At 39.0% G+C, this 144,179-nt stretch overlaps 3 protein-coding genes across 15 annotated transcripts in view; 1 reads left to right on the plus strand and 2 right to left on the minus strand.

Annotated features, from left to right (window-relative positions):
* Positions 1–22,605, minus strand: part of SLC38A9 (solute carrier family 38 member 9) — a 49,901-nt gene extending 27,296 nt beyond the window's left edge. Inside the window, exons 1-10 of one of the 6 annotated variants that reach the window (XM_017811311.1) lie at positions 22,286–22,306; positions 21,145–21,254; positions 15,733–15,884; positions 7,699–7,831; positions 6,902–7,023; positions 6,690–6,753; positions 6,488–6,581; positions 5,452–5,622; positions 2,851–2,910; positions 508–705 (exon numbers count right to left, since the gene is read on the minus strand). In XM_017811311.1, coding sequence (XP_017666800.1) covers positions 508–705; positions 2,851–2,910; positions 5,452–5,622; positions 6,488–6,581; positions 6,690–6,753; positions 6,902–7,023; positions 7,699–7,831; positions 15,733–15,836 — 946 coding nt within the window. In that variant the 5' untranslated portion in view covers positions 15,837–15,884; positions 21,145–21,254; positions 22,286–22,306. Of the gene's footprint in view, positions 1–507; positions 706–2,850; positions 2,911–5,451; positions 5,623–6,487; positions 6,582–6,689; positions 6,754–6,901; positions 7,024–7,698; positions 7,832–15,732; positions 15,885–20,246; positions 20,373–21,144; positions 21,255–22,167; positions 22,376–22,555 lie in introns of those variants that run through there. The other 5 variants (XM_017811313.1, XM_017811316.1, XM_017811314.1 and 2 more) reach the window with 5 other exon arrangements.
* Positions 22,606–27,030: 4,425 nt separating this feature from the next.
* DDX4 (DEAD-box helicase 4) lies at positions 27,031–95,475 on the plus strand. 7 transcript variants are annotated; one of them, XM_017811298.1, is made up of 33 exons: positions 27,031–27,131; positions 27,391–27,470; positions 28,917–28,980; positions 29,279–29,353; positions 32,133–32,210; positions 32,344–32,505; positions 32,845–32,916; positions 33,925–34,005; positions 34,309–34,389; positions 35,962–36,104; positions 37,203–37,355; positions 38,656–38,810; positions 42,626–42,755; positions 43,807–43,973; positions 44,726–44,871; positions 46,032–46,131; positions 47,900–48,170; positions 48,321–48,401; positions 72,235–72,316; positions 73,673–73,969; positions 75,311–75,431; positions 76,853–77,022; positions 78,160–78,311; positions 81,150–81,315; positions 81,930–82,012; positions 82,568–82,784; positions 84,036–84,218; positions 85,583–85,684; positions 87,017–87,163; positions 90,299–90,439; positions 91,773–91,866; positions 93,508–93,586; positions 94,407–95,475. In XM_017811298.1, exons 2-33 carry the CDS (start codon positions 27,435–27,437, stop codon positions 94,965–94,967), a joined length of 4,590 nt encoding a protein of 1,529 aa, XP_017666787.1. In that variant the 5' UTR covers positions 27,031–27,131; positions 27,391–27,434; the 3' UTR covers positions 94,968–95,475. The 7 variants fall into 7 exon arrangements, with proteins under 7 accessions (XP_017666787.1, XP_017666788.1, XP_017666789.1 ...); XM_017811299.1 differs by having other exon boundaries at positions 27,088–27,131; positions 27,335–27,470; positions 32,413–32,505; XM_017811300.1 differs by lacking the exon at positions 34,309–34,389 and having other exon boundaries at positions 27,088–27,131; positions 27,335–27,470.
* Positions 95,476–103,794: 8,319 nt separating this feature from the next.
* Positions 103,795–135,361, minus strand: IL6ST (interleukin 6 signal transducer). Of its 2 annotated transcripts, none has more exons than XM_017811258.1 (16): positions 135,284–135,361; positions 128,337–128,417; positions 127,467–127,778; positions 125,852–125,984; positions 124,403–124,563; positions 123,915–124,066; positions 121,325–121,484; positions 116,732–116,814; positions 115,265–115,484; positions 113,420–113,596; positions 112,620–112,718; positions 111,924–112,070; positions 110,825–110,965; positions 109,692–109,788; positions 108,264–108,345; positions 103,795–107,465 (listed from the first exon to the last, which is right to left on the minus strand). In XM_017811258.1, the coding sequence occupies exons 2-16, from the start codon at positions 128,401–128,403 to the stop codon at positions 106,740–106,742; spliced, it is 2,757 nt and encodes a 918-aa protein (XP_017666747.1). In that variant the 5' UTR covers positions 128,404–128,417; positions 135,284–135,361; the 3' UTR covers positions 103,795–106,739. The 2 variants fall into 2 exon arrangements, with proteins under 2 accessions (XP_017666747.1, XP_017666748.1); XM_017811259.1 differs by lacking the exon at positions 135,284–135,361 and adding an exon at positions 134,683–134,806.
* Positions 135,362–144,179: the final 8,818 nt, after the last annotated feature.

Consider the following 144,179-nt stretch of genomic DNA (forward strand, 5'->3'; position numbering starts at 1 on the left):
ACAAAGCTGGTGAAGGGTCTGAAGCACAAGTCCTATGAGGAGTGGCTGAAGGAGCTGGGGTTGTTTAGCCTGGAGGCTCAGGGGAGACCTCATCCCTCTATAAACTTCCTGAAAGGAGGTTGTAGTCAAGTGGGGGTCTGTTTCTCCTCCCAAGAAACAAGCAATAGGACAAGAGGAAATGGCTTCAAGCTGTGCCAGGGGAGGTTTAGACTGGATATTAGGAAAACTTTCTTCTCAGAAAGCGTTGTCAAGCATTGAAACAGGCTGGCCAGGGAAGTAGCTGAGTCACCATCCTTGGAAGTATTTAAAAGATGTGTAGACGTGGCACTTAAGAGATATGATTTAATGGTGGACTTGGCAGTGCTGGGTTAATGGTTGAACTCGATGACCTTAGAGGTCTTTTCTAGCCTAAAAGAAACTACAATTCTACTTAATGGAGTAGCTTTCACTGTCTTCTATACATTTTAGTTACAATGAACTAATGCTTTCATAGTATTTCTTACCTACCTAGGACATTAAACTTTGCAAAGAAGGATGGAGACTTCAGATTTAGCATGGGTAGAAGAACAGCAATCAGGTAAAATGGTACTGTTTGTGATTTGTTCCACCACTTCTCAAACAGTGTAAAACCTGTAATGTTGTCAGCAGAGAACACCACACTCCTGTTCCATGGCAGGTGACTGCTAGCAGCACTTGGACAAATGACTGGAAGAAAGGAAAGAAAAATATTCTCACATTAAAAGAGTTTTACTTGCACAGAATATTCACAGCCAAGACCTGTGATTTCTGATGTGTTTTACCTATTGTGCACTGCTCAAAAGTAATGTTCGACATCTCAGTTCCTCACTTCTATTTGGTTTTTTTAATCAGGAGTTCATTGCTAAAATTCCACTGCTAGGCACCTTGCACACTAATCTGACAGTGCTACAGTTCTTCCAGCTGAGCACAACAAAGACGATAATCTGTCTGAAGCCCAAGCTGTGGGACAGGATCAGCTTTCAAGGTCACATACTTATAACTAGGTGTGTTCAGTGCCCATGTGCACCTGTTGGATCAAATCCTAGCAATGCACTTCTGCATCTGGCTGCAAATTTAGCATCCTACTCTGTCCCTGAACACTTCAGTAAGATCATAGGAACCAAGATGCAAGTACTTTTGTGTACAGAAGATCTTGAATTACTGCGCATTGCTCTAGAAACATAGAAACTAAGGATGGCAACAAAGCAACTGGCACATCTAAAACTCACATATTAAACCAAAAAGCTCTTGACATCTTGGTGCTGGGCCAGGGCCAAGCACATCACTTGTACATAAAAGGAGAAATTTAAGACATGCTCCCGTAACACTGCTAAAAGGCAACATCACACTCTGGTTACATGGTGGTTGATCAATGGCAGCACCTGAACGAGTGACTGCAACAAAACCAACAAAACAAAAAGATTCTTTGATAAAAACATGTTCATTTGATTTTTCTAACACACGACTATGAAGCTATGTGTTGAAACATAAACCTGTCATATTGTTCTCATAACGTCTTATTTTAAATCTTGGCATCCCGCAATACTCAATAGCCACCCTCCTACATTGGCTGCACTCCTGTTAAAAAGGCAAAGGTGTAAAAAGTGTTCTGGCAAATTTCATGCTTAACAGAGGATTGTCTTTCAGACCTTGAAAAATGCTTTTGTTCTTATTGATCTCCTTGGTAGCCCTGAATGTCCTGTCAAGAGCCACTTGAACATCTGGCAGCCCTTAATTTTGTGAAGCAGATGCTTCAGATCTTTTATTTGGTGGAGGACAGTGTGGAATATTGTTGTCTACTCTGCCTCCAAGTTATACTCCCCTGCTGCACAAGAACAGGAGAGAACAGCAGAAGTAGGAGGGAGCACAAGAGAAAAAGCACTGCAGCAGGTACTGGTAAGGACTGTTGGAGAAGCAAGATTCAACACTAGTGCAAACGCAAATCAACCGTTTTTCAGAATTATTTCTCAATTCCTTTGCCTGACTCTATCATCTGCTCTCTAGAAACCCATCTGCAGCTTTTGTGACACACAGCTGCCCAGCTGGTTAGGATATGTTTCCTCATTTCTTATGCACCCAGGAGAAACCTTTCTGCTTCCTAACAAAGCACTACAAATTCAGTCACTACCCACAGGCAAAAAATCACGGGTTAACAATGCCTGCCTTGCTCTTGCCTTCATTCTACATTGTTCTGCCTACTTAAGAACTCTCAACAGACCTATTTTCATACCTGACTCCATTTTCTTCTCTTAGTTGTGCGAATGTGAATGTTGGGCGAATGTGAATGTCAGACTCTCCAAAAAACACAAGCAGAAGCTCAAGTAGCCTGACATATGTTTCTTTTTTTGCACTCAGCATCATAAAAGCTGTTCTTACATAAGTTTTTAAAAAAAGAGTCTTGGTGCAGAACTGGTGAGTAGCAAAGCTGCCCCATAGAAGATTTTAAACAGTAAACAGTTGAGGCGCCTCAACTTCAGGGTGTGAAAGTTAAAATTCCTTAAGGTAATTCCTCATTGCGCAACTACTGTTAAAAAGTCTAACATTCATGGTTTGAGGAGCATGTATCTGGCATACACAAACTTGTCATTGGCTTTTTAATACTTATTCTCACACCCACTTTCTTGTCTTTTTTTTTTCCTCTCCAATTATTAAGCTTTCTAACTGTGTGGTTATTTATGAAAGTACAAAGGCCAGATAGAAAATTACAGTTTTTTTAAAAACATAGTTAGAACTTACGATATATACTTTAGAACTGGAATGTGGTTAGGCATGGAAACACGATGATTTGCCCACCCCAAACCAGGAAACACAATACTATTAAGTGCTTCTTACCTTTGTTACTTCCATTGGTGCCAGGAACAATATCTGTTACATTAATGTCATGAACATAGTCTGAAAAGAAAAATATCTTGTTATCAATGTCCCAAACCTACTGTTAGGTTTTTATCTGTTGACTTGATAAAAATTAAGTAAGAAAATATTTCTTTTTAAATTTCATCAGAAATACAGCAGCTTGCACCCCCTCCAGCCCCAAGAGGATATTTTAAAACAATTTTAGAATTGTTCTAAAGTAGCTCCACACTGTACTACTTTCTTCTCAGCAGCCCTGTCCATTTATAGAGTTCCCAAGATTCCATGCTCTCAGCTGATGATTCCTGTTCCACTAGCACACCTCTGTTTGTCCCAGCTCCTCCGTCTGCAGGGTTGGACAGTAGGTCAGTGAGGAGACGCATCTTAAATCCAGCCTCTTTTGGGACAGAAAAAAAGGGCATGCAAACATTCCCTTAGTCCAGATGGTATTATACAGAAAAAGCTTCCCCTACTAATTTTTTTTTTTTCCAGAAAAGGCTCTGTGAGATGCTTTTTCCATATTGTATTTTAAAGATGGGAAACTCTGGAAAAAAGGTTTAAGTCTTACTGTCTGCAGGTATCTCTAGTAGTATTTTATTTGCTGTACACTTCTGTGATACTTTACTGCTCTACCACACCAGTTGTTTCCCAGTTTCTGCAGCTTCACCTGTATGAGGGTACTGGATATCAATTTTGTTCTATTTATGTATACATACACACAGAAAATGCTCCATCAGCTTGGAAACTGAATTATTGTGTCACTGATTAAATTTTGCTTCTGCTGCATGTGGTTGTATTACACACACTGAAGATCAGCAGGGCCAGTTGGCCTCAGATTTTTTAAACGCAATTTACAGCAGCTTGTTTCTCATAAAGAAGGCAAAAGGTCTTGTGGGAAGAAAACCGGTTTTCTTTCTTCATTTTGATTTATGACACCGTGAATCACAAACATACTTACTTCTTTTGGTTCAGTGTACACAACAATCAGAAGATTTAACTAAAATCACTGATCACCTCCTCACTTCACCACCGTTTTGGGATGCTAGTTAAAAAAGAAGTACCTAGTGCAAAGCCATCAGAAGAATTAATAGCTCTTACAGAACTAAAGCACTTTAAGATTAGTTGTAGATGGCTGGCCAACTAACATTTCTTCTATACTTAAAAAGTGGTTTAGGACCAGCAATTGCATTTGTGGATTAATTTTTGCTTCGTAAAACAAAAAGAGAACAAAAGCATGGGACATCATGTAAAAAAAAATTAAGACATGACATTACATTGGCTCACAATTCTTGCATTCTTTGTGTACTACTGACTTCTAGACCATCCTCCCACATGAAATCAATTTGCTCCCACCTAAAGTGTATATGCAAATCTTTTAAAAAGTCATCTGAATGTATTAGAACTAAATATAGTAGCCTACTTAGAATACTTAGAAATACCTGCCTGGAAGGTGCCATTGTGTAAAACCTACATCCTATTACCCATTTTATAACCTAGTAATTAACTATGAAAGTTAGGACAAGAATCCAATGATTGTTATCTCAGAGCAAACAACTTAAGTAAGAATTCTGCACAAATACAGATAAGTGATAAAATAACATGCCAACCCCAGGGAAAAGCCAGTGTTTCGATCATATTGAATTGTGCTTATTAGAATTGGAGTTATCTGGTTTAGAATAATTTAGGATTCAAGAGTTAAACTTATTAAAAATAACCCCAAGGTTAAAATGAAATGGCCATAACAACATATAAATTAGGTCAGCTGTAAAATACATCAATCATTAACCAATAAAGCATGTCCTTCAGGAATGGTGGGAATTCTAATTAAACACTGTTTAAGAGGTCTAAGTATCTGTGCTGTTATTTGCCGCAGAGATTTGCTAACTCCTTCAAAACAGAAATTCTTAAATCTTAGTTGAGCTACTCAACACTATGAGTCAGATTGTCAAAGCTCTCAATTCCATCATCCATTCCCACAACTCTACCTAACTGATTGTACCCACAAATGCTTCTATGTCTGTGCACATACAAGGGTGTAAATAATCGTCCTGTTTTGTAGCAATACCACACGCCGCATTGTTCTTTCACTGTGCTACAGTTCATTGTTTTTTCACAAACACTTGCAAAACCTTTCTATATAGCAACACTCTAAGTGTGTTTGTTGAAATCTAGAATGAAACTAGATTTTTTCATTTCATTAACCTGGATCATTTCAACAGTCTAGCCTATTATATGGCTGTTCAAATAGTTACAACCATGCAAACAAAGAGGGAGTGAAAAGACAAAGTGAAAACAAGCAACCAGGTTTAGGTTGTTTGAATTACACCAAGAAGCCTCATTACTGACATGCAAACGAGATGAATGGTACTTTGTCTTTCATTAAAACTGCACTTTGAGAGAGAGACTGAGAAAGTGGCTTTGAAAACACACATAACTGTGCCCACAACACCACATGCAGACTTGATTTTGCATGCAAAGTAGCAGGAAAATCATGATTACATAAAACAGACCTTTTCAGTGTAAAGCAAAGTCTTGATCTTTCCACAAGATTGCTGTAAAAGTTAACAATAAATGTATACTTACTGTATATAAACTTCCCTGTGTTGAACAGAAAGTTGGACATAAGCACCCAATAAACAACCATGGCTCCAACAAGTGATATCATAGAAAACAAGAGGCTTGACCACTGACCAAAGGATCCAAAGTAATACTTGCAAACATCTGGGAATTCCCAGTTTGAGGTATCTATTAAAGCTGAAAAAGATACAAAAACCAGAAACATATTTTAACAAAATCTTATATTAGAGTCAGTAGAACTATTAATGAAAGATTGTGTTCTTTTTTTAGAATACTCTGACACACAGTCACAGTGCTTTCAAGGACTAAGAAAACTGCTGGTAACTTTGAAATATAATATTCATTAAATGTTCAACCAAAGAAGCCTGAAATAGAGACTGTTATCGTGGCCATCCTACTACTTTGACCAAGAACTGTTCCTCAACAATTCCCTTGAAATGCACTGCCACAAACTGGAGGTCTTAATGGCCTTTATTTGAGCAAGTGAGAGGTTAGTTCATGCACAAAAGCACCAAATACAAGAGCTGCAAGATGTTTGTAAAATAAAACTACATTCTAATTAGAGCAGCTGGCAGTTGGGTGACTGTCCATAAATTGTTTTCAACGCAGAATACACACAAATATTAGGGTAATACAGATATACAGAACAAGGGGATGCAGCTACAGCCCATGCTGTTCCACTGTGTAATTTGGTCAGAAATATATGTAGAGAACCAGACAGTGCTTATGGAGAAGTGAAGCCTCTTCCTAAGTCCAAACACTTAGTAAGTCAACATCTGAAATCCTGCTTTTTAAGAATTTGGGTTTGGCTATATCACCTAGGTCCCAAGCAACTGAAGGATCATCTAATAACGAAGACGATCATTTAGCTTACAGAGCTTAGATGCACACTAAAAAAATAGAGAGACATTGAAAGGCACAGCTTTTATTTGCAGGTCAGGTCTAACACATAGTAAAGACGTAGATAAACTGAGAATCTATTATATATCTGTATTTCACGCTTAAAGGAAATATTTGCATTATAAAGCTTTGGATTTCTTACGTATTATTTGCCGTGATTTCACAACTCTGTAGCAGCAATAAAGAGTCAAAATGCCCATGAGTAAAATGAGAATAATTCCAGAAGTGAAGCCTGCCTGTTAAGAGCGAGAAATACAGCTTATTTATCAATATACTACAGAAAAATGAAGAGCAAGCCATGATACCAAAAATGTTTTCATACACATACATTTTTCATAGTTTACCTGTTTTATTCCCCATGGGATACTTAATATGGATGTACCCATCATTGTATTCCATATCATAAATCTAGGAAGAAAAGAAAAAACTCAGTGAATAATTTAAGAATCCTTCTTATTTCATATTCCCCTCTTAGTTACAATAGTTATGCATGCAATATAGAACATTCAATAATAATGCATTTTCTGGCTAATATATGGCAAGGTGCTTAACATACATTGTCACTAGACTGGAGTTTTTACCGTAGCCATCTGTGCAAGTGTCAACTTTAAAAGCAGTTCCTAATGGACTGTAGACATAGATTTCATCAGGAGCTGGGAGTACATGATCAGGAGCAATCTAACAAATGGATAAAAAGTAAGACCTATTAGTAACACCACAGTAACTATTGTACCAAATACAGCAAGTCAACCATTGTAAATCACAAAATGTTTCCAGGACACTACATTATTAAAAAGAAAAACCAACAAAAAACCCAAACCCAAACAAGAAAAAAAAAAAAAACCAAACCAAAACCGAACAAAGTCAAAACAAATCAAACAGAAAACCAGATAAAATGTTGTACTATGTTTATTTTCTCCCCAGGGGAAAAAAAAACAACAGTTGATAGGATTTTTAGCTAGACAGCAGAAATACGCATTTTTCTTCTGCAAAATGTCTGTAAAGACACTATGCATGGATCATGCTAGTTCAATAGTTCAATCACTGCAGCTGACCACTGCTTAAATCTTATAGATGGAAGAAATGAGGTCATACATCTGGGCAGCCTGGATCATGTTATAAAATTCAAGTTGTTTGTATGTTTTCTTTTAATGGTGAAGGCATTGCACAAGAAGTAAATCACAGCTTGTGATAAAACAAGACCTATTTAAGGCACTCAGCTATCGGTTATTTAGTTCCAAGCAAGCTGCAGAGCGATTCTTCCCCACCTTTTATTTCTGCTGCTGATACAAATCTAGGTTGTGGAAGACCCAACATGCCAGAGACCACCCAGTTCATGTGGCCCTGCCTTACCAATGCCCTGTCTGCAGGGGAGGTGAGCCTGCTATAGTAATGAATCCGCTTATTCATTGCCGAAGCTTCCTCAGTAACTCTTTGCACATCATTGTTCACACTGACTATGTTTGTAGGCTCCACATGAAATGGTCTAAAGGAGAGGAAAAAAAGAAAAAAAAAACCCTTAAAACCCTAGAATACAAGAGCTAACACACAACTAACAGAATAGCTCATCAACACCCAGGATGATTCTCTTATTCACTGACATAAAGCAAATGCAAAAAAATATCAATGCCATGAAGGAAGCTGCCATCCATGAAAGAACCATGAGTTTATATCATCCATATTAAAATGGCCTCCTGCTCAGATTCTGCAGGGCAGCCCAACATCAAAATTCAGACCTAATATACAGTCTGTTAGTTCTCAACAATGAATCACACCAGAAATACATGTTAATAACCTTGGGCAAGCTTATTAGAGCTTATAATCAGTGTTCCCAGAAATAGTGATGAGGAACAGAAAGCATGAGAATGCAGAAGCAGAAAGCAAAGAGAGGAACAAGCAGTGGTAATGAGGACCACCTATAAAAAAGGTTAGGAAATACTAATTTAGGCAAAAAACACTGTATGGAATTGTGTTTAATGGGGAAAGAACCAAGCCCAAATAAGTCCATGTGCCCATACTTTTTTTAAGCCAATGCAATGGAGAATGGAATTTATCTCCCTTCCTCTTCCCCACCTGAGTTAGACTGCAGGCATGGTCACAGACACTGAAGGAGAAAGCAGGCACATCACATGCCCCTTTTTTTCTCTGCTCTCACAGAGGTAGAGCAAGCAAAGTGAAAGTTACAATACAATATAAATCCAGCTTCATCCAAGGGGCACTACTAGATAAATGTGACCAAATCAAGATATTGCAAAGATTTTTTTTTTTTAATCAAGTATAATTTACTTCCATATAGGTATACTATGCTCTAGCATACTTTCACTTCTAGCACTGACAAGCTAATTTCTCAAACAAGAGAGAGGACAATGGTGGCCTTTAAGCCCTGGTAAGTTGGGGTTTTTTTCCTTTTACCAGGTTTTTTAATTTTTAAAACTATCTCAACAGTTTTATGATCTTCTTCCAGGTTGATGTTTACATCACTTAGAACAAGAGCCACTCCAAAACCAGGACCCACAAGTTTCTGACTACCAAGGACAGAAATTAGGTCAGAAATAAATCAATGCCATTTCTCCTGTAATATAAGCAAAATCTATTTGAACTGACTGATTGTCAATACCCATTTCTGTTCCAGACTACAAAGGAACTTGGTCAATCCCTCATGCCCCAGCTCTCAACACCAATAAGCATTTGTACTATGACATCACCTTTCATCTGGAAGGAATACAAGGAATACAGTTTTCCTCTGTCTTTGGACAGTAATCTCTGTCTTTGGAAGAGATTAAAGTAGGTCCCTATTCCTGTGTACTTGAGGGGACATAGTAGGTAGGATTATTTATGAGACTAAGAAAACCTGACTTACAAAAGTAGAAAATAGAGAACACAAACTTCCCTTTCCACAAATTCATTCTTTTCTTCATCTTAAACTTAATTAATTCTTACATCTTGCTTCATCAAGTAAAAAATGGCTTTGATTTGCTAAGTTGTTTCCCACTTACTGAAATGCAAATGAACACTGAATTTTTAAAACACTCTCAATTGCCTCTTTTTTCCTATGATTATGAGGGGGGAAATCTCTGGTTTGTGTTTGATTTTCTATGGTGTTCTTATAAACAATTTAGAGAGATATCTCAACTGAACAGGAATAAATTTTAAGCAATAAGCTTTATTACTCAAGTCCTAGGCACATGGGGCTAACTAATTCCACGTATAGGTAATGTGCAAAAATACTCGTGGATTGTCAGCTCTAAAGGACTTCACCTGCTTTAGCTTAAAATTTATGAGTCTGATCCAATCACTGGACACAGCTAAAACTATTTCATTAGAAGACCTGCAAAATAAAGACTGTAGCTATGAAAACAGGAAAAGTAATATGCTTAAATGCAGCCCCACCTCCAGTCATCTCTCTGCTGATTTCTTTTTGAATCAGTGACACACACTGTACTTAGGACACTTAAAGGTATGTGTTTTGCTAGTTTTACAGCAACTGCATAGTGTGAAGACCTTCATGAAGATTTCCTTGAAAATGGTGTTCAACAATTGCTGATGTGGACGTCAAAGAAAATTCTTCCAGAGTGGAACACAGCAGGAGATTATTTTTAAAGTAATTTAAGTAGAAGCAACAGATGATTTTAAAACTGAAATAATAGAAAACATGAATACAGCATCCTATTCTATGGGGAAAGCAGTGTTGTTAGTCAACAACCAAATATAAAGAAAAAAAATCACATGCAGCAAAAACCTATCTGTAGGTAAGAAATTCTTTAAAGACAATTAATTTTCTTCAGTACTATCAACAGGGTCTGGATTAAACAAGGAATTTTTGGTATAGCACAAAACAGAAGCGTATGATCCAGAATCTAATCTATGGGTAAGGAAAATAAAATTTAAAAAGTCCTAAGAAATTCTACATATCTATTACTTCTGCCTCCTGACTGAAGGAGTACACACGTTTATTGCTGCCAATACTTGAGCTACTTCCCCTCCTGATCCCTTCTACTGTACATCTGTTGAAAATGAAAATTATGTTAAGCAGCAGTTCATTTTGTTTCTTCTGGGGTACCACTGCACTAGGCCTACTGAGAAAGTGACTGCTAAAATAGACTGACCAGACTGACCACCAGCTTTACGTTTCTTGCAGATCTCTTTGAAATCAGTCTGACTTGGATGCTGACTCTGTCAGTCTGACTCTGCCTCCCAAGAGGGAGGCTGGGAGGGAACCTTCTTCACTGATCAGCACTAGAAAAGGGTAGCATTCTGTCTAGGATCAAGGTCATTTCCCTGCTCCTAGCAACACCCAGATCAAAGACTGATTGTAGGGCATATGCAGACAGGAGCCTAAGAAGCTCTCTCAAAGACTCAAAGAAATTCTCGAAGACTGAGATTTTCAAAGCCCAAAGCAGGTAGGATATAATCTTGGATATATTTTGAAAAACTCTGTTTAGGAACCATAAGTCTAGTGGGCAAGCACTCCTGTACATGCAAGCATAAGCAGCTGCAACAGATTTCTATTAAAATACACTGATTTATAAAGGTAATTACATTATATGTCTCACATGGCAAAATTATTACGAAAAGGATGGTGGACCACGTGATCTGGGGGAAGGGGAGAGGTTACATGACTGGAGGGTGTGACTGTGGATGTGAAACAGTGCAGACAATTTCCATGCACTGAGATAAACTACAGTGTCCATTAAACTTTATCCATACTGAAAAACACAATTACAATTAATATTTCATTAAATAGCCTGAAAAATAATGCTCTTTCGGCAGGGCATCTTTTACCACATCAGTAAAACAGAGCTGTTTTCCACAGCACCATGAACATGGACAACTGCAGGAGCTCATGCAGGAGGTCCACACCTTCCACACGCTACACTCCACACGTGTACTTCAGAAACCATTCTCAGAAAACCTGCAGCTAAACTCAGCTTTTCTCACGCACACAAAGGGACAGAGAATAAGAATTCTCTAGATCTGGAAAAGAGAAGAGAGGGCTTCTGTCCAAACTTCTTATATTTTGAAGTTCAGTAGCAATATTTGCAAGCAAAGAAAATGAAGGGACGCTCTTGATAAAGGTTGTTTCCAAATATTGTGGTAGGCAAAGTTCAAGTGTTGGATTGGAGTGTTAGAGGGAACAGCACAATAGGAACACTGGCAAACTACATACAATTTTGCAAATGCATAAGGGTGCTACACCTTTCTTCTGGATATTTGCAGCAATATACTACAACTTTTAGAGCAATGAAGGAGTAGGACTAACATCTATTTCAAGAAGTTTTAAACTCAATAATATTGTTTTTCAAGTACCTCTGCTGAAGTATTTTTAAACATCAAACAACTGATTCTGGAGTTCTGATCAAAAATGTGCTAAGTATTGAGCTGTTACAATGGAATAGAATTTTTTGTGCCACTGTGTCTTTTGGCTCTACATGACAGTATTAATGACTTCACATAACACAAACTTTTAATTTTTAAACAAATATGAAAAAGAAAAACTTCTTTACAGGTTGCTTTAGAATTTCTTTCTTTTTCTCCAAAAAGATCATGAGGAGCCATTTCTCTGACACTTCACTAATTTACTTTTCAGCAATATAATAGGATTGTTACACAGAAATAAATTAGTAAATTCCTATAGCTTTATTGTTTTATTGAGTTAATAAATTATTACAGGCTGTAGCAAATGTGGATAGAGCCTTCCCAAATCTTCGTTCGCGAAGCCTCGCCATGATGATGATGAAATTATTACAGGAATGCTGTATATGGCACAGGAGAAACTGAGGAGTAAAACTGATTTATTATATGGGACACTAAAGTAAGGAAAAGAAGTCATAATAAGACTATACTCATAAGATGCTATTTCATAATTGGGAACTGCCTATCTGGATAAGAACACCAGCCACTGGAACAGACTCCCCAGGGAAACGGTCATGGCACCAAGCCTGAGAGAGTTCAAGACGCCTTTGGACAACATTCTCAGGCACATTGTGTGATTTTTGTGGTTGTCCTGTGCTGGGCCAGGAGCTGGACTTGAGAATCCTTGTGGATCCCTTCCAACTCAGGATCTTCTATGATTACAGATGTCAGTGTGCTTCTCTTAAGGAAACCTGTGCCAAAGAATTCCATGACTGACTTTCTAAGCTATCTAAATTTACTGAAGCGTTGTAAACACTGTGCTTACAGTTATCCTGTAAGATCTTCATTCTCTTGGCAACGCCTTTTACTTAAAATTTTTCTGCTTTCATATCACCATTACAGTTATTACAGCACGAGCACACAAGTATCTTAAAATGCTGGATGCAAAACCAAAATAACCTTTCAAAGCACAAAATTTTAACAAGTTAAGAATCATAAGCTTTACCTCACCACATTTCAGTCACTGTTCACTCTTCTGTGTCAAAGGCAGAAATATTCTACTCTTTGCTTACAAAGAACTATGAAGGTTCTTAATTAAGGAGTTTCCAATTCTTTCCAGCTAAAAAGAGTAATATTAGGAATTTGTAAAAATATTAGCAACAGAGAAAAATGGAAAACGCAATTAAGTAAAATGACCACATGGGTGTGGAGTGGTAAAGGCATAATGGATGCAAGAAAGATAGTTTTGCACAGGTTGCCAACCACTGTCTGCGTTTTTGTAAGTTAAAAGAACTTTGAAAATAAAGGGAATCAACCTCTTTTGCATGTAAAAGGCTTCTCTGACTGCCATCTACAGACACTGTTTAATTTACAACTTTAATTTCACCTGCTGATGTCTCCTGCATTGTGAGAAAGATGTGACTTCAAAAAGAATAGAAAAATGCTTAGAAGCCTTGATCTCCCTTTAGCAGGAGGCACTGTCAAGGTTTTTCATATGCAAAATAAAGAACACGAAACACCAACTGCTTCTTTGAAGGTTCAAGTATTCCTGCAGACAACTGCAGTATCTGTTGACATTAAAAAGATTTAAAGAACAACCAAAAGAAAACATGAAACTCCCTCTCTTGCATACAATAATCATCAATAAGCCACTGCAGCAATGACATTCTAGTTTTTAAAGGGACCTACAAAATGGGCAAAACATATTAAATACGGTGTAAGTAATTCGGGGCATTGCGAAGAACAATAACATTCTATTTAAAAGGATTAAAAGTGGGTTTATATTTCCCCAAATTAGCAAAACAATACTAAACAAAGTAATTTACAACTCTAACAAACAATTAGCTTATTGTTTGTGTGTAAACACTGAAAAGCATGCCTTTCAAAAATCCCAAATCCTCCAAGCTATTAAGAAAACCAAATAACTATGCAAATGCCATCAAATCTCAAGCAACTCAAACAAAAGAACAGAACAGCACAAAGACAAACAGTAATTACAAGCAAATCAAACAAAACCCTTGAAGAGCTATCTCAACCAAAGGAAAATGACCAACCACCAATGTCGAGTCAGGTTTCTGAACAGCGAGTCAAAAAAAGGAGCAAAGTATCATACTTTGCACTGTACTACTGCACTTGCACTGTTTGATACTTTTATGCATAATAAACCTTCCCGTGAGCTGCTATTCCCTAAAGGTCTAATGAAGAAGCCCTTCATACTGCCCACTGCTCTGACTACAAGTGACAGAGACCTTGATGGTCTGTTCTAAAGCCTGCAGCTGCCTCTTCTAATACATAGATGGAGTTCAAACTAGTTCGGCCCCACTATGATTTCCAGGCCTCTCTGATATCCCAGAGCTCATGCCCTTCATCTTTGTCCCTCTGCATGCTTAGAAGGCAAAAAACTAGATTGTAGAAAATGGGGGAATGAACTCAAGAGAGGAGCATTACGGACTATTTAAACATATCTGCACAGCTGGAGGCTGTGGAGGTGGGAACACAATCCAAGTACATTTGCTTTCAGGGAGGGAACCAAATGGCAGGCTATGGCGTTTTACGAAGTTGAGTCTCCAAACTTGGGAAATCACAAAGAAAAAAGCCAACAACACAATAAGAAAACAATACCTAACCTCACTTAAAAAAAGTGAGTCTTGGCGTTTTGATATATTAAAAAGATGTAAACCTCTCTCATTGCCACTGCATCACCATGCCACCTGAAACCCACTGCTCCTCTTTAAATAAAACACGTATTTCCTTCAGAACAAGGAGCTTCCAAAAGCCATATAAACTAGCAGTCTTCTTATGCCAGGAGGGGCTCAGACACTCCCCAAAAAGAAGTTAGAGCAAGATTTCGTTTAGCACAATTGCCTTTTCCCACATGAAGGTACTCTAGCGTTTCCTAAACTTTATATACAGGACTCCATATGCTCCTGCACCTGTGCTCAGTTTGTTCCCCTGGGCTCACTCAGTCCCTTATCCTTCTTCCTTTGCTGGCAGACAAAAGAGAGACTGTTTAGCCCCTGGCTCGCATATAAGTAGGCTCTGATGGCTTTCCAAAGCGGCAGGCTGAGACAGCAGCAAAGCACTATCATAAAAAACTTTCTTTGGCTGAAGTGAATCTCAACAACAGTATTTTGTATACAACAGTGCCATCTTCAGTTTCTTCAGGAAAACTGCTTTACTGAAATACGATGTTGGATGTGGAGGGGAAAAAAACATAAACAGGGTCCAAGAGGTGGTACGGGGCTAATCCTTCATATAAAATTGCAGAGCTGGTGCCTCCAGGTAGTATCAGAAGGGTAGTTCCCACTCCAATCTCAGTTTTGGTTCCAGGACCAGCCCACAGAAATCTTAACTGCAGCAGAGGAAGTCTCCCACTCCAACCTACTTTAGGAAACAGAGCTGTTAAACTCTCAAGAAAAATGCAAAATAACCATTTAGCTAGATAGGTATTGTTTTTGAAGGCACAGCAGTAAGGTTGGACTGCTGAATTTTTCATATTTGTTCAATCTCAAAAAGCACTACATATTTTTAACTTGAAAGGCAGTAAAGGTCACTCAGTTCCCTTAGTACTAACAAAAAATGTATTTTTCCAGCATCACCTGCAGAATGCACACAGCATCATCTACACATACTGACAGCCATTTACCTACACCATCTGGCAAGCTTTCTTGCATGATCTCTACATTTCAGTTGGTTGTGCTAAATAAAAAAAATCACGCACCAGTATACACACATGATATTCCATGTTTGAAGAGCACTTTAAAAGCCACATGCCAAGTTCTTATTGCAGAACTCTCTCTGTAGTGGTGGCAATAGAAAAGTCTTACCCTTACAAACAAAACACAGTAATACCACTTGTTCACCTAGTGCCTGGAAATAGAATAGTATCATATACAGACAAAGTAGGAACTGTTTGTATTCAGATCCTGGTTTCCAAATGTTAGTCTTTTGTCTTTGTAGGATTCTGTTGTTAAAAGCAAAGATTAAACTACTCCTTGCTATATAATAATTCTGTAGGTTGAGCCTTCCTCATACCTTTTGCATTTATAGTCTTCTGGATTAAACTGTATATTCATGATTCCATAATTGCTTTCATCGCCTCCCACAGGAACCAAGATAGGTTTGGTATCCTCTTCCATATTTGGTGAATGCGTCTCCTTCTTTTAGATTCTGTCAGTTATTCAAGCCTAAAAAAAATGAGACAACTGCAGTTAAGTAAAACTGTGTCCCTGCTACAAATTTAACACTGGCAGAGTCCCACAGCTTCAGAAGCTCCTGGGGTGCAAAGCACCTTCACCTTGCCACTTGAGAATTCTCATTCCATAATGCAAACATCACAAGGCAGGTATGGTGGGAACAGTACTTTTTTAAAACACACTATCCATTTAAGTAAACTGGCCAATGTACAACTGTGCTCTAAATCTCTTTTAGTGCTGCAACAGGCAATATGAATTAAACTTAAATCTCTAAAGGAGCTGTGTAACAGTACAGCTGAGAATAATTTATCAGTTATTAGAGACTACTGTTTCACTAAAGTACTTCAAACTTTGCAGCAGACACATACATATGCAGTTTATTCCAATTCCACAACAAGGATCAGATTATTGCAGTCTACCGTGTCCAAGCTTTTTGAATTAAAGGCAATAAATGGTTTAATAATGCATTAATAACAACTATTACATGCATTCAGACCACTCTGGGCCAAATAGTGGGGAGCAGACCACTTTCAAGCTAATGGATTTCGACTTAGATTGAATTACAGTCCTCATGGGGGATTTCCTGTGGTCTTGTGCAGCTAAACAAATGTAATGGCTTTACCAGCTCTCATCCCTGCTACCTCCTAAAGAATTCCTCATCCAGGACTCCTTCAAACAAAAATGGCAGAAGCCAGGATGCCTCCAAACAAAAACAGTAGAAGCCAGGATGCCTCCAAACAAAAATGGTAGAAGGATGTGCTCTTTCATAATGTTTCAGAATGCTTTAGAATGTTAGGCTGTGGAAAGAGATGACAATCAGAGCTGGGACAAGGCAAGGAAGGATGTTTGAAACCTGGGGTAGTGATGGAAGAAAACAAGATGGAAAGAATAAGGTATGCATCATCCTTCTGCATCCTCATGGAAATACACTGTGAGGGCCCAATCCCAGAAATCACACCAACCCTAGGTAAGCAGTGACACAGTTCTACCCCTTCCTAGCTACATGTTGTCAAACCTCTTCCATTAGCTTATCCTGTTAATACCTCTGGAAAAAAAACAACCAAATAATCTGAAGGAGACAACAAAAAAGGAAGGAAAGTTCCACTCTCTGGGGTTGAAAAAAATTGCTAAAGGAGGCATAAGTAAACACTGAAGGAGCATATGACAGAGACTGCAGAAGCACTAAGGCTGGCTCAAGCTGCTTAGAAAGTGCTTTGTAGAAGACAGACACAGGTAACGGCTCTCTGTTTGTAAGGGGAAAAAATCATTGGAGGGCCCAGTTCATGGAAACAGTACTGAAAGAACTAGTCCTGCCTTTGACAGCTCAGTGGCATTTGTGTGATCCCACACTGAACTGGATGGGGGAGATGAAAATTAACCTTCCTTTCTTTTGCTTTAAATCCAAATCAGTGTTGAGCTTGGGGCTTGCTATCTGTCTGGCAGACACACAGGCACACTTGCATGCCAGTCCAAGGAAGGGGATAGAGCATGGATTAAGCCATTTCATCTTGCAGTGCTGATGGTTTCCTCCTAGTTTCAACACCCATGGCAAGAGATTTGAGCAAAGTTGCTGAGTTTAAAGGTATGATTTTAGCTCGTTCATTTTCTCTCTTTGAGCAGGCATAAGTGATCAGTGGCAATAACTGAGGCAATCTTAAGACCCTTATTTGCACTTGCTGATAGCTTTTCTTTCTCTTGAACTTCATTTTTGCTGTTACACTCTCTAAAGCTTTTTCCTGTACCCTTTTCTAGAGCCTTTCCAAGACAGGAATTCTCTTACTCACACCAACTTACTGCTTCCTCACTTTTGCCACTCTAGACCTTCTATAAACCACCAGTTTTGATTCTTTACCCTGAAGTCCTTCTCTCCCACAATATTGCTGCTTGTTCTTCGGCCTCAACTGAATGTCTTACTTTCTCTCATCCTTCTCAGCTCCTCTGGCGACGCTTTAGCGAGTGGATTCCTGCTCCTCATTTCCTATTTTCTGTCTCTCCTACACACTGCCAAAATCGCTTTCCCAACCTGCCTTTACTTAGCACTGCCTATAAAGAGATATCTTAGTTCACACCAATATTTTTACTTCCTTTCATGTGACACTGTTCCGTTCCAAACTCCCATTTTTGTTCACTTCTGTTGGTTCCCCTTATTTTTCTACAGCAACTATATTACCTCCTTTCTCCTTACTGATATCCTGCACTCTTACGGTTAAAACTCACCCCAGTGCACATCAGCTTCCTGCAGCAACTAAATACTTCTGAAACAAAACCACAGGCCCCAAAGATTTCACACACTGCTACAGCTACACCTCTGCCATTCCCATTAAAACATGAGATTATCTTCTTTTATTCTATTATCTTTCTTACCTGAACATCTTTCATGACTTTATGAACAGACACACCTAGGTCTCAAACACAGACCCCTCATTTTTTCTGCATTTTGCATCTCTCTTAAGAGTTAAAATCACACTTCAGGTCTAGACATAAAAATGAAGATGAAAATTTAAAGTCCTAATGCCTGAATTGAAAACTGAAATAAATTCAAATCCCAAATACTTGGAAGTGTTTTTAGACAGAAGTTTTTGTAAGACTACAGTTCTGAGATCCCTTCCTTCCACAGGCCATGGTTTATGACACAGATTAAGCAGACATCAAATGCATATCCCTTCCTTAAAACCAATAATTTACTTGTGCTTTACAAATCAATCTGACGGATGTTGACAACACTGATTACCAGTTTGATTTTCTCCACACTGTGGCTATAAATTAAGAACCCAGAAGATTTTATAGTATTCCATGAAGAAAAATAATCCTTCTTAAACATATCACACACTAAGTTTGGCTTGCCAGCATGATTTAGGGCTTGTGGAGCTGCTGTTTATTGACTCTTCAGAGTCACTTAAAAGCTGGATTTGCGAAGACAGTTTATTTTTTAAGTGCTTATTGTTGATAACAATGAAGCTTATGACCAGCTCTACAAACAGAGGCAGCTATCACACATGTAAAGGCTGCAGCTGAAGTCAGGACAGTTTAAAGGACAATTTTAAGCAGAAGAGCAAAATGAAGAACAATGAACCTGATTAGCCTCTCTTTTATCTACAATCTATGCTTTTTGACTGGACTGCACTCTCAATAAACATTTTTAATACATGGAATGGAGCAGTTGGAGACATAAACTCATGGTACTTTGTCTTCAGCAGTGCTGTGAGTTAAAAGCAATGCTGTTCCCTGCTGCTCATGCTGTCTTTCCTCCCCCTGTCTCTGGTGGCACAGCTATTTGTCTTCTTTTCTGTCTTGGTGGAATAAGTAGGACTGTGGAATAGATCTATCTAAAAAAATAAATCTAAAGAGGGATACAGTTGTTCTGGTGCTGGCTTGGGGTTGTCTACGTTATAGTTTCGTAGAACCAGCAGTTTCACTGTCCAGTTGAAAAGACTATAAGTATGGTCTGGAGAAGAAGGCAACACTAATAGAAGTGTAATTAAAGCCACAGCTTGGGGATCATACATCTTTTACATTATGTTACCCCTTTTCTTCCCCTGCTCCTTAAAGTCTGCTTCATGTAACACTGGACAGCAAAGGAGCGTATGTGTTATGCACCACTGAATGATGTTAAATATAAATATATTTAAATATATTATGTTAAATATATTATATATTTATATGTTATATATAAATATATATATTTATATATATTTATATACGTTAAATATAAATATAAATCAAGTTGTTCTCAAACTGAGCTTTCAAAATTTGTGGATTTTTTCCTGTGTTTTAATACCTATCTTTAGAATAAGGAGAATGCCAATACTTCCTATAGCTCATGGGCATGTTGAGAAATTAACTTTTACACAAAACTTAGTGATACATAGTAAACATTGCAAATATCATCCAAGAACAGTTATGATTTGTTGAGCAGCAAGTAAGGCAGATCAGCCTCACACTGAAGTGAAGATTAAAGTGAGTGCTAAGTACCTTTTACTAATTAACTGCAACTATAATCTTATTGATAAGGCAGGAACAAAGGAAGAAATTTTATGTTCTCCCCTGAAGCACTGTTGTATTGCTGCAGAGGAAAAAGAGACTCTAAGAATATTTCTCTGTATCTATAGTGCTTTTCCTTTCCAATCCAGCTTTGGCAAGGAAAGTGTTTGATTTTGCTTGTGAAACTCCTATCATGTAACTTAGTTCTCCAAGCATTTGACTCCAGAAGGAAATACTCTGGCTTTGCTACCCCCAGGAAAGTCAATGTTAAGTGCTGTTGAAACACCTCCCTAAGCTGTGCTTAGGACAGTTAAGATAAAAAGGTAGCTCTTCCACAACAGCTATTAAAAAGAAAATACATCTTTGACATACCTTTGTAGTATCAAACCCCTCACAAACGTGGAGCAACATTGACACTAGCATCTTTTAAGAACTGCTGTACTCTGCCTTAAAGCATGCTCAGCTGTCCTTCTTCCACTTATGATGGAATGGCTACATCTAGAAAGAAAATTTGAAATACTTTTCCGGATATAAAAAATCCATCCAAACTGCTAGCACATCACAATATGTTTGGGATCCTCTTCCATGTAAGGGTTTACAACAGCAATCACTTTTTCCTATCATATGCTATCAACACAGTCCTCACCATCATTACTATCTAATCAATTACATCTTCAAACACCATTAATGTCAATGTATCCTCCAATGCGCAGAAGTATGCACATACTTGGAATCCTGTTGTCCCTTTTCAGGATATAATTTCACTGGGTGCCAGCGGTGAAGCTTAGTATGACCTGTTGCCCTATCTATAATTGTCCTAGAAACACCCAAAGCACTACATCAGAAGGGCAGCAAAAGGGAACAAGTGGATCAGAATTTACTAATCCAGTTTTTGTTGCTGGTCATAAACTGTGAAGCAATACCTAAGGGTATGCAAGTTATTATTCCCCAGTTTCATTCCAGGAAAGACTCCACATGGCTTTCAGATGGTAATCTTAACAGGACTAGATCTTCATTAATCCTCACTCACTTGCCACTATGAGTTTCTGCTTTTGCTGCCTTCAGGTTCTCTCTCCTGGTTTCAAAATCTAAAAAGCATCAAGGAGCAAAGACAAGCCCTCATTGTAGCCACAGAATATTGGCTGTTCTGTGATCTAGTCCTCTTTGTACTGTATGGCAAAACACTTTTAGTTTGCTTGGACAGTGAATTTAACAATGCCAGTTTATGTCTCAGCTACTGACGTGTGTGCTGATGCTTTAAGACACCCACCTTGACAGATCATTCAGAGTGACAGGCCAGGCCATGCAAGAGGGTTACCAATCACGTTTACTCCACAGCAGGAACAAACTGTGTTCAGTCAGTCAGTCATCCCAGCCATCCTGTGAACACAGACTGTGCTTAGCTGCTTTGTAGGACAGGTATTTACCAGAGAACCTCCCATAGTGGGCAGGAGGAGGAAGGCAGAGAGGATCACTACCCCCACAGCCTCTGTCATGCCATCATGGTGCTAGAAAAACAGCAGCTGGAGCACTGAGAGCTATTTATGCTTCAAATCTTATTTAAAGTCAGTGGTCCTAAAAACTCACCTCATACTCTTGGTTTAAATACCAGAATTGGCTAATCAAAGTATTTCGTTCAAATAAGGAAGATTATTGTTAGAAGTGCCAATTAGTGTAACCTGTTCTCCTCTTAGATTCTGAGCAGGTGAGTGGATGAATAAAGCTCAAGGCACAAATCTCAAGTAAGCTGCAGGCTGAGCATACATAAAGTATGAGAAATAAGTCTACACTGAAAGACAAGAACTTGAGCCCAAGACAGCAGAGTTCCTCAGTTCCTCTTTTGGGGCAGCGAATCCTCCATCAGAAGGCACTGAAGGATTCCATACTGGTCCTGAAAGTAGCAGCATACATTAAGAGCTCCTTAAAACGGGTAAAGTACACCATCTCTCATGGCACCTTATGGACACCTTAGTTTGTTCACACTCTCCTGCAACTGAATTGGTCAAAGGTGAGTAAAACTGTATAAGCAATGGAAGTTAGCAACTTTTTGAGAAAAAAAGACTCTTGAATGTACAAGCTGAACTACTGCTGAGCTTTTGTGTAACTCTGAACCAAGGAGTACATGGTCACTGCCATATGATAAATTTAAGTAAAATTAAGAAGAAACCGAATTTGTTTTGTCTTCAACACGTAAAGCTTGTATTATTTGTGTATGTGTATACATATATATTTGTGGGGACTGTAAATTAATACTTACAAGAACATAAAACTATCACCTTAGGAGCTAACTTACATTTTAAACACCATTTTTGCTTTTAGCTTAACGGGATCTCCCTCAGGCCCGTGAAAACTGATGCAAGCATTTCGCTGCTTCACGGACCGCCCGAGAAGCTTCCATGCCGTTCCTGTACCTCCGACACTGCTCTGACGATCTGCCCACGTTCCCGCGAACCAAATACGGCGTGGCCGCTCAGTTCCCGCCGCCAGAGCGGCTCCCGCCCGGCCCCTCCGCCCCTCGGGGCGCCCCGGGCTGAGCCCGGCGGGGGCTGCGGGGGCGCGGGGGAGGCGGCGGCACGGCCGCACCGTGCTCTGGAGCCGCTCCACACCCTGAGACCCCCACGGCGGCTCCCGCCGAGCCGCTCTGCCCTGCCTTGCCCTCGCCGCTGCCCCGGCTCCTGTACCTGCTCCGCTCCGGCGGCCCCGCGGCGGCGACAGGAAGGAACGCGCAACGGGCAGGACAGCCCAGGGCGTGCCGGGCCGCGTAGTTCCCGCGGCGGCTCCGACGAGGAAGCCGCCCGGCCGCTGCGCAGCGCAAGGACTACGGCTCCCAGGGAGCCGCGGGGCGGGAGCCGGCCGGCAGTGTGTGTCAGCCCAGGCTCCCCTGTGAGGTCGTGGAACGGGTGAGCATGAACTGAGTGTTGAGAGGAAAAGGTTCTCACTTGCTGGTGATGGCTGATGAGAGGCCGCTAGTGAGAAACAAAACAAAACAAAAAACGCCAAACAAACCAACAAAAAAAAGAAGCTCACCCGTTTGCTTCCATACTTTTGCAGCCCAACGTGGTGACAAAATGTATGCATAACCCTTGCCCAAAACAAACCATGCTGGTCTTCACGTGACTGGCTACGCGCCTTCTGTGGGGAATGATGTAAAGTGGGCCTCCTGACCTGCTGAGAGAGATATGAAATACTTGCTGAGCAAGGGACACCGAGCAGAATAAACCACGCGGACAATCTCCCATACAATACATTTAAAAAATTCTCTACTTTTAATCCTAGGTTGATTTTGTTTGTTTGTTTGTTTGCTTGTTTGTTTTATGGGTTTCATCTGGATTTTTTCTTTAAGTTTTTTTTTGTTTTGGTTTGGTTTTTGGGGTATTTTTGTTTAGTTTTGATTTGTTAGTTTGTTTTGTTTTGTTTGTTTGTTTTTCTTTTTAAAATTTGATTCTACTTAAATCAAGCTGGGACCATCCTTTTCATAGTTGAAACACTGGTTAACATCAAACTCCACGGATATTTATAGCTCATGCTTGGAAAAACTGCTGAATTGCAAGGAAAACAGCAGAGATAGCTTCCCCATGTGAGAACAGTACAAAACAAGCTACATATAAATCCCACCCTGTACTTCCTGTTCAAGTGGAGCCTAAGCCAGATTGTGTGGCTAGCAGCAGGACTGCCCAACTGTTCTGCAAGAAAACTGCTGTGTAATTGAATTTCAGACTGTGGATGGAAAAAAGGCAGCAGAGACTTAACATCCTGAAATGCAGCTGAACAGAAAGTTGGTTGGATCAAAACTCTTGTTTCTGTGTATCCCAGCAAATTCACCATCAACTTTCGCCTCTGAGCCACTCCTAGAATCCAAGTGTATGTTGTGGTTCTTGGCCATTAGAAGATTTTAGTTGATGAGTCAAGAAGTCTATCTAACTGCTCTCACGGGAATTTGAAATTTGGTGCTATGAAAGTGAATTAAACTGAAAGCCATAAAAGCAGAGTTGTGTGAAGAACTGTTTTTTTCAGCATGCAAGCATCTAGTCTTACTCTTGCAAGCTGTCTTCTGTGCCCTGTGCTATGAAAGATGTCCATAGTTACTACTATAGCAGATAGATTATTTCATTGCATTTCTGTATTTAATTGCATTCTTGGTCACCTGCTACAATCCTCAGGTTATGCCTAGGAAAAATATTTTATTGTAAGAACTGTAAGCGAGACAAGCAGAAGTGTAGAGATTCCTCCTGCTCCCTCATTAAACTGCTGCCACTGCTGACTTCACAAAAGGATGTTCAGTCTCTGTCCTGCAGTGTTTGTGTTGTGGCTTTCTATTCCAATGACACATTATCTTTTGGTCAAAGAGCGGCTCTTCCTACATGCTTGGACAGTGTCTAAAAAAACAGGACCCAAAATTAGTTTTTAAGTTCTTGGTAAATCTGTAAGACAAAGGGAAAAATCTGTAAGACAAATCCAGCTCTTTAAGAAATTTCCACCTCACACTACACTGAATCTTCTTTTTATTGCCTTAAGGCGTACTTCAGTCTGTACTTGCATGTCTGAAAGAATCATAACATGCACAATTTCATAAAATTGAGGCATTATAGAACATTATACTACATGAATCAATAACCTTCCCCATTGTTGCAAACACGGGCATGGCTAACAAACTTGGTGGGTTTTGCATTTTGTTAGATATAACTCCAGATGCCTTTCTGAAAGATACTGATAGTACATCAGGATAGAGTTTAAGATGTAGAAACTGCATTACACTTAAAATCTTGTTTGTAGGCAAAGAGAAACACACCTTATATGAAACTAAATCCAAGAATTTGTTGAAAATGTAACTGAAATCCCAAGTGTCTAATTGTTTTTAGTTCAGCACTAACTGTTACACAAAAAAAAAAAAAAAAAGGATAAGGGGGTTTATGTACATGGTTACTTTCTACCTCTTTTCCTGCGGCTGTGCTCACCCTCACTCTTCTGCAGCCACTCTGGGTTCTGAGGTTGGTGGTTTCATTCTTGGGTGGTAGTAACAGGAGGGGACATTACAGCAGGTTGTCAGCATCTGGAGCCCACCTCTGGGAGGAATATGATGTTTAGATTGCTGGTTTCTTCTTCTTCACTTTGAGGGTCTGCATTCACACTTGGGATTAATTCTTATAATGTGTTTTTCTGGTTGTCTGAGGCTCCATATTACATTTGAATGTACTATATATGATACTGTTTAAATATCTTGGATACTTTGTTCTGCTTTCCCTCTAGGTGGCTCTAAGTGGCGCTGGTTGGGTAAAATGACCTGAAGGGTAGTCCCTAATGACTTGTGCCGTTAGCAGCCTTAGGGAGGCAAAGAAAAGTTTTAATTCCCCAGAGAATCCTCTAAGGATTGGACATTGATTTCTTCAGCTAATTGAACAATTTCATTACAATTATCATGTAAATTCTTGCCATTCACAAAAATTTCATCATTTGCCTCTCCTGGTGTGGTGGAAAGTAATTTGGAGGGAGTACATAGTGTCCTACAATGAGCAGAATCAAAGGAATAAGGAAAGAAAATAACTCTCCAACTCCATCTACTGTCACATGACATCTGATTGTAGCTAAAATGAACTGAGATCACCTGCTATTGATTACATATCTTCTATCTGACTGCATTCTAGTTGCTGCCCCTGTCTACCATTAAAGTTATTAACCTAAAATGTATCTCCTTGAGTGAAAAAGGGAGTGCAGAACATGAAGTTACTAGAAAAGCTGAGGGAACGGTAACCTGTTGATGGAAAGGAGAATGAACAATCTGAAAGATTTCGCTTTGGCTTAGCTGTTCCAGAGTAGCACATCTGCCATCAACCATAAATTTCTCGGGAGAACAGACACACTTCTCTTTTTTCCTTAAGGTGATCCAAAATAGAGCTTCAGTGCAATGAAAACAGTAGCCATTTTGTCTCACGAAGCAGCCTACTCTCTTTCCTTGTTTAGACAAAAAGATGGTGTGTTAAGGAGTTCGCACAGTGGGTGAAATTTAACTCATGAGCCTGCTAGTTTCAGGTGCTGCTTCAGGAATTTATGAATAGTTTTGTACACTTTCCACAGAGATACTCCCACTGCAAGTTCTTCATCCTTGAACATTGTGTGTTTTGCTGACTACTTATTGAAAGCTAATAACTGCCAGCAGCCATATTTGCTACTTGCACGAAGCACAGCATAATATATATCACCTAGTGGTGCAGTTTTAACCTCACTATGAGACAGAGAAGCTGTTTAAGTTTCTTAACTGCCTTATCCTATCTTGATGCTCCTGAAAAAGGAGCAGCTGGAAAGGACAGGGCTTAACTGACAATGGTTAAGGGGAAAATAATGAAAGCATTAGTTCAGAGACCACTTTCCAAAATTCTCCAGCTGCTGCAGGAATTTTACTTGGTGCCCAAAGCCCCTACTAGATGTTCAGAATTCCACATCTGCTGTGACTTCTCTGCAACAGAAGACAGAAGTTCTCAAAGAAGTTTTTCAATTGGTTTTTCTGATGAGGAAAATCTATTTCACATGGTGGAGCAGGCTAATGAGTATTATCAAGTTTATGAAATATACTTCCTGTATGTTTTTCTGAACAAGCATTGCTGGATTATTCCACAGCATGAAGAGAGATACAGAGAATACACACACTGCACTAGCAGCTCAGAAACACAAGCAGAAGTGTCAGAGTACTTGCCACCATTTTAATAGATGTATTGAACTGATGCGAGTCCTATAGATGTTCTCCTGCACTCCAGCAACACCTCCTAAGCCAGGAATTTTGCTCTCTTTCTTTTCTCTAGCAAGTCTGGTATTACAAAAAACGGTGGGAAAGGGGTGTTGTGCTTAAGTTTGGGGTTTTATTTTCTTTTCTTTGTTTTGTTTTTCTAAATATATAACCTCTTTAACCTAATTTAATTTATTTTAAAACAAAACTTCAGCAAAGTGCTGTTAGTTATCATGCTAACGCTTGAAAAACTGTTTGTAAACAGTAAAATTATTAATGTTTTATTTGGGGTTCCGCCAGTCTGTGGATTTCACTTTTATCAGACGTTTGCCAAGCAAATCCCGGTGAAACAGTTCTACATAAGGGAATTCAGGAACGCTGAGGGAGCCGAGAGGGGCCGCGGGCACGCCCGCGCGCCCTGACGCCGAGCCGCAGGCCCATTGGATGGCCGCGGGTCACGTGACCAGCCGGTTGCACGTGCACGGTGTCCTTAAGAGGGTGTCGGTGCCCGGCGCCATTTTAGTTCCTTGCAGAGCGAGGTAAGGGGCTGGGCTTCGGGCGCCGCTCTTATGGAAGCGGGAGGCTTTTCCCCGGCAGGATCTCCTTCCCGTCGTCCCCCCACCCCCACCCCCATCCCCACCAGCGCAGAGGCCGGGCCGGGCCGGGCCGTACTGTACTCACTCCCCCCCGCAGGCAGGGTCGGTGAGCCTTGGTGCAGGGTGCCATTTTCTCTCCTTGTTAGACCTTCCGGAGCTGAGCAGGAGGCGGCTGCTGATGTGTTCTGTCTCCTGCAAGCAGGTCTGGCAGGGCACAGCTTGATTGAAGAGGACTGGAATCCGGAGATGGGGGACGAGGCGTTGCTCCCATCCCTTGAGAAGGTATGGGGGGGAGGGGGGCGGCAATTGTTAGGCTGTAATGTGTTTGCTTCTTTTACCTTTCCTTCTTCCAACCCCTGTCCGCACAGCCTGGGTGGCTGGTGGGCTGTGGTGTCCCCTGTTCCTGTGATTCCGGAAGCACCTGGAGGAACTTGACCTTAACTTGGTGCTGAAAAGACAGTGTTTTCTTAACGAGGTGCAGCAGTTTCAGTCTCTGAAAATGTTGAGGTGCCTTGCCTCCCTGGAAGCTCCTGGGACGTGATTGGTATGGGTGATTATTGTTACTCTTTCAGGTGCTCGATGCTGCCCCTTTGCACTGGATTATGAAAGGGTGCGTACTTTTTGGAAATAAAATGCACGCATAAAAGCGGCACATATGAGTAACTCATTAACTACGGTGTGTGAGCTAGGAACTGAGTACCTATGTGGATAGGCTAGTGGATCAGCATAGGCTGGAAAAGAAGTAGAGCTAACTTAGGCAGGGTAGAAACTTAAAACTGCAGATCGGTGGTGATAAGGAGTATTCCAGTGCAGTTTTGTAACTCCTGAAGGAAGTTGGTGGTTCACGTTGCGTGTCCTTTTTGTTTTCTGATGTATTCCTCTTTTGTATCTGCAAGGTATAGTGTTTTTCATGTTGTAACATAAACTGAGAACAGATGCTGGATTTTGGGTATTAGTAGGCCACAATTTCTTGCACAAATCAAATTGGTTTGATGATTGTTGTTGCTGGCTATTGAACAGTGAAAGCGCAGTGGTGGAACGGCATTTTTGGAGACTTGCAGAACCACATCTGTTGGTGAAGGTGTGGATTAGAGGTGAGCTGTGACTTCTGTCTCGAAGCCATCCTTTTAGCTGTTCTGTTTGCTGTCTCTTACTTCTGGTAGTCACAGAATTGCTATTTCATTTTACCACAGCAATGAATAGAACATAGGTGACTGTCTCAGCTGTTATGTGTTGTTCAGTTAATACAGTGCCTCATGTTGTCCCCAAACTTCATGGTCTTAAATGCAGAGCTGCTGCAGAAAGAGTGAGAAGTTTTCCTGTGTAAGGACTGTAGGTAGGACTTTGAATATACTTTACAGTATATTTTTGCAAATACGGTAGGTAGCCATAGGAGTTAGCTGCAACTAAAGAGGTTTTCTCTGTGTCAGCAGTTTGCTTGCTGCTGTTTTGTTCTTGTAGTCTAGTGCTTGTTCTATACTTTGTGAGCTTCACATCTTAGCTGTGTGTAATGTGATTTTTGGTAACATTCATATGCAAACAGTATACAGTTTAGAATACTGAAATGTATTAAGCTGAAGTGAACAGAGGAGTGTGAGAGTCTGCATTTCAGAAGGTGCAGAAGGCAACTTTTCAAGTGGAAGACATAGCAACTGCATCTGTGTTTACGTACTTTGCTTGGCCTGAAGTTATCATGATGTTGTGCCTTTTTTTTTTTTTTTTTTGTAGGTTAGCTTGTTTGAAAGACCAAATGACCTCTCATCTGGCTTCAGTCCGAGTGTAAGCTCATTCGGTATGTGAAAGGCACTTCTGACTGGCATTTGGGGGAGTTGATCACTTGAGCAGTTTACAAGGTTAAAGGAAAACACAATATTATCATTGTGATATTTTAATGTCTCTCCTATGGAGTAGCAGCATCAAATTATAGAGAGAACATAATGAATATACTTTTTTTGACCTTCAACCTTTATTTATTTATTTATTTACTTTTTTTTTTACTACTTCATTTATTTGTTTATAATACAATACATAACTTATACTAAGTCAAAGATAGTTTTGAACGTTAACTCAGTTATTTTTTCTAATTCTAGGTACTGATGAATTTTTGAACAGACAGTGTCAACCAATGAGTAGTTTCGGTAGAGGAAGGAATTTTGCAGCCAAAGGTAACTTCCTCTAGTGGCTGTAATTCTAATGGCTAGTCCTATATTATATATTAAATTTTGCTTATTAAGGTGCTCAGTTTTGTTGTATCAGAGCCAAATGAGTATTTGTGACTTGGAGAGTAATTCAGGTCCTTATTTCTGTATAATGTAGGCACTCAGTATCACCCCTTGGTTTTGACTGCACAACACAAAATACCCCACCGCATTTCCCAGAAGGCAGGACTCGACATCTAAAATTGATGTTTTGTTTACCTCTTGCTTTGATTCTGTTCTGCCTGCAGAGGGGCATTGTTCTGATAGTTTTGTTGTCATGTAGTATAAAAGTCAAGCTGAGTATTAGTATTCGTATGTATGCTGTGTGAGGGACTATATCAGTTCTCTTCTGTACAAGACCTGAAAGCTTGCTTTCTTTGGTATCCATAAAGCAATATTCAGTCCCTGTCCTCCTACTGCTTACAGTGGTGAGTGCCACACTTGTATGCAGTGCACATTGAGGAGGCAGCTTGGCAGTACTGCTTCATGTGCTTCCAGCTGGTATGTACAATATACAGGGGCAGTGGGAGCTGCTTGCTAATTCTGTGTCAGTGGGACTGGTTATGAAACAAGGAAGATTGAAACTCTAGTCCTGGTCTAGGCTGGTTTATCAAAAGGTCTGGCCTGCAGAACAGCTGTGGAGCCACTCAGTGTTATGTTTATTGCTTAACCCCAGCTGGCATCTAAGCCCCACGCAGCTGCTTGCTCACTCTTACTGGTGGGATGGGGATGAGAATTGAAGGAGTGAAAGTGAGACAACCCATGGATTGAGATAAAAGCAGTTTAATAGGTAACACAGGAGCTGCACATGCAAGCAAAACGAGGAATTCATTCACCACGTCCCACTGGCAGGCAGGTTCAGCCTTTCCCACAAAAGCCGAGCTCTGTCGCGCACAGCTGTGGCTGAGAAGACATCTGAGCATCCCCTCTTTCCTTCTTTATCTGCTGAGTGTGATGTGATGCCATATGGGATGGATTGTCCCTGCAGTCACTTGGGGTCAGCTGCTCTGGCTGTGTCCCCTCCCAGCTCTTTGTGCCCTCCAGCCTTCTCGTGGGTGGGGTGAGGAGCAGAAAAGGCCTTGGCCCTGTGTGAGCAATGCTCAGTGATAGCTAAAACATCCCTGTGTTATCAATACGGTTTCCAGCACAAATCCAAAACACAGCCCCATATCAGCTGCTGTGAAGAAAATTAACTTGACCCCAGTTAAACCTAGCACGGTTTATTCTTTCAGAAAATTCTCAACCATTTCTGCATCTTTTGGATCGATACCCACTGTGGTAGGGAAATGCTAGGTTTGTTTGACTATGCAGATGGCAGCGCTTTGTGCAGAGAAATGATGATGAGAAATTCTGCTGTAGACTCTCCAACAATTGTGAAGTAACTCACAAGCTGTATGTAGGGTGTGTAGTATTTACGGATACTTACCTCTAGACTGTTTTTGCAGTGAGCCTTTAAGATGTGATTTTGGTTTTTATTTCTTTATGTAATTGATTTGGAAAAACTCAAAGGATGAACAAATTGGTATTCACCAAGCCTTGGTGGAGAAGGAACTACAGATGCTGTGGTAGGAGAACTTCTTGATGTCATGTAACAGCAGATTTTCTTTGTCATTATGGTATGATAGAACAGATGTTCAGTTGAAGAATAAGGACTTAGGAGAAAATTCCAGTCTAAGCTGACTGCTTGGATCTTGAACAACACCTAAAACTGTCCAGTGTAAAATGAGAAATACCTTATTTGTGCATATGACTCTTTACTTCCTCTCCTTCCCCATCAGGAGAGTGACTAAGGAAAGGGATTAGAAATAAAAATACACTAAATACTTGTCACTGCTGATGGAATAAGCAATTCTGAGTAATAAAAAAAAAAAAGTAGAAGTTGGTAGATCTGAAAGGCAAATTTTCAAATCCTAACTCTGCAGGTACTGGTTATAAAAACTGATAAGGTACAAATGCTGTCAGTTGCTTATGACTGAACCAGAGTTCTGAATGACAGAATCACAGAATCAGCTAGGTTGGAAAAGACCTCTGAGACGTTGGAGTCCTGCCTTTGACCCAACACCACCTCGTCTACTAGACTATGGCACTAAGTGCCACATCCAGTCTTTCCTTAAACACCTCCAGGGACAGTGACTCTAGCATCTCCCTGGGCAGCCCATTCCAACGCCCAGTCACTCTCTCTGTAAAGAACTTCTTCCTAGTGTCTAACCCAAACCTCTCCTGGCTCAGCTTAAGGCTGTGCCCTCTTTTCCTATTGCTGGTTGCCTGGGAGAAGAGACCGATGCCCACCTGCCTACAATCTCCTTTCAGGTAATTGTAGAGAGTGATGAGGTCTCCCCTGAGCCTCCTCTTCTCCAGGCTAAACAACCCTGGCTCCCTCAGCTACTCCTCAAAGGACTTGTGCTCCAGACCCTTCACCAGTCTTGTTGCCCATCTTTGATTTGCATCTGGATCAAAACTGAAGAGTTGAATGTTTGTGCAATATACGCATGTAGAGTGAGATACTTAGACCTAACGTTTGATTTATGTCTTGAAATCATACAGGAGAGCAGTACTCTTCTTGTCAGACTTTTTGGCAAAAAGTACTTTTTTTCTTCATTGTTTCATATGTTTAGGCAAATCACTTAGTTATATTATACTTTTTTTGTGGATTTATAAAACAAGGAATGGGAAGAATTAAAAGATGCTTGACCTGCACATGTGATATTAGGCAAATTAAGTTATTGTGTTGTATGCTGCACTGCAGGTTTTCAAGAAAGAAACATAGAAGATGCTAGTATGCAAAATAGAGGGTCTAAAGGATTCTCTGGTGGCTTTGGACAAGGTAAGAGTAAGTTTTTTGTATTGACTAGTTTGTATGGGAGCACTATACATATTGCCATTCTTTCTGGGTTTGCTTGCTCCCTGAGAACTGTACAAGGATGAGTGCTGTGAAATGGCTTCTGTTCTTCATCCAGGTAAAAGGCTCTTGATCTGCACATGCAGAATTGTCAAACTAAGTTGTTGTTTGCTGTGCTGTACTCCAGGTTTTCAAGGAAGAAATGCTGCAGAAGGTTCTAGTATGCATACAAAAAATAAAGGGTTTAAAGGATTTCATGGTGACTTTGGACAATGTGAGAGTAAGTGTTTGAGGTGTTTTTTATATTAACTGGTTTGTATGGGAACAGCATACAATTGGCCATTCTTTCTGGGTTTGCTTGCTCTGTGAGAACTACCAGTACAAGGGTGAAAGCTACAAAATGGCTTCTGTTCTTCAACTGTGTTTGTGGCTATGTTGTGGAAGAGGAACGGGATCTTTAGGAAAATGGTATCACTGAGTATAATACATTATAGGTTGGAGTTAACAAAGAATCTGTTGGGAGTGTTGCACTGCAGATTTCTTGGAGTAAATATTCCTAGCTTTAATTGTAGTATTTCCTTATACTAATTTTATACTCTATATCTACTACACTGTCTAGATAGGCAGAGGAACATGTCTCAGTCTGGAATTCTTGACTCTACAGGAAAAGGAACATTTACAGATGGTGCAGGTAAGACTTTCTAATATGTAGGGGTGAACCCTTCAGACATGTTCAGTGGTGATTTGTGGCAATGCTGTTCCTTGTTAGCTTGAATGGGTCTTTGAGCAACCTGATCTAGTGGATGGCACCCTTGCCCATGGCAGGGGGATTGTAACTAGGTGATCTTTAAGGTCCCTTCCAACGCAAACCATTCAATGATTAGAATGCATTTTCAGCAGTGCTCCTTAATATTTGAAGAATAATTGATTTGCCCCTATGTGAGTTAGTTCAAGCTAAGTTTTTCAGATTTTTAGTTCAAATAATGATTTTTAGGAAGTGTTTACAGAGGCAGTGTGCTAATTCCTCTAGTGGATGTAACTGCATCCTTAACAATGCATCCTTTAAAAAAACAAGTTACTGCTTTACAAAACCAGCACGGTTTATTCTTTCAGAAAATTCTCAACCATTTCTGCATCTTTTGGATCGATGCCCACTGTGGTAGGGAAATGCTAGGTTTGTTTGACTATGCAGATGGCAGCGCTTTGTGCAGAGAAATGATGATGAGAAATTCTGCTGTAGACTCTCCAACAATTGTGAAGTAACTCACAAGCTGTATGTAGGGTGTGTAGTATTTATGGATACTTACCTCTAGACTGTTTTTGCAGTGAGCCTTTAAGATGTGATTTTGGTTTTTATTTCTTTATGTAATTGATTTGGAAAAACTCAAAGGATGAACAAATTGGTATTCACCAAGCCTTGGTGGAGAAGGAACTACAGATGCTGTGGTAGGAGAACTTCTTGATGTCATGTAACAGCAGATTCTCTTTGTTATTACGATATAATAGACCATCTGAAAACTTTCTGGCAAAAAAGTATTTATTGTCTTTGTTTTTTTCATATGTTTAGGTAAATCAGTTATATTGTAGTTTTTATGTGAATTAATAAGGAATGAGGAGAATAATTTCCAGATAAAAGATACTTGATCTGCACATGCGAAATTAGGCAAACTAAGTTATTATGTTCTGTGCTGCACTGCAGGTTTTCAAGAAAGAAACGTTGTAAAAGGTTTTAGTACACGAAATAGAGGGTCCAAAGGATTTCATGATAGCTTTGGACAAGGTGAGAGTAAGTTTTTTGTATTGACTGGTTTGTATGGGAACAACATACATTGGCCATTCTTACTGGGTTTGCTTGCTCCCTGAGAACTGCCAGTACAAAGGTGAAAGCTATGAAATGTTTTCTGTTCTTTGACTGTATTGTGGAACATAGGTGATGTCTTTACAAAATAACATTACTGGAAATAATACGTCATAGATTGGAGTTAACAAAGGATCTGTTGCACTGCAGATTTCTTGGAGTAAATAGTACTGGTGTCAGTCATATTTCATTATACAAATTTTATACCCTGTCCATTACTTACAGGTATTAATAATGGGCGAAGGGTCATACCTCAGTCTGGAACTCTTGGCTCTAGAGAAAAAGGGACATTTACAGAGGGTGCAGGTGAGACTTTTAGTATGGGTGGTGAACCTTTCAGATTTGTCATTGGTGGTTTGTGGCAATGCAGTTCCTTCCTAGCTACTGTCGTTGTGATTGTTCTCCCTGTTAAGAACCTTTTGCAAATGTTAGAGATCTTGTTTGTATGCCTGCAAAAGACATGCTTGTAATTTCTGTGAATTTTAGTGATTGGATTTTCAAAGCTATTGTCGTCCATAATTTTTTTTCTTGGTCTTTCTCCTACTGGTTGAGTTAATGTACAGTGAAGCAGAGGTGCTAGCCCCCAAATTGGAAGTAAGCCTTAAGAACTTGCTCAGTTTTGAAACAGTCACTCTAGACTCTTTTTTTTTTTTTTTTTTTACCCTTCCTATAAGTGGAAGTATTTTAAGTTTGTCCTGACTGACAAGTAAGGTGTGTAGCTCAGAGAGGACAGCTATTCCTGATTAAATTTTATATTGATTTTGGTTTTTTTGTTTGTTTGTTTTCTGCAAGGGATTTTTCCCTCACAGTCCTGTATTCTGTTGCCACTGATGCTGCTGTACCTTTTAATCTGTATGTTGTGTTATCTTAGAGCATAGTAATCTTTCATTCACGGAAATACCATAATTCTAATTAGAAATGCCATTAAGCCAGTGTAATGGGTAGTGGATGGCTGATATTCTCCATGAAAAAACGTTTTGTGTGATAGTGGTGAAAGAATTTTTTATAGTAAAAAGGATGGATAAATGATTCTTTACTCAGAGGGTAGTGAAGCGCTGGGACAAATTACCCAGAGAAGTTGTGGATACCCTATCCCTGGAAGTATTAAAGGCCAGGCTGGGTGAGGCTTTGAGCAACCTGATCTAATGGGTGGTATCCCTGCCTATGGCAGAGAGGTTGGAACTAGATGATCTTTAAGGTCCCTTCCAACCCCAAACATTCTGTGATTCAGCGATTAGTATATGTTTTCAGAAGTGCTCCTTAATATCCAAAGAACAATTGATTTGCCTCTATTTGACTTAGTTCAAGCTACGTTTTTCAGATTTTTAGTTCAGATAATGATTTTTAGGAACTGAAATGTTTACAGAAGCAACATGGTAATGCTCCCAGTGGACATAATGCATCCTTAATACAGGATCGTAATTCCTTTTTCATGACCACAGGGTAAACTGTTAGCATGTGAAGACTGTTTTGGTTATTGGTACGCAACAGTTGCACCTGTCTGTATAGAAGTTCATGTGGAAAGATAGTTCTTCATAAGGAGTAGTTTGTTGCCTGGGAAGTATGTCCCTGGATCCTAAGAGCCTGTGTCTGGATGATAAAGGATTTTTGTGACCAGCTCTTGAAAGTAAGGTCCTTAAACAAATGTGAGACATGAATGCTTTACAGAAGTCTGACTTCATTTGTGAGTGTTAGGTCTAGTAGTATAAAACTAAGTTCTGATAGAGTCAATTTATGGAATTTTGTACCTTCCTGGAAAGTGGAGGGAAATCCAAATGACACCTCACTGAACTTAACTTCAGTAGCTCCATACTTAAAATAGTTTTAGTTTAGCTTTTCTTGATACTGTTCATGAACTTAAGTAGTTCTGTTCTTAAGGTCCGAAGGTGACATATGTGCCCCCTCCTCCACCTGATGATGAACAAGCCATCTTTGCACGTTATGAGACAGGAATGAATTTTGACAAGTATGATGAAAATATCGTTGAAGTGTCAGGACTGGACCCTCCAGCAGCATTAATGGTTAGTGGACTGATTTATTGCAGAGTTTGCTGAGCATGATTTTGCAAGGGTGTTTAATTTACTGAGTTTTAATATTGGCTGCTAATGAAAATACTAATTAAAAATTTGGATTATTGCAGACAGTATGATGTTGGAAGGAGGTGCTGCCCATTTGAAAGATACAAATTTGAATTCACAGTAATATTGACAGACTACATAAATGTTCCAGAGAAAATAATACTGCATATATAGGAAAAATAGTAATTAAATTGCAGAGGAATACCAATTTAGATATTGAAAGAAAGAGGTCTTTGGCAGCAGTTGCTGGGAAGGCTGGTAGAGTTATCTTACTGACATTTGTTACTGGGGGATCTTTAATAATGTAAATGAATGTGTGTTGGAGAAGTATTGATTTGGACAGAGAAGTGTTTGAAAGTATTTCTATCCCTGTTCTCTGTGGCTGTAGTTTATTGTTTAACATACAACTTTGCTGCTTCTCCATATGGGTGGCTAGTATTTAAAAAAAAAAAGAAAAAAAGCCCTTTCTAGGGAAAAGAAAGAGGAAAGAAGTGCCAAGGGGTTAGTAGCACCTCTGTTGAAAGGGAGGATACAGAGGTTTTTTCACCATCCGTCTTCTGAACGGTTTTTTTCACCATCCGTCTTCTGAACGGTTTTTGCACTGAAGTTAAAGTGATTTTTGTCATATATGATGCTTTTTGGTCCTGGGTAGAAATGTTGCTTTAGCTCCCCTTACACACAGTTTCTGTGCTAAAAACAGTATCTCCTACATGAAATGAAACCGAACAGTTTAAGTTTGTTTTCATGGCGTGCTATGATGTGAGTTTACCTGCTTGAATCCAGACGTATGGCTTCTGAGCAGTTTTCTCTCACAGCTGATACACCAGCTGAAAGTATTCTGTCCTACAAAGTTACTTGAATGGCATGAGCAGATTTAAGAGACCTTTGGAACTTTTACCTGTAGGAGCCTTGGCAATCTAGATGACTGGTGAGACTCTTTGAAGTTAACACTTTAATTTTTGGATGTCTGTGTCCTGTGGTAAGTTTCTCTGGGTTTCTAACTTCTGTGATTGTGTAATAACCTGATTTTTTCTGTTACAGAGCTTTGCAGATGCTAACATATCCCATACTTTAACTGTGAACATTGCTAAAGCTGGATACTCTAAACCTACTCCGGTGCAGAAGTACAGCATTCCTATTGTACTGGCAGGACGGGATTTAATGGCATGTGCCCAGACAGGATCAGGAAAAACTGTAAGCATTATGTATACTGCTGTGACTGTGAACTTTCAGGTGGATGATTTCAGTCTTCCGTGTGCCAGATGCTTCACAGCTTGTTATCTAGTAATTTAACACTTGGATAGCAATGCCAGGTGTACTATTAAGCACAGATACAAATGATGTCACGTTTTGGGTTGGATTTCCTTTTAGTTTCAGTGAACTACTGTCTTGATACAGTGGGCCACCCTTCAGGGCTGCAGATACAGATTCAGAAATATAAGCAGGCATTCCTAGACACTGCTTATGTGAAAACTCAGCAGTTGAAAGTATGGAGTTCTTTCAGTGTTGTGTGGAGTTTTGTCGAGTGTTTTTTGGTGGTGGTTGGTGTTTTTTTTTTGTTGGTTGGTTTGTGTGTGTGTGAGTTTTGTTTTCTATGTTTTTGTGGGTGTTTTGGGGGGTGTTTGAGAACTTAGCCAGATTGTAACAGGGTGTTGTGCTAGTTTGTGACACTTGATTTGGTCAAGTCTGATCTGCACTGAACTTGGTTTTAGGTAATTCAGTATTAATCATGGAACAGCGTTAAGAGTTGATACTAAGTTGAAAGTTGTCTCAACTTATTACACTGCATAACCTACCCAAATCTAACCACGGACAGCTGATGTATGAGAATGTTTGGCTATGAAGTGTAGCTTTTTGCTGTTCAGTGTAATTGTAGAATCTTGGTTTTGATGTAGCACAGCTTACTGCTTATTTCTTCTGGTAAACCTCTTCTGTTTGTAGAAAGGGAAATGTCCAATGCTTATGCTTTAAATATTCTGAATGCTTTTGGGACTGCTGTACAGATGCAGTCTCGGGGTTAACTAGTCTTATATGGCAGTACATGTGCTGGTGTAGTGCAGCTGTGTTGCAAAGTGATCTGCCATTCTAGTAGTCTGCAGAATGTTGATACATAGTTACTTTACAGACTTACTGATAATAATGTAGTTTGTAAGTACATGTTAAGGACCTGTTTTGATCCTGGGTACAGAATTATCAGTGTATGTCATCAATGTATGGAACTGCCTGAAGAACTCAGAAGTTAGCCACTGCATGCCTGTGTTGCTGTGTTACTAAACTCTTAAGATCTAGAGAAATACTTTCATACTGCTTAAATGAGGAGAAATAAGTTTCCATGTCCTGTAGTGCATTCAGGTCAGTCCTTTTGCAGTCTCATTTCCTTGATTGTGTGCACTATCATTCAAGCTTTAAGATTGATATACAGCTTTTAGCATGACTGATGAAAGCTAAACAGCATAAATACTGCTGTTTTGTTGGTTTTTGTTTTTTTTCCTAGGCAGCTTTTCTTGTACCAATTGTGGCCCAAATGATGAGAGATGGTGTAACTGCCAGTAGCTTTAAACAGCAGCAAGAACCAGAATGTATCATTACTGGCCCAACTAGAGAACTAGTAAATCAGATCTTCCTAGAAGCAAGGAAATTTGTGTATGGGTAAGCTTTTGCACTGTTGCCTGGTATTAATTATTACTTTGCCTAAATCAACAGTGATTGTTTTTTTTTTCATAAATACTTGCAAAATTTTTGTTGTGCCAATCAAATTATTGAAAACATTGAGTTCAGATTATAATGAGTTCAAATTTTAATACTAGCCAGCAGGTTTCTTACTATATGGCTAGGGATTTAAATTCCTAATCTTCCTGGTATTGGGGTGGGTGGGTGAATGGGAGGTCTAGTTCAGCTCGAAGAGGAGATAAGTACTAAACTTCTGTCACTTACTGATGGGAAAAATGAAACTTCTTTCATGAAGTGTTAAGAAAACTTTCTTTTCTGACCATCCGGGAGCCACTCCGGCAGTCACAGTCACACCCACCAGGGATTTTACTGCTGTCACCAAAGCCCCTTTGCAGTGGGTGGCTCCAGTGACCCCATGGGTACCTCACTTGACTCCCAACACATACCACTCAGTCAGACAAGGTTTCCGCACTAACTTGACCCCAGGTTTCCCATGGCAGAGTCTCAGATCTCTGGTTTCTTTAAGTAATTTAACTTGTGCAGCAACATGCAACAGCTCAAGCTGGATGTCTCCACAAAGGGACCCCTAAACAAGGGAATCCCTGGGCTTTTATACACTCACAGTGTATGTACATGATATTCTGGAATCTTTTTACTGAGTTGTTGGCTCCTGCTGAGTCTCTGTGTCAGGTCACCTGGCTAATGGTGCAGGTCCCTGTGCCCTTTGTGAAGCAAAGAGTTTGGTGCCCAGTTCATGGCCTTTTGCTTGGGCTCCAGCCATTTCCAGCCACTCAGAGCTCAATCTGCAGCTCACACTGCAACGGCACACTGAGCTGCCTGCACTAGATTTATTCTTCAATATGAAGAAACTGATTAGCTTACCCTATATAATTTATACTTGCTTTATTTTCATCTTCATAAAAACAGAGGTGTGTTAGGGGTTTTAGTTAACTTTCAGTGATGGTTTCTAGTAACTCTTACTTCCCTGTGTTTCTGGTATTGGACAGACATTTCACAGCTCAAGGAAACTCTTCTAGCTTTCAAAACAGAACAAAAGATCTAAACCTGTCATTGAACCTTTGGATGTTGTATGAGAATACATTTGTACTAGTTTTGTCATTAATCTTTCCGCTCCTAAGTAATAGGTTTCACCAGTGCACAGAATAGAATTAAATCTATTGTCTGTAACAGTTTGTTGCTGTTTGGAGGTATAATGCAGAACATCATCAGTGCAAAATCTGGTGAGGTAAATCAATACTTGGCTTTGTTCAAGCAAACTTAGGCTTGGAGGCTGTCTGCCTTTGAAAAGTAGGATCATGTTTTGCCTATGTACTTACTAAGCATATTATTAAGAACAGCTTCTTAATCTGAAACTCTTCTAACGTTGTAGCTAAACAAAGTTTAGCTGTTCATCATCATTGTAGCTAATTCTGTTCAACTAGATACAGATGATTTCACAATAAAATAGCTTTTGAATCTAGAAAGCTTCTGCTGCAGCTGGCCTCCAGTAAAAACAAGATAACCTCTGTTTGGGGGGCAGTCAAGCAGTATCAGGATGTGAATCCGTTGTCTCTAAAGAATTGCATGCATATTGCTCAGTTCAGATTTATGATGGTCTTAAGCTCTTTAGTTTAATTCACAAATAGGAATATGAAATATATGTATTAAAAGTGGATAAATATTGGAATTGTAGAAGTCCCCAAAGCATTGCTATTCTTGACTAAAACTTTCTGAAGAGTTTTTATTAACTCTGGTAAAAATTGTTTATGTGTTTATGTGTTCACTGTTGCTGCATATGAAGCTGAGTTAGTATCTTCAAGAAAAGACAGTTTGAATTTGAGTATAAAAATACTTGTTGCATGCATGTAAAAACTCATTGCGTGCATATAAAGACCTTAGCAAAAGGTTATAAAGGAGAGCTTGTAGACTTGTTTCACAGCTGTATAAGATAGTTCCTGCTTGAAGAGGTGGTTTTCTACAGAAGAGTATCTGGTGTTGCTGTACTTGGTGGATCTACCCAGAAAGCTTAGCGAGAACACTGAGTAGTGTAGTCTTCAAGTGGATTTGCAGTCTAATCCTTGTGTCACACACAGCGTGATTGGTTGCTTTACAAAGATTCTGTCTGTGTATTTTAAGGTCTGCAGAGATTACTTTTGAAGCTTGTCATGGTTTGAGATAGCCTCAAAATCCAATCCCCTAGTCTAAGCCCCCTCCCACATCTCAACCTAATGTGAGATGGGTTTTTCCAGACAAAACACACCAGACTCCAAATGGGGGAAAGGGAATATATTACAATGACTGTACAGATAAATACCATATCACGTTATACACACGATCACAATATCTCTACCATGACTTATAGTATTTACAATGGATCAGATCTCCTCTCCCCTCCAAATAAAAGTCCAGGAGGGAAAGAAGGACAGATCCCTTCCAGTCTTTAAGCAGCATCTTCCAAGGCAGCAGGTTTCTTCTTCTCATGCATGCAGCAGCTGTGGCTGGCTTTCTGCCAGCACTCAACGAGGGAGGTATCCAAGCCTCTCTCGGCCCCCTTGACGCAGGCAAAGGGGTCTTCCGTGGGCTTCGTCACCCCAGACAAGGTCGTTTCACCACGGTCATATCACGAAGACACAGGGGGGTCTTCGTGACGGTCTGGTATCTCCAGGAGACTCAAGCTCCTGCAGGGCCTCTGTGCCCTGTTCTCAGGCTGCCACCGTGGCAGCAGTGGCAAGGGGGGAGCCAAGGTCACCCCCCTCTGCATTCCTCTGGTCGTCCCGGTCCAGCTCCGGGACCTCTTTGAGCTTCTTAGCTCCTCAAACTCTCTCTGGTGCTGCATGTCTCAAACTCTCTCTCCAAAATAGGAGTCCATGTCCCTCTTCTCTAAGAGGGGTCTCAAGGGAGTTTTGGGGTCTGGTATTCAGTCTTACCCCAAACTCTGTAGCTCTGCTGCTGGCTCTCTCTTTCTCCTTCCAGGAGTCCTTTCTGCGATGCTGCATGTCTCTGTTGCTTCTCCGGTTCAGGTCTTATCTGTCCTGGCTCTGTGCCACTGTTTCTCTGGTCAGTGCCGGCTGCTGCTCTGCGCCCATGGAGAAAACATCTCCTGGCATAACTACAGACACTTAGTCCAGTCTAGCACTGTTCCAGGTCTTTGCAGTCCCCTCCCAGCCAGGGGCTGGGAGGCCCCAGAGGGCCCAAGGGGCTCCGAGCCCCTTCCTCGTGGCTCACAACATGGCCACCACTCCTCCAACAACCAAAACTACAACTCATCTCTTCTGGTGAGCTTGTGATATGTTTACATTATTTGCAGGAGCGCCCATTGGGCAAAACTTCAAAACATCCAGGGGTTTCCACCCCTTGGGGTCTACCACTTTTCAGCCTCTGGGGGAAAAACCAAGGTCCAAACCACCACAAAGCTCTAGAGGCATATAGAGAGGTGGTTCTGCTTTTCCTAAGTGTGCTGTATAAAAGGGAACAAACAAAGCCTAACACCATTTTGACTGTGTTAGTGTTAGTAGCTCTCAGCTTAAGCGAGAGGGAAGAATGTAGGTGAAATCAAGAGTTCATTCCAAGCAGGCCATCTTGGCAGCCTCTGTTACACAGTGAGAATGGGAACTTCAAGCTTACAGTGAGCAAATTCCTGTTTTTTTGAGTCCTTCTGGAGCAAGCTGTATGGAAAAGGAATTAAACCACTCTAAGCTTGTTTGTGGTAGATCTGATTATTTTTTACAATTTTTCCTGAAACAATACTGTTTGCATACTTACATAATTAATCCGAACTTTTTTCTATGTAACAGAACTTGTATAAGGCCTGTTGTGGTCTATGGAGGTACACAAATAGGCCATTCAGTTCATCAGGTTATGCAAGGCTGTAATATACTATGTGCCACTCCAGGAAGGCTTCTAGACATCATTGGAAGAGGAAAGGTAAGATCTTAAAATTTAATGTGAATTCCCTAAGCACTCTTACCTTTTTTATCTACTGGTTTTTGTTCTTCAAATTTGATAGAAGCAGAGGTAGATATTCTAAGACAAGGTCACTTGTATTTCAGTGCCTGTACAAAGGCAGCATACTGATTGGTTTTCAATGGCTCTAAGTTCCTTGAGGTTTTTGAAAGAATAGCCTGAGTGTAGATCTCTTCAGTTCCTTTCAGAGCCAATTGGAAAATATCAGTCTAAATCAAAGTGGCTGCAGTGTTCGTGACAATAAGATTTCATGGTTTAAATACATGGAATAGCTTTGCCTAGTTCTTTTGGAAAATTCTGTAGCAGATTTTCACTTACTGTCTTGGTTTTTTTTGCTACGATGGCTTTTATCTAACTATATTTTTTCATACCAATTTTATTAAAAATACAAAAAATTCCAGTGTAATACTGTATTTGAATTTCTATTTTTCCAGCCATTGTAAATTCAAATCCAAATTGTTACACATTATATTGGTAACTCAATGATGTTGCACTGGACAAATGAAGTTTGGAAAAACATTTCCTGGTAATAAACTGGAGATTAGTTTTCTGCTGTTGTCAGGCTTTTAATCAAAGTGATTGGTCTTGGTCAGGACCAGCGAAGTTGAACTGTCCTTAATAATACTTTCTGACATAATTTATTTTTTCAGAACAAAAGGTTTTCTTGAGAATGTGTGAGGGTTGTATGAGAGAACCTTTCTAAAACTCAAAGCAGAATTCCAAAATAGATGTGCTTGACTAATAGTTGATCTTCAGGTTCTATCTCAGTTTATATTGCTGAAGCAAGTTCTGAAGCACTTCATTGTGTGCATAGTATTAGAATTAGGGCAAATTAAAAAGTTGAGGTTGAGATGCAAATAAATATTTTGATTTGTGAATAATTAACTTTCATTTTTTAGTAACTTCTACTTGAAAGAAATAAGTAAAAGCTGGATTTTACCAGTTAGGAAATCTTGTAAGTATGTACTGTCAGTGAACGAATACTGTTTTTCTTTGACTGAAATACTTGCAGATTAGTTTGCATAATGTGAAATATTTGGTGCTAGATGAAGCAGACCGCATGCTTGATATGGGTTTTGGCTCAGAGATGAAGAAGCTGATTTCTTTCCCAGACATGCCACAAAAAGACAAACGCCAGACACTAATGTTTAGTGCCACATTCCCTGAAGAAGTTCAGAGGTGAGTAAAGTAAAAATAGAAACATATGTGAAGATGTACAGAATTAAATAACTGAAGAGTTAAGAATACTCTTTATATTTCTGGGCTTCAACAAGTGCACATTGCTGGGTCATATCCAGCTTCTCATCCACCAGCAAATGGAAAGACTTAGGGTCTTTCTCCTTAGGGCTAGTCTTGATCCATTTTTCTGTCCAGCCTGTACCTCATCCTGTCCTATTGAATCATGTAAAAGGTTTCTCTTCCTCTCTTTTATGAGGCCCCTTTAGGTACTGGAAGGCTGCAGTAAGGTCTCCCCAGAGCCTTCTCTTCTGAGAGGCCTGACCAACCCCAGCTCTTCAGCTCTCTCAAGCTTGCTTCACAGGAGAGGTGCTCCAGTTCTGTGGTCATCTTTGTGGCCTCCTCTGGACCTGCTCTAACAGGTCCATGTCTGTCTTGTGCTGAAGACCCCAGAGCTGTACACAGCACTCTAGGTGGGATCTCATGAAGACAGTGTCAGAATCACCTCCCTCAACCTGCTGGTCATATTTCTTTTCATGCAGCCCAGGATGTGGTTGGAATTCTGAACCCAAACACTGCAGACATTTTTAGCTTTTTGAAAAATGCACATATGAGTGCTTGTGTTATTCCTGACTAGACAGAGAATAAAAATATTTGTTGTAAGGGTTGCTTATTGTAAATGAAAATACTTGATCTTAAAGCAAAAATAATATACATAATAGACTTCATGTTGCTCAATTTTGTCTCTTTTTAAGGCTGGCTGGTGAATTTTTGAAAACTGATTTTTTATTTGTTGTTGTTGGACATGTGGGTGGAGCATGCAGCGATGTTCAGCAAAATATTCTTCAGGTTTCTCAGTATCTCAAGAGAGATAAACTGATGGAAATTCTACGCAGCACAGGTAATTTTCCTTGTTGTTAATATTTTACCAGGAAAGGAAAATTGCTTGGTTTTAAACTTTGTTTAAAAGGTCATGATTCTGTGATTTTATTGTGACATGCTTTACAAGACTACTGATGAAGCTTGAAGTGGAACTTCAGAATTTCCAAGTTTTTAGGCATATTGTGTTACAGATACTTCATAAATTCACACATTACTTCTGATTGGAAGGGACCTCTGCAGGTCACTGAATCTAATCAAATACCCAGTATTCGTCAGTGTCTCATCTCTATTGAGTACCAGCAGATAAGCTTCCTAGATGGTTTTCTTCTTTATATGGTCAGTTACAATTCTTTAGAGGACCCCTGGTGGTCTAGTGGTTAGGTTGCAGCACTCTCACCGCCACGGCCCGGGTTCGATTCCCGGTCAGGGAACTCCTCCGGGCAGATGGAGCTCGTCAGCCCTGTAAGGCCATCCATCTAAGAGGAGGTCACTCTAAACAAACCTACGTCCTGAGGACCTCACTGCCACTGTCCAAGCTTGCTCGGCCCCGGCAGATGAACCTCAGGATTAAAGGGTGGGCTCAGTTCAGTGCACACTGTGTCTCACCTAAAAAAATCCACTGCGCAGGCTCGAAGGGTTAATGACCTTTCCCAAATCTGCGTTCACGAAGACTGGCCATGAGTGAGTGAGTGTGACAATTCTTTAGTATCTGGAGGTGTTATCTCAAGATTATAGCTGTATTAAAATTCTTACCTGAATGTTTGGGCCTGTATTTTGTAAGTGACTGGGATTCTTTCATTTTTGTTCTGAATTTATCTTACGTTTTAATGCTGAAAACTGGAACTGAGTTTGGAATTAAAATGTAGTTTATCTGCCTTGCTGTTCAGTGCTCAGGATGGCGTGCTGCTCTTAGCTTCATACTGTAGAAAGGGAGTGCTTGCTTCTCAGAGAGCAACATTAATTTCTTCCTTTTATTGAGGAGAAAAACAGAAGGCACATGTCTTCACAGGTTTCTGTATTGATCTAGAAATCGATCAATTGAGTTTAATTAGTTCAACACAATCAAGAAATTACAATATGTGCATATATATTAGGTGTTTATATAAGTAAATGCAACTCTAAATAGTGAAGTGCATCATGTTTTGAACTGCAGTGGCTCTGAACTTCTGTTCAACATAGGTAATGAGCGAACCATGGTGTTTGTGGACACAAAGAAAAAAGCAGACTTCATTGCATGCTTTCTTTGTCAAGAAAATATACCAGCCACTAGCATCCATGGGTAAGTATTTTTAAAGTGAAAGTCACCTAATACTATTGTGAGAAGCTTTTATTGAGAACACAGGTTTTGCCACATCTGTGGTTTAGCTTGCAGTGTTTCACATAGTCCTGTAATTCTCAGTAGCTCTGCCCAATAGAGAATGTAAAGCTTCTGAATGCTGGTTCTCACAGCATTTGCTGAGTATACATCTTTTTGGTTGACCAAATGCTGTGTTTGAACTGGAGAATCTTTTATGCCTACTGCTTAGAAAATTAGTATAATAAATTCTTAGAATCATCTGTTCTTCATGTGTAGTTTTTGCCATAATTTCCGTGACCAAAACCAGAACTTTTGCTGTTACTGGTGAGATGATGTTTGTAAATGCGAGTGGCAGTTGTGGACCTTTCACTCTGTCTTGGAGCTTCCTCAAAATGATAAGTCACATGCCATACAGATTTCTGATGCTGTCATTTCTGCCTCTATGATGTGTTCATGGACTTAGCATTTTTATGGAGATAGATCTAAAGAAAAGATGCTTCTAACTTGTGTTAATAGTCCACTTATTAGTGTTGCATACCTGAACAGATTCTGAGAAACAAAAGTGAAGTAGGTTCTGATTCCAGGTAAAAACACATCTAAGATGATGTGTCTTTCACATCATGAGCTGGAATGAAGTTTTCTTTTTTTTTTTTTTTTTTTTTTTTTATCCTAGTGGCCTGTAGCACATTGAAAATGTAATTTTGTAGTGTTTTTTGTATTAGGAGGAAGGGACTTGAATTTTTGCCAATAAAATTATGTTATGGGCAGTGTTCTGACAGATGTCAGAACATCAAGGTTGTAGAGGGGTTAAAATGATCTTATTACACAGATACGAGATGTTTATGTGTACCCTGTGGCCTGTCAGATGTATAGGTGTGTGAAAGTCATATTGAGAAGGTCTGGCCTTCTGTTCTTGGCTAGTCTGAATTGCTGTCCCACAAGTTCCTTGTGTGAGAGGAGGTTCTTAACACATTTCTGTAGAAACACTGCGCTGTGAGTTAAAGACACTTGAATAACTGGTTCAGTGGAAGCATCATGAATGTTAGTGGTTTCTGATTCACTTTACCCTTTTGAGTTGAAGTTAGGATGGTTACTCTTCTCTGGAATAGTGGTCATACCAGACTTCACTAAATATCCCGTGTTAAGGTCCCAAAGAGTACTGTTTAGGTTTCTAATTTGTTTTCTCATTTGGACAACAAAGAGTGTGAGTGAAACTCTGATCCACAGTAGTTAAGTACTGGATGATCTGTAAATACTCTTTAAACATGCAAACCCCAGAGCAAATATGGTTTTCTTGGCATGATGATAAACAGAAGACAAGTTCTTTATTGTTGGCTGGCCACATTTTTTAGTATATCTGAAAAACGTGGGAGTCTAGGTAGACTTTAATCTTTGTTACTCTGACTCCCTGCTACAAAGCTGTAGGAGAAGGACTTCTAACTGTGGCATGAAGAATCAACCAATTAAACAAGTGAATCTTCTTAGGGAGGCAGTTTGATGCATAATTATGTCTGATACTTTAAAAAACCTCAATGTATCTAGAGACTTAGGGTAAAGCAGTTGCTAATCAGTTAAAAATTCAGAAAACCTGAGTTGGTAGTATATGTGGGTTGTTCGGGTTTTTTTTTTTTTGTGTCTGTTGCCCCCCACAAGGACTACATCTATCCATGAATCATGACATTTAAAGTGTATCTTAAATAATATCGTAGATCTTTTGAGACATGTGTTCTAACCATTGCTTTCTTTGTAGAGATAGAGAGCAGAGAGAGAGAGAAATAGCCCTTCAGGATTTTCGTTCTGGAAAATGTCCAGTTCTCGTGGCAACCTCAGTGGCAGCAAGAGGTCTGGACATCGAAAGCGTTCAGAATGTTATTAATTTTGATCTTCCTTCCACCATTGAGGAGTATGTACACAGAATTGGACGAACTGGCCGTTGTGGAAATACAGGGAAAGCAGTTTGCTTCTTTGATAATGATTCGGATGGCCATCTTGCACAGTCTCTAATTAAAGTGCTTTCAGACGTAAGTTTCAAATCTTACTGCTTAACTTTCTCTGCTCTTTGAGATTTTGCTTTAATGTACTGAGCAACTGTTAGGTCTTTGGAACAGCTAGGGAACTCCTGAATTGGTAAAGCAGTCAAAGTCTCTAAATTGTCATTCTTAATTATGTAGGCCCAGCAGGAAGTTCCTCTTTGGTTGACAGAAGTTGCTTTTGAGTCTGAAAGAGGAAGACTCTCAGTTAATGTCCGAAAGGTAGGTCTAGAAATGAACTGAAAGTCTTGACTTTTAGAACTTTGTCTTAGTGAAAAAGTGTACTTAGCCGTATATATCGTGAGTAATGCCACTGAAACTGTTTTGACTGTAACTGCATCCCTTTTCTTAGTTGTGCATCTTCAAAGAATTCCAAAGAATTACTGAAACTAATTTCAGACGGCTTGCTTGACTTGGACTCTTAACGGTGTGGCCTGTTACTAACTGCCTTACTCTTGATCTGTAGTGTCAAGAATTAGTCTGTGGAAGACAGGTTTGTGCAAACATATGCCAAGGCTGTAGTTCCAGAAATTTCTCTACTGCACATGTAAAATGGGAGCATATAGTTGCTGATCATACAGTTACTGCTTGCTGTAAATCATTCAGTCAGGTAACTTGTTGACTAAAATCTCAGTTAATCATAGTTAGATAAATGCCCCAGTCTGGTCCATGCCAAAATTGTTCTTAATATCTGTGATGAGGAGAAGCCTTCTAGTCTAATAGTGTTTTAAAATACAGCTTGAATAAGGGAGAAAGCCTCTATGGCATAGCTCTCAAATCACTCTGCAGTTAATATTTTAGGATTTAAATTCTGTGCTTACTCCTATTTTGAATGAAATTCAAATTTTCAACTGATGTTTGTTACTTAATTGCCTTTATCTAATTGGATTTTAACTAAAAGCCTTTCCTTCATCTGCTACTTCCAGTAAGAACTTCATCACATCTCAGCTGTGTTCCAAATGTTGATACTTTCTTAGAGACCATGGTAGAAGTAATTGCTCTCACTTCTTAGATGGTGTCTGAAGCTTGAATTCAAGCTCAGACTCTTCCTTTCATTAATTATCTTTTTCCATACTGTAATTATTGAAAGTACTGAGAAGTTTGGGTGTTTGAGCTACCAAATCTGACTGTTGCCCAAGGATATGTGTGAATACAATATTTTCAGATGAAATCTCTCTGCCTGAATTGGGAATACTGTCCTTGATATCACATATATACAGTGCACCAGCTCTTGAGTTGGAGATCATGAGGTTCTAATTCTTTTGAGACCATCTGATGTCAGTCTGACAGAAACTGTGCATTTGTAACCAGTCCTATTTTTTTTCTTTCAAATGAACTATTAAAGCTGGGTTTTGCTGCTTTACTTTTATTGAAAGAAAGTCTTATCTAATGTTCAGTAAGGATCCTCATGCCCTTTCTCTTGGAGAAGAAAGGTAATATTTATGTTTTTATAATATTCACTTTCAAAGGGAATGCATAGATGGGCCATTCGATAATCAAATGGTGAATTTGAAAGCGGAATCTGTTGGAAGATCTTATCTGATTATTTTAGGATGATCTTATAGATGACTGGACTTCGGTGTTTTGGTTTTTTTAAAAGGCATTTACTGAGAAAGTAATTCAGTCACTTTTATGTAAGAAATTGAGAAGGAAGTTTTTTCCCACAGTTGTATGAACTGATTTGTTTTGGGTAAGAAAAGATGTTGGGATGTGAACTTCAGTAAGTGTTACTACCACACCTGATGAAATCTGAGGTTGATTAAACTGCATTAATTTCACACTGGGGTCCAAAAACCTTGTATATAGAAGGTTCATGATAAAAACTATATTTAGAAGTGGTGTTCAGATACATTGAGACATGCACGCAGAAAGCTGAAATTGTTTTGCAGTGACTTTTACCATTAAATAATTGAAAGTGGTTGGAATGATTCTAAATTAGGACCTGTTCTGTTTCCTAGAATAACAGAGGTAGAGGCAACATGAACCCAGGAGAAATGAAGATGAAGTATTCTGCAAGTGAAGTTGAGTCATGGGATTAAAACTATTTTATCCCAAACTGGTTTATATTCTGTTGCGCTGTAAATGAAATGTTGCATGGGAAGATAGTCTTGTGGAGACCTAGTTTGGGAAAGTATTTTATATAAGGGTTCACTTAAACTTTGTCCTTTTTTTGTAACATGTCAGTTAAAAAGTTTGAATCTTGTGTTGTGATGACTAAAAGATCTGTTGAACACCTCTTAATTGATTACTTAATAGAAATTTGAGGAGTTCTCTTTGAATGTAGCCTCTGTATCAGATATTACAAAAAACCACATATTGCGCTTTCATGAACTGGTATTATTTTGACATGCATGGAACATTTGCATCTCCATATGGAACTAAAGATCAGTTGCTACACCCACAGCTTAGTGGAAATACACGTTTTTACAGAGCTGTCATCAGAGAATGATGGAGCCCTGTTTGTTTCTAGTAGAATGATTTTACCTTTGACAGACATACGCTTCTGCTGTCTCTTGTGGAAAAGTTTGCTTTAGAACAAGCCTGGTGACTTAGGTCCAAGAAGTTTCCCTGGCTTGTAGAACCTATAGAGGGTAAGCGGTCATTAACAGTTTAAGGAGATTTCTTTAAAGTTGCTTTTTCTTTGAATTTTTTTCTCTTTATCAATGCAGTATGCTACAAAGATTGCATATCATTGTGTTCCAAAGGAAAATGGCAAAGTAATTATATTTCATAGTATCTTGCACAGCTGAACAAGTTTACGAGCTTCTCAAATTCTTTGGTATTTGACACACAGTGCTGAGTGCTATTTCTTGTACAGTCTTCCTACTTAATCCAGGGAAATAATAATTTTAAGCTCTGCTTACAGGACTGAAGGTTTAATGCCCAAGTTTGTAGGAATCAGAACTGACTGGGCAGTACTAGGGAATCTGTCATTGTGGAAAAGCATGCTGTCACTGTCACCAAAACTATTTACTTAAGTATCCATTTAGAAAAATAGTGTTATTTTTGTAGACTGTAGTTTTACTGCTATATAATGTGGGAAAAAGTGTTAATTGTGTACTTAGAAATGAGCTGAAAGGATAATATACTTAAATTGCAACTCACATGCAGTGGATGTATTTAGGCCTGAAGTCTGTAATTCAGAGTAAATACCCTGGGCAGCATGACTCCTCTTCCTGAGAAGTCTCCTTGAAGATTTTCGCATCCATTCTGAATTTCAGGTGAGAAACTGAGGGTTCTTTTGGTTGCTGAGTGCAGTAAAAGTGAGTGAACTGTAATTGTTGGAGGAAGCTGTGACCTGATAAAGCCTTCCATTTCGGTGAAAAGAAGCCAGAGGACAGAGTCATGGACCAAAACCTAGAATAAACCTGTGAAGAGAACATGGTTTAGCATTTTTTTAAAGGATCGCTGCGTGTTTTTTGCTTTATCTCCCATTTTATGACTTGTTGAGTTGGGGTTGGGCAACAGAGGGAATTCTGCAGTTGTCTCTTTTTCTGTAAAAGAACTATTCTAGCCCTATTGTTCCTAAGCACTTACAGAAAAAAGGAAAATGAAAACCTCGAAGAGTTGAAGTACTTGAAGAAAAATACAGTTGCTTTTTGAACATTCAGTTTTAGTTTTAGCCTTGTGATTCTTTAAATACATATTTAATCTGCAGGAAGGTATTTCAATGTGATTCTCAGCTGGAGGAAAATGCTGACAAGGGAAGTTGAGGTGGGGAATGAACTGTGCTGTCAGCTGCCTGTTATTTTTATTCTTGCACTCAAGTAATCTTATATGGAGAACATGCTGAAAAATTTACTGTAAAATACTATATTAATACCGTCTTCACTCAAGAGAGTCCTGTTGTCCCTCTGGCAGCAGCCAGGGTGAATGTCCTTAAAAGGTTTTGCTGAACTGATTGAAACCTGATAGCAGTGTACCACATACCTGTAATTTCGGTTAGATGTTTCTACTGCCTATAGTTGTGCTAAACTCAGGTCCTTGGATGCTTTTCTGATCTTTACCTCCATGTTTGTATAAAAATTGCTGTCTGTATTGCAACTTAGTTCAAGATTAAAGTGAAGATTCTTGACAAGCTAGTGTTGAGAAATTCCTTCAAACCTTCTTTCATTGAACAATATTTAAAATCCTGCCTTTTCTCTTTTTGTCACATTGCAGTAGTGATGTACTTCATGCAGTGCCTGCACTTTTCCTTACAAGTTGAGTTTCTCATCGTGGTCTGAGAGGAGTGCAGTCAGGGTGTCTGTTGGGTCTGGATGAGATGGAGTTCATTTTCCCCTTAGCTTTGTGTGCCCCTTCACAGTGCTGTGCTTTGTATTGGTTATTAGAAAGGTGTTGGCAACACAGCTGTGTTTTGGCAGCTACTGAGCAGTGCTCACACAGAAAAGAAGGAAGGAGAGTATTTGCTACTGAGAACAATTGCCTTCCAGAGCAATCAGTACATGTGCTTGAAGCCCTGCTTCCCTGGAAGGTGTCTGGACATGGCTTGCTGATAGGAAGTACATAGTAGAATCTTAAGAGTTTTTTTCCCTTTCCTTGTGTGCATGCAGCCTTTCACTTTTGCCTTAGTAAACTGCCTTACCTCAATCTACGAATTGTTTTCCATTTTATTTTCTCTCCCCCTTCCTGATGAGATACAGGAAGATGAGATACAATGGCTTGGTGCATACTCGACATCCAGCTAAAGTCAACCCACCACAAGGTGAAAAGAAAGGACAGTCTGTAGGGGTGACTTGTGACACTGTTTTGACTGTAGATCCTGATCAGAACACCAGTTTTAGTAATCTGGATGCAGATTTACGAAGTCAGTCAGGTATGGTATCTTAGAAGAAAATGGGCACAATCTCTTTGGAAGTAATGATCATGGTTCAAAATATTCTTACAGGTAAGTTACTAATGTATTAGTACAGAGGAAGTCAAGAAATTGCACAAAGAACTGAACACTGATCATGAGTAAAAATGAAAAGGAAATTAAAGTTTTTTAATTTTCAGGCTTATAGCAGTTGGGCAAGATGACCTCCAGAGTTCCCGTTCAATCTCAACCATTCTATGATTCTTATTCTGTGATATCAGACAAAAATTGAGAAGCTGAGAAGATGGGAGTTACAGCATGTCACAGAATGACTGAACTGCTACTTTTAGCAGCTAGGAAAAAAACACCCCAATGTGGATCAGGATTAGAAAGGAAGCAAGGAGGCACTTGCTTCTGAAGGTGGCAGGTAAGAAATACTGTGCTGGGGGACAACCAGCGGAAGCATTCAAGAACAGGACTCCCATCCAGAGTGACCTGGGCAGGCATGAAAAACAGGTCTTGTGCAAGGCAGTGTGGACAAATGATGAGCTCCTAATGGAATTTAAAATAATAACCTAGAGAAGAGCCTGGAGAGCCTTTCCTACTAAGATCATAATGGACCAGCACTTCAGTGCCAGACACCATCCTTCATAGTTTTCCAGACCAGACAGGATAAAGCCTTGAGCCACATGTCCCAGTCTCCTCACTGATGCTTTGAGCAAGAGGTTGGACAGAGGACCTCCTATGATCACTGCTATTTAAAGTGATAAGAGTGAAGGCAGCTGGGGAAGAGTCTTCTGAATTGAGGGTTTGATCATAAATCGTTAGGCTTCAAGATGAATTGAGGTAGTAGTGCATCCAGCAAATGATTTATAAGGCAGAGCAGATAACAGTAGTGGGAATTTTTTTAAGTTAAATTTGATATTTATGAGACATAAAAAGCCTATTTGAGTATAAATTGCGTCCAATTCTTGTCACTAAAGGAAAACATAAATTAATGGTTTACAGCCCTTGATCTGGAGCTGTTTGTGGGCTGTGAATTAGCTCTAATGAATCTGCAGGTGGTGGCTGAGTAAAGTGTCAAAATTCGGACTGCATACTTAAATTTGATGATTAAGGGCTGCATCTCTCAACTCAATAATTATGGCCATAGGAGTTGAAGGATGTAAACAAGAGTCATGAACAACAGAGAGATCAAATAGAATGCCCACAAACACCAGTTTGATTAAAGTCCTTCACCTTTGGCAGGTAGGAAAGCAGAAGATGTAACAATCTATCCTGAAAACGTCTTTTTCATTGTTGATAATACTTGTTGGAATTTGCATTCTCCTACAAATTAGCTTTAAAAATGCTGAAGAGAATGGACCTGTTTCTCCTCACTGACCTCAGTTTAGGGCTGGGAGCAGAAAGCAAGCTTGCTGAATATTGTTGGTGTATCAGCTGGCTGTATGCATTATCAGCTGGCTGTATGCAGAGTCTGTATGCTTCTTTGATTTAAGATAAACTGTAAAACTTCTGAAGTACAGAAAAACTGTACTCCGTTGTCAGGTCGTAATAAGTGGGGTTTTTCCTGTGTTAGCCGGTTGAGTAATTTGAGCATGTTGTTTAGCAGTTCTAGGGAGTTCCCTGGTGACACAGGAAGGGGATATTGTGGCATCTGTCACAACTTTGTCCTCAATAACATGATAAATGGATGGGTCTTGGTCAGGTGTGGGTGTCTGTACATTGTCCTGTACTTCAGGAATTGTCAAGGATGAAAATACCATTTAGTTTTGTCATTGCAGATTTTACTTTTTTGTGACTATTACTGTCTGTGTGTTTAGTTTCAGTCTTTGACAGTGACATTTCTTATAAACCCTCTGTTATTTGAGGGTTTTATGGTACGATTGTTTCCATCTCTTAGCTGCAGTAGCCAATAAGCAACAGGAGAAGAAATCATATGGCTATGGAGTGTGGACCAAGGACATGGGAGTCTTACATTCAAGCACATTCTTTTCAAATTTATCTGATTTTTGTATTTTTTTTCTAGATAGCTTAAGGCAAATTACGAAATCAAGTGGGACTTAATTCTGGACAATAGTTCAGTAATGCTTGAAATATAAATATTAAGTGTTTTTCATTTTACACTGTTTATTTCCTTCCAACTAGCTACAATACAGTATTTGACACTTCTAAGTGTAATGAGTGTGGCTTTTATTTCTTTTTATTAAGCAGAAAAAATGTTCTGGTGAGAAAGGACACTTCAGAAGAGCTACTTTGTGTTCAAGGCTAGAGAGTCAGCTCTTTGATCAAAGTTGACTGGAGCCAAACTACTGAAAATGTGTCTTCCTCCTTATGCTTCTACATAGTTGTAGAAACCTAGCTTATCTTTCAGAGCCTGATATCCATATATAAGCTAAGAACAATATATTCTTCAGAACTCACTGTAAATGTGTGTGTTCCCTGCTGATACTGTCTGAGAAAACTATGGACAGTGGCTGAAATCAGTTGACTTTAGTGTTGTATTAGCATGTCATTCTTACTGCAGTGGAAATACTATCAAGCAGGATTTCATCGCTCTGTTGTCTTCCTCTTCTTTAACTGAGTCAGCTAAAATAGTTTTCAATATCTAATCTTTACTTGAATATCTCTGAACTTTAAAGAATGTTGTGTTTTGCTCTTCCTCCACTATTCAAAGTGACATATGGACAGTCATAGGGGATGATATGATTGTTTACAGACTTTTTTTCCTGGAAAGGTGAATGAGGTTTGAACTGAAAGAAGTTGACTTAATTTTGGCCTCCCTGTGCACTTCTCTTTATCACTGGTAGCAGAGAGGGGAAAACGGGGAGATGATTTACCAATAATTCTTTGTCTTCATCAACTCAGCCCCACCGCTCCCCCTGCTTAAAAATGCTGAGTTTCTCCCTTTAGGACCATTTTCATATATCACTTGAAACTATGAAACTATCCCTACAGCAATATTTCATGGGCTTCTCAGTCTAAACATACCAGTCATATAATAAAGTCAATTATATTGAAGACTTGTGTTTCCTTAGGAGATTCTGTGTTTTAAGGTCATATTCAACATGCTCAAATATACTAAATAAAAGGTAAAATTCTTCTCCAGAATGAGTGAATAGCTGAACTTCCACTGTAAGCTTTTTTGTAGTACTTTGGCAGCTCAGAGATCACTTCTAGAACGGAACACACTTGTTTTATTCATATTTATTGTCTAGATTGGTGAATATGTAACCCACCCTCACCAAACCACTTTGGGAAATCTTGTACAAGACTGCAAATACCATTATATACAACTTAAGTGTAGAAAGCAATGATTTATTGGAAGGTATAGGTAACGGGGTAGCATGTTAGTCCTAGCTAAATGCTAATGTACCCCTTATAAGACACCTGGTAAATCATGAGAAAGAACCTGACATCAGACCACAGCAACAAAAATGTTCAGTCTCACCAAATGAAGACTTGGTGTCCTGACTCCTCAGAAGGTACTGCTTAGCAACAACTGAGACATCAATCAGTGTGTTACCAACATTGTTCTCCTAAATCAAAACCACAGCACTTTACCACCTACTAGGAAGAAGATTAACCCTATCCCAGCTGAAACAAGGATGGGAACCAAAAAGACAAACAAAGGGAAAACACTCATCTTCCATTTCCCAGCTCACTCCGGGACTTCTCCATGCCTTATTGCCCCAGGTTATACTTTCTACCCTTAAGAGTGGCAACAAAGGGTGCGGGAAGGAGGCAAGAGTGGAGTTCTGGCCAATATGTAAGGATTTCACTCTTCTCTGCTGACCAGTGGGGGATACAGGAGGACCACATTCCAGTAACAGAACCAGGGACTGGGGAGAAGCAGATGAGCCAGCTTATCATGCTTGTGCAGAGGTGGAGTCTGCGATCCAGGAGGGGAGACAATATGACTCCAAGTGGGGGGGCCATGCAGACTGGGGAAAATACATAACTCAGGGGAAAAACCATACAATAAAAACGCAAGTACTTGTTGTTTTTCTGCTGCGCTCGATCCCAGAGAGCTGCTGCTGTGATGGACCTATTTCTAAAGCCGTTCTTTCCAGGATTCATGATCTTGGTGTTCTACCACAAGTATACTGAGGGAGCTGGCAGAAGTTCTCACTGAGCCACATTCCTCCATCTTTACCAGCAGTCTTGGCTAACCTGAGAGGGTCCCTGGTGACTGGAGGTTGGGCAATGTGATGTCCATCCACAAGAAGGGCTGGAAGGAGGATCCAAGAAACTACAGGCATGTCAGCCTGACGTCAGTATTGGGGAAGGTTAGGGAACCATCTTGAGTGCAATCATGCAGCACACACAGGGCAGCTAGAGGATCAGGCCCAGCCAGCATGAGTTTAAGAAAGGCAGGTCCTAGTGGATGAGGGGGAGGATGTGGATGTTGTCTACTTGGGCTCAGTAAAGCCTTTGACAATGTTTCGCACAGACTGCTCCTGGAAAAGCTGACAGCCTGTGATTTGGACAGGTGCATTCTTCATTGATTTAAGAACTGTTTGGATGGCCAGGCTCAGAGAGTGGTGGTAAATGGGGTTACATCCAGCTGGTTGCTAGTGGTGTTCTCCAGGGCTCAGTATTCGATCTAGTCCTGTTCAATATCTTTATTGATGATCTGGTAAATTTGCAGATGTCACCAAGTTGGATAGGAGTGTTGATCTGTTGGAGGGTAGGAAGGTTTTGCAGAGGGATCTGGATTGGCTGGATTGGTGGCCTGAGGCCAGTGGTGTGAAGTTCCACAAGGCCAAGTCCCAGGTCCTACACTTATGTCACAACAACCCCAGGCAGCGTTACAGACTGGGGGCAGAGTGACTGGAAAGCTGCCTGATGGAAAAGGACCTGGGAGTGCTGGTCAACATCAGCTGAACATGAGCCAGCAATGTGCCCAGGTGGCCAAGAAGGCCAATGGCATCCTAGCTTGCATCAGCAATACTGTGGCCAGCAGGACCTGGTCAGACCTCTGTACTCGGCACTGGTGAGGGCACACCTCAAATCCTGTGCCCTGTTCTGGGCCCCTCACTCCGAGAAAGACATTTAGGTGCTGGAATGAGTCCAGAGAAGGGCAATGGAGGTGGTGAAGGATCTGGAGCACAAGTCCTGTGAGGAGCAGCTGAGGGAGCTGGGGGTGTTTAACCTGAAGAAAAGGAGGCTCAGCAGTGACCTGAAAGAGCTTGTAGCAAGGTGAGAGTCTGCCTTTTCTCCCAGGCAACTAGCAACAGGACAAGAGGAAATGGCCTCAAGCTGTGCTGGGGAGGTTCAGGTTGGACATCAGGATGAATTTCTTCACAGAAAGCATGGTTAAGCATTGTAGTGGGCTGTCCAGTGGGGTGGTGGAGTCACTGTCCCTGGGATTGCTCAAAAAATGGGTCGACATGGCACTTGGTTATGTGGTAGGTGTTTGGTCAATGGTTAGACTTGATGATCTTGAAGGTCCTTTCCAGCCATAATGATTTTGTGATTGTATGATCTATGTGATGATGTGCTTCCTACCCTTTATTTTGGAGATATACCATGCTGTTGGACATATCAACTTTGAAAGATGCTGGCTCCAGAAATTATATGAATAATTTTAAAGCAGAATGTGGTGTGTGTGGGAAGAGTATATGTATGATAACCTGTTCTCACCTACATAGCCTTTTCCTTTTTTGGGGGTCTTTGTTAAAGTGTATGTTTGTAAAAAACTTGCTTCATTGCAAGTCACTACGAACTGCTGCAGTTCTCCCTGTGTAGTGGTTGTCTGTCTGGAGTAAATAATGCTGGTATTTGTCATAGAGAGTCTGCTCACTGTGGTTTTGGAGTGGAAAATTCCAAGAAATGGCACCTTGTAGTCCTGCTATTAAAGCCACTCAGAATTTTCAGTAATTCCTTTAGCCTGTTTGTACAAATGGGTTTAATTATGTTTCTCTGCTTTTGCAATTGTATTAAAAGGCTTGGGAAACTTGAATTACCGTAGAGTGAAAACATGTAAAAAATTTCTGTAATAAGTCACAAAAAGCATCACTCTGGGAACAGAGTCCCTTCTTTGCCAGCACAATTGCAATACAGCTGTTGTTGCAATGTTGCAATGCTGTGAAGGAAGATTCGACAGAAAGGAAATATTGTGTAGTTCTCTATTCTGAAATTGACAAAGGCTTTGTGGCCTTTTTAGCAAAATACCTGATTATTTTCTTGAGGAATAAATCTTCTCTAGAGCAGAGATTAAGAAGATTCACAAATAATTACACTTAGGCATTAAAACCTTTCTTTGTATATTAAATCTTGGTAGATGCACATAGCATAGTAATTGACACATTTCTTACTCCTTCTGTTAGGTTTGAATAATTTGTCGATTTGCCCCTAAAACTGTGTCAAATTAGAGTCATATGGTTGTTGCCCATTGTAGAGGCCCAGAGAAGCTGCTTTGAGTCACAGGATGGATTGTGGTGGTGCGTTCTCTCTCTTTCTCTCTCTTTTTCTCTTTTCCTTTCTCTCTTTCATTTGTTAATTCATCTGTCCCTCTCTAATTCCTCTCTTCCCTTTCACCCCACAGTTTCATCCAAATCCCACTGCTGTGTGCTTGTATATCATACCCGATATCATTACTTATTCATTGATATGGGAGTCATTAGCTTGGACAAAGTATTGCATTTAAATGAAGGCTATGGTCATAAGAACGTGGTTTTGAGGGTACTGCTGCTATTGAATTTTTATGTTATACTCAAGTGAAATCTAAGAACTACGTATTAATCCTTAAAAGCAGCCTTGCATGGAGTTTGAGTCTAGTGTATTTCTGGTAACTATTTACTGAAAAACAGTTATGTATACTCAGAAATTGATATCAGAATCTGATTATTTTCACTGGATTTTTCTTCCTTCAAATGACATCACTAAGGAATAGGAGGACACCCATGATTTTTATTTGTGTTCTACAATGGTTTAAGTCAATGGAAATCAGTACCCATCCCCTCCTCTTTACACTGGGAGAAATGAAGTGGTCAGGTGGTGGTTCAGGTCACTGGCCTAGGAAGAAATCAACCTTACAAGTTACTTGGTTAAAACCAGCTTTGTAACTTCTCAAGGTACAGTTCTGTGTGTTTTTCATCAAACCTGCTTTCATTATGACTTCACAATTAAGTCCTGCAAGGTCTATTTCCAGACTGGCCAGTGAAAATGCACCTCATTTTTCCACTTAACTACACAATTCTCTGTTCTGTGCCAGTGTGGTAATTAATACAGACTCACTGTAGTTATATGGTGGTCAGTAACATTATAGGGTGTGGTCACACAGAAGATAAATCGTACAGAAGGTAAATACTTTTCAGAACTGAGCTACCACAGGTAAATTAATTTATAATGAGGGTCAGATTTTTAGCAGTAGTTCTGCAGTATCCTGTCCCTGCCAGCAGGGACAGCGCAAATGCCTCCCTTTAAGAAGGGGTACCATCTGGGATCAACCAGTCCCGGAGCAGCCACTTCTGAATCACCAGCCGAAAGAACAATAGTAGAGAGGCGTGGACAATTAAAACTGTGAGTCTTCCTGTTGAAGATGCTTCCTGCCATGTGTTTCAGGAACAGCAGCTCAACTTTGCTCCCACCCTTAGGAAGAAGAACTAGTTCTTTTAAAGCATTCATGTGCAAAGTGGATAAAAGCATCTCAAAGTGTGGATATGCAAACACACTTTTGGCATGATTTCTGTCTTTGTTTCGAATCACTTCTGGTAAATCACATCCCTTTTTTTTGGCAAGATGTTTTTCTCTCTACTATTAAATTGTTACAAATGGTGGTAGCTGAAACAGTTACTGACAGTGTCCTCTGCATCCTGGAATCTCCTAAGTGCTACCTCCCAGTCCACACTCAAACATTTATGACTATGGACACTTTAATTTAAGCATATTAGTAGTCCTCAATCAGAAGGATGACTCAAGGTTTTTAAAAGTTATGCACATGTTTAACTAATCTGGTAGGTCTCGTGCAACTTTTCATCACTTTGAAAGACTGAGCAGCCATCTTTCAGTGAGTGAATGAAAACAATGTATTAATCTGTGAGCACTGGCAACTAATCAGACCAAGCTTAACATTTAATTTCCATTCAATTAAAAATAATTAAGGGTCTAATCCTGGCCTTTCTTTCATCCTCAGTAGAAAAAAATATCTGATGTGTCAAGGAGCATTTAGGTTACAGTTTGGGTCTGTTTCTGTTGAATCACATTTCTGTTTTATCTGTTACCTACCAGTAAAATAAATGGAAGTTTTGAAAATATCACTATACGTGCTAATGTATTACAATACTTCTAAATATCAAAGGGAATTTAGAAACATTAAAACAGTTTACAGTGTAGCCTTACACTGAGGTTATGGATGATGGGGAGATGGCAATATCATTCAAATATAAGAAGGGAATCAAAGGGCTGAATCTGATGACTGAGTAAAGAGAGTGAAGGCTAGTGGATGCTTCAAAAGTTGGAATGGGTGTTGAGCTTGTGTGTTAAAATAGCTACTGTAGGGGAAAGAAGGCTAAACAAACCTGATCCGAACAAGTGATGGAAGTCAGAATGAGTCAATCTACAGCTTCTCTTGCTTAGTGACACTAGTGTAGGACAAACACATGTGTTGTGTGTAATGGATCTCCTGAATTGGGGCCAAGACCTCTTGATGACGTCTATATTGACTGAGTTATTAAAACACAATAGCTGTTCTTGGAGAGTGTCTGTGTAGCAAGGACTGTCTGCTTAATAGGAGGCACATTACTATGGACTTCAGCTTTCCATTTACTGATTTCACAGTATCTATTTTAATTGCAAGGTTCCTTCTGATTTTCAATCCTGCTATTCCTTTTTGTGTTGCTGATGGCTGCAGTCTTCTTGCAAGTCATTAACCGGAATACATTTGTTAGCTTTAAAAGGAACCATCACTTGAGTTCTTCCTCTCACAGTGCTGATGCCCTAAATAATGCATAAGGTACCTACCTACTCGTGAGTGCTCTTAGTTGGTGGCTGTTACTCGATACGCTTGTCTTCGCTGTGCATGTTTGTGCTATTTGAACGAGCAGCTGAATTGATTCATCGGCACCAAAATGCAGCACACATCACCGCACAGCCGGCTGCTCAGTGCCCTTCGAGAGGGCTGCGAGGTTTGTGCGGGCACTCCCTAAACTTGTGCGACGGCGGGGCCGTGTCCCCGCGGAGATGGGGTGGTGTGGGGTGTCCGCGGGACAGGCGGAGGCTGCGATGCGGGTCCGGCGGGGCGGGGAGCGGCGGAGGCGGTGTCCCTCGGTCCCTGCGGGTCTCCGCAGCGGTGGCTCAGCGCGGCTGGTGCCTGTCGGGGGCCTCCGGCCGCCGGGGAAGGCAGAGAATCTCCCCGCCGCAGACCCCGCGGACGGCGGAGCCCAGCGCCGTGCGGAGTCTGGCACCGCTCCCCGCGAGTCCCGGCGGAGAGGGCGGAGGTTTCTGACCTTCAGAATTTCAGGAAAAAGCCTTACTTGGGCTGAGCTGGGCAACTTCCTATTTTGTACGCCCTTTCGCGGTCGCGGGGAGGCAGAGGCCCCTGCTAAACCAAATGTCCATTCTGCAGCCGAGGTAAGTGGATGTTTTCAGCAGAGGTCTCTCTGCTCGTTTTTGTTAACACGAAGTGTTGAAGAGTGTGAAACTTTCCTGGACTGTTACTTAGTTCTCTACCAGTGGTGATGTGTGCTTGCATTCCTGCCTCTCCAGCTGTTCAATCCAGACTTGGGGCAGGGCGTGCTTTTGCATCTATCCAGAACTGGCCAACTCCTTTCAGTTTCTTTCTTTCAAGTCCATGAGACAGTCAGAATTGAAATTCCCCATTTAGCTCATTGCATTCACCTCATTTTGAAAAGAATGTGATACATATACTTGGCAGTTGTTTTCTTTGTGTGTCTAATGGTTGAGTCAGTTCTCAAAATGCTTGCAACATATGCAATCACAAAGGCAGTAAAATCTCTTTCCTAACTGCTCTCTGCTTAAATTGTTTCTATTAACTCAAATTTTCTTGAAGTAATGTATCAGATTTTAATGCACTGGCCCCATGTTTCTTCAATGCTTGCAGTTTCTGCCTCCTGATAAAAAATATTTTCATGTTGTGTTTCTGTTTGTGTCCATCATGAGTATTATCCTCACATACTCATGCTCAAAGTGTTGCTTAGCTTCTCTCCTGTAATAGATTGTGTGATTTGTCTTTTGGAGGTGGAGGGTCTGGAGCACAAATCTGATGAGAAGCATCTGAGGGAGCTGAAGGTCTTTAGCCTGGAGAAAAGGAGGTTTGGGGGGGACCTTATCCCCCTCTACAAGTACCTGAAACAAGATTGTAGCCAGCTGAGGATTAGTCTCTACTCTCAGTTAACAAGTAATAGGACAAGAAGAAATTGCCTCAAATTATACCAGGGGAGGTGTTGTCAAGCATTGAAACAGGCTGCCCTTGGGGAGTGGTGGAGCCACTGTCCCTGGAGGTATTTAAAAGATGTATACATGTAAAATGATTCTATGATTGTCTAAAATAGTTGAAATCCAACTTTTAGACTGTACCTGTGAATTAAAACACTAATTGGGTAAGAGAATGTTTTCATACTTGAAGGAAGATTCATGTGTTAGGTAGAAGAACAGAACGGTCAGTTCAGATTTTTCTGTCAGATAGAGGCTTATCAGTAACAAAACAGGTCTCAAAAGGGATAAAAACAGGACGAAAGAAGTTTTAGATTTGTATCATAGAAGTTGCAGTATTGAACATTAAATATCTTGATTTTTCTATAATAATTGTGTAAACCTGGTGAATTTTTGCATTATTTGGTGCTTATAGGGAACATTTTCAATTAAAAAATGCCATACTAGGGGAGATGTCAAAATGTAGCTGTGTTCAGTAGGTCCTCTGGAGCCTGATTTCACACTACCATGCTGTGCTTTGGCTGGCAGTTTTGACAGGGATACAAAAGTATTGCTAGTAAAGTTTATAACATAAGTAGTAAACAAGCTGCGATGGGCAGGGCATGTCTCAAGGATGAAGGACCACCGCCTCCCTAAGATCCTGCTCTATGGTGAACTTACCACTGGCTGCCGCATGAGAGGAGCCCTGAAGAAAAGATACAAGGACTCCCTGAAACAACATCTCAGCCTTGGCCATATTGATCACCATAACTGGTCTACGCTGGCCTCAAATCGGGAGGCCTGGAGACACACCATCTATAACGCAGCTGTCTCCTTCGAGAACACACGCAGGATCACTCTCGAGGAAAAAAGGCAACGCAGAAAGAACCGTGTATTGCAGAATACACCATCTAAGGAGTCTTTCTGCTGCGCCTTTTGCAATCGGATATGTCTGTCATGTATTGGCCTCTTTAGCCACCAGCGTGCCTGTAGCAAATGTGGATAGAGCCTTCCCAAATCTTCGTTCACGAAGCCCAGCCATGATGAGTAAACAAGAGAAAAGCAAGATAGAGAACTTTCGTGAGTTGATCTAAAGCAGCAGGGTAATGTGATAATTGTCTTATGCAGGTCAACACCAAGATAAACATATTTGGGATCAAGGAATACAGAGGATGCTCAACAGGTCAAAAAAAGTCTTAGAAAGTAGTAATGTAAAGACCATTTTAGATAACTGTGTCTGTCCTCTGTTAGGGAAAAGAAAAGGGCTAATGTTCTGCTTCAATGTACAGTAAATAGGAATAGCAAGTACGTGCCTTGTAGTGATTCTGTGTTCCTTTGAGAACGTACGTGAGGTGTTTAAATACAGCAGTGAAAGGTGGTAAGGAATATGTGAAGGTTAGCTGTTCATTTATACATTCACTGAATTAATGTAGTAGAGATTGTAGCTCACCTCTGTAAGTTTTTCTCTGACTATTCAGATAGTGTGCCCACACTTGAGAAAGGATATTAAATACTTGAGAACCTTCAAAAGAGAATATTAAAAAATAATCAAAGGAAGTGGAAACCAGTGATGTATTATGTGTAAGAGTAAGCTTCAGGGTCATGGTCATCTCTTTTTGAGTGATAAGAAAGTATAAAAGTGAAGTTTTGTGCTCCTTTTGTTCCCTTTCCTTCTTGTGTCTGTGGGAGCACAGAATTACCTGCACTGTCCTTTGTGTTCTTCTAAGGCAGCACTGCAGGAGGACAGGGATTATAATTATATCCTTCATTTTGGGGCTGTAACTGATTCCCCAAACAGTCCAGGAAAGTTTTTATTTTCTTTCTTGCAAAACACGTTTTGTTAATGTTATTTAAGTAGACGAGTGCTTTATTCCAGAACATCTAGTTCCAGTCTTAAGTTAAGAGGCAAGACTGGTGAAGGTGAAATAACGCTCTGGAGCTGTACAGAAAATCTCACTTCTGATTTTTTTTTTTTGATCCTCCTCCCCTGCCCATCCATTTTGCTCATCTAGTTGCTTTCCACAGCAGAGCCAGCTTGTTCTCTGCCAACATGAAGGGGCATGAGGGCAACCATCCTGTCTAATAATGTCTTACTGACTGAAAATGTCTGATGCAAAATCATCTCTCAAAATAGACTCCTGTAGCCCAAATACACTTCATAGTAACTCAGACACTGAGCCTAAGAAGAAGACTTCAAGATCAGACCTGTACATGAAACCTGTGTAAACCATAACTTGTCTGTTTTTATTTTCTCGGTGAAAAAAGAACAGGGAATGACAGTGCTGCTATGAAAGCTACGTTCTTCTATATCACCAACATTTATTTCTAATGATAGTGATGGCCTGGCCTTTCTTTCAGTGAGCATTATCAAGTCAGATAGAATCATGTAGTTAAAATAAATGATCCATATGTAAAGATAAAGAAAATAAATCTAGTTTTGTGTGTTTCTAGCTTTAAACTTTCTCCCTAAAAATTAGGTTTTTCTTATAAGGTACAATATATTCATTAGTAAAGAAATATCTATTTTGCAGCTTTTTTTGTCTAGCTGAGCATTTTATACCTTAAGATATATTTAGAGGCTTATTTGTTATGGTTGTTCAGAGAATAATGGATTATATCGTGTTTACTAAATATGGATTAATTATTTTTCTGTATTAGTATCAAACTACATGTAGTTAATTATATTTAAATTTCAATATAACAACATTTTATATTAAAATGTGTTAATATTCAATATCCTGTTATATATTGTTTTATAAGAAAACAAAGGGTTTATCAAAACATGGTTTGCATCTGTAACTCTAGGGTATACTAAGCAAAATAACTATTATCAGCAGTTATTAGCAGAACTGACCTTTCCTGGTCACTATGTCCTTCAGAATTTTAGAACAAGAGTATCTTATCCTTTTATGCTTATTTTTTCTATTTAGAAACTGAAAGAGGAAAATAGCTTTCCTGCTTTTTCACTTTCCAGTTGATTTGCAGCTTTTATTAGCAAGTTGTTGAACTTGATTTTTTTTGTTGTTTTTGTTTTTAGAACACATTTCTCTGGTCAAAAGTTAGCGTGGGATTTCAAGGGCCTCTGCTTCATGTGGCTCCTACAGACCTATCTGTAAGCTTAGAAGTTTTCTCAACAAATATGTACTGTCTGAATTTATTTCATTTATTGTTTGAATTAATTTCATTTAAGTGGTGTTAGTAGGTTATGATACCATTGTATTTTCAGAAAGGCCGACATAATTTCAAATTTAATAGGTTTATTTTCCAAAATAAAATGGACCTAACATCTGTTTCAATAAAGTTCTATTTCAATGTTAATATTATAAATCATATTCATCCTGGTCTGCGGTTCAGCTGACTATTTTTAGCTCAGTTAAGGACTGTGGATTTTGAAACAGCGTGCTCAGGATCTTTCACTATAGTGTCATTTTCCCCATGGATGGCCTTGTCAGTGCATGATTTATAGAGATTAGAGAGTTGGGAAACTCCTCAAATTTACTGCTTCCTCCAGTATGTTTCTGTGTCATTCTCTGACCTGTGTAGAAAAACCTCCATTTTCCTCTTCTGAGGCTCACTGGTACTCACCCTTGGTGTAATCCTAACCAAATCTTGAAGATGATGCACCTTGTTGTCAAGAAAGGACACTGAAGTTCATATTTGGATCATTTGCCTGAAATGTTCTCTTTCCCTATGGGATTTGTGTAAATGCTGATGAATTTGAATCTTGCAGTTCTCAAAACTGTTGGTGATTGCTTTTCCAGTTGCATCTGTGCAGAACATCAGAGTGAGGTGGCCCAGTGGGGGCAGAATGGAGGCTTGGGCTTCTGGCATTCAGCGTTTGCTGCTCACATATAGGACGAGGTCTGTTTCTCCATAAGGCAGCCGACATGGCAGAGATGCAATTGATAGTGAAGACTAAATAAAAGGAGTGTTTATTCTGCTTCTTTCCTCTTTCATAGTTGATAGAAGAGTGTCAGACTTGGTAGGAAGGCATTCCCTGCCACATTCCAGCAAAGATGTTAAAAATTCTCAAGGATGACTGCAACAAAGAGTGGTGGTGAATGGTGCCACATCTGTTTGGCAGCCAGTCACCAGTGGTGTTCCCCAGGGCTCAGGATTTGGGCCTGTCGTGTTTAATTAATCTTAATTGATGATCTTGACAAGCGAATCAAGTTTGCCCTCAGTTTGTTTGCCCAGGTGTCCCAGTATGCCCAGGTGTCCAAGAAGGCCAATGGCATCCTGGCTTGGATCAGCAATGGTGTGGTCAGCAGGATCAGGGCAGTGATCATCCCCCTGTGCTCGGCACTGGGCACTGAGCACAATTCCATAGACAAGTTGCAAGGAGAGAAAGACTAGGGATAATGTGGGCCCTCTTCGGAAGGAAACAGCAGACCTGGATACCCTGGACAAAGAGAAAGACGATGTTCTCAGCCATTTCAATACCTCAGTATTCAGCAGCAAGTTCTCCAGCCATTTCACCCGAGCTGAGAAAGGCAAATGCAGGGACTGGGAGAATGATGACTCTAAACCCACTGTAGAAGAGGATTGGGTCTGAGACCATCTGAGGAACCTGAATGTGCACAAGTCCGTGGGACCCAATGAGAAACATCCACGGGTCCTGAGGGAATGGACAGATGATGTTGCTAAGCCACTATCCATCATTATTGAAAAATCATGGCAGTCAGGAGAAGTCCCTGACGACTGGAAAAAGGGAAATATAATGCCCAGTTTTAAAAAGGGGAAAGTGGAAGACCCGGGGGACTACAGACCAGTCAGTCTCACCTCTGTGCCAGGCAAGATCATTGAGCAGATTCTCCTGGAAACTGTGCTATGGAAGCTGTGGAAAACCAAGAGGTGATTGGTAACAGTCAGCACGGTTTTACAAAGGGGAAATCATGCCTGACAAATGTGGTGACCTTCTATAATGGGGCCTACAGTATTTGTGGATGGGGCAGAGCATTGCACCTGGACTTCTGCAAAGCGTTTGACACTGTCCCACATGACATCCTTGTCTCTAAACTGGAGAGACATGGATTTGATGGATGGACCACTCGGTGGATAAAGAACTGGCTGGATGGCAGCACACAAAGAGTTGTGGTCAGTGGCTCATTGTCCACACAGAGACCAGTGACAAGTGCTGTCCCTCACTGGCCAGTACTGGGACATGTTCAACACCTTTGTTGATGACACAGACAGTGGGATTGAGCGCACCCTTAGTGCTAAGCTTTGTGTTGCGGTTGACATGCTGGAGGGAAAGAATGCCATCCAGAGGGACCTTGACAGGTCTCAATGCAAACCTCATGAAGTTCTACAAAGCACAGTGCAAGGTCCTACACCTGGGTCAGGGCAATCCTAGACACACCTACAGGTTGGGGGAGAAATGATTGAGAGCAGCTCTGTGGAGAAGGACTTGGGGGTGATGGTTGATGTGGAACTCAACATGAGCTGGCAATGTGTGCTCACAGCCCAGAAAGCCAACGAAATCCTGGGCTGCATCAAAAGCAGCATGGCCAGCAGGTCAAGGGAGGTGATTCTGTCCCTCTATTCTGCTCTTGTGAGACCCCACCTGGAGTGCTGCATCCAGCTCTGGGGTCCCCAACATAAGAAGGACGTGGAACTGCTGGAACAAGTCCAGAGGAGGGCCATGAAGTTGATAAGAGGACTGGAGCACCACCCCTATGAAGACAGGGTGAGAAAGTTGGGCCTGTTCAGCCTGGAGAAGAGGTTATGTGGAGACCTCAGAGCACCTTCCAGTATCTGAAGGGGGCCTACAGAAAATCCAGAGTGACTCTTTGTCAGGAACTGTATTGATTGGACAAGAAGTAATGGGTACAAACTGAAAGAGGGGAAGTTTAGAAAAAGAAATTTTTTGCTGTGTAGTTGCTGAGACAGTGGAGCAGGTTGCCCAGGGAGGTTGTGGATGCTCCAGTCATTGCAATGTTCAAAACCAGGTTGGATAAAGCCTTGAGCAGTGTTGTCTAGTGGGAGGAGTCCCTGCCCATGGCAGAGGAATCTGGGATTGGATGATCTTTAAGGTCCATTCCAACCCCTTAGCACTCTATGCTTCTATGACATACTGCCTTTCCATTTATCGATGTGGCATGTTCTTTATTCCTGGTGTAACATCTACACTGCATGCAGAATTGTGCATGTAGTTAAAAACAATCTTAAAATTGGATCTGAATGGAAAAAGATTTCCTGTCCTGAAATGGAGAAGAGTGATAAGAAATGGTCTTAAATACAGTATGGCAAAAAGTTACTTTGGATAATTTTTCCCTCTGGTTCCTTTAAATTTTTAAACCATAGCACTTTCAAACACTGACATTCCAAAATGAAAATGGAAAATCTGAAGTATAAAGAAAATATTGTTTCATCAACTATGTTACACAAGTTTTATTTATTTAATGTGACCTTTATTGAGATTGCATCTGCCTGCAAGAAATCTGGGTTTGGTGAATCAATTCTTGAATTATTTGAAGAAGATGGTTCTGTTCATGCCATTTGTTTAGTTATCTGCATTTACCTTGCATAGGTGTCTTAAGTGAAATACTTCTAAATTTATAATGTGACTTTCACTCAGACATGTTTTTTCATCACTTTTACCTGTGCAACAGTAAACAGCCAAAGAGCTCTTTAGTCACACATCAGTATCATGACAAGCAGATGAGGCTTGAGCAGCATTGTAACCTGCAGAGTCACTACCCTTATTTCTGGCGGGTAGTAACTAGCAGCTGGCATGTCAAATAAACAGCTGCTAATTGGTACTAGAGAAAGTGGAAGCAGGAGGACTGAACCAAATTAACAGCTCACAGCTAGGAAAAAATGTTATGGAGGTCTCTCTCCCTAGTCTTCTCCTCTATTTCACCATCTAAGATGACTGTCTAACCGTGTAAGCAAGTTGCTTACATTTGCTAATGTAGCACAAATTCTTTTGTTTTTTCTTAGTTTTCTGCTATTTTGGCATGTGGAAGTGACTAACTGTGTGGGAAGTAGGGCACTAGAGGAGCAGTAGAAGAAGGGGGAAAAAGTAGCTGTTGTTACAGGGTGAGGAGCACCCACTGAGTGTGGACGGGATCTTTGTTTAATCTTTCTGGTGAGCGTGTGAAATCAGAATTTTTCAAAGGCTTCTAAATTGGCATCACAGCCACATTTGTTCTTTCAGTGCTCTGTTTCACAGCACTGTCCTTGGCACAAGGATAATTCAGAAATGTTTTCACGATTTCCCAATGCTTCTGAGTTCCAATTCCTTGCTAAAATAGTGTGGGATTTCTGGAGCTTATTAAAGGAATATGGTAAGGAAATGTTGTCTTTATTCTTGAAAACAGCTGAACTATTTTGGCTGAAATGTAGCCTCTTCTGTTTCATATACCCTTGAAAACAACAAACCGGAATGTGCAGAATATAAGCAGAAATTTTATTATGGGGAATAAACAAGACGAGTTAGGTGTGTACCACATGCCTGCAGGGCTGTGATCTTCAGACATCGTGGAGAGGTAGCGGGATGGTTCCTATGACTGGAGCATTGGAATGGAAGGATGTAGGCTCTTTAGGAAGGACAGGCAGGGGAGATGAGGAGGCAGTGTTGCCCTATATGTCAATGATCAGCTGGAGAGCATGAAGCTTCTCCTGGGGATGGATGAGCCAAACAAGAGCTTATGGGTCAGGATTTAAGAGTGGGCAGGGACAGGGGACATTATAGTGGGAGTCTGCTACAGGGCACTTGACCAGGAAGACCATGTGGATGAGGCCCTCTACAGACAGATAGGAAGAACCTCGTGTTCACATGTCCTGGTCCTCATGGGGAACTTCAACCACCCCAACATCTGTTGGAGGGACAACACAGTAGGGCACCCAAGTGACAGAGAAGCCAATGAGGAGAGATGCTGTGCTGTACTTTGTTCTCACCAACAAGGAGGGACTGGTAGAAAGGTGAAGCTCAAGGGCAGTCTTGGCTACCATGGCCGTGAAATGCTCAAGTTCAAAATCCTTAAGGCAGCCAGGACAATAGGCTCATTACCCTGGACTTAAGGGCAGCAGAATTTGGCTTCTTCAGGAATCTGCTTGGTAGAGTACTGTGGGATAAAGCCGTGGAGGGAAGAGGGGCCCAAGAGAGCTGGATGATAATCAAGGATAATTTTCTTCAAGCTCAGGAGCAATGCATCCCAGCAAAGAGGAGGTCAGGCAGAAACACTGTGAGGCCTGCTTGGATTAATAAGGAGCTCCTGGACAAACACAAGCACAAAAAGGAAGTCTACAGAGGGTAGAAGCAGGGACAGGTAGCCTGGGTGGAATACAGTGAGCGGCCAGGGATCAGGTGAGGAAAGCTAAAGCCCTGATAGAATTAAATCTGGCCAGGAACATCAAGGGCAATAAGAAAAGCTTCTGTAGGTATGCTGATGTGGAATACTTGGAACAATTGCTGAAGGTTCTTTTCTTTATTGACATCGATAGTGTAACCTGTCTTTACTGCTTTAAGAACATACACCATAGACAATTGAAGTAGTAATAGATTCTCTTTATGTACTGGATTTGTTTCCTCTTGGAAAACATCTTAGTACTGCTGGTTTTTTGGAGTGTGTCACTGGACAAACTCTACCCTCATTTTCTTTTTATCCCATGTGTCTTTTTAATGTTTTTTCTCCTGTTTCACGCTGTCCTAGCCTCAAAGATTATAAAATACTTTCCAAGATTTTTATCTTAGGAGAACTGCATGGAATTTCTTCCATTGTGCAGGAAAGTAACACTCAGAGAAAACAATAATTAATTTGAATACAAGTGAGAAATGCTAAATAGCATTATTAACTCTTACACAAATACTAACAAAGTATTACAGGGACATCTCTACTTGAAGTATGTTATTTTCATTTTTTTTTTTTATGACAGCATTTCGTGCCTGTAGTTACTGAGAAGGAAATGTTCAGCACTTTGATTTGGATGTTTGTCCTGCTCTACAGCTCTGTAGCAGGTATGTTTCTTGATTATTAGTACCTGTTTTGCCATAAGAAAATTTTCCAAAAAGCGATGTCCTCCAAATGAAATTTTGAAGAGTTCTGAAAACAGAATAGTGTATTTTAAAAGTAGGTTGATTAAGTAGTGTACAGCATGTGATAAACAAAGTCTCATTTCTATAAGTTTTTGAATAGGAGTTTATTATATGGTAAAAGCAGGCAGCCGGCTGGGTGACAGAAATGGGGACAAATTTCCCAAATCTGCACTCCTACTACAGTGTACATTTGGCATTTTCTTAGCTACTTCATGCATATTAATTATATCATATACATATACATTTTACAGTTTTTTGCTAAGCATTTAATATATGGGTTTTCTTACAGCCAAAGCTAAATGGTTATCTCTACAACCGATCATAATTCATGCATTCTTGGACAAACAGGCGCCTAAAAGATTTAAAGTTCTACCATATTTTATTCTTAGGATAGTAAGGAGGTTTTATAGCCCCTTGACCTTGTAAGGGTCTGTTTTATTTCTTTATGGGGGTGTAATTAAGTTTTACAATCCGTTTGTTTTATTTTGATGTAATCACCCATTTGTTTCACGAGTCACAATTATTTATTTATCACAATTATATGTAGAAAAATTAATTTATGGCAGTCTTGATGTCCTCTTCTGTACAGATTTATTTATTAAACTTATTAATGATTTAATAATTACAAATTTATGAAATTTGGCTTCAAGAAATAAGTAACAGCAAAACAAAACAACACAAAAGAGGTAGCTCTTTGCAGGACTTTAATGGGTGATTTTTGCACTGTTTGATAACTTTGGTGTTGAATTCATTCATTCAGCCCACTTAAATGTTTTTCTTTTACATGTATTTTAATTACAATTCCTACATTCTATCTGGCAATATAAATTCTAAGAGGTGTACAGGTGCTAATGAGATATTGAAATATATTGCAGCTTGGCTGTAAATTTTAACCTTATAAGTTTGATATATTTTCTGATATTGTAATTAGTAATGATAACATGTAAATGGTATGCATGTATTTTACATATAGGAATGTTTTAGAAAATCAAATTTTTCTTCTGTTAGAACTAGAGACATCTGAGTTGAAATGTCCCAATTATTTTAGTGAAGTTTTAGAAATGTCACTCCAATGTAACACCTACTCTAATATAGTAATTCATATGAACTGAGTTTTCAAACAGCAGTGTCTGATTTGAGTGACTAACTGAGCATTTTATTTGAATTCTCTTTGACAAAAAAAAATAAATTATTTTTAGACAACAAAATAACTTACAGTTTTTTCCACTGGTATTTTAAGATTAATTAGGCTATGTGATGCTTTGATTTTGTTTTTAGATGAAAACTCTATCAGAGATGCTGACATTTTTCCTTCATCTGCTGAAATTAAAAGAGGATCCTCCCTGAAACGATTTTGTATTCTTGGAAAACACCACATGCCTCACAGAAATGCAAGCCACATCATCTGGAAATTGAATGATGAATTGATTGCTCCAGAGAATTATAACATTGTGAATGAGACTGTATCTAGTATAACCATCCCTAATTTCACCTACAGCACAGCTTATCTGGAATGTTTCATGAAGTACTTGGACAAGGAACAGCTTCTGGTTCACAAAGAATTTAAATCTGGCTGTAAGTAGAAATACAGAAAAATTGATTTTAACATTTTTACTCTAGTAATTTTGCTTTTAAAAGAGCTACTTTTGGTTTTTTATCTTGTGGCATCATAAAACACCTGTATTCAAGTATCTCATTTTTTTTCCCCCTGAAATAAAGTATGAATGTACGGGCATTCCTTACTGACACTGGTCTAAAACCTCTCTGATCCCAGCTTTTAGCCAGTTGAAATTTTCTGATGAGTTCCAACAGTACTGGGTATATCCCTTTGTTATATCTTTTGTCTAACTTAGCCATATTTGGCTTTCTCCAGAGAGGACTTCCTCTCTAGTCCTCTCTTCCAAAGAAATTTTAGTTATAAATCTCTTACGGAGAAGGTTGAAGTATGTATATGAATTCTCTAGTTTATTGAACAGATTAAGTCCAGATTATACAAATGTATGCCTGGAGGTCCCATTCTAATAAAGAAGCAATAAATGCAGAAAGACATGTGTAGAATAAAATCCAGCGGAAAGTATTGCTTGTCTGGGAAGATCATTGTGCCATAAACTTGTCAATAACAGAAAGTTCTTTTGAATGTTCTATTAGATGGGACAGAAAAGTACTATTTTGAAAAGAGGGCTTTTTCATCCAATTTATTTCAATGGGGGCACAGTTTTCCTCCTTTCCACTCCAGTTTTTTCTAACCAGTGAAGTAACCTAGCTGTAACAAAGAAATCTTTGAGGGTGTTACATTTTTGTGGATGATTTCAGACTACAGAGATTGTAGAAGATTGTTTCCTTTATGCTGTCTTGCATAAAGAGATAAAGAGAGTCCAGAATTAGTGATCTCTTCAAGGTCACCTAGATCTGTTTCCCAGGAATTTGTCTTCTGCACTCTGTATGTGATTAGATGTTCTCTGAGGGAATCAAGAGGAGTTTTGTCTTTCAAAGTATGCCTCTTTTTTTGGAACATTTGTACTATTTCTTTGTTTTTCTCTTACTTTCAGGACTGCCATTGAGCTACAGTGTGTTGCAGGTGGGAGGTGGGGTATGTGTGTACTTAGAGGTTCAGGACAGTGTATATAGTGGTTTGATACAAGCTAGTTAATCGGTTGCTGCCTTTAGACCACCTAGTAAAGTATTTTCAAGAAGTAGCTGGAGAAAATCTCTCTGTCTCCCCAGGGAAAGACGGACTGGTTTTGATTTTGATCTTATGAAGAGTTTAGAGGGCAGTAAGGAATAATAAAATGAAGCGCTGTGCAATACATTGGGTGAAGTTTGCCATAATCTGCTTTTTGACCAACAAAATCAGCTGTACATTAAAATTACTTATTTGCACTGGGTTGTTTTTTTCTTAAACCTTTATCATTGCAGTTCCTCCAGACACTCCGGAAAATATTTCCTGCATTTATTACTTTGATGATAACCTTACCTGTACCTGGAATTCAGGAAGAAAAACAAGTTTTACAAGAAACTATACTCTTTACCGAAAACTGTAAGTATAGGAGGTGTTGGGAGCTGGGTTGCTGGAGTGTGATAACCAGCCTGCTTTCCCTCTCATCCTGACTTCTGTTTAAAGACAACCTGGAAACATCATGGAATTCAGAAACATCATGGCATTAATGTAAATTGAATTAATTAATTCAGGGTTGGTAATTGTTGAAAAAAGTTACAACGATCTTTTTACTGTGCTGTATAAAGAAATTGAGCATGCTCAACCCAATGTTCAGTAGAGAAATGTTTATATCAGAAGTGATATGTGCTTGTTCCCTTGAAGTAGTGTTACTAATTAGGTTGAAATTGTAGGGTAGGAAAACCTCTTTAGTTTTATCTCCATTGTAGGTTTGACATTTTAGGCTTCTACTTTTTCTATGTGGAACTTTCTTACTTCTTCTGGTGCTTATATGACTTATAACTTAGCTGAGTTAGCGAAATCAGAAGCTATTGAAAGTATGTTTCCTCTACACGCACAAATTCTTCATTAACCATACAGTGAATTGGACTGCAGAACTATTTCCAGTCAAATCTAACCATTAATTTTCATCCAGGTAACTCCCCAGCTGAGTTTAACGTATGACTACAAAAGCATTGGTACAACAGGTGGAGAGCCATGGGTGGAAACCAACAGCCCTGCATGATAGAGAAGGTTGGACTGCTGCTTTTTGCGGCAGCACAGGCTTACACTAGCTTAAAATGTTGACGAAATACCAGCCCCAAAAAGCATTTTGAGTTACAAAATTATCTGCTTGCTTACTGCATCGTATGGAACATTTAGCACAAGCCCCTTATCTGAGTTTTCATTAGTTGAAGAATTTCTCTGTGGGTCAGTAAAATGAAACATATTTTGTTAGTTTTGCATTCTACACTATTTATTATGAAAGTAAATGCTGTAAAGACAACATATTGTCAGTATGTTCTTTCTGTCAAATTTCTGTTGCCTTGGGATAGTTTGGCAGTGGTGGATTTTGGCTTTTTTCTGTATTTAAAAAATGAATAAAAGCTTGTTATTACATAGTTCCATGTGGCATGTGTTACTAGCTCAATCAACCTGTCTGTATTTTTAAAGGAAGTCCTATATGGAGTTATATGATTTCACTTCTCTTTGAGATTTTAATAAAAAATAATCACAGCATGTGGATTTCCTATTAAGGCCTTTTTACGCTTTGCTCTGCTCCTGGAAAATGGTTTTACTAATTGCAGTTAAAACTAACTGAGTCTGTGCAGACTATTTATATGCATTTGCATAAGCAGTACCATTAGGAAAGAGTATTCATTGCACAAACAAATCATCTAAAGATGTTCACTGGTAGAAAAGTCTTGCAACCTCAAAAATCTATAAATAATAACCCAATAGTGAGTTTGAATTATTCTAAGAAAAATCTCTAACTCCTATAATTTTTCTCTTATGTTTTTTAGGGTGACTAATCCAAATACTATAGTCAGCTCCTGCCAGAGTAAAACAGAGTCATGTTCATTTCTATATCCAGATACTCCGTATAGTAGTGCTTTTTGTTTTCAGGTGAAAGCTGAAAATGTTTTGGGTGAAGCCTTATCGAAGTGTGTTCCTATAGCTATGGGAAAAATAGGTAATTAAAGAAGAGTTAAATAAAGATTTAATTGATGGTCTTTCTGTATAAAATTCTTCAAAGTGGTGTGTTACAGCAGTAATTTTCATAAGTTTCTTGATTTTACAGAGAGTTAATGAAAAATGACAGGGTGCTGTATTCATACTATGAAACACCTAACTGCAGCAATATTTTTTTAAGATAATGTCTGATGTATCCATTATAAATTACTAAGTTTTAATTATTGACAAGTAAAGGCAATATACTAAAGCTTTTTGTTGAACTAAGCGGTACTTGGACTGTACTTTTCTATTCCTGAGTGGTACTAAATGTACTGCAACACCCAGCTGTAATTTCTCCAGGGCCGCCTATCATTTACTCTGCTATTCTACTTTCTGGTTAGGCATGTTAAAAACCACCTGTTCTGTGTGCAGTAATAATAATTGCACACAGGAGCAAAAATAAATATTTTGTCTACCTCTTCTCCCTGCCCTGTGCTCTATTTTCCTCTGTTCACTTTGGTGTAGATAATCAATAATCCTTATTGCTGCAACACTCGTCAACTTTCCAGTCATATGCTCCTTTATTCCTATGTTCCAACCTGCTATGGCTCCTCATTACTCTTCACATTCTCTGTGCCAGCCATCTCTTTCCTCTTTGCTAATCCATTCTTTCCCCACTTTGTCCTTCACACTTCTCTTCCCCTCAAACCATTTTCAGCTGAATTCTTCCTTCCTCTGCAGTTCAGACTTGTCTTTCGCATCCCAGCCCTGCTTTATTTATTTTCCCTGCTGTTATCTCTGAGTAGTATTTTTCAGTGCTGATACAGATGAAAGAAATCTGCACATGTGTTTGAGAGCAGGTTTGTGAGCAAAATCATAGAAAAGCTTGACTGGCTAGGGACACCTTCTGCTAGACCAGGTAGTTCAAAGTCCCATTTAATTAAATCAGTTATATGTGCAATTTCTTAAAGACAACTTCCCAAACTTAGAGTTATGTCTGTGAAACAGACTATCACATGAATACTCTGATAGGACATGTGTTACTGGGATACTGATTAAACTTCTTGGAACACACATAGCCAGAGAAATTCTAGACTTTTATAGAGGCATTTTCTCCTCTTAATGGTTTTTTTTTTTTTTTTTCCCTGCATTCTAGAGAAATTTGACCCTCCTGAAATACTTTTAGTTAAAACAATCAGCGGTATAAAGCAGTTACTTACAGTAACCTGGAAAATGCCTGAGAAGATTGTCCCTTCACAAGATTTAACTTGCCAGGTTCAATACAGAAACTTGTATTCAAACTCTACAGTAAGTTACATCATTTTTCTTCTGAATGCTAGTCTCTTTGTGACTAATACTGACTAATGTTATAAAAGTTTAAATAGGAAAAAGGCAACAATTAGTTTGAACTAATGTTTAAAAACTTGTTATTTTAATGGAATGTAATAAGGTATTCATGGTTTTAAGAACATTGTTTTGTTATCTAGGATTAATTGTTCTCTTTCTTTTGCTCCTTTTCTGTTTTGTACATACCATACTTCTCAGTATATTTCTTTGAAAGGCTTAAGGGATGATCCTGGGCCAAGGGATTACACAGGCAGTCAATCAAAATATTTTATTTTCCCCTTGCATTCTGGTGTGGAAAACATCACTTACTCCCTAACAAAATAGTTGAATCTGATTAAGAGGGACTAATGTTACATTAAGTTTAAAGTGAACTAAAATATGAATTTTACAGGATAGAAAATAAGGGAAGTTATTTTTCTGAGTTTATCTTTCTGACAGTTAAATGGAAATGCAGGTGCCAAATTATCTATTCCTATGCTCCTCAATATGGAAGGGATTCTGTTTGTAGTTTTACTGTTTCCTCTGTCAAATTCAAGAATGGTACAGGTTCCTTGGCTTACTTTTCTGAGTTCATTGGACTTAGCTGTCTGCCTTGATCTTACTGTTTCATACATTGTATGTGTAATTTTGTGAGAGAAGAATTCATCAAGGTAGTCTTCAGAGCTTTCAAGAAGTTCTTAATACTGAAGATGATTCTAATTAGCATTCTTTTCACATTTTCATGGCAAGCATCTCTACTGTAGATGACATACTGATTTTTGGAGTCGAGATATAATATTTGGGATGATTGGATGGGCAGAATAGCTCAAATCCACTTGGGATATTAGAAATGGAACTAATAGTTATTAAAAAGACCTGTTCAAGATGTTTATCCCTTTGGAGTCAGGGCACTGGTGTCCTTGTGATGCTTGCTTGCTGTGGGGTCCTTCCCCAGCATTGAAAACATTCACATTTTTGTAAAGTTATAGCTTTATTGTGTATTGTGTCTGTTTTTCAGCACCTGCATTAGAAATCACCTTTCTGCTTTTCCAGCATTGAATACAGTCTACGTCCATTTGCTTCCTCACATCTTACCTGCATTTTCCCACAGATAATCTAGAGAAAAAACAGTAACTATCCATGATCAGTAAAGACATAGAAGGTGCTTTTCTGTCAGCACATATGTGAAAAAAAAAAAATCCCAAACAAATGAACAAAAAGAATATTTGAGCCTTTTAAGCTGTCCTACCAAAAAACCAGTCTAAACAGTTTGGTGTGAACTGTTTTTACTGAGTGAAAACAGGTTACCTGTTTTTCTATCTGCATATACCGAGTTTCTACTAAGTTTCTGATTATGATGAAATATTGTTAACAGCCTTTTGGCAAGTAACTAAAAGCTAGTCTGTGGTGTCTCCAGTTCTATGTCAGGTTCTGCAGGAGGCTAATAATAGTTTTGAAGCCCTTTTTGCTGTAGGTTCAATAAAGAGTCTGTCACATAGAGTGCTTTGTAGGTCCCTGAATTCATTCTCATAGAAGCAGTTTTCTTTTTTTGACAATGAGTTTCTTGGGATCAGAATGGACTAAAAATTTCAGTTTCATTAGACAGTGCATTTCCCACTGTGGTGTTTATAGGAGTGGGTGTCTGCATTTTATATTGTTATAGTTTGATTCACTTTTTATTGGAAGGTTCAGGTGGTAGAAGACAAGAATTTCTTCACAGTTTTTTAGTCCTACTGAGAATCTATGTGACTTTACTACTTCAGTTCAGCTCCCAAGAAGGAATCTTCCTTATTCAAAAACTTGCCTTTGGTGACATTGTTAGAATTTAGCTAGCTTGAACATTTATTTTGGTGTCTTTCTGTTTCAGTAATCTGAAATTTAAGAGGGGAAGAGTTGTTAATTATTGAGTAATTTTTGCAATTTGGAAGATAATACGTTAATGTTGGTATAGTGATTATATCAGTCCTTCTGTTCACAAATACTTATCTTTCTACAGTTCCTGTTGTTTTTTTCTGCTTCATGTTGTCAGTCCACTTGAGTTGGTGCATCAACTCCAGTTCCTGGTCTTCATATCTATTTTATTTGTTTTGGAAGAGTAATCTAGCTTCTGACTTCTATCAGTGAGAAGTGAGTGGAGCTCCTTTTAAGACAAAGAAATTACTCACCTTGTCATTACTTTTCCAAAAATATACTGCATCAGTGATTTCTCATGCTCTCGTCTTCCTTCACCACTTGAAGGCTCCATCTTCTTTTTCTTTTCCTCTTGATATCAAACTTTTTTGTATTTCATTTGTCTTCTCATTTTAATCCTTTGCTGATAATCTTTGGAACGGCTTACAGCCACACTATTGTATGGCTAAGAGCTAGAAAACCTTGTAACTCAGAAAAGAAAAAGAAGAAAGGAAAGAAGTACCCAGCTGGCTCACAAAATGCTTCTCCCAGCATGCCGTTGTGGGATATTGTTGTGATAATAGCTTTGCAATAACCAACTGCTTCCCATCAGTGGGAACTGCATTCATCCAGCCCCTCCTGTGCCAGCACAACTGCTCTAGAATCATGTGTGAGCTGTACACAATTCAAGTCACAGGACAGCCAGTACAGATCTAGTTTTGGCTCAAGTTTTTCAAACTCTGAGGTTTTATCGGAAGAATGAAGAGGCTACACAGAAAAATGAAATACAGTCTTGAGTCTCAAAGGGGTGAGGTTGGAAACGTTAAAATTGCGTCTTTTGTGTTATTTTTGTTTCATTTTTTTTTTAATAAGTCAAATATCTGCACACAATTTTCTATCAAATAATTTTGTTCATGTACCTACTTTCAGAAATATGTCACTGTCCCACTGAATTCTGCAGAGAAAACAGGATCATGTAATCTCACAGGTCTGTGGGACTCCACAGAATATTCTGTTGCTGTTCGGTGTATCAGTAATGAATCAATATTTTGGAGTGAATGGAGTGGAGAGAAAAGTGGAAGCACGAAAGAGAAAGGTGGGCTGACTACCTGTAAAAGTTTTCTTTAGTTATACCTTGAGGCATTAGGATTTAATGAACTGTGTTTTCAGTCTATTGTCTATTGCATTTAGAATTCTGTTGCTTAAACAGAGCATGTGTATTTTGTTTAAAGATAGAAGAGGAAAACTAAAACACAAGAGCAAGTAGTGGAGGAGATTTGAAAAGTGATTCAAAGAATGTAGGGCTAAGGAAGAAAATGGGTGAGTAGACAGTGAAGAGAGGGAAAATTAGGAGTGCAGATGGAGATTGAACATTGCAAAATAGGATAGTAGCAGAAATGTAGTATAGCAAGTATGTTCAATAAAATTAATCATAAGTAGAGACACTAAATTTCCAGTTATAAAACAAGACTACAAAATCTCCTCTAGGAAACTCTGATACTTAACTATAAAAGAAAGCAGAAGGAAACTTATGGAAAGAGAGAAGCTGTACTTACTAGGGGAGAAAAGGCACAGCATTGCACAAGAGAAAACTTATTTTTATTAACTTTCTCTCAGTCTGTATGTTTGAAACCTTTTGTTTGTTTTACCATATTAGACTATCTTTTTAATATAGCAAAGATATTCAATTTATTTTTTGTCCTTATATAGCTCCTTTAGAAAAAGTGGATTTGTGGAGGGTAATTGAGTCTTCACACTCACCTGGAAGTAGATTCGTACATCTTATGTGGAAGGTATATACTGTTTTTTATACTCTTTATGTGAATTGATAATCATATTGGTATCCTGTAACTGATGTTGTGTTTAAGTATTTTAGTGTTGTAGGACATATAACTGCCAGGGGCGTTTGCTGTCATCAGAAAAAACCTCACTGAACTAAAGCAGAATTAAAAAGGCTTTTGTTTACTAAATGGTAGATGAATAGAGTTTTGTAATGTCTTTGGAAAGGAAGCATTAAATTGTGTTCAGATCACTGGAGAATCTGATTGAAAGTCTTTACAACTACTTTTAAATAATATGGCTTATCAAAGCTATGTTAAATTCACTTTAATCTTCTAAAAAGTGTCCAAAGACTTTTTGCGTTTCAAATCTCAGGACTTTTGAACCTTTCCTTCAAGGAAATTGTTATGGCTTTCTGTCCTGAAAATGGGACTGAAGAAAATGCCTTGCTTTTCTAAATATGGTATAAATCATTTTGTAATTTGATATGGACTCTTCAATGCAACATATGTTTTTGGTTATGCAAATAACACTGTGAAACACTTACTACTGCTTATTTTTTTTAATAGCCATTAAATAGCTTTCCACCTTCTGGGAGAATTCTAGGCTACAAAATACAGTATTTTCCAGAAAACAAGACTGAACTTAAAATGATAAACAACTCTACTGACAAGAAAATCACTTTACTTTTAAATGAAGAGGCACATATAGTATCTGTTACTGCCTATAACTCTGCTGGAAATTCTCCTGAAGCTATTTTGAGGATTCCATCCACAGATGAAAAAAGTAAGATTTCTCAATGCCATATTTTTCTCATTAACAAAAAAATTATCTTCGTGACATCTGTTTAAGTTTTGCTATAGTGGAAGCAGAATTGTGTTAAGGACTTCTATCATACATCTTTATCTATATCCATACCTATATCTATATCTATATCTTGTTGTTGTGTTTTGCTGTCATGCATCTGTTATAGATGATTATTGTTAGGGATTTTATTTTGAGATACAGTTGTTAACATATGAATACTTTCTGATGTTTATTTCTATATTATTTCCATTGTATTATTTTCTGAGGGTTTTTTGGTTTGGTTTGTGGTTTTTTTCTAACCTAGTACCTCCCAAATAAATTTATAGAGTGCTACCCGATTCTGTCACATCCCTTTGCTAGATCATAAAATTGGTTACCGCAGGACAATATTGCAGAGCATTAAACAGCATCATTCAAAGATGCCTTAAATAGAAGTCTCTAAGATGTCTCAGTGGAAGCAGAGAGAGAAGCCTTTATTCTCATTTCGTGTACATTCCCGAAGTACCTCATCCCACCCACTGCCAGGGTCAGGAAGTTGGTCTGCTCTAGCACAACAGCTGAGCTCTTTGGCTCTTATGTTTAATTCTGATACCTCTGTGAGCCTTGTATTCCAACATCCTGCTGCCTACCATAATCTAGAAGACAGTCTACATTTGAAACACTTGAATAATTTCTGTATCAGTTGTTCATGAAATAAGTGCAAGTGTCTCCCTGAAACTGCTCAATCAAATTCCATTTCTAATCAAAAAACTGGATGTGTAGATGTGCTGTCATCTTGCCCTGGAGGTTTCTGACTACCTCTCTACTCACTTCTGTATCCCACCATAAATGTTTTTCTGATTTTTCCATGCTGTGACATGCTTTCCCCTCCCCACCCCTAGAGGCATCTGTTTTTTCCTCTGCTTCGTCAGGTCTTTTTTGCCTCTGCTTTGCCAGGTGGTGTTTTCAGTCAGACTTTTATTACGTCTGTTCTGCAGGCTCATGGTGCGCTTTTGCTTCACTGTCACTCGTGACCTTGCTGACTTATTTTACGGTTCTTCTATTGCCTTTATCGTCTCAATCAAAACTTGCTTATCTGCACAAACTGCAAAATTGATAGTAAATTGGTTTGCAAAATTTTACAAACTGTAAAATTCAGATTCTAAAAGAGAGACTTGTCTTTGGATTCTGTATGTATTTTTGAAGTTTTTATGAAAATAGAATTGCTGATATTATCTGTTAAATTTTTAGCTGCTCAGATTAATGGAACAGCGAGGACCTTACCATCAAATGAAGAAGTGGTTGTGGAATGGGTAGTCTCTAAACCAGAAGCAACAGAATATGTAGTTGAGTGGTTTGAGGACTTGGAGATGGATCCTTTTAGTAGATCGTGGCAATATGTGTCGAATTCTACAAACTGGAAAACTAACAAAAGTACGTTTATTTATCGGCTACAGCTGTAATAATGTACAGATATGTATGTATTTATAGGTAGACTGGAAAGAACAAACAAGGATGAACTCATCCAGCTTTCCTCAGACCATTTTAAACATAGCAGTGTTATTACATGCTTTATTGAAATCTTTGCGAGTAATTTAATAGCAATTTTAACTCTTTCAAATTTTCATGCAACATGAAAGGTGGTGTTTGCTCCCATGTAAGATTAGGCTTCAGATTTTGTGTTTAAGCACTTCTGTGGCTTCATCTTATGCCAGTAGGGAGGCAGATGTACACTATTTTAGCAGAGAAATCTACAACAAAAAAGATTAATTTAAATATGGGAAAAGATCATGATAGTTCATGTGCTTTAGAAGAGAGCAAGAAAGCTGAAGGAGGATTTGAGTGAGAATTCTACTTTGAAATAAGCAAGTGGAGTGATTGATCAGTCTGGCATGTTAGATGTTATATAACCACATTTGTATTATGATCTAAGGCATTTTTAAGAGTTTTCAGTGACCTTATGAAGCACTGACAAATAGAGAAGGATCTTAGTCTTTTTCCTAGAGGCTGACATTTTAAAAACAGGTAATCTCTGTAACTGCTAATGTTTTGGCTATGCCTATGTAGTTTCAATGAAAAACCAAAAAGCGTACAGAGCTCAAGAGATGTGTGCAAAAGGCAAAGTTGTGAATGTTGATGTCAATGTGAATATCCCATGTCCATTACCATTAGTTAATATAATGCATGTAATTTTCCTTATACATTTGGATTTGGGCAGTGACCACTGCTCTGGAGAGCCTGTTACAGTTCTCAACCACCCTCAGGGTGAAAAACCTTCTCCTAATATCCCTGACACAACTTCATGCTGTTCCCTCAGGCTCTAAGCATTAAGAGGTGGGGTTCCACTGTACCTTTTAAACTATTTGATGCATGAGAAACTGTCTTTTGCAGAGCAGTAAACATAAAGATATGTGAAATTAAAAGTATTACTGTAAGTGCAATTTTTTACTGGTTATTTGAAAATAGAAACTTCCTCCAAAACCATAAACTCTTTCGAGATGAGTAAGTGGGTTCATATGGAGAAGTCATATAAGGCTGAAGTCTAATGACCCATTCAAAGTATTTCTAGTGAAAAATGAGTCAGAAACCACGTGCTCTTATGAATACTACTAGCAAAAAAGTGTGTTAAAGGGCAGTAATGAGTGTTCAAGGTAATAAATACATGTTGTGCTTGCTAAAGAGTTGAAGGAAATAATCTGTAACACTATATTTAGAACTTGTTTGTGATTTAGTCTATTTTCATTGTATTTATCTCACATAGAGAATTGTATGTAAATATTCCTTTTTTTCCTTTACAGAAAACTTTAAACCATTTGTATGCTATAATATCTCGGTGTATCCTCTTTATGGAAATAAAGTAGCAGCTCCATATACCGTACAAACTTATGTTCAACAAAAAAGTATGTATTTTAAACTAATAATGTTGTGAAAGATATATTGTAGTCTGTCAGAATGTATTGTCTTTGATCAATTTAGTACTATCATTATTTGAAAGAGAGATGGAGAAAGTGGAAAAATCCCAAGGTTTCAGGCCTCTTGATTTCTGTTTTGTTCAGTGACAAAATTGTTCAGTAAGAAAACATGCATCTTTTGATACTGGGATATTGCTGCTTCAATCCATTAATTTTTTGTAAAGTTTACATACTTTACACAAAGCACTTGGAAAGTGTATAGCTACAAGCATGAAAGGATTTTTTTAAACTAGTTATCTCTTCAATGTTACTGTTCATTAAGATATATGCTTGATTTTAGTGCTTGACTGCATTTGTAAGTCCTAATATATGATGAAATTCTACTAACAGAATAAAATGAATGGTTTGAAAAGCTTGCTTTTTGTTAAATTTTATAATGTAACAAAATATTTGCAGTCCTGCACATAAAAAATAGTAAGAAGCCATGACATTTGTAGTTAGATAGAAACCGTAGATGAAATAGTGTTGAGGAGAGGGAAGAGGAGGAATGTGTCTTTATTTGTAGAAGTTTAATGTGAATTTAGTGATTTATACACACAGCTGTAAGAATGTAGTTTACTCGTAATTTTAAGATTTCATGTGAAAATGTTGATTTGTGTGTGTGCATATATAGGTCAATGCTCTACTAAACAGCATTAATTACTGGGAAGAGGTAGTGGAATATTTTATGTTTGAGTAATACTTACTAGCACAATTAGAGCTGTGTGTCGAATGCTTTCCTGTTTATAGGTAGCTATGACAGCACTCAAGGTTGTCAGAGAATGGGAAGCAAGTTATTTGTTTTAAAGCTGAAATGCAGGGAACTCTTCCTGGGAAGTTATGAGCAATGTGTGTGAGGTGGTATTGTGTAAGTAGGAAGGCTTTGTCTAATGTAATGTGCAAGACTGGGTGTGCTGGAGACAGCAGTTAAATCTCAGCTCAGCCTGAGACGTCCTGCACACACAGTGACCTTGCATCTGAGTTCCCCCATGAGTATGTAGCGTTGCTTTACCTCTTGATCTGTCTCTGATCCTGTGAGGAAAGGCAGTAGCACTTAGAACTATGCTAACACCAGAATAAATGAGGGGAAGTTTTATCAGAAGAAATCCCATATAAAGAGAGTGAGAAAAGTTACGGACTACGTCAGAGCACTGAGATTACATATTTTCCTGTGCATTTGTTGCTCCTAATTTTACTGGCATGTGTGAAGTAACACAGATGGATAACATTGTGGAATATTGACGTTTAGTACTTTTTCTATTTTCTGATGCTTCTATGTAGAACCATCAGAAGGACCTGTGGCTGACACAGGCATTCCAGGAAAAAATGAAGTTACAATAAAATGGAATAAGATTTCAAAGGATAAAAGAAATGGATTTATCACTAACTATACAATATTTTATAAACCTGAAGATGGAAAAGAATTGAGTAAGTATACACTAAACAGTGATGTTTTCAACAGAATTATGACAATATGCTGTCTGCAGATAGTTATTGTCATAGTTAGTAGCAAGCTTTGTTATTCTGTATCATATTGTATATAATATGTAAATATGTCTGAAGATACTGGTTCTAAAATGTGGCTTATGTACAGATTAAAAAAATGTTTAGTTTCAATGGAAATGATGTGGTATTCTAGTGAATAGTCCCTACTTTAGTACTTTAATGCAATACGTGTCCTTTTTCTCAGTTTCTTTTTTCTGAACTTATTTTGTACAGCACTGCTTACTCTCAGTTTACTACTAGTGTTGTGCTACCCATGGTAATACAGTCTTGACTGTTGACTACATTGTCCTTCTGCTTCTCAGATGTAAATCTGAGGGATCTAGGTGATAAACTTAGTCAGTGTATGGCAGCACTATTATTCCTCTTCCCTTTCCAGACCGGGATGAAAACTGACATATGAGGAACATTTTGCAGATTGTTTGCCATTAACAGTTAAAAAAAAAAAAGAAATTTGCCAGATTATGCCAAAGTAATGAGTATTACTTGTCAGATACTTGCTGTTTTACCATTTTACGTATGTACTAGTGTTCATCCCTTTTTTGTCTGTCTTCCATCATGACACACCTTTGAACTCAATCGAAAAATTAATGACAGGAGTAGAGGAGCTAAAATATATTGGAGAGTCATAGGTCTTTTGCAAGTTCATGGATCATGAGGGTTCAGTGTGTTTATAAATTCCATTCACATCTTTGGAAGGACATGCCTTCAGCTTCTGGAACCCTTTGGCTTCTGGAACACTATGGTGGAAATTTTCTGTTAAAAATGTTTTTACAGTCAATTTTATATTAAAAGCAAATTAGGAAATAACAGTTGAGAAGCTAAATTAAGCTGCCAAGAAATAGTTTCTCTGGGCATAGTTTTTAGATCAGTTTCTTCAGATGCTTGATTTTCTGTACTTGGTATTGCTTTTCTGGTCTGGAGGCTGATAGCATAACTTTGAGCATATTCCTAATCTCTACCTCAGGAACAGTATCCATACAATCTGACAGTGTAATGCTATCTGTTCAGAGCTTCTTTAGTTTAAATCTCAGCAGATTTTATGAAAAGGGTTTTGGTAGCCTAAATTTCTCTTCCTGTACAATTTATGAAAAATGCTGTTGGAACATTCAGTGCTTCAGAAATGTTTTTTTCCCTGCTATTTTATGAGACATCACTGTTAACAGGCACCTAACACAATCTCTTTTGAAAAGTTCTCAGACTTTCAAATCTTGTGATGTCTTCTGTTTCTTCTGGATATCCAGTTTACAACCAGGGCATGAGTATTCTTGGTAATTTTTAAATTGAAAGGGAAGGCTAATTATTTCTTTCAGATTCAGTCCTCTACATGCTATTTTTCCTGCCACGTTGGTTTCTGAGTAATTTAATGCTGACTGCTTTGTGCAGGGTCATCCTTGTGAAATGCAGCCTCATGTTACAGAGCAATACATGTCCATATTACTTCTAATGTAAAGCAGGCTGTGTCCATTTTAGGGGTTCAGATTATTTTCTTTAGAAAATTAGTTCTAAATATGAACTCAGGGGAGTTAAATTTAAATGACAGAAACATACCGTTCTGAAACATACCGTACTGATGGTTTTTGAGGCTTCTCTGATGTCACATCTTCTTGATGAGAATAGAACATGAGGTGTGTGCCAATGTAACTTCACTGGTGGCCTTTAACTCTAGAATTTCACTTTTCCCTCCTTGATTTAAGAGAAACTCAGTTTGACTCTGGGCGTATTGCAGCATAACTGTTTCCTGAGTGTTACTTGACTGAACTGAATAATGACATGAGATGACTTAGACTTTATGCACCAGAAAATGTTTTAGCGACTGTAATTTCATAGTAGGAAGCTGCTTTCGGTACTGTTAGTAGACATAGGATGGTAGAATATATGCCCTGCTTAAAAAAAATTTAAAGGTGAAGCACATCATATACTAATTTCAGTATTGGACAAGGTATTGGAAACATTGAGTTCTATTCATAAAAGCATTTTGAAACTTGGTGTCCAAGTTTTATTTGGCTCCCCGCCAAGTCCCCAAAACCCTCTGGCAAAGAGGAAAGAAAAAAAAACTGTGAAAAAATACAGACTAGCCGAACTGTATTAAAATAAATGTATTTATGTATATTACAGTTAAATACAGTTGAAATACTATATACAATTCCAAAAGGAAAAGGGAAAGGGACAAAAAGGACAAAACCAAAATAGGTATACACAATCAAAAACTCAGGATCTAGCAAACTAAAGAATTAGCAAAAGAATATCTTACTACTTTCCTTGAGATAGCACAATCGCCCAAACGCCGCCGCCACGCTACCAGACCCCGGATCGGCAGAAACAACAGGCCCTGTAGGCCCGGCCAGGCCTCAGCTCCCCCACAGGAGCAAGACTGGCTGCGGGGAATCTGCTGTCTCCAAACCTTGCCAGAAGGAAAGAGAGGAAGAGGCTTCTCTCTCCATCTATTTATATGTTTGGGTTACATAAAGGAATAGGATGGAATACTTCCTGCCTTCCTGGCAACCAGGAAGGAAGGCCTAATACTTAAAACCATTACACTTGGAAAAAAATTCCTGTTGATTTTGGCTTTCCTTTGCCATAACTGGGGTGATATCCCAGTGCTGATAGATTGCATCTTTTTGGATGATCAGTGCCTAACTGCATGTACTAGAAATATAGGTAAACTTCACAAGCTACAGAAACTATTTCAAGTTCCTAATTTCTGAGCCAACTAGTTTAAGGAAATAAAGTTCTCAAAACACTGTTTTCAGTGATAAAATAAACTACAGGAGATCATAATTCACCTGTCTTTAATATTAGAAAAAATATTTGTATTTAATTTTGAAAAATAAATACATAATGGTTTGTGTATTTACTTTAAATTTTAAGTAGTATTGATAAACATTTTTTAGTAATTTAAGTTTTCTCCATAAAAGGATTAATAAGATCACTTTGTATTTCAAATTGTCTTTAAAATACTTTATGATCTGTTATTGTAAATGTTGCTAAATAATTGTACAGTTCCCTGATATAACACTATTTTTTTGTGTTTATTGACATAAATCTTCTCCTAAAAAGATGAAACAGTGAACTCTAATGCTCGACAATACAGACTGAAGTCCTTACAGGCTAATACACAGTATACTGTCTATATCATGGCAAGCAATGAAGCTGGTGGAACCACCGGGGAGCCAAAGACCTTTAAAACTTTGAAACTGGGTAAGTAATATTCCAGATTAGTTACTACTATTTTAAATATGGGTTTGGGAATAAGGAATACAGAATTTGGGACGTTGTTTAGGCATTTGTCAACTTTTTTTTAAAGGACTGTTGAACAAAACAAGGAAGAATTGCCAGCAGTAGCTGAATTTAACACAATTTCACTGACCATCTCACAGACTAAAAGCTCAAGATTAGAAGTCAAACCCAGTTGTCAGTAATGCTGTGGAGTGCTATGGATGTTTGTGGAAGCAGCAGTTTGTTGCTGTCAATTATGGGATGGAATGCCTAAGAGTTTATTAAAAAGTAGACTTTTCCATCTGAGGTATTAGGTTTAGAATAACCAGGCATTGTATTTTATCTTTTCTGGTATATAAGCTTAACTGATAAATGAGTGTACAGGTTATGGCCAGTATGTGTGGGGAAATACCTTTTCCTATTTCTTGCTATTTGTTCTAGCCAGATATTACCAAGGAGATTGGTATGATGGCAGAAGTTCAGACATTTCCCCATTTCAGCTTCTGGAACAATGTTTTCAGTACATTGCTAAAATGTCATAGTGGTGGCCAAACTGAAATTTAAAAAAGTGCATGAGCTATTCCTAAACTTGTCATGGGACTCAAAACTAATCCATTTTTTGCCTGTGAATTATTCTGCTGATTGCTAGTCAAGTACAAGGTATGTTAGACTGTGCTGAGGTCAGGTCTCTTGCTGTCAGTACCTGCCTCTAGTACTTGGAAGCTATCTCAGAAATCTGTGCAGTGTTTCAGTCAGAGTAACTGTATTTTTTGTGATTTAAAATCTATCTCCTGCACTTAACTTGCTATTTATTTTGTTGTAACTGATAGAAGTGGCACTATGTGTCAGTGTGAGGTGACTGTAAAATAACAGGTGCCCAAAGCAGTGGTAGAGTCTTCATCTTAGGTTGCTTTCAAAAGTTGGCTTTGTATGGCCCTAGGAAGTTTGATTCTAATTTTAAAGTTGGATGAGGTGACCTACAGATGTCCCCTCCCATCTAAATTACTGTCCGATTCTATTAAATAAAGGAAATTTTAAAATACAATACATGTGTTCCTGAGAAATCCTGAGAAGTCTCATTGTGACCTGGTTTTCTGACTGAGTAACTATGGCTTGTTGGATTCAAAATACTCATCTTTTGACACATCATACAATGCACACCATACAGTATTCTGAGTAATTTTGGCTCTTTAGAAATGTGCTAATTAGGTGACTTGGATGTTGAAAATTAGCTATCTTCAAGGAATACATGAAGAAATGACAGACATCTGTGGGCTGATTGTTGTTTTGTTTTTGTGTGTTTTTTCCTCTAAAGATAAAGAAGATGTTATTTTAATTGCTCTACTTGTTGGAATAAGCGTGTTCTGTCTGTTAGGCCTTTGGGTAACATGCATTTTGAAAAAACATGTGTAAGTACATTTTCTACTGTCTAAAACCAAATTCAGCCTGTTAATTTTACCTTGTAAAAGGCAAATTTTTATATAACATGCATAAGTACATTTGCTACTGTCTAAAACCAAATTCAACCTGTTAATTTTACCTTGTAAAAGGCAAATTTTTATATATCTTATAAATCCTTTTGTTGGGCTCAAAACCAATGTCAAATTAAGAAAATAAGCAATTAGAGTAGCAAATAAATAAGCATATAGGTTATACTTTAACTGCAGTTTATGTACTCCAGTCCAAAAACAAGTACTAATTTTAGAAAGTTCAGTAAATTAGAACAAAATAAATAGGAGAAACAGATTTATGTGTCACCTATATAATTCTGTGGAAAATGCTATATGCCATTTGCAGTTCTATTGTCAGTCAGTTGAAGGGAGCATACCTAAAGTCAGTTACTGAAAAATTAATAATACCAAAAATAAAGTTTCCTAGGCATGTAGGAAATATATCTGCTAGTACGGCACTAGAACATATTTCATATAATTGCTTATCTTAGCTATAATAATATTGCTTTTGTTACTTCGTGATGCTTCCCTTGAGCTGTAAAAAAGTCATGCTTTGTGTGAAAGCATTTGGATACTTGATCCATGAATATGGATCTGTATCCGTATGTGATTCATAATCTGCTGTCACAGGTGTCCCCTGCCAGATTTGAAATTGCTTTCTCAGAGCATGGGGATGTAATAACATCACAACAATGAATCTGAGGGGTTTTTTGAGGTTATAAAATATGTTTTTCTTTCACATAAAAGTGACTGGGTTGTTTGGCTGAAGCTTAATGAGAAGGTTAAAAATCTTAACTGTTTTGGGGTGTTCTAAACTATTAGAACTAATATGGTTGTCTAGCGAAGCATCAGGTGATAAGTATGGCTGAATAAATAAGTGTAATTTCCACTTTTACATCTTCTTCTGTGTTGTGGATTCTGTATTTTTGCAATAATAAGAAATTATATTTTGGTTCTGGACAATATTCGAGATGCAGTTGAGTGCTTATATTCTTGTGTAAGCAAATTACAATGTGAAAAGTCAAGCTTTGGACTGTTTTTCATTCCCTTACATATATACCCAGTATCAATGAGTGATTAAATGAGTGAGCATCATTTATCTGCTGCTAACATTGGAACCCAGCTTAGCTCTAGTGTGGTGTAGTGCTTGGGATACTTTCCTTGGGCCAAGTTTACCTGAAGTGGCTTTTCACTGAAGAAACACCCTGAAACATGATCACAACAGATTTTGTATACAGCCTTATTTTGACATGCTATTATTTCATATATTATAATATAGTATATTATAAGAAATATAAAAAATATATATGTAAGTATATACATAGAAAATATATAATGTAATTAAAAATTACTTTTGTGAGTTATTAATTTTTCTACAATGTCTCTGTAACCCAAAAGGTCTTGTTGAGATCTTTTGTAATAAAAGTCAGTGTATGGGAAAACAATTTCATTGAAAAAAGGCTGTGTTAATATAGAAAAGACCTCCTTTGTGAAAATTTGGTATTTTAGCAATATGTGGACTTTCCGGACGTTTGTTAATTTTATTATTAATAATCTATTTCTGTCATAATTTGACTAAAATTACTGTCTCAATGATAGGTTTAAGAAGGTTTGCTGGCCTGATATACCAAATCCTGCAGAGAGCATTGCAGTGGAATGGCCTCTTGCTGCATCTATGGTAATAATTGCAATCTTATGTATTAAAGAAGGGATCAAATGGAGAGAAAAGAAGTCCTCTGACAGTAATTTTATAACTTTTAAAAAAAGTATATAGAGTTTCATTCTTCTTTCTAAGTGCTACAAAATACTCTTCATAACAGAGAACATGCATCTTCATAAAGTATATTCTTTTAATTCTCATATGATAATGAGAAATAATGTTTTGAAGTTCCTGAGTGGTTGGCAGACATGGTTGATTTAATATAGTCAATTCAATTTACACAGGTTTTTGCATCTACTGAATCAGGTTCCCACATTTGGATAAGTCCTCCATTCTCCATAAAAATGTATTGCCACATGCAGTAAGATTTGGCATATTATTGTACTAATATTTCTGTCTTTTTATTTGTTGAATATTTATGCCTTATTAAAGTTTTGATGTGTATTTGAATGAGGTGGAGTTGATCAGTTTTACGTAGAAAGTGTAATCTGTGGAGAATGAGATTTAAAGTTTTTTCCCCATAAGTGACTGGTTAGAGTAGAAAAGATGGACACAGTCCAAACCTGATTCTGAGCTTTCATGGAAACTTCTTGTTTCATTAAGCACAGAAGACATACTATGAAACTGTTTAACAAATGAACAGAATAACATTGTCATTTTTAGTACTCATTCACATATAGCTGCATCCCTGCTGAAATGCACATGAACTCTTTATTAGTGCACTTCTAAAATTATGAGTCAAATAGAGTTCAAATGGCAATAATTTATCTTTTAAAAAACAAACTAATATGTTATCTATCTGTATATAACTCTCCAATTTATCTCTTGGTACTGACAGAATAATTCACTTTTGAAGAAGTTGGCATCTGAGGCTAAAACTGTAGACTTTGAAGACATAAGTGTTTTGGAACATTGTTTTCCTGAAGAAAACCATGTTTCTGAATGTATTGATATTAATGCAGAAGACATGATCAATGGAGATAAAAAGATACTGCATAAACAAGAAAATGATGTTGCTAAATGTTTTTTGCCATCCATGTCTTATGTGATCACTGATCAATTTACCAGAAGCCAAATGAAGTCAACTTTGATACTAGTGAAGGAAATCCAACCCATGGAAATGCTGGCAAATGATTTGTGTGGATCCCAACAGAATTCAATCAAAAATGAAGAAAATGATGAAGTTTTAAAGGTGGAAGATTTCAATGAAAAAACACTGTTCAATCCATACCTTAAAAATTCTGTTAAAACAAGGGAATTTCTTATTTCTGAGAGCTTGCCAGAGCACAATATGGATGAATGCAAAAGCCAGTCAAGTGTCTTACCTCCTTTTCAACAAAATGTTGCAGGACAACCCTACATAACACTGGACATGTTCGAGCCAGCCACTGCTCAGTAGCGTGGGAAGATTTTCTGTTGTAAAATCCCCCTGTGAAAAAACTCTTGGCACTGCTGCTCATGTCCATTCCTGTGTTTTAACCTGTCTGTTCTCAGTTAATTTGGATGGAAACACCCTCTTCCTTCAAACAGCTGTGAAGTTATACTTTGTACCGTGTTTATACATGTCAGGGTTCACTTTTTGGGTTTTTTTGTTTTGTTTTGTTTTGGTTTTGGGTGTTTTAGGGGGGGTTGTTTTGTTTGTGCGTTTTTACCAGATATGCCAGTACTGAGGCAAAGGAAATAACTTTTGTTATTTCTTCTTAGTTCTCCCATAATCAGCCTGCTAAAACAAACTTGTATTTGCTGCAAGAGGATCCAGTAATGCAAACAGCTCATTGATTTGCCCCCCAGGCGGCCAGTTCCCAAGGCTCAACTCTACTGGTGAAACATGGACTGACTTGAATAGAGCCAGAATCTGACGAATTCTTACTTCAGTTACATGAAATAAAACTACCGTCCTGTTCTTACTTTCCTTGATTGTTTTACATATGGGTTTATGTATAGCATTCCTTTTGTATCACAAATACCTTGTAGATTTCAGTAGTTGTTGTTTTGTATCTTGACTCTTGAATCAGTGGTTTGGCTTATATTTTCTTTGTCTTTAACGAGAGTATATCTGTATGTTATCTGCATTTTAGAAAAGATACGGTTATGCTGTCTATGTAGCTCCTTTCCTTTCTCTCATGTTTTTAGTCATCCTCTGCATTTTGTGCTGCTTTTGTCTCTTCTAATTGTTTCCTGATTTTAAAAGCTATTTACTGAAGGATAATTTTTTATCTTTTTATTCCTTTGCCTCTGATTTCTTGCAGTTTAAATCTGTTTCTCTGATATTTTTAACTAAAAAAAAAACAAAACTAAGTATGGCATCTTGTGTTGGAATAAGCACTAAGTTAGGAAGTTATTTTTCTGAGAGTTATGAAAAAAACACTAAGTCTACAAAATATCGCCATATATCTTCTGGTAGATGATTTAGGATTAGATATTTCTACATGAAGGCTATAACTTTTGTAATTTGTTTTATGATTTTGATAAATCATAAAACTATTTGTGGTTTCCATTTTATAAAGTGGCAATTAAGCAGGAAACAATCACACTAATTTTTTTTTTTTGGCAGGAAAGAAGCCATTACTGTAAAATTCTTACTGAAATATTTACTCTGTTAAATAACAGGTTGAAAAGGATGGAGAGTCTAAGTAAATTGGTTTTCATTATGACACGTGACATATGGTCATTTTAATACTTCAAAGTATTTTTACAGTGTTTAAAGGCTTGTTGTCATCAGTCTTGTTTGCACATAACTACAGACTTTGTTTGGGATAAAAAAAAAGATACAGGAGTTATGGGGATAGAAAAACAAGAAACAGATGTGAATAGAAATAGAAGGCCTTTCCTTTCTGTGCAGGAAGAGAAGTGGGAGAATGGAAAATATATTGTCTAGCATGAATGAGAAGACTGAGCCTTTCTCTGGATGTATTGGCTATTACTTGCATTGTGTTGTGGAAGACAGGGTAAAGTTTGCATTCAGGATTTTTGTCTATAGTTTGGAAGTTGCTTTTACTTACAGTGATATTTGTAGTTTTCAAGGAATGATGAGAAGACAATTTCTGCAAATGTTCCTTGTTTAGCATCACAGATTTCCACCTCTCATGTTTGTTGGGTCACTTTCTCAACTATAGCGCTATAAGCCATACTGCATGTATGTTTGTTCTTACAAGCCTTTGCTCACTTAGGTAGGTCATGCTCTGAAATTAGCATGGGACACAGCCTTGGTTAGGTCAGTGCTGCTTCTGCTGTTTCGCTTCCACGCTTCTCACTCAGAGCTACATTGCTGGTTCCTAGGGTTCAGAACTCACTGACTCAGTCACAGAATTTTTTTTCGCTTAAATCTCAGTATTGTTTTAATATCACAAGATATAAAAATAAACAGATGCAGAGACATTTCAGAGCTGTCTAGGAACTTTTTAGCAGCCATATGAAAGCTGCATACTCTGTGTTGAGATCAATACAGGTAAAAATTAAAAATAATCCAATTTGTAACATCTCTTAGCTTTTGGAGGCTAAGTATAGCCTGATTTTCTGTCCCATTTTATTTCCTTCTCTATTGATATTCTGATTTTCTATCCTCATTTTTCTGTTTTCCTTGCCCATTATTTTCTCTGAAAAAGCAAAATGCAAGTAACTGGGCTCAGTACATTCCAGAAATTAAGGCTGCATTTTGCACATGCTTTGAAATGCCAACTTCTTGTACTTGGTTTGTTTTGCATTGGGAATTGTACTCTTTCCGTCCTTTTACAATTTGTCCTTCAAACTAATGCTGTGACCCATTAAAAAAATAAAACTGAGAGAACACAGAAAAGTTTTTTATTGATTTGTAATAAATACACCATTTAGACATTTTAGATTTTCATGTTCATTTAGAAATGTGTTCCTACTTTGAGAGGGATTTACAATAGTATTTGAGTAGTTTGACTATTTGAACAATTATTCCACTTTTATAATACCAAGTGGCAATTGGTTGGAAATTACAGTACTTTAGCGTTTTTTGTGCATATTTTGATACAACACCTGGTGCTATTATTGCTAGAGAGCATTTTTAATTAAATTTCATTTCATCTCACCATCACTGATCTGGAAAATGCCCATTTTTACCCCTCCTTAAAATATAGAAAATGACTCTTCAGTGTATGGGTCTTTGCAAGGTTAATAGAGATCAGACTGTGGCGTAATTTTAAGAATATATTGATGCATCTTCAGAATTGTCATTCTTCTGTGTATCATACTGGAAATTCCTTTCTGACCTGAAGGCTTATGTCCCATAAATTATTAATAGGTCATGTTTTGAACTTAACAGATTTTTAATTAAATTAAAAGTTCAGTCTTTCTTAATCTGAGTTTACCTTTAACTACCCAGAACTTTGAATTCTTTGAGCAGGAATTTGCCAAACTTTTTGATATAAGTGAGTGCCTTCTTATAGGCAAATTTTCCGTAGTGCGTAACCTGTCATATCTCTGTGTTCTTCGTGCCCTTTACAATTGCCCATATAGAGGGGAAAAAAGAAAGTCAGTGGTTAAAGCAGTGAAGAGATGGATTTAGGCTAATTTTAAAGTCTGATACTCATGTAATGATTCAATTTGCTTTTATTTACAGATGCATTACCTATCTAAATGAAATTAATTTAAATAAAATGGAAAGGCTTTCTGACAATGCAGGAACGTTAATAGTTTCAGGAAGATATCCAGCAAACAGAGGAGTAAAAACACATGCAGCAAATGGAGCATAATGAGTACATGCTGAAAGAGCCATGTCCTGAGCAGGCTCTCAAGACACCTGCTTTTGTGCTGGGCTATCAGCAAGTACTTGTGTCTGGGAGAACAAGGTGGGGAAGGGAAGAGGCAGCCTCTTCAGGTGTCTGCCTGAACACGGGAAGCTTCATGTAATCCATAATAAAGTGTGACCAGAATGTGCTTTAAAGATTATTACAGTGACACCATTTAGGGAAGTTTGTCTTAGTACCAAAACAGCAGCCTTGCCTCATCCACAGCAGAGTCCTGCAGTGGTGGTGGAGAGAGGCAATGTGCACAGAGGGGTGGTCCCCATGGCTCTTTGGTGCACATGTAGCCAGGCACATGTCCTTTCACCAATGACGCATCTCCTCCAAACACAGGAAAAAGCTGCGTCTGTTCAAGCGGGAAGAGTTTTACTGCCACAGGTCTGACCCAGAAATAGTCTTCATGAGTCTCATGCTTTTTGCCAATTGCTTGGGTCAGTGGTGATTACTTATCTGGGCAGAGCGGGGCGGTGATTCAAGTTGTAGAAGTGCATGAGAACAGCCTTCCTGTCAGCGAACCCCAGCCCACGGGGACAAGGAAACGGTAATCTGGGCCTGTTTCATGTGGATTGGCTATTGTGTGGCCCCATCCAAGGGGATGGTGTGCCAAGTGGGCTGTGGAATTGTGACCTGCCTGGCAGCAGGCAGGTGCTGAGCCTGCCCATTGGGCCGGGATTTATTATCCCACTCAGGAATGCAGGTGATGGAAGAACATAACAGCTTTTGCTGACAAATGGAGAGGAAGAAGAATAGCCAAGGGGACTTGCTAAACTGTCAGAAAATAAATATTAAAAAAACCACAGTTACTGGAGCAGTCAGCCTGTCTGACTATTACAAGAAACATGTGCTGCCATCTCTTGGCATGGTCCTGGAGGCTTGGACAGGCTGTGGAGTGCTGGGGCCTAGCTGGTCCACCCCCCAGAAATGCCCTGAGAGGCCAGACTTGGGGCTGCACTGTGCTCCTGAAAGCAGTGGATCTGTAGCATGCCTGGTTCCCAGGAGATGCCCAGGCTCCAGTCCAGACTCCAGTCCACTGTCCCAATACCACAGTGCTCTCTCACTGGCCCCAGTTAATGATGCTGGCTTGTGTCTGCTGCTTGGCTGCATCCTGGCAGTAATGAGTGCTCCAGGCACTTGCAGCCCTGAAGAGCATTCTCTGAGGAGCTTTACTTGGGATTCTGGTGCTCAGAACCTGCCCCATGTCACTGTGCACTCAGTAATGGGCTGTGCTGGTGGTACCTGAGGACTGGCTGAGTGCTGCTGGAGCTGGGTGGGTGGCTCCTGCAGAGCTGTCCCCTTACTGAAACCTTCTGCTGGCCCCTGACCCAGCTTCCTGCCCAGTCTCACTGCGTGACTCAGGCGTTATTGTAAAAGGAAAACCAGGGTGATGCCTGCTACCCCAGTGCACAGCATGTTTTCATTTTCCAGGCGAGCCTGGAGTCAGATTAACTGGCTTTGAAAGTCATCCTGCATCTCCCAGTTGAGTCATCAGTGCTCAGAGCCTCCCTGGCTGTGCCAGGAATTTCCTAGCTATTTTGTAGGGAGTGGGAGGAATATTTTGGCTCTGCTAGTTATTTCATGGTAGATGGAGACTGCTGGGAAGTCAGAAAGGCACTGGATCACTTTGCCACTAACATCACAAATGTCTGGAAAACGCACAGAAGATGCTTTTGCAGAGAGATTCCATGTTACTGTGATTGTCAGTGGTCAGGACGAAGCAGTAATCCCCCAGCCACCCTCCACCACATCGCCCTGTAAGTGTGGGTTGGCCCGGCTCCTGTGCACCATCCTGAGGCTGTTGTGCTGTGTTGCTCTCAGTGACCATCCTGGCTGGACAAACCCAGGCTTAGGCACATCCCCTGCTCCTCCACAGCAGACTCTGCTGACCTCTGCCATGGAGAGTGGAGAACTGTTTCCAGGAACCGGGCTGCTTCTGGCATTCTGATGTCTACACTGCACAAGTTGGTCTGGCAGCAAGGAAGAAGTCTGTAAAAGACACAGTTGCTGCCTCCTCTTCTGTGCACACTTTGTCCTGCAGTTGTGAAGCACAACCACACTAATGCTCAATCAGCTGAGTGCAGGGGAGGAGGACACACAAAAAATGCTATGTCTCTGTAGAAGCTTGAGGGGCCTTATATGAAACAGTGGAAAGTGAACTACTGTGCTCTAAACTAATAATAATGGCCAGTCTTTGTGAGCGAAGATTTGGGAAAGGTCATTAACCCTTCGAGCCTGCGCAGTGGATTTTTTAGGTGAGACCCAGCGTGCGCTGAACTGAGCCCACCCTTTAATCCTGAGGTTCATCTGCCGGGGCCGAGCAAGCTTGGACAGTGGCAGTGAGGGTCTCAGGACGTAGGTTTGTTTAGAGTGACCTTCTCTTAGATGGATGGCCTTACAGGGCTGACGAGCTCCATCTGCCCGGGGGACTGGGAATCGAACCCGGGTCGTAGCGGTGAGAGTCTGGGTGCTCTAAACTAACATTTTGGAAAAGGAGTCTAGTGTTTTATTTGCGCCTAATACCACCAAAGCGTTGAGGCACATGATGTGCCTCAGCTGGCTCTTCTGTGGCAGCAATCATTTCTGGTGACACATAACACCCCCATCCCCACGCTCCCTCAGTGTTACACAGGTCCGAGTCTGTTAAAATGAGAGTTTCAGCCAGGAATGGGATGCTATCTTTCCCCAGCTGCCCCCACCTTGAAGCCCTTTGGGAAGTTGACCAGCCTTTGAAGGTCCACCTCTGCTTTTTTAGTACTGAGAGCAATGTCATACAGAGCTGTCACAGACAAGCTCTGTCACGCCTTTCTTGGAAATGAGTCTGTGGGGGTAGACAGCAATACTTCTATTTCCAGGAGCAATTACAAAGGCAGGACTAAAGGCTATTCACCTGCTGATGAACATGCCCACATGTGCAGAGGGTAGCCTTTTATCGTGGTATCTCATGGTCATGTCTGTCATGCCTATGAGGTAGTGACCCAGACTCCTCCTTTCTTGGTTACTATTTAAGTCAGCCTCACAAAACACTGACTCCAGGACACAAGGTACGTATGGAATTTTGTTTTGTTTTCTTTCTGCGTATTATGTAGTACAGAAATGCAATATTCAGGCTCAGTCAGGTAACAAAGAAGAAGACACTCAAAACCGACCATAAAATAAATTGTAAAAAGCAGATTTTATATGACAATATGCATGCAGCTTGCAAAAGAACGAAGACAGTGAACTAGTATTAAAACACATTTCCATACAGAGACAGCTTATGCAGCAATTTACAAGTTTAACCTCTGGCTGGAGTATGCAAGCCCTTTAAAGCTGGCATTCAAATTACCACTAGCTTAATCAGCCATACTTACTTAAAGTACATAGTAAAATTTAACTTAATGTTTACATTCACCATTCACTAGCCATCCAATCCAGCATCAAGGCACTTTCCTTGTTGGTGTATCTGTTCCTGTGTCGCACACCTCTGCTTACCTAGATGCATATATTGGCACAGCAAATTGGGTGACCAGTAACTCCTTATCCCCAAATAAAAGCAATTGGTTACCAGACATCCCTGGCTGTATCAAAGTGTCAGGCTATATGTGACACTGTAAACAAAACTGGTGTGTTAAAAAAAACACGGCAAGTTGACTGGATCCATTAACAAATGTGCTTTGATGACAAAAAGTGATAGGTGTTACCAGTTTCAACACTGCGGAGAATGCTCATCTATCACAGCCGTGATCACCGGAGAACAGCTGACACTTTAGGCTGAGCAGGAGGATGTGGAGCTTTCCAGCCATCAGACAACAGTTGTGCCATAAGTGTTTTTCATCTATTGTTACAGAAGTGTGCTTCTGCAGAGTAGCAATGACGTTATTGCATATATCCCCTTCAAGGTTGTCTTTGCAAATAAATACGAGTACTAGCTAAGGCTGCATTCTGGGAGGTACTTGCTGCCCACCCTCTCTCTGCACTACAGTTAAGGGGGGGGGGAAGTGGATAATTGTTGAAATCCAGCTCTTTGTCATTATTTTTAAGTTTGTTTTATCAAATCTGGTGGCCTTAGAAATGCATCCTTGTGCATGAAGTCAGCACTGCTTTCATTTTCAGGAATGGCTCAGATTGCACAAGTACTACAAAGGAAACAACAGTGATAGCGAATATACATGCATTTCAGCTTTTTTTTTTTAAACTGATGTTTTCACTTTAAGGGAAGAGAAATGGGAATTTGTGAGTCCAATTCAAGATATTTAATTTCAAACTTCACCAGGCTTTTGCACTTATACCTCCACTTTACTGCAGTTTTCTGGATCGACAGCAAAGCTGGAGACTCTGAGCTTGGCCTTCACTCCCTAACAGCTGTTTCATGACAAAAGACTCAATATTTTTCACATAAACTTTTTCTGAATAACCCTAAAAGCAACTTCGGGAATTTAAAATGGCTATATGTATCCATCCTTGCAGACAGACAAGAGGTTACAAGGATTAATGAAGTTTTACAGTTGATCAGTCAAGAGAACTTTTTAACACACTTAAAGGAATGTGTCCAAATAACAGTTAATCTCAGTCACAACCACTGTCTAATAAGGGGAAATAAACTAGTGTATTTAGTCCCATTTAATGCACATAAAATACAGTGTAAAACGTGTATATCCTTGAGTGGGGCAGGCTATTAACATTCTGACAGTCTTTGGAGTTTCAGATCCCACTAAGAAGTCTGTAGCATAGCAGCACATACTGATGTGGGTCTTGGATATTCAAGACCTGGCACTAATTAAACAAGCTCAGTTACTGAATTTAAATCAGCATGTGATTCCCACATACTGGGCATACTAAATGTAAGTTTTAATCGCCTGGCAATGCTCATGATTTACAGTCAGAGCTGAAGCTCCACACCCCACCTGAGGTCATGGGGCTTCTCCAGTACCCAAGAACGGGCCTCAGCCTTTGCATGCAAAATCCCTCATCCTCCCAGGGCCAAAGTTTCTTCCAGCTTTTGCTAGGCTCCTGTAGCACAACCTAGCACATACTTGACACAAAGCTCTCCAGAACAAAGTTTAGAAAAATTTCTGCTCTGCTGTGCTTTGTGCTGCCATATTAAGGCCTAACAGGCAGCGTAGTTTTCTACTCTAGGGTGTATGAAACAGTCCCGAGACTTTCACTACTGTGGGAGTGGATATTTCTAGACCAACTGCCCTGAAAGTGGACCAACACGGTCCAGAAACAACACCAATCACCTTCTGGTCTAAAAGAACCACCACAACAGAACTGCTTACTCCCCTGTAAACAGGGGAGCCTTAGCCAGCCTGCATGTAACGAGATTTTTCAAATATGCTAATACAGGAAAATACTTTATATTTCTACTAGCATCCCTTTCCTGCCACCAAATTAAGAGTCTTTACAACTATTCTTCCACCCCTACCTGAAAAATTCCAGTCCAGGAAGTCAAGATAGATAAAAGTGTCTACACTGAAGTGTGATTTTACTTTAATAATGCCTTTATTGTGTAAAGTACACCGCAGCCATTAGTCAGAGGAGGAGAAAACTTTTTAATTACTATGTTAGGCCCAAGTTTCAGAAAATTTCAGTTGATTGCTATAGTTATGCTACAGATACTCTTAAAAATCTGTATCCAATTCTTTGATACAATTAGATTTTTACAGTCTGAAGTACAAAATCAAATTAAACCCTGAACACTGCGTGATATATTTGGCACATAGGTTTATGAACTAGCTGTAAACCTGTTATTTATATGTATTGTGGCTTCTCAAAGCTGTTCACTTACCAGGATCTCCTGCTTAGTCTTTAGTATTTTAGCCCTAGATAAATGCACAAGCTCAAGTTAGAACATATAACTGCCAGCCAGAACTCTCTCTAGGATCCACTCCTGCACAATTCTTAGTTCATTACCACTGGCCCATAAACATCAAAGAAAAATACCAGAACTGACAGGCCAGAACTCTTGTTAGCATAGACTTTTAAAAATGAGAATCTCTTGATGCTCTAACATTAGCAATGGTCCACAATTAACAGCAACTGAGGATAAAATGCCTTCCCCTTTAACAGAAAGGCAACTAGCAACTTAAGGAATAACTGACATTCTCCCTCAAATAACAAATGCTATCAAAATCTAGCATCCTTGGATCACAAAAACAATTAAAAAAATCATGAGCATGTTTTTGAAAACATTCAGACCTTTGAAGCAATGTTTAGGCTACACAGCCAGGTTGTGGCCTACAATATTTCAGAAATGAGAAGATGGATTAAATGGCTGTGGCTCCTGGGCAGTTCTAATAAGCACACACACTGCTCAACGGAGACTTTCCCTTTTACCTGTGGTTTCTACAGTCACTGTAAAGTTTGCATAGAAAAGACAACCCATCCCCCACTAAAGTAACTGCTATTTCTTTCCAAGAGGAATATGTTCTGACAAAGAAATGCTCCTTAAACCTCTTAAAAAATGGAGGATGGTCTCTGCTGCCTCATGACAGCAGAGTTTTCATTATACCTTTGCCCTTTGTGAGGGAGTTTGAAGGTGCTGAGGTGCAGTGGGGTGAAAAGGAAGGGGACTATTCTGATGAAAGGTGTAATTACAGTAAGCTGCAACATAGCCTTCTAGTTTAAAAAAAAAAGTGCCCAGATACAGAAAAATACTGTCAGGAGAAAGGAACTGTGGAATACTGAAACGTTAAAGGTTCTGTATTCTTTATGTGTTTTAAATATACCAGTCTTAAAGAGATAATCTTATGAATTTACTCTTGCACTGAATTTCTTTGTAACAGAAGCAAAAGACATATGGACATTTATATGTACACCCACCCTTCCATGCAAGCTGTAAGACAAGAACAAGAGAAGATGAAATGATACTGACACATGCCTTTCCAGGGCCTTTAGCAAGTGCTCTGCAGAACAGCAGTACCAGAGGTCACAGCACAAAAGGTTTCAGGTGGTCTTAAATATATGGTTCTTTTGCTGAAGGAGAAATAAAACATTTGTTTTATTCTCACAACACAGCATTTAGTGTTTTGGAATACAGTTTTATTAGTGTCAGATTAGAAAGCTGACTAGTCTAAGTTAGGCTTAAAAATAATTCAAAAAAATCTTTAGGAGTGCCATACAATTTCTGATTATCACTGGAAAAGGGGTTTATTGTCACGTAATTTAATTTTTCTTTATACTGGTGGAGACAGTTTCCAAGAAATGCAGCTTTTTCAAATATTGAAAACCATATGAGCAGGAAAAAAGTGAGACATTAAGAAAAAAGTAAGGAATTTAACAACCACCTAAGTGTTATTTGTGGCTCGTGATTGCTAATAGATACATTCTACCAAAGCTCAAATTCAGGTTTTGGTTTTAGTTTCAAAAGAGTCAATGATTTTAATGCTTTGGCTGCCTTCAGTTTCAAGAAGGTCCTGCAGTATTAGCAGTGAAGCTACAGCACACTAACAGTTGTAGTCAATCAGGAAAAAGGTCATATTCCCTTTCTCCTGAGGTATTAGAAAAATGGTAGAAGCTTGTTACTTGCCTCTCAAGCTGTATACAGCAAAGGTGCATTTATTAAACAAAGACATGATGAAAGAGATATTGTAGAATCAGACAGTGATTGGGATACATAATGATTTAAGTAACTGTTAATCGGTGTTGTCACCTGATTTTTAAATTTCTGAACATGAGACTGAATTGCCATGCATCAAGTTGCAAGGCACATTTTTTAGGCCAAATTATTATATAGTTAATTTGTATACACATCTAAATGTAGATAAAATATCAGTTAATAGTAGTAGCATTCAGATTCAAGCAATCTTGTTGTTTTCCTCTTTGCACACCACAAGTTATATTTAATTTTTACAATTTTTAAACAGGGATGAACATGATTTGAATGTCTGGTAAGCTGAAAATTAAGGCACTGGGCCAAGTCAAAATTCAGTAAGTCAAACAAGTTATTGAAAAGTATATGACACAAGTATTCCATGTCAGAATACTAAGCTTAGGTCTTACTGGTGCACAAAGGCGCTCTGCACAACTAGAGTTGGCTTTTTAGGCTTGTACACTGTCATAAATCAAAGTACTTCTTCTAGGAGGTGAAGTACTTCTATTGGCTGATGTGATTAATTAAAACTTGCCCTTTTCATTCATGTGAAATTCTGATATGAAAAGACACAAAACCCCCAATATAGCACAAAGGCTTGTTCAGCTATCTAGAAATAAGATTTTATGTAGTGCATAAAAGTAAGTCTCCAGTAGGTCTGGACTGCAAATTTTCCACAAAAACAGAGTCCTTATTGTACTTTGTCAAATTAATCTTAATTTCAATATTTCTATCTGCATTCAGATAAAAATACCTAGCTTAATTTATCAGAAACACAGGGGAAAATGTGAACAGGCACTAATGAAGGCCTAAACAGAGCCAGTCTCTTCTCTCATTGAGGCATATAGCCCCCTTGTCTCACAGTCTGTGGAAGGTAACTTTTTGGCATTTCATCAATTGACAGGGGATTTTCTTCCACTGTTTCAGGTCTCACAGTTTGTCCTTCAGTACTTGCCTGAAAAACATTTGATAGAGCAGCTTCCTGGGTATTTTTTTCCATCCCAAGGCCCAATGGCTGTGAACTCTGACCTGAGATCTGCAGTTGTACAAATCCAACAAGATCCCCCTCATTAGCATGAGTAATTTGCTTTGTTCTGTCAAAGCATGGTCTGTCTCTGTTGGTTTCATCCTGACCACCATTTTGTCTGAAATACTGCTGCCTCTGTGCTGGACTGTCATCTCCTCCAGCGTGATCCTCTGACCTCTCTTCTGAATCAAGCAGTGGCTGAGTTGACTCAGACCTTGAAAAGACTTGTACAGGAGTTTGATCTCTGTAGCCATTAAGAACTACAGTTGAATACTGTACAGTGCTTGAAGTGTTTTGTGCCGTTTCACCATCATCGCTGTCAGAGACGCTTTGCCTAGGAGAAGACATACAGGAGGATCCTCCAATGCCACTGCTGTGCCCTTCTGAAGTACTTTTTTCTTTTTTAAGTAAGTCAAAGGGTTTTAAATCTTGTTCTGAAAAAGACTTCTTGTCATCAGCTTCTATTTCTACGACGCTTACATCTGTAAAGCTGCCTTCTGGGTACATCTGATCTTTGGAACTAAAGTTATGCTGAAAGAAAGATGTATGTTGCCTAAGAGGAAGGTCATGTTAAAAAATCAACAGCCTCATTAAATATCTGAATTTTTATTTTCTAATGGCTTTCAATCTCTTCATATAAGTTTTATCTTTACTAAATCTGGCAATATCTCCAAAGTATCTGTTAAATGATAAAAGGACATAGTCTTGTTCCCAATGCAAAGTCTTAATTATGCTGCTACTTTAAAATCATAGTGGATGTGCAGGTAAGCTTTGCTCTCATTTAATTATCCTGAAGAGCTGTAAGCATAGAACCATTTGCTATACAGCACAGGAACGTTCTATATTGAGAACCATACATTACTTCAAATAACGTATTCAACATCACAGCACTTCTTCACAGAAATTAGCCAAAATTTGTTGAATGGAATTTGCTATCTCATTCACAGGGCATAAATTTTGCTGCTGTCTTCTCATCCATGAGAAACTCTTTGGAGTTTTCACTCTCATTCATGAGTGAACTGTGCAAACAAGTCACTCTAGGGTTTTAAGAATGGGAATCATGTATTGTTTAGTTAATCCTGATTAAGTAAATCAGGACTTGGCCCTTCCAACTAGTAAACTGAATCTAATTCAGAATGTATTTCTAATGCTGAATCTACTGATGCAATAAAGTCTTCTAACCATATTGTATCACAATGTCAATGAAACTTAAGATCCAGGTTTTTCCTTGAAATCCATGTGTGCTAGAAGACAGAAAACTCCCATTGGTTAGTTTACCTGAAACCTTGCGAACTAGGAATATACATAATGCAGAAAGGTGAGTACTACCTTAGCTGGAACTTGAGGAGACCACTGAGCAATGTTACTCTTGGATGGATCAGGTACTATAGGCCAGATATGCTTTTTAATTCTGCAAAGGATTAAAACCAGAAAAGTTACAAGATGCACTCCCCAAATTCCCATGTTCATAGCAAGTACAGCATAATCCAGGACACCACTCCTTTACACAGCAATTTTGCAAGAATATTTATTTCCAAATAGGAATGCTTCCTATGATACTTTACTTCCTTGTATGAAGTCATACTACTCAGCAAAACATAACACTGCATTTAATTCCTCCACACAGATGCAGCCATCCAGCATAAGGCAAAACAACAAATGGTAACAGTCAGCAAGGGATTTTCAAATTTATAGCGCTCCAGAATCTACAGAAAAATTACTTAGGTAGAGTCTATGATGCACATCAGTATAAAAATACATTCTTGCTTCATTAAGATAACTATGAATATCACTGGTCAAATTCTAAGATAACTTCACAGTTAAAAGTAAAGTGAAAATACTGAAGAAAAACTTGCTTTGTAACTTTAAAGTTTAAGAAAGTACTGTCATTTAACAACAGAAGTTTCTGTTTATACATCCCCCCCAGAAAAACCAACTTTGAATCTGATGCACCTATCCTGCTCTTTATAAACAGGCTCCAACAACAGATCCTCTCTAGGACAACTATGAAGAACATTGCAAGATGTGCTTTTCAACTAATGTCCAATAAGACTGATTTTAGGAGCAGCAGGGATGTTAGAAAGAAAAGGACATAAAATGCTGTCTTCAATTAGAAAGAAAGGAAGTTGACTGGTGACATCAGAGAGGTGCTATTCCTTGCCAAGGGAAACACTGCAGCAATGCCATTCGGGTTAAAGCCACAGACAAGAGCTGTGGGGTGAGGGAACAGGCAGGTTGTTTCCCAGAAGACAGTAAACAGACACAGAATTTGACTGAGGTTATGCAAGGTAGATCGAGATGTCTGCCTAACTTTTTTTTGCCTGTAAAGCTTAATATTTGTTAACACTGTAATTAAATAGCCCAAATAGAGCTAACAAATAGACCTCCTGTGCTTCACAAACTAGGGACCATCATTCCACTCATATGATGACTGAGAAAACACAGACAGTATACCCCGACCAAAACCTAACAAACCTAATCCTAACCAACTCTAGCAAGAAAAGCAGGAATTTACTTACAGGATTGAGTCACAGAACATTCTGTATGTGTGCAGTTAACAGTAAGAAATCAGTATCAGAAGAGGCCCTGATTTCTCAAGGAAAACACAGAAGTTTTTAATGCCAATCAGTATATGCGTGGTTTACATTTTTTTTTCTGAACTACCTGCAGAATACTTACTTGTCTGGTATTGAATTAACATTTCTGTTATGTTCAGAAATATAGGAAGTATAAGAGAAAGACTTCATTTATACTTACAAGTCACGTTTGTTGAAGCAAAACAGAACTGCAAGGAGCACAATCAGCAGGAATGCTAGACACACAGGTACAACTATGGCTTCTATTTCTCCTTTCCCTGAAGAAGATGAAGAGAAGCAGTTATAGCCCACTTTGACATTTAAGGAACTCAGCAGAGGATCAGGGAAAACCTGAAATTGAACACACCTTCAACACTCAATTCTCAAGCTTCACATTCAGAAGGAAAAGAGCTTATTTATTAGTGAAAACATGAAGAGCTCTGGCCTAAAAATATAATGCCTTGCATCAACAAAAAACATGGGTTGATCTAGAAGTTGTAATACTGACAGAGCAAATAATTTTGTGGTTTGGGCAGGTATGACAGTAATGTCTATGTCAATTTGTCTGCCATCCAGGGGTTTCAGTGGCCTGTTGGCTTCCATTACATAGCCGTGGTCAAATAAGTAATGTAAGCAAAGTAACTACTCATCCATCAGTTTATTCTGTACATGAAAATAACCTCTGCCTGCAAACACTTAAGTCTGCACTACTATTATGTATTCCTTCCAATGTCATACATATTCTTAAGTAAACCTTAGAGAATGCTTAGGGAAGAGCAACACTATACAGAAAATAATACCCCTGCTAAATCTAAAGAAGTATCTTCCACAACTAAATTCAGTTAATAATGTTGCTCTGACCATTACAAATAAGAAGCACTCTAAAGCTGAACATACAATAAATTTAACTATTCAAATGTAAGTATTCAAAATGAGTCTCTGTAGAGAACTGTAGCAAACTTTAATAGTAATATGAAGGAGAATGCAGAACCTGAGGAAGGGCTGTAAGAATGGCATATGCTGACTAGAACCTAGATCAGCAGATCAACATCCAAGCACACCTGTCTGCAGCTTCTTAGGACACCCGAATCAGGGTAATAAAGGCCAACCTATCTTCAGATTAAAACAAAGACTCCGACCAGGGTAGGTGCCACTGGACACCAGAGGAGACAAGAACACTGAGTAAATCCTAATGACTCATGAAAAGTCTGGGTAAAACAATACTATAACCTAAAGTATACACAAAACACATCGAAATCAGCATGCTTGACAACATAAGAAGAGCTATTCAGGAGACTTGCCACCCTTCCTTACCAAATTTTTGTGTAGTAAATGTGAAATCAGGACCACTCCTGCTTCCATTATCTGTGGATGCCATCATCCGCACAGTATACAGTGTGTCACTGGTTAGAGAGGAAAGGGTATACTCTGTTTTGGAAGGATCCACTGTCACAACTGAAGAGAGGGAGAAATTTATACTAGTTTTCTGTAACATTTATTAGATCTCCAAAAAAACAGCAGCATTAAGACATTCAAGATTTCAGATGTACAAGACAGTTTTAGCAGAAGGTGTGGTTGTACAGAAAACACAACACACAGAAAGACTACAAACCTGTACAAGAGATGCTGAGATTCATTTGTTTCTGTTCAAATGTTTTAAATTAGTCTTTTTTGATGTTATTTTATATTTAGTTTCATTTCCCCTGAGATATTTTCCCCAGAATGCACCTATAAACTAAACTAGTAGTAAAGTTGAGGCTTAAAGGTGTCTAGTAGGCCAAATACATAGCTAATTAGAAATAGCTGGTTACTGACTAGAAAAAACCCCCATAGTTAAATATAATAAGACATAGGGTATGCATAAGTACTTGGCCCTTCTAATTTAAACAAACCTAGGAAGGAAATTTTGATAGTGCTAGCTCCCTGTCTCATGCCTGCAGGTTATATACATTACTGAAAACTAAGATGTACTTATAACAAAATGATTTATATCAGTACTATAGTGATCTATAGCTCCAGAAGGACAATTAAACTCCTCTCCATCCCCCTTTTTTAAGGTTTTATCATAGTTAAATGCAGTCAATTCCTTTTATATCTTGGAATGGTCTATCATCATCTTGATATACCACCATCTCATTCTCTATTTAGACAGAAATATGAGAGCACAATATCCACAAATCAGCTTTCAGAAACTAAACACAGTACCCTGCTACACACAGACTGAATGTTCTGAATTCTCTGCTAGGGACATTTCTGTTCTAGATGGAGAACTATGACCCAGACATCAGCTTTATGTTATCAGAAGAGACTGTCAACCACACTTGATTCTTTATCTTTTTTTTCCAGAAACAAATGTTAGGAAAGAGACATATGAAACACTTCAATGCCACAAACCACTTCTGTTTTTTGGTACCTGTTTCATTTCCATCAATAGTTTTGTAAAGTATGGTGTAATTTCTGATAAATCCATTTCGTTCATCCACTGGGAGATGGCTCCATGTCAAAACAGCTTCAGCTTTTCCTACTTTTTTTGTCTGAACAGTAGGTCCTTTTGAAGGACCTGTAACGGCAGATGAAGATTAGTTCCTGTTCGGCAGCCTTGCATCCACAGAAGCAAGTGTATCAACGAGCACTGAATTGCTACTGCATAAAAACTTCAATTGAATAGTTGGACTAACTCTTTTGGAAAGCACTGTTTTCCAACAATATAAAAACTACAAAGATATTTTAAAAAAGAAACCTTCAGGAAAACAGATATGAAAAAGAATAATCACCACATCACATGAAATCTTCAACTGAAGTTAATTAGTCTTGGTTTTATACGTGAAATTTAAAATAAATCAGCATATAAATATCACTATACCAATAAAATAAACTCATGTCAAATTATCTGATAAATGTTGGAAAAACAGAAAGTGTCAGCCACAGACATCTGTTTAACTCCTAAATACTGTAAATAAGCAGAATGGATACGAACAGAAGAGACTAGATCAATTATGTCAGAAGTATTAGACTGTTTTTCACTACGTAGTCCACATTCAAGCAAAGGTCTCATTTTTTTGTCAACAAGGTCAGTTTATGTGCTCCAAGATGATGATTTTGTACTTACGATCTTGCTTCAGATAAGCCTTCACAGACTGTCCACTTCCCTGACCATCAGCATATAGAGGGTACACAGTTATCAAGTAACACTTGAACGGCTTTATACCTAATGAAAGGAATTTAAAAAGTGTTGTTTATTCAGACAGTCAAATTGCCCACCATCCTTCTCATTTACTTCAGATTCAACAGACTTCTGAGTTTTGTCTGTTTAATTAGATGCACTTCTATCTAAAGTAGCTGAGTATTTTCTAGAGCTCATTGACATATTGCTCCAAAATATTAACTAAAGGAACTGAATTCACATTCAAATGTTAAATTTAATAAACAGATTTCAAAGAAGTCAGGGGTTTTTTTTCTAATTTATTTGAAATAAAAAGCCTTCATTTGTCTACAGCACTAGCTCCCAAAATTATTGATTTGAGTTACTGATCATAATCTGAAAAGAACAGTAAAATTGATCAAGTTTCAATATTTGAACTGAAGAAGGATCAGAGAGTTTGATTTTGAAGGAACTAAGCCTGTTCACTATTTTAATGGTTTCCAAGAATGAGAAGACTAAAACCAAAATGCAGATAAAACCCCTTGCTGTTACATGATATAAATTTCCAAATGCAAGATCAGATACAATTATATGTTCGACAAAAATATACCTACGATAAACTAAAAGAAACCCTCTCAGCACTAACTCAGTTTCCTGTTCTACCACAAAACTCTAATCAGCATGAGGATGTTCTTCACCTTGAGAATACTCACTACGTTTTTACAGCATCCCACTGTAAAACTTCTGTACACTTATGAGCTGAATACCTTTTAAGTCTATTCCTTGAACATCTCCTTGTGCAATCTGCCATTCTATGATGCAGTCTGAGCGGCTGGACACCATACACCATTCAATCACGTATTTAAGAACATAACTGTTAGGAGCAGTCCACCCTACCCACAACTTGTCATATTTAGGCAATGTTCTAAGATTCTTCACAGGAGCTGTAATGAAAGAAAACAGAAAAGTGATCAATACAGACAGTTCTTCCACTAGATATTCATAATAAGAGATATTCTGTCACATGTTGATACTTTTGGGTTATTGCAATGGCGGCAAACTGACAGAACCTTTGTAAAAACCATTTTCTGAAATTTGGAGGTTTACACCTGAATCTTTGTATCAGAGATCCAAAGTAAGCAGTACTAGGCTATATGAATATCGGAAATTAGACTCCGCTTCTCTGTTCTCCAACACAGTAAGTTGCCCCATTGCATGTACACAGATGCTATGTTTCTTGCTTCCAAAAGAAAAGGTCTATTTCAGATAGAAATCAAATTTAAAATGGGGATTTAAAGGGTATAAACCAGTTACACTTAAGTACCTTACTAAGATTTATATCTTACATCATTATTATTATCATGGCTGGGCTTCGCGAACGAAGATTTGGGAAGGCTCTATCCACATTTGCTACAGGTACGCTGGTGGCTTATGAGGCCAATACGTGACAGACATATCCGATTGCAAAAGGCACAGCAGAAAGACTCCTTAGATGGTGTATTCTGCAATACACGGTTCTTTCTGCGTTGCCTTTTCTCCAAGGGTGATCCTGCGTGTGTTCTCGAAGGAGACAGCTGCGTTATAGATGGTGTGTCTCCAGGCCTCCCGATTGGAGGCCAGAGTAGACCAGTTATGTTGATCAATATGGCCAAGGCTGAGGTGTTGTTTCAGGGAGTCCTTGTATCTTTTCTTCGGGGTTCCTCTGTTGCGGCAGCCAGTGGCAAGTTCACCATAAAGCAGGATCTTAGGGAGGCGGTGGTCCTTCATCCTGGAATATCTTACATATAGTATAAATATATATAAAGTATAGAGTATATATGTTATATACTTGTATACCTTATATATACACTATATGCTTACGCCTTACTAAGTGCTTACTTCTGTCTGCAATGCTACTTTATTTGAATCATACCCTTAACTAATTATCTAATGGTTTTAGAACCAGTGATTCTCCCTTGTGTTTACTCTAAAAGCAGCATCTACCCGTAAAACTTTTTTTTGCTTCCCCTCTTGGTAATGTTTGGGCTGTCAAAGAGAAGGCTGGAAGTAAGGAGAAACCAGCCTGTAGTTATTATTACTGCATAATAAAAAGAACATGAAAAGGAACATGAACAGTAAGGAAACAGTGGAAGCATATGACAAAGCAACCAGGCAAGATACTGAAAATGTGGGAGAGTAAGACTGGGAAAAGCAAAGAAAGAGGTGGGAAGAAGATCAGGAAGTTAAAAGAAGAGCAATGGTAAAACTATATATACATGAAGTAAAGAATGCTCGCTTCTGCAACACTTTGATTTTTTTTTTTTATTAGTAAGGACACAAAAATGCCTGCTGTGCTAAGAAAAAAACAACAGGGGAATATAGGGCACAGCAGTTCTAAGGATCAAATCCCAGTAAAACACAGACACAGCTTTAAATGACCCTGTGAGTACATAAATCCACATGTTCCCTGATATATAAATGGTAGAACAGTTATAAACACATGAGACTCTAGATACATTCAGTAATGTTTTAATTATGTGTCCATGTAAGAGGTATAATTTTACAACACTAAAGATTTTTTGTAACAAAATCCATGCAGATTTATTTAACATAGACATTACCAGGACACTAACCTTTCGAATTACTTGCTGGGATAAGTAAAACTGATGGAGGAGATGCCCCAACTTTGTTACGGGCAATCACAGTCACTTCATAAGTTCCATTTGGCAGTTGTAACGTAAGGTTGGTGCTGGTAACATTGAATTTCTTCAGTGGACTGGAGAGAGATGATTTATCTCTGACAGTCAGTTCATACTGCAAGATTACTCCATTGGCTTCAGGAGGCTTCACTGCCTGTCAGAAACACATCTTTGATTAAACTAACGTGACATATCCCTTACTGTCTTTGAGGCGCAATTTAAAACTCTGAAAACAAAAAAAGTTACATAGATCAAATACCTGTGTATTTAAGACAAGCATAAATAACCCTTGTTCATTTCTGTAAAACAGTAAATTCTAAAACTATTTTTCATTTAAATACTATTTTTCCTGGATCACAATCTCACCTAGTGACTTAATAAAATTCTGTAAAGATTGCATAACATATGTTGATAAAACCTCTGTTTTATGTGACTTTACAACACAATGACATAAAAGAAGTCTCACATCTTAAGCTGTGTTGAACCTGAAGCAAAACACCCCAGGTAGTTTCATTATGCAGGGGAAAAATACTTGTTTGTGTCATGTAACAACACAGAAAAACACTATGTTTCTGTGTAACACTATCAGTTTCCACAAAAACTAAGAGAAAATTGTTGAAACTGTAAAGAAGTAGCAATTTTTCCATTCTAAGCTAAATAATGTCAGAAGCAGAATCACAGAATATCCTGAGATGGAAGGGACCCTCATGGATCATTGAAGTCCAATTCCTGGCCTTCTCCAGGATCATGTGCCTATCAGCATTGTCACAAGTGGTGTCAGAAAATGATGCCATATTGATTTACATGTAACTTCACACAATCCACCTAGCAATAGGGAAGAATTAATAATAAAAAGACAGCTGGGACACAGTTTACGGACCAAAAGAAAGCAGGGGATGGGGACTGACCATAATTACATTCCCTGTCTCAGCTGGACCAATCATCCAGTTGGATGCAGCAGCCTACTGCATGCAAACATAGAGTGCTGTATTTAATAAGCCTGACCTGTGCAGGATTTCTAGGCTTACTGGATTTTGCAGCTGGGGTTTCACAGTCCAGAGAGCGCTACCAAAGCTTTAGGTTACAGCAGAAGGCATAACACGAAGGTTTGCTTTGTTCAAGTGGAAGTTCCAAATTCACAGACTCCTTAAGGACAAGTCAGGAATCCGAAAGTGTATTCTGGATCACAGTTGTGTGCCAGTTAACTGATGGCCTTTACATCTCTACTTTTAACTTCTCATAACTCATTATTATAATAAGAACACTAAAGTAACTTCTCATATCAATAAAACCTGTACTATCCCACCACCCTACTCAAGGTTGTTGGGGCACATTTCTCTACTTAAAAGCTCATGTTTTTAAAAGAATGCTCAATTTCTGCAGTTTATCACGTTGCTTTACCTTCCACATCAGATGCACAGTCCAGGAAGCCGGTGAGTGAGATGCATCAATGATCCTCCATATGGGTGGTCCTTTAGATGGTTCTGATGAAAGAAACAATGCTTAATAGTAGAAATATTTTTATATAATCTGTTTAAATTTATACTTTGATTATCATATGCTTTAAATAGATATGATTTTTATATTTTGTATATTAATCATTATGAGGTTTTGTCTGTTTTATCTCAAAAACCCCTCAGTGTTAAGTATACAGTGTGCACCCTGTTTCTTATGATTTACGTTATGAGGGAAGGAGAATCAGGAACTGAGGCAAAGGGAGCTCTTAACCTCACTTGAGTATCTGCATTTGGTTCACATGAAAACAAAGCAACTGTACATCTTGCCTAATATGGACCATGTTCATTTGCTACTATAACACTGTTGTTCTAAAGCTAAAATAAGTTAATCAATATTAGCAGTATTTTTGCAAAGCCAGTCACTACAGCAGAATAGCAATGCAGTCTAAACAGGCAGGCAGTCCTGAAATCCTCATTGCTCAGCCTGACGCAGAAATACAGAAAATGAAGCCATACTATCATTAGGAGTTGAAAGGCAGCTACTAGAATACTGAAATAATATTTTACTATATCTCCCCCAGAGAAAGTAAATTTTGCAATTGAAGCAATGCCATTATGCACAAAAATTCCACTTTGTTTAAACAAAAGTTACCAAAATATTTTTCTTATTGTGCCAATCTAAGATGACAAATTCACTCAATTAGAGCTCATTATTGTAAACTCAGTCAGGATAAACAAGGAAGGATTTCTGATCTGTTTTAACAATGGAACCTATAGTGGTTTAGCTTTGTTTAAAGACATGCTCTGAAACTCTGGAGCAAACAGACTGCTTAGAAGACACCATGCCTTGGAAGGCATTATGGAATACACAGGATATTACAGAAAAAAAGACTGGGAAGGTGCAAGCAGGAAAGGCTAAAGCCCATTAAAAAAAAAATCAGTCAGGTTGACTAGAAACTAAACTGCTATCACAAAGTATTTGCAGCAATGGAAAGCAGGAATAGATCCCTACTGACTATGAAGTACACAAACAGAAAGTCTGTGCACTGGCTCCATGTGGGGTAAGATCAGCATAGGCCAGAAACAAAGCCAATTTTGCAGGCTATCAAAGTAGAAGAGAAATGGAAACCGGACCAAGCTGAAGTACTTTCATTCCTCACAACTCTAGAATGAGTTTCTAACTGATACTAATAACCAAGTTCCTAGAAAAACAAGATAAAATCCCCACATTATTTAATTCCCTTTAAAGTCAGAAATCAGCAAGTGATTCCCAATGCTGCTACCACTGATGATTCATGAGGAAACCAAACAAACTTTTAAAATAAAATCCCTTTGAGGGCAATTTACTAATTCTAGAATCCCAAGAAATCACAATGCATGTTATTGTAACTTACATAGCTATGCAACAAATCTATTCTGCTGGATATGAAGACCTTTGGTTAGAGTCACTATTTGGAGATAAAAAGCAGCTGTTTCCTCATAAGGATTATGTAGTAAAATAACTGCCAAAAGATTTCAAAATTGTCAGAATCCTTGCATTACTCTAACACTGTAATTCTGCATTTGTGCATTTCCATTTAAAGATTCTATTGAAACTTCACTTTATTAGTTACAATATTTAACGCTTGGAAACATAACACTTGGATAAAACCATATGAAAAATAGAGAAATGTACCTTCCTCAAAACAGTAGGGTAAACATGCCTGTATCTTGGTAGCTTGCTACTGAGACAAACACCAAATCTCTGAATGCAGAGGGCAAGCAAGATGTGGAACCTTCTGGGATGTGGGTCTAACAGTCATAGACAAAGCACAGTATTCAGAAGTCAATTTTCTAATTTGACTAAGGGCAATAACAACCATATATGTAACTTAAGTGTCCAGTGTCTGCTTGTTTCTCGTTTAGTCTTTGCAATTCAAAAATAAAAATACATTAACAAAGTTTTGGTTTAGTTTTGCCAAAATTGCAACCTGGAGTCCCTTGTCTAAGCTTGACACTGGGTAGAAAAAGAATCATGAAACTATGGACTTCATAACCTCCTTTCCAATTAAAGTTATCCCACTATCCTATAAATTTTCGAGGGTATCTAGGCATTTGCAAGAGGTGACCACACCTCTTAAGTTGTCCATAAGTGAACTCAGAATAGGAAATTATCCTACTGTCAACTTATTCCTATAATAGCACAAAGTGTTATCTGATTAGTAAGCAATGTAGGAAAAGTGTGACTATCCTATTGTCATTAGGAAGGCTAGTTATGACAATTAGTTAAAATGCTTTTCTACCACTGTATTTTCTACCACTGTATTTTCATTTACAATGTATCACAACTAATGACACAGGTATTGAACAGCTTACTGCACACTGAAATTAATTAATTTTACCTTTAGCAACAAACCAGACAATGTAGGGTGTTCTGACACCAATACAGGTTCAAAAACATTTCAAACATCTATTAAAGATGTTGAATTAGTTCCAGTTCAGACTATGCAGGTTACTAAGATGAATGACAAAACGAAAACAGACCACAGAAAGCTAAGTTCTTGATGAAAGTGTGGGGGTTTTATACTGAAAGCAAATTAAAAGGCCAAATGCATAAGTCTAGGTTGTGTTTCAATATATGCTGCACGTAATTTTGTTCTGTTAATGGAAAAATGTAAGAAATTACTATTTGATAAGAGGATTTTTCACACAGTAACAAATGCAGGGGTGTGATTTTAATGTGATTTTACTGCTCAATTATTGTTGTGCAACTTTATACTTCATACGAGTTTCCAGTTGCTTGACACATTGCTAAATCATTAAATGATGCAAAACAAAACAGCTAAACAACATCAGTAACAAAAATATACTCAACTAATGGTTTTAGCACAACTCAGTGACGGAAGGTACAATCTCTGTACTCAAGCACAAGCTTGAGGGAGAGCCACTCTAGTGGGGACATACTGCAGTGATTTCCATGAATTGAGAAGTCTATTGAATTCATAACACAGCAAGCTGTAGTTACTTTAATGCCATGGTACATTCCAACATGGTACATTCATGAGCAACTCAGAGCAATCAATGAAGTTAAAAAATGTGCTGTGGAATGCAGTGGACACACATCTTAGAAGACAGTGAGTGCAGTCTCTGTGCGACTGTCCTGAAGGAATACGAATATGACCAGGCTGAGGTAGCACACCTGCAGAAAATGCAGTTCAATGTAAACAGACAATGTCATAACAGCTGACTGAAGCACTGCAAGTAGTTGAAAGGCCAGGCAAGTTGGTGAGCTGGTTGTCGCATGAACAGATTTACTGTATGGCAACAGTTTTACAATGCTGAGGATTTGTTCCACAAAGCACTGAAAGTTCAGGCTTGACTGATACTCTTAAGCACCTTTTTTTTTTTTAAACAGGGCTGTGAACTTTAAACCTAGTGGTTTGCTACCTTTTGTGTATCTTTAAAGTTTACACTTTGAAATTGTATGTATCCTGCTTGCAAAGTCGTTTTGTGCAAGACTAAACATGATTCAAATACTGCCCCCAAACAGCTTAAGTATGAAGTTGGTAAGAACCTTTCCTCATTAAATTATGACCATAGCAAGCAGTGTTCACCCCTACTGAAAGGAACGGGATATTACAAGTCAGATCTATAAAACAACAACTCCAATGGTACATCATCAAGAAGGAACACTAAAGAAACACTGAATTTTGTGATTAATTATAAACAAAATAAAACTATCTTCCACATAAACTCAATCTTGCTTAAACTGAGATGACTTTTATAGATGGCATTCCCTTTCTTATGCCTCTCACAGTGACAACCATATCAGTGATGAGCAGCAGGACTCTTGATTACTATGTGTATAATGTAAACAGTGAGTACAAGACAGCGCAGAGACAGCTGTAGGTGACTAATAAGCAAGAAAGTGTTACAGATGCAGAAAACCTTAGGAAAAGTTAAAAGTAAATCAGAATGTTTTATTCAGATGCTTTGGTGCACAAGAGGCTACACTTACTATATGCACATTATTTTGTATCATTGTTTTACTAAGTTTGTGAAGAAGTCTATGCATCCTATGTGAGTAAAATCTTCTGTTTCATAATTGTTGATGCTTGTTCAACTACAACTTTATCTACTGGTGTCCTAAACATCATGTTGTTCACAAACTAAGGCAGTAGGTTTACCAATAAAACACTTCCTAATAGGCAGAATAACTTCTGTTACAGAGGATAATCTTCAGAATAAAAAAAACAAGCATAAAGCCTACATCTCCTCTAGAAGACACAGAAGTTTTCTGTGAAGAAAGCTTCTTCCCTACCTCCCATTCCAGCTGTTTTCAGGAAACACCGCTAGATTGGCTTAATGGGAAACTATTCTTATGCTCCTTGGAATGCACAGGTCAAGTCAGTCAGTGCTGAAAGTAACTCAGGAGAGCTTTGTTGCATGTCTAATCAAGAAACTCAAGTGAGGATACACAACTTCAGCTGGCTATTGCCAAAATGCTGAACACTCACACACTTTGAAAGTCAGTGACCTACTTTCATATATTACTTACTATCTTCAGTAGTGATTCCAGTCTTTTCTTCACTCCAGTCACTCCAGTAGCCCACTCCATCTTCCTTCATGCAACGAATGGAAAAGACATACTCTGTGAAGGGCTGGAGCCCTTGAACACTGAATGAAGTTCTTGGGGAAGCTGTATCTTCAGAAGGAATCTATACATGGAAGAAAGATTTTAAAGGCACTGATCAAAATACTGTAAAGCTGAGTTGTGTGCTACTACAACTGTCATCCAGTAGGGCTCCCCACTGCATACATGCCTATAACAAACAACAGTTTTCCTCCCCTCTTATTTCCAAAAGCTTCAATTCTCCACCATTGTTTGACAAAGATTCAGAGTTGTGTGTCTTTACCAGGTATAACAACATACATGCACTAGAATAGTTAAGCACCTACCTCAGGACAATCTCTCATATTCTGTTATTTTAGCTTATATCTCTCTCTCTCCTTCCTTCTCATATAATTTTAATTCTGCTACTTACTGATCTGTAGTACCCTGTCTCACATTGCAGAACTTCGCTAGGTTATCTGCTTAATAATTGATTGCAAAATTATTGATTGCTAGAAACCTTCTATAAAGCTAAAGAGGCTAGGATCATTGCTTCCACTGACACAGAACAGTGCATATTTTTAACTGACAGTGAAAATAATTCTGAAGTAGTTTATACTTTTGCTAATAAATTAGTTTATTTTCATAGGCTCTTTTGTTTATCTTAGGTGAGCAACTGAATGCCAGAAAAATAATCTTACTGGCTATGTACGAAAACAGGTGTGATGTAAATAGACACAAGTAGGTACATACACATACACTGACTCTGTCACATGTTACTCCATTTGCAACGTTTTTATAGTGAGGAATCCTGCAAGAGGAATAACTGCAGATAAAACATAAATGCAGGACACTTAAGAGGTGAATCTTGAGAGCAAAGAATTACCAAAATAGTCAAAATTTACCACAGCTAAGCAAGTTCAGCTAATTTAAAAGTTACTATTTCAATGGTCTTGTGCACATGTTAAAAGGGCAAGACAAGTTAAAAGAACTTGCCCTATTGTCCTATAAAGACAAAATATCCACAGATCCTGGAGCTGCAGACTACATTATGCAGGTCAGTGCTCTTTAAAATATCAGTACAGGTGATCTTAATAAATAGTCTCTGCATCTAAATTCACATTAGTCACAAGGGCAGCTGAGTTATGCCACCTGCTTCAAATACAGTATTTTGGTAAAATCAGAAGCAGATTTCCTTCCAAACAGTCATGGAATTCAGAATATTTTCAGGCCTCTGCACTGAAACAAGATCTTCGAAAAAAAAGAGCATTTCTGGAATACTGCTGCTCTGATAGAAGGCCTAAAGTAAGGAAAAATTGAGAAGCTATTAAAAAAGAAGAAAAAAACCCACCACAGATCTTGATGATGGTAATAAGGCAAGGCATATTCCTTACTCATTTCCTGTTCCTTGACTGCAACACACTTAAGGAACGTATGCAGGGCAGCCAGATTTACAGAATTACATAATCATTTAGGATGGAAGAGATCATTGAGGCTAACCATATACCTATCACTGCTAAGTCCACTACTGAACCGTGTCCCTAAATGCCACATCTAGACACTTTCCAAACAGTTCCATGGATGGTGACTCTACAACTTCCCTGGGCAGCCTGTGCCAATGCTTGACAACCCTTTCCATGAAGAAATTCTTCCTCACATCCAATCTAAACTGCCCTGGCACAACTCAAAGCCATTTCTTCTTGTCCTAACATTTCTTACTCAGCAGAAGAGACTGACGCTGACCTCGCTACAACCTCTTTTTTGGTAGTTGTAGAGCGTGATATGGTCTCCCCTGAGCCTCCTTTTCTCCAGGCTGAGTACCCTTCACCAGCTTCACTGCCCTTCTCTGGACACTCCCCAGCACCTCAACGTGTTTCTTGTAGTGAGGGGCCGAGAACTAAACACAAGATTCAAGGTGCAGCCTCACCAGTGCTGAGTACATGGAGACACTCACTGTCCTGGTCCTGCTGGCCATATTATTTCAGACCCAAGCTAAGATGCCATTGGCCTTCTTGGCCACCTGGGCACACTGCTGGCTCATGTTCAGCTGCTGTCGACCAGCACTCCCAGGTCCTTTTCTGCCAAGCAGCTTTCTAACCACTCTGCCCGAAGGCTGTACCACTGCTTGGGGTTATTGCAGCTCTAATGCAGGTACAGTAAGTTCAAAAAAGCATTCCAGAATGGTAGAGTGTTTACCCAAGCTCTAAATGACATTTAGATCACTGTTTTTGCAGTGCATGGGAAGCAGAAACTTCTGAATGTTCTGTATGTTGCATATGCAGAAAAAAATTCAAAATAAACATACTGCACTGTGGTAGGGAGGACAGCAGAGAAGCCCACAGTGTGCCAAAAAACTGCCAAAAAACTGCTAGTTCACAGCCCTCATGAACAGGCTAGATAAACTACCATGGGTAGGCATATAAGGTGTAAAGAAATAAAAGTGAATGCTCTGAACTGCAACAGTGAGGAAACTTCTGCAGTTTGACAGATGGCTGGGTAACACAAGAAGAGTGGCAAGGGAGATAAATGGTATTACCTCCATCCAGTTTGTGTCACCAGTGATCCTATAGCGAATATTGAATTTCAGCTTCATCACAGCAGATGAAATACTATTCTCCCAGGAAAGCTTCAGGACAGTTGGCAGTATTCCTGAGTTGACTGTTACATTGTGGGGAGGCAGTGGTTGAACTAGAAGAGAAGAAGTCAGAGTCAGCTCCATAGCTGTATTTTACAATGATTTTAGGAGCTGGTACATTCTATTGCAACACTACCATTAAAGCCTTTCAGAAGCTCAAATGCCTGCTACTTCACGTTATTTTCCAAAGCAGACTACTCAACACGAACTTGCTATCTGAATTGTGATGAAATTTCTCTGCCCCTACCTTTGCCCAGCACAGTTCAAATTCTAGTCAACAACATTTTTTCAGTGTTAATTTTTATAGTGAAGAAACATTAACATACTAATTCACCAATATTCACAGAAGCAGCAATGTACTATTAAAGCTTTAACACGCATATAGTTACCAATATCAATGGGATCAAGAACAAGGGGATCAGATTCAGCCTTCCCAAGAGCATTTGCTGCTTCTACCCAGATCTCCAGGTTAACAAAGAACTGAACATCAGGAATTGTACAAGAATTGTTTACATCTTTTGGTACACAGTCGGGAAAATTCTCTCGTGGCCTAAATAAAAGAGAAGGAAAAACAAGGTACAAAGCATTAAGTTTGGTTTGCTTTAGAGAATATTTTAAAGTAGATCAGAGCGATCAATCGGTTTATTTTGTATGTTTCCCCTCTACTACCCCTATGTCTCATCTCTGTAAGCAGAGGGGTGAGAAGAAAAAGTAAACATATGAGAATGGCTTGTTCAGCCACAAATGCATAATTGCATTAGAATTGAAACCAGAATAAAATCTCTTGGCTTCCAGTCACATACCTTCAAAAGTACAAGCCACAGTATTTTAATTAAAGTTGTATAAAAACCTGATTTAGCTTAAAAAGATAAAGATCAAGAACTGATACAACTAATCAAAAGCAACATGGCTACTAAATAGAAGCATATTTATGCATTAAGGAATGTAGTCAGTACTACCTGTATACCCATCAAGAGTACAGTGTTAGAGGTGCAACACAATTTCTGTTCACCACCTCTGCTACATTAACAGTAGATAATTCTAGGGCATCAGGATACTTGCAAAGCATTAAGGTTTTCTATCTGTGCATACTTTCTACCACAACTGTTACCACAACACTTTAGCAGAACTGGGTAGATGGAAAGCTAAAGTCAGTCACTCTTGTTTCCAGAGCAGAGGAACAATTCCGCTCATTCCATTTTAAACTACAAGAGACCATTTGAAGAGTTTGAAAAATACTTAATTTGCTTTCACAGTAGAAATACTTTGCTGAAGCTTTCATGTTAGGATCAATTCAGAATAGTGTTTGTTCACGATTCTTATGAAAAGCAGAGTAGATAATACATCTGCAAAATTCAGTCACTATATGTTGGTTTCTCTACTTAGAATTATAGAATGGTCTGGAGTGGAAGGGACCTGTAAAGGTTACCTAGTCTGATCCTCCTACAATGGGCAGGGACCTCTTCTACTTGTTTAGAATGGGACAGAACAGTCAACTCAGAAAAATGAAAAAGATATAATTTGGGTACAGCCACCTTTTATTAGGCATATTATAGTCAAGCTACACTTATCATGTATTTGAAGAATGGAAAACCATGAGATTGTTGTTACTCTAAAATAAGTGCAGCAACAAATTTCATGTCTGACTTAGAATTATTTTCAATGACAACTTCTTTAACTCTTCCCTTTCCCCTCAAACCAGACAGATAACAATGCTTCAGAAAACTGGACTTAAAGGTTAAGAACTTTTCCAAAGCATCAAGGAATTTCAAGGAAGTTTGGCTTAGCCTACAAATATTCTTCACAACTATTCAGATATTCTATAGAGGGCTACTTACCACCTGTATCTTAATCTGAACTGAGTATCCAGGAATGTATGCCTTCCAGGGTTCCAGGTACAAGTCATAGGATGTGTGAGTTTTGACACCTGATGCACAATGCAACTTAAGTTCTTGGGCTTCTCTGGGGGCACTGTACAGAAAGTTAGCAATAATTAATCTATACACACACTTCAACCCAGTAAGAATCATTCAAAGTGTTCCATTAGGGCAATTTCAGTGAACATCAGAAGTATTTACTCAATTTGATTTCTAAAGGAGGTGGCAAAAGAGTGCTAAGGTATGATCCAGCAATAAAAGTCAAGAAGCTTAACCAGCTGCTCTGAAAAACAGTAGGCTGTATAAGGAACAAGCACCTGCCAGCAAGGAATGACAAAGATTTCTCATTCTGAAGCAGAAAATCTGATATCAACCAATTCTCATCTAAATATATTCTACTTCATACAGGATGCTTTAGCTGCAAATGCATGCGAGAAGATTAGGGATCTTCATCAGTGCACTGTACTGTGTAAGAAACTTCTTCAGAGTGCAGCAAAACTATTTGCTTTCCTTCTTAAACTTATATTGTATTCTTCTCAAACCTGTTGTTAGCCTCATTATTTAGTTGTTTAACTGAAATCAAAATACAACAGCTTTAAATACAAATGCATGCCAAGATGCATAATGTGAGTTACAAGTGTAGAATGTCATCTGTACTGTCCTTCAGTTTATCATAATTTATCTGTCCTCACCTTTACATATGTTTTATCTGTCACATCTTTTCCAGTGAAATATTTACTCCTCAGAAGTTAAAATAGGAAACATTACTTTTCCGTGAAAGTACTTTGTAAGTCATGCTAGAACCACATTAGTCTAAATTGTGAACTCAAGCCAGTGGACCATTCAATAACTGCAGTACCTTTTGCCAACACCAGGAGACAACATAATTCATCAGCCATATCATACGATATTTAGGACATTTGAACACTTATTCCATAAGCAGAATACCAAGTAATTAAGAAGTAGCATATTAAGTTTTTCATGCCACTTTCTGAAGACCTCAGTCTTGTCTCAAGGAACATTTGCTCAGAACTACACAAGCATTATCATTCTAGAACAAGGGAAGTTTATAATGAGTTACAAGTATTTCCTTATGTTTACAGGTAAAGTAATACAAGTAATATGTTCCATCCTTAAGGCAGTTCAGTTAGCTATAGTGACACAGATGGACTAAGTATTTCTCAATCCATTACTGAAGAAAACATTGATTTCAAAATTCAAAATCAACACTGACACAGAAGAAGAAGTAAGGAAAAGTAAATTTCCTAGGATCTATTTCTGTTAAATCCACATCTTAGTTCTGTAATTCAAATCTTCCTGCTTGAAGGTTTTTCTGTTGTTCTATTTTCATCCTATTCAAACACTGAAAATCATGAGTATTTTCCACTTTTTAGAAAACTTTATTCGGTGCATATTTACCAGCTTTGCTGTCATGTAATTTGACACTATTTTTCTACAATTATCCAGGAACTGAGGGAATGAAAATAAGTATATCAAGAAATGCACACTTTCCATTGTTTTCATTTTCCCCTGTTTCTCAAAAGACCAGAGTAACATGAAAAAAAATGGTACTCACAGCCTACTGTAACTGTAATTCCATAAATGTTCTGTTCAATCTGTCCATCTGCTAAAATGTTGCATGTCAGAGGAGTAGCTAGTGAAGAAGTGTCATTAAATGTGACACTGGAAACTGTTCTGTTTATTTCACGATATTGTTCTTTAGGTACCACTCTATTTTTAATTTTCCAGATAATCTGACTAGCATAGATATTGCCGAAGTCAAGACAACTCTCATTCAGAATGCATAATGCTGTGAAATTGGAACCAAGGGCCAATACAGGAGATTCCGGGATGATGTGACCACATGACTGCACAAGTCCACCTGAAGCTAAAAAGAAAAAAAGAATTTCACCTTTTTTAAAAACTACAGAGCATTCCATAATCAATACTGCTGATACACTGCTAGTGTAATGTTAAGAATACTACACATGTCTAAGCAGGAAGTTAAGTAGTACTTGATAGTTATAAAACTGAAATGCATTAGTAAACCACCAAGCAGATCTAAGGGGCAAAACCAGTGCAGTGTTCCTTAGGCTTTGCAAAAGCATTTTACCAAGCAAGAAAAGCTCTATTCATAAACAAGGGCATTTAGAGAGAGGAGAGTCTAGGGCTGAATGTTTATAAGTTTTGAAGGAAGAAGTTATTACTCTTGAGGTTACTCTTGCAATAAAAAGGTTTTTCCTGTTAAGAAAGTTAAAACAGAAAAATCAGGGTAAGTGTGGACCATTGTTGTGGTGGACTAGCATTAGAAGAACAGCAGGTGTCCTAATACACCTTGCTTTCTGTCCCCATCCCACAAGTATCTAGACAAAAAAAAGTATGTTCTTCAAATATCTGATTTAAGAAGTTCTACAAGTCTCTTGTGTTTGAAAACCAGAACTCTTACCTTCAAGAGGACAAATATTCAGCAGCAGATAGAGTCCATAGGCCACCCAGTTCCACCCAGAAAACATGCTGCATGGAATTCCTGTAACAGAGAGATATACATATATATATTTAAATTTAAACTATTACTCTTTAGATCAATGTCAAATTCAGATTTGCATTTGCTTTAAGATCATTTCTCACCTATGCATATTTACTTTCCTGAAAGCCTTCTCACTCTAGAGAAAGAATGGGCATATTGTTTTCATTTCCCTCACTGCTAAAACAAAACTAAATGTCTACTTAAGACAACTGACGGAGTTTAAAGCCTCATCAGGTACAAATTTAAGAAACGTATAAGCTTAAGGTTTTCATGTTGTATATGAAAACAAACTTCACTGGTACTTCCATAGGAGGTTCAGTTAGAATACAGAGCATAACACTGTGGGTTCAGGTTTTAAAATATATCCCTATGAAATTGGTTATGGTTACCATACTCACCTAGCTTTCAAGGTTCAGAACAACTCATCACAAAACCATGTATCTCATTCACAAGAGTGACTTAAAATAGGTTCCATATCAAAAACTGTTGTCTACTATAGAAAAAGCAATAATTATTTCTTTAAAACCTTACAAGGGAGTTCATAATTCCTCAGAAGTTGGGAAGCTAGCTTTTTATAACATCTTATTTATTTTTATATTTCAGCAGGGCTCACTCATTCTCAGTTTTGACAAATCTATAAAACAGTTTAGGGGAACTAAAGCATTCACACAGCAGCTTCCACCCCAGTTGTTTTGAAGCCACAAAGTCTGTTCTGGTTTTCTCAACTTGCAGTTGTAAAGCAGCCCTAAACTACTAACAGCAAGTGACCATTCTTACTAAGCGTATGAGCTATTTTATTTTTAGCCGTACTTACATACCTCTACAAGAACAGGTAGATTGGCTTAGTTAAATAGGATACTTAGTACACTAGCTGATTTCTAGAAGCAGTCTTCATACTGTTCATACAGCTAGAAACTAAACATAGACTTTCTAGGTTTACTAAGATTTGAGATGAGATTGCCTATAGCAACCTGGTTTCTGCAGTTTTTTTTTTTTCACTAACCTGACAGCTTCTTTGGAAACTAGTATTCTGAGCTTTATCACTCTGTAAAAGGCAACCCACTAAAATGTTTAAAGGTATTTCACAGTATTCTCTAGACAGGAAAATTTATAAGCTACATTTACTATTATCAGAAGAAAAAAAACCTGCCATTTATGATAGTAAACACTCCTTTGCTTTGATTGCATGTAATTTACTCTTTAACAGTGACAGAAAGACACAAGGCATTTCACACAGATCAGTAAAACTAGACAACACATTTAAGCATGGATATACCCACACCAAGCCAAAACCTCATACAACAACAACAACACAAGCTTTCTTTTTTTTTTTCAAATCAGGATGAACAGTGTAATGTAAGGAAAATCACTATTCACAGGAACAACAAAGAAATGGAAGTCAATCTCAAACATTTATAGCAGCATCTTTGTAGGGTTTACCAACCTAGATGTCTTTCAGTAAGAACTAAAAACCCATTGGAATCACCCAGCAGTATCTTTACTTGCATCTATTCTCGCAAGTCCATTACTCAAAGCCCACCAATATTTCCTGCAGAGAAACTTTATACTAGAAGCATTGCTGATTGAAAGACTTGACATTATTAATCATATTAACAAGCATTTATATTTGTCACTAGAAGTTTGCTGGTTTGTTTTTTGACTAAATAACAAGATATTTATCATCAGACTGTAGATTTACAGAATTGAGAATCAAAAAGCTATTAATTTTTCCTATGTTCCACTCAAGTACTCTCACTGCCTGGATACAGAACCATTATACAGCTTTAAATGCAATACATCTTAGGATATTTATTACAAGTGTACAGTAAAATAACTACACCAATTGATTTTTGCTTATTTTGGACGTAATATCTCCAATATCTGAAAAATAAGGTTTCTACCCACACACGCATTTCTGCATTTTAAAATCCCAATTAATTTCATAAATTTGTATAAATTTGCATGGTAAATTCAACCCAACTCCAAAGAGTTTAAGTCACTAAACCAGCACATAGGAATCTACTTTAGGATCTTGACTTACACTAACACTTATCAGAATACTGCTTGCTACCTAAAGTTTGTTGAGCTCTATTATGGATAGACCTGAGGCTCTGTCACTTTAAGGAAAACTCATTTAAAACTATTTAAGCAGGACAATTTGAGTTGGGGAAGATCTGAAATTCATCAGAATCCTGAGGGCAACTACAAGGTAGGTGGAAAGAAGCAGCAGCTCCACTTCACTGCTAATTGCCAACAGTCACACAACAACAGCAGAAGCACCTTCCACACTGAAGGAGAAAGAATGAAACATGTAAAAAGGTAAAAAGGAAAATTTTTAAAATGATGTTCAATACAACAGTTGTCTCCCATTTGGTGTCATCTGGCACACCACATTAGAATAATGGCAGTGTCAGCTAAACTAAGTATTAAATCATTACAAAGTTACTGGTTTTCCTTTCGGTCATTATTTACTCAGATTAAACAATATTTCCACAAAACTATTCAATGATTTTCACACCAGCAGTTATTAAGTATGGCTCAGGTTAGTAAAAAAAAAAACTGCAAAGCAACTGAAAATAAATAAAAAGCAACAGTCATCAGAAGTAAACAATAACAAGGAATTATCACAGATTTTGTCCTACAGTATGATGTTTTTCATAGGAAATTTAAATAAAATTACTATCCTTTAAAATAAATGCCATTTCTGTATTCAACTGTTTTCCAGGCTTGGAATACTACATTTCAGTTGTCCTGAGCAGATTTATTCACATCTGAGAGGCTTAAGTCCAAATCTCTACACTATCTTGCACTTTGGAAATTTAGCACCTGTTTTGAGGGAGCAATGAACTCTCCATAGGTTATGGTACTTAATTGTGGTACTGCATTCAGCTCCTAAAACTCAAGAGAATCGAGACTCATGCTTCATCATCTGCAAAGGAGAGTTAAGTGGAAAGCCCACCCACCTACAGTATGGGAACCAAGCAGTTGCAACTATAGTGTCAAAATCATGCTACAATTCAGCATATATCTGCTTTAGGCTATTCTGACTTATTTTACTTCTCCCCTCCTCCGCTGATCAATACAGTTTGAAGAAGACTGAAGCTACACACCTCCCAGCCCACAAAGGGTCTATTACAATCCCTTCTAATGTATGCTACTTTAATAATTTAGTTCTAGGGGAAAGAACCAGAATTACACTAGACACCTCCACCCATCTAGCCTACAAGAAGGCTGTAAAAAAACCGAAAAAAAAATGGTGGGGCTTGTAACTAACAAAACAAGGACCCATACTTTACATTAGAATGAGGAAGATACTTCTCTGCAAAGTAGCATTTTCTTATCTGAGCATGTAAAAATGCTAAAGCAAAGATACCCTGCATATAAGCTAACCCAAACTTTAAAAGACAGTGCCATCATTCAACAGAAATGTTAATCACTAATTGTTCACCATCAACTACTTTAAGTCAGACTAAGCCGTTAGTTTAGACAACAGAAAACTCAATAGTTTCTTTCACTCGTTAAGTAGAGCCCAAAGCTGGTACAGCGTATTAGGAATCTAAGGTGCAAATTGAACCTGATGCTGAACTAACACTGAAGCACGTAGTTAGTTCAGATGCGTTTCATAAAAAATACCCCAAAAAACCAAAAAGCCAAATCAACACTTATGTACACTATGCAGTTGTTGTGCATCACTAGGTGAAGACAAAAGGGAGACAGCGAAAGAAACTGATGCTTGAAGTCTGTCAAGTTATTCTCAGTTTAGTCTGCCTAAGTGGCAAGGGATCAAAGTGCATCAAAATACTACAAAGTAAAACCAACATAGTCAATTTAGAAATGCTGTCGGTAACAGTCCTTAACTCACAACATAAGTAATCTCATAGAGGAAGAAAACCTGTTAAAACGCTCTGATGACTTCGGTAAAGACAGACTTACAAAACTTATATGCTATGAGATCACCCCATTTAAACTCTAAATCATATGGAACTTCTATTATTCTTCTTCACATCCTGAAACCATTTTGAAAGGAAAGCACTAAGCCTTCATGCCTGAACCTTAAGCTGATACTTCAGGCAGTGTCCTATGAAAAACTAAGAACGACCCTAAAGCCAAGCTTCATATGCACAAAATAGCAACAGTGTTGCGTTTTATAATTAACCTGTGACCTGTTTTTGAAGAAGTGTCAGGCATTCATCCAAAACAGGTATTATTACTTTCAGCAAGAGAGAAGTCTTAAAAATTAATCTTATTTCATAAATCATGAGAACTACCCCAAAATGAATACAGATGTCATATAACGAATTATCACCTCTCCGTTTCAGAGAGGTGACAATTACTTTCCAAATGACCTGCAAATGACAATGTCAGCTTAAGAGACTGTAGCCAAAACATGTACTTGCCAGCAAAGCCGGCTTGCAAGTCAGGAAGTTCAGATAACACCACAACCCCCACAGGAAGGTGTTCAATCTGTTAAGGCTCATCACCAATCATGGAAGACCAAAAGTTGCTGGCAAATGGATTTACAGAAATTCCTCAAAAAAAATTAAGAGCAAAGTTTAGAGCTTCAAGTGGTAATCTCTCACTAAGAATCCACACAGCTCAGGCAGATAGGGCCAGTGATACTGCACAAAGCAGCTACAGCTTGAGGTTTTACAATAAGCCAGACAGATACTTAAAGGACATCTAAAAGCTGTAGCTATTCTGAAGGAATTTTGATTACTCCAACAGTAACTGCTTTCTAATTAAGAGTATTTAATCTGCAAGCTTCCTTCCTTCCTCCAAGCTTACTTCCTTCTTGGAAATCTTTATGAGGCTCAAAAAACACCAAACACCTCTAAGAGAAGCACTTGAAAATATTACATAACATTCCTTATAGCTACAGAATATTCTGAAATTCATTCTCATATTTAAAATCTCTCTATGAGAAAATGATTATCTCTATCCCTTTCAGTCTATAGGTACGCATTTTCTATACATTATTCATTCCTTTGTCTCTAGAAGGAGGCTTCTCCCTACCTCTGGGGTTTTAGTATAACACTCAGAATAAAAAATGAAGAGAAAATAAGAAAAACAAAAAAGGGACACAGATTAAAATTACTGAAATATCTAACTAGAGGAACCAAATATTTGCTTGCAATAATTAAGTTCTTCCTGGTATTTTCTTAAAACTATAAATAATTCTCTCTGAAATACTTCAGGATTTTTTCAAAGCTAATGAGCAGCTTTAGTCCAAAAATCAAACTAATTTATACAAAATAATGTTTTAGCATTCCATGAACTCATCTTGAAGTCAAACCTAATCTTCACCAATGCTGGTTCTCTAATTTAGACAGTTCTCACTAATAAAAAAATCATTACTAAAAAAATGGCCAAGTTTATTTATTTTCATGTAATTGTGCTAGTGCTAATCCTCCAGACAAGCAACACAGGAAACGGTGTATCTGCATTTTATGTACTCATGGATGTGCATGTATCTTCCCCCCACAGCCAAAAATATTTATGTACTGGCTTTACTTGAAGCTATCACATTTCTAGACATGTAAACAAGATTCAAATAATTACTTCTAGGGCTCAACTTCTAGGAAGTAATCTCAAAATTTCATCACCACTCTACATTCTTATTGTGATACATCAACATAACAGATTAAAAATCTTTTGAGTTCAGAAGTTAGATGCTCTAGAGATATCTTTTACATAAATATTCCTCTGAAAGTAACAGTATATAAGAAGAGAAATTTTATGTTTTTATTAAAAAGAGAGTGAAAGAAAAAAGACCATTAATTCCCAAAACTATCCAATTTCTTCAAGTTGTGGATCCCCCCCTTTTTTCCCCCTCCTAGTGACAGGACAGATCACCAATGACAAAACTATAATCCCACATAATTCTACTCCCAGGTTTCTCCTTCAGAAATGCCTCAGAAGTAACAAGAAGCCACCAGCTGGCAAACTCCTAGTCAGCCTAACACAAGGATGAAAACTGAGACTGGTATTTATTCTCCTCTGCACTGCCAACACACTTGGCAGACCGCTTTCCTTTGTGCCTCAGTTTCATCATCTGAGAGAAGAAAATAATGACGCCTGTTTTCTCTAGGGAAAGCATCCGAACCCTACTACAGGGATGACTGGAGCTCCGGAGCACGCTGGAAATTACCAGAGGACCGAGACTGACCACTGCACCCACCCGCTCCTCCCTAATTCCTCAGGGAATCACTACTGGACCAGCAGTAAAAACAAGCGTGCGCCTCTTTCAAGGCCAGCACTTTACTACCTTCTCAACCACAGGCAACAAGAGCAAACCTCTTGTGGTGAAGGCAACAAAACGCAAATCTTTCCATCAAGGAAACGCCCGCCGATAGCGCGGCCGAGCTTATCAGGGAGCCGAGAGTGCCCGATAGACGCGAGCACAGCGACGGTCGCGGCCCCACTGTCAGCGCAGAGCGCCGGCACTCGCCACTCCGCACCGGGGGAGAGCCCAGATACCCTTCGGCCTGACCTCCCCCCGCGGACGGGACCCCCGGCAGCGGCTCCGCGGGGGACTCGACGCACGCCCGGGCGAGGTCGTGTCGCGTTCGGAGCGTCACCGCCGGGCAGCTCCGCCGGCGCTCCGAGAGGAGGCGGGACGAGGCGGGACACGGCCGCGGGGCACGGCTGGCGATCGGCCCGGGGAACGAGTGGCGCAAGGGCCGACTGCGTCCGCCACAGATCCCGGCCTGAATCCCTGTCAGCCCTGGACGAACGCCCCGGTGCTCCCGCCCGCGGCGTGCGGCCCCCGGCAGCGGACGCCCCTCAGGGCGAGGGCGCTGAGGGCCCGGAGGGGAGGGAATGGGAAGGGACGGGATAACCGCGCTGACCGGACCCCCGGCCCTTACCCGGCGCCGCTCGCGCCCCCAGGCCGCTGCCCCTAAACGGTGGCCGGGCCGCCTCGCGCCATCCCGCCGCCGTCCCGCACGCGCGGCCCCGCGACCGGCCACGCTCCGGCCCCGCCCCGGCCTCCGCGCGTCCCGCCCGCCCCCTCCTCCCCTCTGCGCTGCCATTGGTCAACGGGAGCCGTGACGTCGGCAGAGTGGGCGTGTCCAGAGAAGGGTCGGGGCTTCCCGGAACGCGGCGGCCCGTGCCGGGATCGCGGGGGCGCGGGGGGTCGTGCGGGGGGCGGTGTCCTATCCCAGCATCCCTTTGGCCGCGTGTGCCCGATGTGCCCGAGCCCCCCGGTCCCTCACGGCTTTCCTTCGAGGTGTGTGCCAGCTCTGCGCTCTCTTGAGGACAGCCGGCGCCTGGCCGGGCCGCCGCCGGCCAGGCCACTGGAAGCTTCTCTCGGCCCGTGTCCTGCCGGGCCTGCGCTGGCGGCGCGGCAGAGGTGTTGTCCTGGGCAGGCCCGAGCAGCCAGCGGCCTTCCCGACGTTTCGCAAGGCTCCCCTGGGAGCACGGGCGGCTGGAGAACGCGCTTGTTAACAGCTGCGGTGTGAGCAGAGCGCTGTGGCGAGGGCAGGCTCGGTGCCTCAGTCAGGGTGTCAGTCCTGAAAAGGTGTTTATGGAAGGCCGAGTTGCTAAGGAATGGTCCTTAATGTAGTTCATTGATGTGATCGTGATCCAGCAAAGCCTCTGTGTTCTCTCCATGGTTATCTTTGCACATTTCTTCATTCAATAACCCTGAAAAAATGACTTTTGTAAATCAGACACTAACATACCCTCTTCATTCCAGATGAATTCCAGTTCAGGAGTGAGAAGAAATATGTTCCAGTGCCACGCCACTGACTTTGGTGGTGCTGAGAGTGTCAAAGGAGGCTCTTTCTAGTCAGGAAAGCACCAGATATCACTGATGCATGCCCGAGTTGCTTCCTGCCATACACTTTAGGCTTTTGCCCATCCACTTTTTAAATTATTTTGGGTCTTGAGTAGGATATGAGCTATATTATATTCTTAGTTACATCTTTAAAGGAGTAGATGGATTTGCTAGACAAATAGAGCATCTAGTTTAATACCCTGTTTCAAGGACTGGCCTGAGCTGCTAATGAGAAAAGATTAAGAACTTTGGGAAAAAAAAAAGTGGAAGATAACCTATTTCTCATGTGTTTAATACCAATCTCTGATTATTTTGGTTTACTTTCTGTGATGGCTTAATATCCCCAACAAAAATGTGTTGCTTACTCTGAGAATATTGTATATTTTCTACACAACAAAGTAGAGCTGGATGGACACTTCAAAAGTCATTTAGTTCCTCTGCTTTCCTCAAGACAAAATGGTCTATACTTAAATAGTGTCTGATAGGTATTTATCTAACCTGCAGGTTAGATTTATTACTCTATGTCCCTGCTCACAGTTGATGCTCTTCCTTAGATCCTATAGATGCTGCTGTTTCTCCCATAGGTGGTCTCTACACTCAGGAGTCTCGGTCCTTTCCATTTTCTCCTACAGGGCTTTTGGTGTTCAAGCCCTTCTTAATGTATCAGGACAACTGACATCTTAAGTTTCACCGTTTTTTCATTATGAAAAGAGCACTTTGTCACTTTTGCTTTGTCTTCAAATTGTGGTTGGTGTGTCTTTGATTATGAGGATTACAGTTTGATATTGTACAAGTATGGTTCAATTGTATAATTGGCAGATTTCAATCTGTATGGATATGCCTGCTTCAGCACCCTCAAAAATTGGTGTTTGGCAACAAAGGTTTAAGTGGAACAAGGCTCTAACTAGAGGGACTGAAAAAATAATGTTGTGGGCTTTTTTCCTCTTGTTTCAACATGTCTTCTGTGTCTTTTAAGATCACTCGAGTTCTGCTGCTAAATAGACATTTCAGAGTAGAGAATCCACTCTCCCCCTTCCCCCAGCTGACAAAAAGCCTCTTGTGACATTCTTATTCTGAAATCCTATAGCCTGAAGCCATTCCTCGTATATTGCCAAAGCTCGTAGAACAACCCCCCCATTCCCTTTAAAACCCGATTCCATGTCAGGCTTCACTTGCATACTACATGTATCCTAACTCTTCAAATAAGCAAGAGCTCTTGTATTTCACAGGCTATTTATGAACTCAGTGTAAAACTATTTACACATAGCTGAAGTTTCACAGAAAACCAATATTATTTGTTTGCAACTGTGCTTAATTTTCTTCTGTATTGGCACAAAATATTATTTATTTGGTAACAATTTAGTTGCCAAAAATCTGACTTGTGTTCTTACACATTGGGCATTTTCTGTTGCAAGCAGGTAAAACGTTACTGTTATTGCAGCTGCCACTTGATAAAACTGGAACATTTCGGATCCCTAGTAAAGAAAAGAGTTAAGCCCTTCAAGCATGTTGTGAAGTGCCTTTTCTGCACATGGACCATTTCCTGAAAGACTCTTCAGTTTGATTTACTGCTTTATAGTCTTCCCTACTGAAACACATTATACAGCTTTATAGTGTACTGTATATGCAGCATAGTACTGGTATATAGGTGATATAAACACCAGTAATTTAAAGTTTTTAATACCCAGAGAAGTGCAAAATTCTGGCCACATTTTAAAATGTTCCTTCAAGCTAATGTTTTAATCTGCACGTTGAATGAAGCATTATATTAAATGTTTATATATTTAATGAAATGTTTAGTCATATAATTCCTAAATATATGAGGCAAGAATAAAAGGAGGTTAATTATCAGGAATTGGAAGGTCTTTGAGATTAATTACTTATCTGCTTATTTAGACTGCAATTTGTGTCCCAGCACAGTGTTCAGATCAGGGCTATATAGGATATTTCCAAGCTCCCACAATCTACAGCTAGGATATAAGTAGATGGAGCATGCCTTCACACCCTCTGCTTTTTCAGGCCCAGGAAGAAGAAGATAGCCTGAGAGTGCGGAGGTGGGTAGTGATGCTTGGAAAACATTTAGTGATTGGCAAAGGTTTCTAAGTAGCTGCGTGATTGTGGGAGCAGAGATATTTTTAGAGATGCTCTTAGAGATTGCCAAGGAACAAACTTGTACTACTCTTTTTGGATATTTGAAGCAGTTTTGTAACAAGCTGTGACAAGGTTTGCAGTCAGTGGAAAATCTACTGAATCCTACAATAGATATGCCACAGAGAGGAAAATATATTTCTGGAAATTATTATTATTTTGGTATAAGGACATGAAGCATCCTATAGATGCATCAGGGGTGTGAAAAGATTCCTCAGTCTGTATACATGTGAGTTTTTTTTGAGATGGGTTGCTGTTGGGAAAGATTTCTAAAGTAAGGGAGAATACAAGGATAACAAGACCCTTCAGTGGCAATGTTCTGACCCATGGCAAGTCAAAGTAATTTTCTGTGAGGTGGCTGAATTACTGTATAGAACTACTTGCCTATAAGGTTGAGTGAAACATCCAAACCTCTTGCTGTAGTGATAATGTTATCTCAGCTTGTATCACTCTCCTGAACTTGAACTTAGGATCTCCAGGTCTGACATTCGTTAACATAGAGTCACTTTTTTCCCACCTTCAGGAGTGGAGAGGAGTAGTCCTTTGTCCTGAGTTGTCAGAACAGTAGCAGACTGTTGTGTTGAAGCCATAATCTTGAGGTCATGAAGTTATGGTAAAGACCTTTGAAAAAGTAGGGAGGAGGCAGGCTGGGAGGCAGCAGCAAGGAAAAAAATGGCTGATGTAAGTGTTGGAAATGATTTAGTGACAGTTTCTGCATTTCACAGCCTTATAACTTAGCAAACATGAGCTGCTCTCTGGCAGGAAAAGATAGGCTTGTTAATTCATTACTTCCTTCTGAGGCTGTCCTAGTTAGAACAGCTGGGACCAGTTCATCACTGTATGGGTGTATCCCAAAACTGTGTATTCTATAGCCTTCCATGCCATTTCCCAGAAACTGGTATCAACAGATTATTTACACCTTCTGCCCAGAGCAGCCTGACTCCTCAGGCTATAAACTAGGTGTTAAGAGGCCTTCGAGATAGGAGGGTGCTCTTGTCCTCACACCCATTGTGGAACTCCCCGCCCTGAGGGAAGTACTGAGCATTCCTGCCTGAACTGGAGGATATATAATCTTGGAGTCTTGGAACTTTTTTAACCACTCGTGGGATCCAGAGGAAGACTGCAGATCACCACTCTAAACCAGACTGCAACCACCACTTTTCAACCGAACTGCAACCACCACTTTTCAACCAGACTGCAACCATCACCCTGGACCAGACTGCAATCACCACTCTTGACCAGACTGCAACAGCACTCTCACCAACAGGTTTTCCCCTCTCCTTTTACTTTGGACTCAGGGGGCCCAACGAACACCACTCTGTTCATGCCCCAGGGTGCTGGGTTATACATTTGGGTTTTGTGGGTTAAACCCTATTGTTTGTCTGTATAATCGTACTTATTGTATTATTTTATTAGTTATTCTGATTTATAATCTCTCTTTTGAGTTGAGTTCATTTCCCCTGCTGGTTTACCTTTAAACCAGCACAGAGGCACATGGGAGTATATTTCTTTTTCTTAAGAGCAAGTAGGTGTTTGTCACCCTGTGACAAAGGGGTAAAGTTCACTGAGCCACAAGCAGCCATTATTGCAAACAAACAAATATGTACAACTTGATACTTGATGGCATCTGTTTCATGAGGGAATGAATGATGCATATGGCAAAAGAACTGCTCTCATTCCTTAGCATCGCTATGCCCAGTAGATTCCTAAAATCTGAGGCTTTGGATGAGATCTTGAAAAATTCAGTCAGGGTCTGTAGAGTTGCAGCTAGGCTTCAGAACTTCAGGAAAATCTTGTGATTGTTGGAAAAAATTAGGAATGGGGATAGTTGACTCCTTCACGTGTGATATGCTTAACAGGAAAGCTTTGGGCTGTTGAAGAGGACTTGACCCAGTTCTTTGTTGTTTTTATTCAGGAATAGAAATAGTAACATCATGAAGCTGCAGCAGGACATATGGAAAAGAAAGGGCATTGGTTATAGCCCACTTTAAATTAATGGCACATCTAATAGAGCAATGTGGAACCTAGCAACCTGCTTGTTTTTCTGGAGTGGAAATCATACAGCTAATGTAATTTTAGACCTGGGCGGTAAGCTTTGACTGATGGAACATGTTGCTGGGGGTGTTTTTTTCCAAAAGGATGTTGGGCAGGACAATCCTAAAATAAGGGGTCTGGTCTTGGTAAACAAGACCAAAAGTGAGACCAGAAAAAGGAAAACAAATATGAAATTTCAATGAAGATAAAATTAAAATACTGTAAAGGAATAAATTAATCAAACATAGAAGATGGTTAGGTCAGAATGAGCAATAGTGTTCACTGCAAAGTGCTGATTCAGAGCTAGGATGAGGTGAAGGTGTTATGACATGCTGCAGTCACTTATGCCACATGTGTGAGTTTAGTATGCTTTTGGCAGCTACTGGAGCTAAAATGCCTTTGGAGTGATTCTGCACCCACAGACTGAACGTAGATGTATCCCTGCACAAATGCTTAAGGCAGAACTCTTGGACGTGGGCAAGAAGACCCAATTAGGAGCAGCAGAAGATGATGAAAAAGAATAGGAAGATGTCTTCAGAGTGAGGGGAATTGTCTGTCCTACTTGGCCACAAAGATTTTCGTGAGCAGTGTAGCCAATAACAAATATACCAGAAAATGTCAGTCCTTTTTTGCCAAAGTAATTAGTGTTTGAATGAAATAAACTGAGCTGGGCCAGAATATTGGGCTGACAGAAGGGATACTAGCAGTAGAAAAGGGCATTCTGAAACTGAAGCTATGGTTCAGTCTCCTCTGTTACGGGAAGCCAGTCTGTGTTATATAGATGTAACTGTGGATTCCTTTCTGGTGTTGACCTCTTAAAAACATATAAGTGGCGCTTCCTGTCCTTTCCAGTGGGTGAGGGAACAGTTCTAGTCAGCCAAATTATCATTGGCCATGGTTATCCATGCTTTCCACTTGCGTTTTGGGCAGCCTATAACAAGGTTCGAGTCTATGCAAAACAACATCATGTGACTTGCCTCTTCAGGTTGTATGAGAACTGGCATACAAGGTGCAGAGCTACAAAAGGAGCTTGTGTTCTTGGTCCTCAACTGCAGAGCACAGCAAGTACAGCACAGGGGGTGCCTGGCCCCATATTCCACACTGTGGTTGCTCCACTGAGCAGTGGAGTCTCCAGACTAAGGCTAAAACTTGTCTGTATGAGGGCTGGTCTTAGGTAGTGGAATGACTCTAAACACAAAGAGTGTGTATGAGTTAAGCTTTGTTATGGTTGGAAATGGCTTGGCTTTCTGATACTACAGCTTGTGCCTTCTCAGTATAAGATGGTAGAGATATATTGAAGAAACTGTATATGGAGCTTACAGAGAAGAAATAATCTATAGGCAAACTACTGACAGGTCCTTTTTGTAATTTTCCCTGCTATACATATTTTTCTACACTATACCACTGAAATCAGTCCAGTGAGATACCACTTGATTGCCTGGAAGATAGCTATCAGTGATGATATATAATTTCCTTTAAGTGACATATTTTTAAAAAATGGTCTTGACAACTTTGTGCTTGAAGTTTTCTGCTTGAGCTGTTGGAAAACACAAAATGCTGGAGGCTGTTTCACCACATGCCGTAACAAGTGCTTTGCAGTCAAAATTTGGCAAACAAAAATGATGGTGGTCATGCATAAGGTATAGCAAAATCAAGCCCAGTTTCTCAATACTGAAGCTCCTCCACAGTGCCAATAGCAGCAAAAGCTTGCTTGAGGAGATAAGCCAGATACATATGAATCACAGTTTGAGAGCATCTCCTATAATGAGCTGTACAAATTCTCTTTAGAGCCTAGGTACCAGTATAGAATTTGTCATTGTTACTTGGAATTCTGGTATGAATATTTGTAATCAAGCTTTAACTTCCAAGAACAGAATTTTGGAGGTTTTGTGTTTTCTATTTGGTTTTGTTGCAGCACTCAGATTTACCAGACTTGAATAGGAACATGTTGTCTTGCTGATGTATAAATGTATGGAAAAATGTAGAGCTTCTCCATAATCAGAGATCCTAAAGGATAAAAGAAAATGGCAGAAAAACATTAGTGGTAAGGGAGGTATCATACACACCAAACCATTATCATAATCATAGACTAATGCTCTCTCATTCTTTACATTATCATTGTCTACTCGTTTCTTTTTCACTTTCCTGGCTCTTTTCTTTTGCTCTTACTTTCTTCTGTCATCGAAGCCACTTGTTATTCAGTCTGTAAAGGTTTACTTGAATATATTTTGTCTACAGTTAATTCAGCAGTGGGAAAATCCTCTTGGAGAGATCTGCATACTCAAGACCGGGTTCAAGTCATGTCAATGTCAATATATCCTGAAACATATGAACTGCTGCTGTTCATATTTCAATGCCTTTTCTGAATAGATCCTTTATGGAACAATTTGCTAGTATCTGCTCCAAAGTTGTAGTTTCTTGTGTTACTTGAATTTTGTTATATGACTGTCTGTGACAATCAATAGCAACCAAAAGAATAATTCATTCACCAACGATACTGTGTTGAACAAGAAGCATTAAAATTTTAACTATCCTGACGTTTAATAAGCAGTCTTTAGCAATGTGAATAGATGTATTTCAGAAATGCTTATAAATTCTTTTGTCACTCATTATGGCCTGATAAGCTTGATTCAGAAGGAGTCATGAACAAATTACTTTTAATGCATTGGATTTGATGAAAATTTCTCAGGTTATGTTGACATTCTCCTGGTAGTTTCCTCTTGACAGTTCTGTACTGTGTATTACATGCATGTCACCATGTAACAGCAATAATATAAGTAAGTTCAGTAAATGAAATGTTTGAAAAACATTAATATGAAGTTGGGTAATCTCATCTTTGGATGTGTTGAGTGTACTGTTCTCCCATGAGCTGATGGTGGATAATATGAGCTTTGAGAGGGGGATGGAACCACAGTGCCTCCAGAGCTTGTTTTCTAAGTAATTTACTAAACTATTTTTCAATTCCGTGGTAATCAATAACTTATCACTAATGATTGGGCTATTAGCCCATGTACTGTCCAATGCGTCTACTATTTACAGGATTACTGGAATATATTCAACATGTCTTCTTAAATTTTTTTTAATGTTACATTTATGCCTGCCTACCCTATTACAAGTTTAATTGTGTGTCACTGATAATATGAATGATTTGTAGAGACTTAGAGGACCATTAATGCCTGGAAATACAGCAATACACTCACAATAAGCAACCATCTCCTTTGGAGCGATTCCATGTTTAGTGTCAGGATGTATTCCATATCTCATTTTAGAAAAAGCTGCCCCGTAGTGCCTTTGTGTTGCCACTCCTAGTGCTGGGAAAGCTTTTCAAATGCTGTGTAAGCTATGGTCTAAAGTTGCTTTGCAGATTTTTTGTAGCTCAAGGTTTCTTAGAATACTCAGGTGTTCTCAGGAATGACCTGATAATTGCTGTCTCTCTGCTCTCCTGCAGTTTCAAGTGTCAGGCTGTACTTTTCCTGCTTTGTCTTCCTTCAGATCTTCTTGCTCCACTGCGTTTCTTTCCTCTTACTTTTGCATCTGGATTTATTTGGTGTTGCCCAGGATGTGTCTCACCATCAGGAGGCAAATTTGGTTAGGTAGGTTGGTATCACAGCCTGTGATTTATGGGAACCCTTGCTACTGACAAAAGTACTAGAGGAGATACAGACAGGGAAGAAAAGGAAGCTGTGGTTAAAAAGCTGCTGTTCTCAGTACCCGAGTTAGGACTTGATGGTGGCCTTGCTTGGCACTGGTGAGGCCACACCTTGAATCTTGTTCCAGTTCTGGGCCCCTCACTACGAGATAAC

Source organism: Lepidothrix coronata, unplaced genomic scaffold, assembly GCF_001604755.1.
Source record: "Lepidothrix coronata isolate B3197 unplaced genomic scaffold, Lepidothrix_coronata-1.0 Scaffold31, whole genome shotgun sequence".
In the NCBI taxonomy this organism is placed as follows: Eukaryota; Metazoa; Chordata; class Aves; order Passeriformes; family Pipridae; genus Lepidothrix; species Lepidothrix coronata.

Coding starts and splice junctions, on each gene's coding strand:
- DDX4 (XM_017811298.1), top strand. CDS start 27,435: ATGGGGGACGAGGCGTTGCTCCCATCCCTTGAGAAG. Junction 29,354..32,132: donor AAGGAATTTTGCAGCCAAAG/GTAACTTCCTCT, acceptor GCTGCACTGCAG/GTTTTCAAGAAAGAAACATA. Junction 87,164..90,298: donor TGAAGATGGAAAAGAATTGA/GTAAGTATACAC, acceptor TCTCCTAAAAAG/ATGAAACAGTGAACTCTAAT.
- IL6ST (XM_017811258.1), bottom strand. CDS start 128,403: ATGTTTTCTGGGTGGAACTGGGTGGCCTATGGACTCTATCTGCTGCTG. Junction 116,815..121,324: donor TGGAATCACTACTGAAGATA/GTAAGTAATATA, acceptor TTCTTTCATCAG/AACCATCTAAAGGACCACCC. Junction 108,346..109,691: donor TGCTTCAACAAACGTGACTT/GTAAGTATAAAT, acceptor AATCCTTTGCAG/AATTAAAAAGCATATCTGGC.